Raw genomic sequence first — 140,336 nt, 5'->3', positions numbered from 1 at the left:
AGATTCGTGTAGACCAAGGCCAGAGCACCAGGCGTGCCGGAAGAGGTTGCCATTGAGGCAGCTATCAAAGGTCTCCGCATAGGACCTTTCGCAGCTCACTTGGCCAGAGAAAAACCGACATCCATGCACGAACTGTATCATGAGTTCGAAAAATATTGCAGGTCAGACAACGACTACCGCAGGAGGTTGGAAGACCAAAACTCCCAGAAGAGGCAGGGCAATGACAGAAACTCGCAGAAGAAGGGCCTTAGCCAAGATGAACGCCGGCCACAACGAGAGGCTAGTGGACAGATGATGAATATTGAGCAACCAAAGAATGACAGACCAGAACACAACCATCCACCGGCGGAGACGCGAAACCCGGAACGCAGACCCAATCAAGCCGGAAGAGGGGGTCGAAACGCAGGATGGCAGAAAAACCAAAGTCAGCGGCCGCGGAAGCAATATTGCTTCTTCCATGGAGAGGAGAAGGGTCACTCCACCAGAGATTGCCCGGATGCAAAGGAAACTCAAGAGAGGATTAAGAGCAGGTCAGCTCCACAAACACCGACACCAGCCGCTCAACCTCGGGAGGTGAATCACACATTCCCTCAAACCTTCTACCATTCATATGTCGGAGGATCAAGCCAGAGCCACTCAACTCCAATTCAGCCCAGCGCGCTAGCCTCCGCTTACTATCCCAGCTTCCTACCAGCTTGGCGCCCAGCCCAGCAACCCGCGGATCACAACCTTCCACCAAACTATGTTCCTCCGCGACCTCCACATATTACATACATCGAAACCCCGCAACTCCACCAGCAGCCACTGCCTCCTCCCCCAAACCAGCTACAGTTAGTCCAGGCTCCACCTCCACCGAAAATTGAACCCCACCCCGACAATCAGATCGGCCCTCATACACCCCTGCCCGCGATTGGAATGATCTTACCAATAGCTGGGGGGTCCTCAATGGAGTTCCAGACAAAGAAGCAGAAGAAGGATCACCTCCGGCTCATTAACAACGTTGCAGTTCAAGGGCCAGTAAGATGTACCGATTGGTCCAGAACCCCAATAACCTTCACCGAGGAAGATCTGAGGTTGGAAAGCTACCCTCACACAGATGCCTTGGTCATAACAACGAATGTTGCGGGTTGGGGAGTAAGCAGGATCTTAGTGGATTCAGGGAGTTCCGCGGACATAATATTTGCTGGAACCTTTGACCAAATGAAGCTCTGTAGAAGCCAACTCCAACCTTCGGAGTCACCTTTGATCGGGTTCGGAGGAAAGCAGATACATGCTCTGGGGAAGGTCGCCTTGCCCGTATCCTTCGGCACAACGGAGAACGCAAGAACAGAGTACGTCACCTTCGATGTGGTAGACCTGCACTACCCATACAATGCCATATTCGGGCGAGGATTCTTGAACAAATTCAATGCGGCCGCTCATATGGGATACCTGTGCATGAAAATCCCGGCTCTGCACGGAGTGATAACGGTTCACGGAAGTCAAAAGGAAGCAAGGAACATAGAGAAAGCAATCTACAAGTCCTTCCGGAACATAAACTCCGTAGAGTCTACGCAATATGAAGCTTCCCAGCCACCAGACATGCCAAGGGGGAAAACAGACCTGGCTGATCAGGAGGAAACGAAATGTGTCCCCCTGCAAGAGGTTGTTCCAGATAAGAAGGTCACCATTTCCGCCACCCTCAGTAGAGAGGAGGAACTCGAATTGTTGGACGTGTTGCAAAAGAACCAAGATATCTTCGCCTGGAGTGCCGCTGACCTACAAGGAGTCAGCAGAGACATCATAGAGCATTCGCTGGGCATCCGAGAATGAGGCCGAGGAAGCAGAGACAAAGGAAAATGTCTGAAGAAAGAACCTTAGCCGCGAAGGCAGAAGTACAAAGACTTCTGGACGCAAATGTCATCAGAGATGTCATGTACCCGGAATGGTTGGCGAATGTGGTCCTGGTCCCCAAGAAAAATGGCAAAATGAGAATGCGCATAGATTTTACGGACCTCAACAAGGCTTGTGTCAAAGACTCCTTCCCCTTGCCAAGGATAGATACCTCTGTGGACAAAGCAGCTGGTTGTCAGAGATTCTCACTACTGGACTGTTTCTCCGGATATCACCAAATTTGGCTCAAAAAAAGAAGACGAAGGAAAGGCAAGCTTCACAACCCCATTCGGCACGTATTGCTACACCAGAATGCCAGAAAGGTCTCAAAAACGCTGGAGCAACCTTCTCCAGAATGATGGGGAAGGTTCTAGGAAGTCAGCTACAGAGAAACATTATAGCCTACGTCGACGATGTCGTCGTCATGAGCAAGCACAAGGAGGACCATATCAAGGACCTGCAGGAAACCTTCGTCAACCTTAGATCTGCCGGGCTGAAACTTAACCCGGAGAAGTGTGTGTTCGGGGTCAGCAAGGGAAAAATGCTGGGATATATCATGAGCTCCGAAGGAATTAGAGCTAACCCAGACAAGACAAAAGCAATCATGTCAATGGCAGAACCTTCAAACAAGAAAGAAGTGCAAAGGCTGACTGGCCGAATAGCAGCCCTCAACAGATTCATTTCAAGATCGGCAGAACGAAGCCTTCCATTCTTCAAAGTGCTGAGAGGAGAAGGTAAAACAGAATGGGGTCCGGAGCAATCAGAGGCCTTCAGGCAGCTCAAGAATTACATTGCGACCAACCTGGTGGTAACAGTGCCCGAGCCAGACACTCCACTACTACTGTATGTGGCTGCCTCCGAGCACGCTGTCAGTGGTGTTCTGGTGCACGAGACAAGTGACAGTAAGGGAACGGTGCAAAGACCCGTTTACTACGTATCTGAAGCTCTGTCAGGAGCAAAGCTGAACTACACGGAGATAGAAAAAATCGCGTACGCGGTCCTGTGTGCATCGAGGAAGCTCAAGCATTACTTCCAAAGCCATGAGATTAAAGTACCCACTTCACAGCCATTGGGTGATATCCTTAGGAACAAAGAGGCTTCCGGACGTATAGGAAAATGGGCGGCCGAACTATCACAGTTTGATATCACCTATGTCCCCAGAACCTCCATCAAATCTCAAGCCCTGGCTGACTTCATGGCAGATTGGACACCTTCGAACAAAAACGAGGAGAAGGTAGTCGACCAGCCGTGGACGTTGTATACAGATGGCGCCTGGGGTCAAGCAAGAGCAGGGGCAGCAGCAGTTCTAATCGCACCATCTGGACTCAAACTAAAGTTTGCTGTACGACTCGAATTCAAAGCAACAAACAACATAGTTGAGTATGAAGGGCTGATCCTCGGGCTGAACAAAGCTAAGGCTTCGGGAGCAAAAACCCTACTCATCAAAACAGACTCCCAGGTGGTGGCAGGGCAAGTGGAGAAGGAATACCTAGCACACAACCCGGAGCTAGCAAGATATCTGGCCGTCGTAAGAAGCCTGGAGAGAAGGTTCAAGGGATTCACTCTGCAGTACGTTCCGAGAGCCGAGAACTACGAGGCAGACGAGCTAGCAAAAGCGGCAGCCAACGGCACATCCTTGCCAGAAGGAACCTTCTACCAAATCGTCGCAGCACCCGCAAGTGAATCATTGCCGAAAGCTTTCCGCTCAGTCCTGTTAGCAGAAGGCGAGGATTGGCGGCACGCAGTAGTTGATTCCCTCAAAGGCAAAACACCTGCAGATGATGAAGCATTAGCCAAGAGGATGGAGGCAAGAGCAAGGAATTACACCATCATTGATGGAACCCTGTACAAGAAAGGTGTAGTCCAACCTTTGCTAAAATGCATATCGCAAACCGAGGGCAGAGAGCTCCTGCAAGAGATACACTCTGGGATGTGCGGATCTCACATTGGACCTCGCGCATTATCTGCTAAAGCATTAAGACAAGGCTTCTACTGGCCAACTCACATCAAAGATGCTGAAGAAATAGTGAAGACATGCAAAGCCTGCCAAACCTTCTCACCAATTCAGTCAGGACCTTCAGCACCAACTCAGCTTATACCAGCATCATGGCCGTTGCAGAGATGGGGAATGGACCTGGTAGGACCAATGCCAACTGCCCAGGGGGGAAACAAGTTCGCCGTCGTGGCCATCGAATACTTCACAAGATGGATCGAAGCTAAGCCACTGGCAACCATAACCTCTGAAACAATCAGAAAATTTTTCTGGCAGAACATAGTCTACAGATTCGGAGTTCCAAGCCTGCTCACAGTTGACAACGGAAAGCAGTTTGATTCAGATAATTTCAAGGAATTCTGCCAACACATAGGAACCAAAATTGCCTTCGCATCCGTCTACCACCCAGAGTCAAACGGGGCAGTAGAGAGAGCAAACAGAATAATATTCTCCGCAATCTCCAAAACTCTACTCAGCCTACGAAAGGGGAAATGGGTCGACGAGCTACCCAGAGTTGTGTGGTCTCACAACACCACAGTTTCAAGAACAACTGGGTTTACTCCATTCAAGCTCTTGTATGGGGAAGAGGCAATGTTGCCCGAAGAAATCAAACACCAAAGCCTGCATTCCATGAAGCAGCAGTTGGCTGAAGATGAAGAGTACTGCAAGGAAACCTTAGAATCAATAAGACTTGAGGCAGTAGAGAACATTACCAGGTATCAACAAGAAACCAAGAAATGGAGAGACCGCAAGGTAGTACGAAAAGACGTACAGAATGGGGACCTGGTACTCAGGAAAAAAGGAGATCACCCAAACGCCGGTAAATTGCAACCCAAGTGGGAAGGACCTTATACAGCAATACAAGCGGGAAGGTCGGGATCCTTCTACCTGAAAGACCTCGAAGGTAGAACCTCCACCCACACGTGGAACGTCGACAATCTACGAAGATTTTACATTTGAGTGTAAGGATGACCCCCGCAAAATAAGCGGCGGCATCCACGTCCCTAAATACGCTTGTTTTCTTTTTCTATCTACTTTTTCGCACTCCAAGGTCTGCACTCTTTTCCTCACAGGGGTACTCCTACCAGGAGGTGAGGTTTTTAACGAGGCAGAACCTATGTAAAAACCTCTGAGATATAAAGAGGAATCCACCCCAGAACCAAAGCCCAAAAGTCGAAAAACAGCCAGCAACGAGGCTGTAGCATTCGACAAAACATCACGTGATCACAAGGACCCTCCACAGCTTTCATCCAAAAGTTAAGAAAGCTCGGAACGTCCTCAAAGGTGGAAAAACACCAAATCCTTAGCAAAAGACCTAGCCAAGAGCCGGGCAGCAAGGATAGCATGGCCAAAAAGTGAAAAAGTCCTGTCCTCCTCAGGCATCACAACATGGCCAGAAGGAACAAAACCTTCAAACCTGACAAAGACCTGAGGACAATCAGGCATCAGGAACTATATTATTTTTGCCAAAAGGCAGCGGAGGTTTAACATTCACAAGACAGACCTCAACAAAATTCACATAACCTTCACCAAAATAAGGTCGAAGGTATCCTGCTACTCTAAGCAGACCCCCAACAAACAAAGTGTGAAAATAAAACAAAACTACAATAACCCTCAGTCAGGTACAGCAAAACCAACTACCACAACAACCATCAATAACTCGATAATAAATTTTAACCTAACAAAGTACATAAAATAAATGCACCAAAGCCTATAAAACCAGGCTCACCTTGCCCCCAACCTCAACCAGGATCAGTATACAAAGACCCAAACATCGAGTGCAAACCTAGCAGTCACAAAGGAAAAAACTTAGGCCACCATGGAAGCAGGAGTTAGCCTTACATTAACAACAAAAGTTTGTATTGCACGAAGCTTCGTAATGTTAGAACCACGGCGTTGTGATGAACATCGACCACAGAGTCGTGTACAACCACAACAAAAGATTTACAAATGAGACTCAGAGGTCTCTGAAGGGTATCGCACGAAGTCTCGTAACATCCCTTCAGAACCTTCGACACACATAACCGAAGTTTCTCCTCGACAACACTCCACGGGAGTTGAGCAAAGTAAAAAAATAGCACAATTCAGCAGAGGATCCTCCGCACTAGAAAAGTCGAAGGTCCTAAGGCCAGGAAGCGGCGATCCTGCGCACAAGAAACAATCGCCAATACCTTCGCAATATCAAGCATCAAACACAAGCAGGCTACAGCAACACAAAGATCCTTAGGATCAACACCACCGTGACGTTGCAATGTATAAACACTGTAGCGCGAAGGTTGTAATAAAAATAAAGCCAAAAAGTGCGGAGGCCATGGCCAAATCAATGATAAAAATGTCTGATCTTTATTTACTATATACAACGTATAGAACAAAATTTTACAACAAAAAACGATAAACATCCTCCGACCGTCAAACGTCGAAGGTTCTAAGATTCTCGCACAATTCTTACATACGAATCTAGAAAAAGCCTAAGGTCATCGCAGTAATCACGAACAAGAAAATCAACTAAGTCATCAATACTACGCGTAGGATACTTATGACGCCACCAATCAATCAGATAACCCCTCGCGTACAGATCCCCACGCTTGAACGTCACCGGAGTAACGTAGCTTCCTTCAGCAAAGTTCGAAGGAAGAACCTCCTCAGGAGCAGATCTTACAACCTTCACAAAAGAACAATTTCAAAACCAACCAAAACGAAGGATAAAACCAAAACGTATAGCAAATCTCTCGAACCTTCGGATAACCATGAAGAAAAGGCTCGGCCAAATCCTCAGAAACCTCCGACACCCAGCGTACCCTATCCTTCTCACCGAAGATGCGAAGGATAGGATATGGCAGCTGCACAAACACAACAAACCATGTCAAAGAGATATACACATGACCTACGCCAAACGAAAAACAAAACAAAAACCACCACCTAAGCCGGAGGCCATGAACCTCGGCGCGCAAGCGACCGGACGAATTCAGATCGTTCGTCATCTAGGTCATATCCAACAAACTCAAACATATCCACCACTCTCATATTAGGGAAGGCAATCCGCCAGTACTCCCACAACTCGCCAGAAACATAAATTCCTCTATAGAAAATTGAAAGCGGAGTCACGCTAAGATCCTGCGCAGGTCCTCCGCCAGAGACCTGCGCAGGATCAGAGTGTAAAACAAAGGTTTACCCAAAAAAAAAACAAACCAATATATTACATTTCCAACAGTCTTTACAAGTTAATCAAAACCTCCAACTTTTCTTACAAAAAAGCGTCGCATGTGCGGCAGACGCAAAAAACAAAAAAAAAGCCTACAAACTAAATAACCTCACACCTAAGGCGGAGGAGGAGCAGAAGTCTCGGCCTGCGCTGAAGCTTTGGCGCCAGATTCCTCCGGTGCCTTAGCACCTGCATCACGAACCTCCGCCTCAGCCTGAGTCGAAGGACGCGCTTCGCTAGGGGGACGCGAAGGACCGGCCTTATCAACCTTAGCCTTCTTCTTCGCAATCTCCTACAAAACAGTTACCTTAAGTAACATTGAAAAGTAACAAAAACAATGCAAATGAATAACCAAACAACACAAACCTCAGCTCGACGATCCTCCGCCATTTTCTTCGCCTCAGCCCACCCAAACCTAATCCAGAACGAACTGATAAAGTTCCGGATAGATTTGCGCAGACTGGAGGTGCCTTCGCCAACGTCCCCCGCCGCAGCAAATTCCTCCTTGGCAACTCCCTCTGCATGAGAGCAACCTTCGCGGCGCAAAAGCCTAGCGAAGGAGCTAACCGCGGCCAAAGCCCCAAAATCAACAGCACCCCCGACAAAGTCAGGGAGCTTGCGGATATGAGACTTCAGCCATGCGAGGGCAGCCCCAACGTCGCCACCGGGCGGAGGAGCAGAGGTACTTCCCCCGAACTTCGCAAGCGAGTCAGCATAGAGCCCAACAATAGTTGCAGCCTCCGCTTCCGCCTTCTGCATGCGCGTCTGCAACTCAGCCGCAGACAACCGCTCAGCATCAAGCTCCTTGCGAAGGCGTTCAGCAATGTCCTCCGCCTTCTCGACTCGCTGCATGGCCAAATCCCTAGCCGCCTCCGCCTCGGCGACACTCGTGCGAAGGACAGCCGCTGAAGCTTCAGCATCTTCTTTTTCCTTCTTTAGAACCTCCGACCCAGCCTTGTAATCATCCCTCTCCTTCTTCAGGGAATCAATCTCTCGCCGGACGGAGGAAAACCCCCTAACCTCCTCCGACAGGCGAGCCTTCTCAGCTTCCAAGGTCTCGTTCTCCTTCTTTAGAGCACCAATCGCCTCATCACGGCAGATAACCTCCCGGGAGCAACGCTCCTCCAAGGCGGCAGCAATGTGATGACCCTGCTCAAAAATAAAAAGTTACAACAAACCTCCGAGCGAAAAACTGCGAAGGAAGATATAACACATCGTAAACGTACAAGGCTATGGTGCTCAAATTGCACGCGGAGTAGCGTGTCAAAGTCCATGCTACGGAGCTTCTGACGGAAACGATCTGTAAAGCAGAAACAAGTAAGGAAAAAAAATCGTAAGGACCCAAAACCAGTTGGCGGAGGCCAAAAAAACGAACCTCCGACCAAGGAATGAACTTCGCGCAAGGCATCAGTCCAACCTGTGATCGAAGGATCAGAAGCACCTGCACAAAACCAAAACAAACCTTAGAATAAAAAACCAAAAAAACAAACCAATGTGTTGAACAAAAAAGAAGAAACTCACCGGGACCAAGAACATCAGCAGGCGAAGGCCTACTTGCTAACGCAGAAGTCGCAGGCTCACGCCGCGGAGGAACAGCAAGTCCTTCCTGCGCAACGCTGGCGCCTTTGGCCAATTCCTCCGCGGTAGCCAACCCAGCAAAAACATCCTCTGAAAGATATATAAATAACATGAGACCAAGTCAATAAAAAATTATATAAAGAAAAACAAGAATCAACAAAAATTTTACCCATGTACAACGAGTTTATACCATCTCCAGCCGGACGCGGGAGATCCTCCGCCCTCTTAATCCTCCGAACAGAGACGGACTCTGCTTCGTCACTGGATTCATCCCGCACATCCTTTAGCGGAGACCCTCCGCCAACTGAAGCCCCACGCGCAGGACCCTCATCTACTGCAGGATTTGCCTCCCGCGCAGGACTCGCCTCAGGGGCCTCCGCGTCGGAAGACTCCTCCCCAAGAAGGGACGCGAAAGGCGCTCGCACAGAAGAGACCGCACGCGAGGCTTCAACCCCAGGGGCTCCACCAGCAGGAGCGGCCTCCGCAGGAGCAGAAGCCACCGAGTTTGACTCGGCAGCAGAAGAGCGGGCGGAGGAAGACTCCACAGGAGTCTCCAGCACAACCTCCGCCCTTCGCTTCTTCGCCAGCTGCTTGACAGCACCACCACCCTTCCTCTTCTTAGCCTCCGCCGCAGCAACAGCCTTGGAGGAATCCTTCTTCTTCTCCAAACCAAGAAGAACCTCCGGAGGAACGACATAATCCTCATACTCGACCCCCAACTCTTCAAAAACGCGATTGAAACGCGGCATAGTCCCAAGTGCGGACTTCCGCTGGAGGTATTCCTTCTCTGAGATCTTTCCAACGATCCTTCGAGCAGAAACCTCCACGCGGTCAAGGAAAGATTCCTGCGTCTCATCCTCAGGCAAACCCGCGCCAAATCGAGGAAACGGCAACCCCTCCGGAGGACCAAAGACTGGTACTTGCACCATTTCAATGGTGAACTCGTCAGTCCTACGGCCAAGGGGCCAGTAGTCGGCTGCAACCATCTCCTCGACCAGGTCCCGACCTCCGGAGTATCGGCAAGCCTGCGCAAAGGCCTTGTCGCAAGCCAATCGCGCCTCAAGCTGTTCCTCCGACACCGGCTTCGAAGGATCAACCTTCGAAATAGGCTTCAACTCCTTCATCAAGGATGCGTAAGGATAAACCTTATCAACGCTACCGTCATCCAAAGTCCTCGACGCAGCGGGGGTCTTCACGTAGAACCAGGCTCTCATCCAATCCTTCTCCCACTTGCCCTTTTGGCAGTAGGAGATCCCGCACCTTGGCCCAGGCATTGTGCGGCGCGGCATGAACGCGCAGCTTCCAAACTGCGCAATGCACTCAACACCTTCGACATCCTTCACCTTCTTAGGCTGGCGCTGAAGTTCGAAATACGAGCAGAAAGTGTCAATATGGGGCATGGCTCCGTAGGATTCACACGCCCAGGAAAATTTGCTAAGGGTCAGTATCCCATTGGGGCTGAAATGCTGCAGCTCAACGTTGAAACTCTCCATCACCTCGCGAAGAAAATGGTACGGAGGCATCCGAAGTCCGCAGGTAAAAAAGTCCCTGAATACAACCGCATATCCCTCCTCAGGCACAGGTACCGTCTGACCCGCAGGAGGAGCCTTCGCACGACCCTCCTTGAAAAACCTAGCCAAAACCATATCAGCAATGTCCTCCGTCCTTACAGTAGACTCACCAAACTCAAAAGTGATCGCAGCCATCCCCTCAAATTCCTTCGCACTGATCAGATCCCCAACTGAAGCTTCAACGTCAGACAACGTCTCCTCCAGATCTTGAGCTGCTGCCACCTCAAGCATCCACTCCTCAAACCTCCGCAGCCAACCTCCGGACCTCACACTAAGTAAATTACGCAAAGGACCAAAAAAATCTGACCTCGAAGGACGCGGTGGAGGAAGATGAGCCACCTTAGATCCTCCGACCACACTTATGAACTAAAATCAGCAAAAGCGCACGCGAGCAGCTCAGAGAGTGAGATGTGGCAAAGGAATGTATGCAAACAGCAGGCAGCAGGGGTGATAGCCAAGAGCTCCTCCCCCACCCCCTTTTATAGGGGGGGCCTGCGGCAACACGACCGTTGCGATTCCCCACGACCAACGGCTATAAGCGTAGGAATCGGCCTGACCGTTGCAATTCCCCATTACCAACGGTTAACTCCAACGGCTATAACATCCTACGCAATCGAACACACGAAGGATATCAGAACAACAGTGAGAAGAAGGTGCTGAGAAACAAAATTTTGTCTAAGTACAATAAACAATTTTACAGCACAGCTAACAACCACATCCTGCGCACCAGGGGGGAAGGCAACAACCATGCTCGCAGCCTCCGCAGCGCGACATGTTTTTGAGCACATGGACCGCAGGAGTGCCATTAGCCCAAAAAGGGGGGAACTGTTGGGGAATGGCCGCATCCTTCCCCCTGGTAGCGTCTGAGGATACCCTTTGCCCGAGGAACCTCCGACTCCCGAAGGGTCGGAGGATATCCTTCGCCAAGGAAACCTCCGTGGGAATGCGCGTGGAGGACCCTAGAAAGAGACTGGCGTTGATGACTCGACTTGTCTTGCTAAGTGTGTGCAGGGACTGACATCGTCGGAGGCCAACAAGCAGAGGAAGGAGGAACCTCCAACCCTCCCAAGTCTGAGGATGGCTAAGGACGCGCCGGAGGCAAAGAACCTCCGACGCGTCCGGGACAAGGGACCTCCGACGAAGAAGCGTCGAAGGATCGGCGACCAAGCGGCCCGGAGAACCTCCACGGCGTCTAAACCGAGGAACCTCCGACGCGCCCGAGCCGAAGAACCTCCGACGCTTGAAGTGTCGAAGGATCCGCGATCAGGCGGAGGATCTGCGTCTCCGATCTGCTGAAGCCCTAGACAGGAGACACGCGTGGAGATCGTGAGGTGAAATTACACAAGTGGCTTAGAGTCAGTAGACCGCAATAGGAGAATATGCTGGGATATTCCCCCACCGTCACGGGGCATTTTTGTAAACGTCATTGGGTCGGTTTCTGAGCCCTATATAAAGGGCGCGATGCCGTCATTAATAGACAGAGAGAACGCATTCACTGTATTCACCTACTGTTGAGTTCACTGTCTGTTAGCGCTCAAACCTCTCACGGCACCGTGTGAGAAGGTTCTCGATCCACCGTATTGCTGGGAAGCGCGGAGAGCATTTTCCCAACACATATATAAGTCCGGGAATTCCACTGCAGAAAAATCACACATTGCCAGTGAACTGCTTTTCTGATTTTCAGTAAGAATCTATGTCCTAGCCCCCAGGCTACCTCACACATTGCCTCCTCTCAATATTATCTCTGTCACCACTTTGATTGAAGTAGCATCTGAAGCAACATCCAACAAAATAATATGTCAACAAATAGATATTTCAAACAGATTCGCAGATTTAAATAATATGCAATATTGAATAATGATTAGTGTGTCCAGGCAAAGTTTAGATAATATGCTGTAGATTATATTGATTCGCTGGAGTTCCATTGCTTGTTTTTTGTTGTTTGGCATTCCAGTTAAAATGTATTTGTCATTCTGGCAGACAACAACTTTTTTATGAACAAAATTAAACAGACAAAACTGATGAGGGTTATATGTTCAAGATTCATGTTTTGTTCCTTAAGCATTGATTGAAATAGATAGCCGTGTGTCAGTTCTCAATTCACTTAGTTAACTGTTTACATTTATGCAACACTGTACTCTTTTCAAAATAACTTATGAGAATGCTTACTTTTATTTGTAAAATCCAATTGAGGTGGACTTTATACTGTCAACTGTGTTTGATGTTGTAATATCATATTTTTTTCATGGTTTTCAGGTCTTACATATCTCGTCTATCCTGGAGCGGTTCACACACGCTTTGAACACTCATTAGGTGTCTATTCGTTGGCTGCAAAGGCTATAAATAATCTTAAGACATATCAGGTGTGTGTGGCATCAATCTGAACTCTGAAGCTTACTGAAATGCTGGAAAGCTAAATTGTTATGGTTAAGGTATTTTTTTTCTTTTGACAGGGAGAAGAGCTTGGCATTGGGCTATTAGACTGTAAAGCTTGCAGGTCGGTTGTAGCTGTTTACTTTGGTAGCATATTAGGTGCCTTATGTCTTACCTCATACTGCAGCAACACAAAGTAAAGGATCATCCACATGCTAATTTCTATCTCCCCATACATCACTCGAAACTTTCTGCTTCCAACTTTCAATTTTGTTTCATTGCAGGGATTAGGCCCTAAAGAATACAATTTTTCATATTTAGATTACCTAATGATGCTAGAGCAAACTTGAATAATTAATAGGTAATAAAAACTCACCGCTTACTCCCTATAGTGTCATCGTTATTATATTTTTTCTATAACTGGAATGAAGTGAAGGTCCGGTACCGTGACAGTGGATCTTTCACCGGTGATGGTTCTCATGTGGTTAGTGAAATTCTGTCTCAACTTGTGGCATTTTGTTTCCTTATTAGTTCCAGACCACAAACTAAATATGTGTGCCAAGGGATTCTACTCCAAAAATCTATCTTTGCATTGTTTTGTTTACTGAATCATAACAATTCACTGTCTAATTTCCTTCTTTTTTAGGCCATTATTTCCGAGGTCAGTGCATTTGGCAGGCCGAGACGACCTAATAGCCCAAGGACACGTATTTACAGCTCACCATAGCTCAACCATGTTGCTCCAAATTCTTACCTTTATGTGTTCAGATCTACTCTAAATAAGGTATTTTAAATCTAGCATGTACCAAGGTTGCTGCAAGGCAACAATGCATCTTTTAGGAAAATATATTTTTTAGGGGAAGGGAAAATATAATTGGTAGACATGATTTGTTCTAATGGGATTTCAGTTTATTGTGCACACAGGGCCTTTTGTTGTTTTATCTGGGTGAGCACCTTTGGAATACAATTCAAAATCCTTGGAGGGCATCCTGCCTGGAATCTTAAATGGGCTGCAAATGCAAATATCATTGTTGTTGTCATAGCTTATGGTTTGAAAGCTACTATCCAGGTAAGAAAAGTTCTATCATAAGCTGCATTTGAAATTGGAATCTGGTATGTCTTCTAGCCTTGCTGCGTAGATTGTAGGGTGGGGAGTAGAGAGGATTGGAGCGAGAACGTTGGCGGCGGCTGGGAGCCGTCGTGTTCTGGAATTAGGGCACAGGAGAGGGACGCTGGGCGCCCAAGGGTGTCAAGGTGACACAATCCCAGGCTGGTTCTTCTCATTAACGTAAAAGGACTTTTATAGTCCAGGTTACAGACTCCTGACTCAACACGGATAGAAACTCTTCTACAGATCCACCTAGTAGATCTTTTAACTAATAATAACTATCTTTCCTACTTAACCTCCTATGATAGCCATGCTGGCTGAAACAAGCCTGACGGCTGCCTAGTCCTTTCCTAAACCCAATCAGCCACCTGTGGGTTTCCTTTTGTAGACATTACCAACCATAACATCTCTCCCGTCCTTCGGAAACAGCTCGTCCTCGAGCTGAAACTCAGGGTAAGCTGTGCGAAACTCTGGAACTGGCTCCCAAGTTGCATCGGAGGAGGGTAGGCCATCCCACTGAACAAGAACCTGCCATACGCCCCTGTTGAGCCGAGAACGCAGCACCTTAGCTGGCTGTAGCAGCGGACGCCCGTGACGAAGAGGAGGCAGGACGGGATCCGCTGAAGGTGGTTCGCCCCGAAATGGCTTCAGGACCCCTACGTGAAAGACATCATGTATCCGGGCACCCTCTGGAAGCTGCAAACGATAGGCCACCTCCCCTAGGCGCTCCAGAACTAGAAAGGGCCCAGCATATTTAGGTCCCAGTTTGCCTTTGCTGCCTGAAACCAACGACTGATGGTGACGAAGTAGCCGGAGAAGTACCCAATCACCTACTGCAAATTCCAGGGGCCGATGCTTGGCGTCATAGAAACGGCGTGCGTGCTCCTGAGCCTGCAAAAGGCGATCACGCACCTCGGAGAGAAATTCATCCCGGCTGGACATCAGGGAGTCCACCACATCAGTCCGTGCACTCCCTGAAGCATAAGGCAGCAGCTCTGGAGGAGGCCGACCATAGACCACCGTGAACGGGGAGGTGCGCAACGCTGAATGATAGGCTGTGTTATAGCAGTACTCAGCCCAAGGTAGCCAATCAAGCCAATCTCGTGGACGATCTCCAGTTAGGCAACGGAGGTACATGCCGATGGTCTTGTTTACTGCCTCCGATTGACCATCAGTTTGAGGGTGGAAAGCTGTGCTCATGCGAAGTTGGACACCCGCCTGACGAAAGAGATCCCGCCACACATGACCGGTGAACACCGGATCTCGATCACTGACTATGGAATCGGGAAACCCATGGAGACAAACGATGTCCTGGAAGAAAGCACGAGCGACGGAAGACGCCGTATACGGGTGACCCAGAGGAATGAAATGAGCAAACTTGGAGAATCGGTCGACCACAGTAAGGATGACGCTCTTGCCATGAACTTTGGGAAGCGCCTCGATGAAATCCATGGAAATATCAGCCCAAACGCGAGATGGCACCGGCAGTGGCTGTAGCAGGCCGGCTGGATGCAAGGCCTCTATCTTGTTGCGCTGACAAGTTGCGCAGGCGCGAACGTAGTCGTGGACGACGCGGCGATCATGGTCGATGGCGAACTCAGTCCGAAGGCGCTGCAGCGTCTTCTGGATACCTTCATGCGCCCCTGTATGGGCTAGCTGCAGCACAGCATCGAGCACTGTGGACACCGCAGGGACATAGACACGCCCTTTGCAGAGAATGAGGCCATCTTGCACAGTCCAATCAGCGCCGCGGTCGCCTGCAGCGATGGCGTCACGCAGCACGCGCAACTCCTCCGTGTCCTGCAACTCGCGCCGCAGCTCCTCGAAGAGGTGGAACGTGGGAGCAGAGATGACGGCCAAGACCTGCTCCGGGGGCTGCAGCCCGACCAGCAGCGGTGCATCACCATCACGCCTAGAGAGAGCATCGGCCACCACATTGAAGCGCCCTGGTCTGAATTCCACCCTGAAATCATAGCCCATTAACTTACTGATCCAGTGATGCTGGGGTATCGTAGACAGGCGTTGATCGAGCAGGAACTTCAAGGCGTAGTGGTCGGTGCGGACGACGAAGGAGCGGCCCCAAAGGTAGGGTCGCCAATGGCGAACGGCTTGTACCAGACCAATGAGTTCCCGTTCATAAGCGGCGACTTTGAGGTGACGCGCTGCGAACGGCCGGCTGAAGAACGCGATCAGGCCGTCACCTTGATGTAGTACAGCCCCGAAACCAGACCCCGAGGCGTCGCAGTCGACGAAGAAGTCACGGTCGAAGTCGGGGAGGTGGAGAACGGGTGCTGCTGACAGTGCTGTCTTCAGAGCAGCAAACGCAGCGTCCGCGGCAGCCAACCATTGGAACGAGTCCTTCCGAAGCAGGCTGGTCAAGGGCGCGGCGATGGTGCCGTAGTCCTTGATGAAGCGCCGATAGTAGCCGGCAAGGCCGAGGAAACCGCGAAGGCCGCGCGCAGAACACGGCTGCAGCCATGATTGGACCGCTGCCACCTTGGAGTCGTCCATGGCCACACCTGCGTGTGAGATGATGTGGCCGAGGTACTGTACGGAAGCCGTTGCGAAGGAGCACTTGGACTGCTTCAGGTGTAGATGGTGGCCCCGCAGTACGTTGAGGACAGCGCGAAGATGTATCAAGTGCGCTGTCCAGGACGAACTGTAGACTAGGATGTCGTCGAAGAACACCAAAACACAACGGCGGAGGAACGGCTTGAGCACCAGATTCATAAGAGCTTGAAATGTCGAAAGCGCATTAGACAAACCAAAAGGCATCACCAAGAATTCGAAGTGACCCTGGTGAGTGCGAAACGCCGTCTTGGGAACGTCATCCGTGTGCACGCGAACTTGATGGTAACCCGAGCGCAGATCAAGCTTCGTGAAGAATTTAGCCCCATGGAGCTCATCCAGCAGCTCCTCGACGACGGGTATCGGGAACTTGTCCTTGACTGTTGCTGCATTGAGAGCTCTATAATCGACACAAAAGCGCCATGAGTTATCAGCCTTCTTGACGAGTAAGACCGGTGCGGAGAAGGGCGATGTGCTGGCGCGGATGGTGCCTTGGCGTAGCATCTCCTCGCATTGGCGCTCCAGCTCATCCTTCTGCGGCTGGGGATAACGGTAGGGTCGGACGGCGATGGGATCCGTGCCCACCTTGAGGTGGATCCGATGATCACACCAGCGAGCTGGTGCCAGACCTGTGGGCGGCGCAAAGACGTCGGCGTATGATGCCAGGAGGTGCTCCAGCAGGGCGGGCTCCGATCCCTTGGCAGTGGCCACGGCGCTGGCGTGCAGCCGACCATCCAGGGGCGGGGCTGGACATGACGCAGTGATGCCGGACCACCTCACCCGGCGGCTGTGACGGTGGAACTCCATGCTGCGGCTCTCAAAATCCCAGAGGATGGGGCCGAGAGTACGGAGCCAAGCGATGCCGAGCACCATGTCATATGCTTCCAGGGGGATAGAGTAGCAGTCGATGGCAAAGCGCTCCTCCCCAATGTCGAGAGAAACTGCGCGCGCGAGACCACGGCAAGCGACGCGATCTCCATTGGCGACCACCACATGGGCACCGCCGCTGTCCAGAAACTGCAGGTTGGCGCGGGTGGCTGCTGATCCACTGATGAAATTGTGGGTTGAACCGGAGTCCAGCAGCGCTGTAAACTCGTGGCCGCCGCACCGGACGCGCAGCTGCATGGTTTCTTCAGCGCGTATCCCCGTGATCGTCGTTAACGAAATCATGGGCGTCTCTGGATCAAAGGGTGCTGGTTGTGCCCCTGCTGTTGGTTCGTCTGGGGCATCGTCCGGCTCTTCCACGATGTAGTCTTGCGCCTCCAAGCAGAAGAGTCGAGCACACTTGTGCCCCCGGACATAGGGTTCATCACAGTTGTAACAGAGCCCCATCTTGCGGCGTTCTGTCATCTCATCCGGTGAGAGGCGCTTGAAGGGGCGTGCTGTGCCAGCAGTTGATGAAGTCTGCGCCCCCGCGCTGCTTGAGCCCGCTGGTGCAGGCAAGGCAGCCAGGACGCCAGCAGTTCGGCGCGTTGGCCGTGCGGGCGGCGCCGGCAGTGCAAGGAGTTGAGGGGCGTTGCGGCGCTCGTATGCCCGAGCCAGGCGCATGGCATGTTGCAGGTCTTGGGGTTCCAGGAGCTCCACGTCAATGCGGATGTGTTCCGGTAGCCCGCCGGTGAAGAGCCTGGCCTTCTGGAGTGTGGACAGATCACCGGCGTGTGCGGCCCGGGCCTGGAACGCCTCCATATAGGCGTCGACGGAGCCGCCAAACGGGAGACGGGCCAAATCCGCGAGATGATTGGTGTTGATGGTCTGTCTCCAGCACGAGGTACCACTGTTGTGCGACACCGGTGAGATGGTAGGAGGCCAGCCACACTTTGTCCTCCTCGCGAGTCATCTGTCCGCGGAAGAATTGCTCACACTTGTTGAGCCATCCTAAGGGGTCGTCTTTGCCGTCATAGGATGCGAACGTCAGCTTGTGGTATTTGGGCACGAAGTTCCTGTCCAGCTCCGGCGGTGTAAACGGCAGCGGCATGGTCATGTGGGCTGTAGCCGGCTGTGGCAACCGCTGCTGCTCCTGACCGAACGTTGGCAATGGCGACGGAGAGTGCGGAAACTGGATTTGTGTGATCGGCACCCCCATGGACGACGTTGGGGGCAGGGGCTGTGCGCCGGGCGGCAGGGACAACTGCCCGGTCGCTGAGACCGCGGAATCCCCCGCAGCTTCTGACGCGGAGGCGGAGGAGGCGCTCGGAGCCGCCACGTGTGCTGCTGAGTCGGTCAGCAGCGGGATGCCGCCAAAACCGGGCAGGCCGAACTGTGGGAAAGCGGGGCGGCCGTCGATGGCCGCGAGGCGCGATCCCTGGTCGGACAGCAGGTGATTGACGGCGGTCATCTTGAGTTCCAGGCTTTGAATCGCCGAAGTGATCCCAGCGAGGGCCTCCATCATGGTGGGGGGCGACGGCTGGGCAGGCGCGCCAGCCCCCAACACCCGTGTGGAGGGCACCAGCGGCAGGGAGGCCGCCGACGTCGAACCGATGGCGGCGGCAGGCACCGTGGTGGTGATGTCCCCAGAAGTCGTCATCAAGTCTGATACCAGATTGGTATGTCTTCTAGCCTTGCTGCGTAGATTGTAGGGTGGGGAGTAGAGAGGATTGGAGCGAGAACGTTGGCGGCGGCTGGGAGCCGTCGTGTTCTGGAATTAGGGCACAGGAGAGGGACGCTGGGCGCCCAAGGGTGTCAAGGTGACACAATCCCAGGCTGGTTCTTCTCATTAACGTAAAAGGACTTTTATAGTCGGGTTACAGACTCCTGACTCAACACGGATAGAAACTCTTCTACAGATCCACCTAGTAGATCTTTTAACTAATAATAACTATCTTTCCTACTTAACCTCCTATGATAGCCATGCTGGCTGAAACAAGCCTGACGGTGTGGGTTTCCTTTTGTAGACATTACCAACCATAACAGAATCACATAGTCATTTGTCAAATTGAGCTAAGTGAGTTTTTTAATGAGATTATTCACTTAGTCATTTGTCGAGTTGAGCTAAGTGAAATCTGTTTTTATGAGATATTGGAGACTTGCAGTTGTAGATTATGGATTTACATTTTTTTGCTTCACTACATATTACTCGAAGCCCCATCTACTTGGTTGATTTTAACCCCAATATACAAGGTGGACATGCAGATAAATGGCCATGTATCTTCATAGGGTACAAATTGTCCAAATTTTAGTATGGAAGAATATGTAAGCTGGAGGTGGCAATGGTAAATTGACCGGAGCGGTTGTCGGCACCATTGAGCTCTGGAACCTAGCTGCACCAAGTATTATGCTATGCCTAATGGAGCTGGCTGGCCAGAGTGTGAGCGGAGCCGCCGTCGGAGGTGGCCAGCGACTGCGTCCAGCAATGGTGCCAGGACGCATACAAGGAGGCTCACAAAGGGGACATTGCCAACCAGGTGCTTGTAGCTCATATGTTCTTCTCGGGTAATGAAACCCCTAAGAACAAGTCCAAGGTATAGCAATGCACCTTATTCAATTCAAAGGAAACCTTGTTCAAAATTAGATTTATTTTGATTCAGGTTCCTTATTTAGTCATCTATGCTAGGTACATGGGGAGTTGGGGACTCAATTTAGATTCCACGGATGTCAATTCATGGACATGTGAATGGATCAATGAAGGTTATGTTGATGGACTGCAGTTACCTGAACCTGAACTCGATGTTGTGCAAGCTGCATCAACAAATCCTCTTGAACCTGAACCTAAACTCGATGGAGATCATTTACCTGAATCTGAACTCAATGGTGTACAAGCTTCAGGTATGCACTGTCCAGATTATTCAATTACCTTCATTGTGTTGTCGGACAGCCCACATTGTCTGTTGTATTGCCTGACAACCTATTATTCATTGTGTTGTGTTATCATAGTATACACTGTGTACCTTGCTGATCATACACATATATAGTTGAAGATAAAAATATTGTATCTTGCTCGCTCTGAAGCTGCATTATTGCGGATATCTTTTTTGTTCTTTATCAGCATGCCCCACCATGGGAAATTATTGGATTGTTAGTGTGCTGAACTAAATTGCACTGTCTTTTAACAATATACGGGCTGGTAAAGAATCATTCAGATCCTTAACTAGATCATACTACAGATGTGCTGCTGGTAGAGTTGCTAGGGTGGCCTTTTTTATGAACGCAGTTTCCTGAATCATACTGATATTGACATTCAAACCCATGTTGAACTGATCTCAGGAGGGAGACTTTCAATCACCTTGCAAGCAGGCTGGATGCAAGGTAGCACGCGAATGCTAACATGACAATAATGCTTGTTGACAATAGTTCTTTTATATACCATTCTCCCACTTGATAAATGCTTCACTAGGAGCACTGCTCCTGTTATTTTATCATGTGCCATAATTCTTTTCCACTGTTGTTTTTATGATCTTCTTTATTTTCATTGTCATTGCGTCTTCAGCGTCTAGCAGGAGGGCAATGTTGCTCGAGGCACTCAAGGAGATCCAGTTAGAGCACGCAACCATCAAGCATGATCAACAGTGGTTGCATGGCCACCCTACGTGTGACCTCAACCCCGGGGACATCATTGAGCTCTTGTACAACTATGATTTGTGCTGATAAGACCAGAACCAAATGTCTGTAGTGAAGCTTGTGGCTATTGTGAATTTGTGAGGTGGCCTGATATAGTTTGGAGGCTTAAGGTTGATGGAATCACTTATAATCCGACTGATGGGGAGATACATAATTGGCCAAGTTTGAGCATGGATGAAAATCTCGAGGTGATTGTACGATGGTTGTGGTTAGAATGATGCACATTGTAATAGGGTTATAATAGGATGCTTACTACATGTCAATATTCAGTTATTAAAATACACAGGGAAGCTAAAAAGGCGAGGAGAAGGGATGTGAGTTCTGGTCCTGTGGGGTATGAAAACATGTGCTAACTAGGATTCGAATGGAAATGAGGTGGTAGGGGATAAGGATTTTCAGTTTTTATTAGGCACCTTTAGTAAAAAATTATATTGATTTGATCCTTATGTTCAAGCAAGGTGTTCTTGCATTTCCATGGAAATATCTTGTGTCACCACTACGTGACCGATATCCTGTTTGTTTGCTCAGGAGTCAAGATTTGTCCCTTCTAAATATGTTGCTTAAAATTTAAAATGAGTTTTCTGTATCTATGGATTCTAGCCTTTTTGGATATTTTTTAGAACAAGCCATATGTTTTCCTTGTCTCTACCGAAATCACAACATGTTCAAATTATATATGTTGTCCATTGAAGGTATTATATTGTGATTGTGGTCTAATTCTATACACCAGTGACTCCATATGGGCAAGGGGAGTGAGCATCTTTTCCAGCAGTTTGCCGTTGACACCTATATCAAGATTGAGAGCTTGTGTTTAGATTGTATGAGGAACAATCATGATACTTTGATGGCTAACATATTCAAGGCTTGGTGGACAACATGCATTCAGGTGAAGGATCTCCTGAGAATGTCGAAAGGCGTATTGTCATGTCTTCGTCATTCATTAGAGGACCCCGTGATATTATCCAAATAGAATCTTGCGACGCTACACTTTTCATGATTCTTAATTTTATAAACTTTGTTTTTTAGATTAAATATCACTTAAACTTTAGTATTTAATTTTTACAATATTGTTATCTTATCATGCGATCCATGTGTTTTTAGTATAAATTATTAGTTATCCCGTAGCAACGCACGGGCACGCTACCTAGTTACTAATGAAGGAAGAAGCAACTACTTTTTTTTCCCATTTGTAACTTGTTTTTGTTTTCCAATAAAATTACCTGTAGGGGCACGAGCCCCTCCAGTTCTCTCTCTAAAAAAACATGTGCTATATAATAATGTAACGAGCATTATGCAATGAAACAACTTAACCGGCTTCTGAGATAAATCAATCTGTATAATCATACATGCATTCTCTTAAATGGGATTGGGATTTGTTTGCAAGTCCTTTTTTATCGGATGTCTCCGAAGAGACACAAGTTTTGGGACACGAGTTCTCAAATTTAAACTGGCACTAACAATACTGGAGGCTACTATAGAAAAAAATATAATAGCAATTTTAACTAAGTGTCCCATCTGATAAACAACAACACACACCTCTTACCACAAGTCACCACAGTTTGCACCTCGTACCACAAGCCGCCACAGTTTGTGGTATGCGATGCGTGCTGTTGTTTACCAAATGGGCATTAGAAACTCTGAACATGACTTAAAATTTTGGATCATTGTTTCAAAAAAATTGGTTAGATCCAAATGTGGAAGTGGAAATGCTGAAATCCTTTAAATTCAATTTGGATCTATTGCCTCCTCGAGTGTGGAATGGAGCCACGTTAAACCGATTCACAATCAAAGATCAACGTTTGCATATGGCTTTAAATTTGTTCGAAACAGTGATATTTTCTTTATAAAAATCAAGCTTCTCAATATCAGATATATTGAAATTGATGTGAAACCTCAACTATGCTAATTGCCATCTAATGGACTGAAGGTATTGCACCTTTATATCCTAGCCGGCGGATCTTCTAGTTGTTTTTTATTCTTTTAGAAGACATCCGTCCTTTTCAATTCGATACAAAATGAACGTGCCCGCAATGTCTGTGACGAAAGTGCGCCCACGGTGATAATAAACCCAATCCAAGTAATCTGAAACTTTTCCTTAAAAAAAGTAATCCAAAACTTAGTGGATGCTATAGCACCATAAGTAAGTACGTTTTAATATAGATGCGACTATTTAGCCATAGTAGTACGTGGCTCGATCATTACTTAATTAATTCTCTCTAGTCAAAAATTTATACTAGCTAGTCATGTGTAGTATTTTCATAGTGTGAAAATCATAATAACATATACTCTCTCTGTTTTAAATTATAAGATAATTTGGTTTTTTTAGATATACTTTACACTTGCTATGCTTATAGATATACACTATGTTTAGATACATATTAAAAACAATGTATCTAAAAAAGTCAAAACGTCTTACAATTTGGAAGAGATTTAGTATATTGTTATTATCGAAACTTATAGCGCTTTGTTGTTTGCTAATCTCCACATTATGCCAATCCGCTGCATCCAACATCATGTATTTATCAGGTGGATATTCCATATATTTTAGCGCATACCACACTTATTATTTACAACCAATGTTTCATATTTTAGTGACACCAAAAGCATTTTGTATTACAAAAAAGATCACAAGAATTGGTCATGACACTTCAGCTTTGCTTTAAGCTCCAAAATGCAAAATCAAAAGTTGGAACATATATACATGTCTAATTCCTATGATAATACTAGGGCAAATACTAGCTAGTATTTGGCCAAAATATGACATCACACACAAAACACATCCATATCTTGGGGCTATTTGTAATGCATGAAATTCGTAGTATTGATGCCACTCAAACAGTTTCCATGTATTAAATTTTGTATTTGCTACGCTAAATAACACAACATGCATTTGCATGAACATTCAAGCATACATGCACGAAGTTAGAAGAACCAACCAAAATTCTTATAGACTACGTCCCTAGTTAGCTCTATCCCCAATAGACTGCATGAGCGTGAAGTGTGGATTCACCAAAATAACCTTAACCCTGACGCACAACACGCATAACCACAAATGCAACTATGTCAATTGTGGCATGCCACCATTCTCGCAGTCTTACTCGCCTTCATAAATTTTGTACACACACCCGTGTTAATTGTTAGCAAGACATTGCCTCCTCCATTAAATCTAAATAAAAACACACCACATCTCCCTCTCATACCGTTGAGTGATTTGCTAATAGAAAACACTTCAATAGACAATGGCGCACAACCTCGCCGTCACATTGTTCATTCTAGCGGTCTATGTTGTCGTGATGGCAACACCAGTTGTTAATGCGACCAAATCTTCAGCGAGCACAGCAACCAAGGAGCAAGAAGCAACCAAAGAAGGGGATGCAGCCACCAATGCGCCTGAAGCCGCCACCAAGAGATCTGCCAAGGACCACAAAGCAGACGCTAAGGTGGATGCCCCAACTAAGGCACCCGATACAGCCACCGAAGGGTCTTCCAAGGACCACAAAGCAGAAGCTAAGGGGGATGCGCCCGCCAAGGCGCTTGGGGCATCCACCAAGGGGTCTGCCAAGGTCCCCAAAGCAAAGGCTAAAGGGGCTACTGCAGAAGGACCTGGAGCACCCATGTCATGGCCGGATGGGGGACCTGAGTTCGTCGAAATGGTCATCAAGAACCCCTTCTTGAAAACCACACCGCCAGCAAATGATGGCCTCCCCATTGACCCAACTCCAGAAGGTAGCATGACCTAAAAAGTAACTAAGGCAAGAATATGGAATATTATGAATGTTTCTACATTACATTTAGTTTAGCTTCTCAAGTATGTTGAGAGTATTTGAATATGATTAGGAATATTTACATCATTATAATATTTCACACGGTTAATTAATTCCATGTTTTATTTTACTAGGTTATATATATATATATATATATATATAAGAGGGCTCAATCATGCCTTTTTCTATTGATTTTATGCGGTGTGATTTCTTGGCTGCTAAGCCTTCATGTTTGTGATGTTGCAGTTCTCATTAACACCATTTGAAGCTTATTTGAGCAATTACATTTATGCAAAATGTTGCTTATATGTTTGGTTAAGTGTCTAGGCACTTATTTATGATAATATACAACTTTGGGGACATTTTCCAAAATGTCCCAACCAGCCAAAATGGGCATCCCGAGCCCCCCATCTTGTGGTGCTTATTCTTCCCTTTTGGGGTTAATATAGGGATAAGAAAGATTTGAGGGGTGATACTTTGATCTACCAAATCTCTCCATTGCAGAACAGAATTGGTGGCGATTTAGAGCGTCTTCAATCTTGTTGGCTTTCACCTCTTATATTTTCATATTTATAATGGATGGCTTGCTTGTCATTGCCTATGTTTTTTCCCCACAAGAGGTTCCCAAGCATCCTTGCGTCGGTTTGCAAGGGATCTGGAGACTGGATTGTAACTTTTTCTTTTCTCAAGGTCCTTTGCGTAGTTTGGCTGGCACAGTTGCTCCTGTATCCTTACAGTATGTCTCTTATTTGTACCCGTACTTGTACGTTTTCCTTATCTAGAAATACAGATACATGCTTAAAAAAATGTCACACGAAATATATGGGTTGTATGTCAACATTATATTTTTCTCATTTTGAAATATATAACGTATATGACAAACTAATGAGCTTATTTTTCATGCATGTGTACTTTTTTCAAATTAATTTTATGTTTGAATTAATTATCTCCACATATTTAAGAAAACGCAGGGAGAACTGTTATCTTTTTCTTTACAAAAAAAACTCGAACACAAACTCAAACGAAGGGCTTGTTTAGATGAAAAAGATTTTGGATTTTGACACTGTAGCACTTTCGTTTTTATTTGACAAACATTATCTAATTATGGAGTAACTAGGCTTAAAAGATTCGTCTCGCGATTTACAGACAAACTGTGTAATTAGTTTTTATTTTTATCTATATTTAATACTCCATGCATGTGTCAGAAGATTCGATGTGATGGGGAATCTTGTAAAGTTTTGGGTTTTTGGGTGCATCTAAACAAGGCCGAAGCCGCATGCGAGTCCTCCAAAATCCGAATCCTTCCAAAAAATTTTACAAAATAGGAATAGTACCACTTTCGTTTGTATTTGACAAATATTATCCAATCATGTACTAACTGACTCAAAAGATTCGTCTCGTCAATTCCGACCAAACTGTGCAATTAGATTTTATTTTCGTCTATATTTAATATTTCATGCATGCGTTTAAAGATTTGATGTGACGGGAAATTTGAAAAATTTTGTAAAATTTTTTGGAACTAAACAAAGTCCTGGGTGGGCGGTGGCGACTAGCGAGCCCTCCTCCCATCTCGCATTTGGTACTGGTACCGATACATAGGCCTTGTTTAGACGTGAAATGTTTTCGGATTTCGCTACTGTAGTAATTTTATTTTTATTTGACAAATATTGTCCAATCATAAACTAACTAGGATCAAAAGATTCGTCTCGTGATTTACAGACAAACTGTGTAATTAGTTTTTGTTTTCGTCTATATTTAATGCTTCATAAATGTGTCGCAAGATTCGATGTGACGGAGAATTTTGAAAACTTTTTGGATTTCGGGCCATACCGTATACAGGCCGTACCGTATACAGGCCGTACTCGATATGCGTACTGACAACCGGAGCCCACAATTATTGGCGCCAAAATAAAAAACAGGCAAGGCCTTGTTTACTTCTAAAAAATTTTGCAAAATTTTTCAGATTCCCCGTCACATCGAATCTTTAGACATATGCATAAAGTATTAAATATAGACAAAAATAAAAACTAATTGCACAGTTTGGTCGAAATTGACGAGGCAAATCTTTTGAGTCTAGTTAGTCCATGATTGGACAATATTTGTCAAATACAAATGAAAAACCTACAATGTCAATTTTGTAAAATATTTTGGAAAGGCCCAAGTCAAACTCCCGCCAGGCGAAACACTTCACCGCCTCCCACCGATGTCTGGGCCCTCACGCTCCACGTCACCGATCCGCGACACTCCTTCCCTGCTCGCGGCACCTCAGCGATCCGCGTCACTCCGCATCCCGTCCGTCCACAGGGACGGCCGAACTCCATCGGAACCCTCCACGTCAGCGATCCGCGACTCTCATCCCCCACCAATGGCGTCCCACCTCCCACGCGCTATAAAGACGCGCCTCAAGCATCCTTCTTCCCCACCCAGCAACAAGCCATCCTCAAGTCCCCAAGCACCCACCACCTCCCCGAGAACCCAGCCTCGATCCTCATCCCCATGGCGCCCAAGGCCGAGAAGAAGCCCGCGGCCAAGAAGCCGGCGGAGGAGGAGCCATCGACGGAGAAGGCAGAGAAGGCCCCGGCGGGGAAGAAGCCGAAGGCCGAGAAGCGGCTCCCGTCGGGCAAGTCCGCGGGCAAGGAAGGCGGCGAGAAGAAGGGAAAGAAGAAGGCGAAGAAGTCGGTGGAGACGTACAAGATCTACATCTTCAAGGTGCTGAAGCAGGTGCACCCGGACATCGGCATCTCGTCCAAGGCCATGTCCATCATGAACTCCTTCATCAACGACATCTTCGAGAAGCTGGCGGCGGAGGCGGCCAAGCTGGCGCGGTACAACAAGAAGCCCACCATCACGTCCCGGGAGATCCAGACCTCCGTCCGCCTCGTCCTCCCCGGTGAGCTCGCCAAGCACGCCGTCTCCGAGGGCACCAAGGCCGTCACCAAGTTCACCAGCTCCTAGATGGGGCCTCGTCGTCTCCCGTCTCGCTCGGGCTTCGGTTCCGTTCAGGAAGTAGTAGGGTGGTCGTGTGTTGCAGTGGCGGTAGTTGCCCCTGCGTCGATCTCCAACTGTAGTCGTCTGATGATTTGTGTAAGAAGTAGTGTGGTTTGTGGTAATGTTGCTGTTCATCTTTGCAATTTCTGATTGCAAATATATGAGAAATCCATCCTGGTATTTGACTGAATCTTGCTTTCGTTCTGAACCTGTATTCGCCACTGCCTTGGAAATTTCGTGTCCTTATCATTTTTTTTTTGGCGTCCTGCTGTCAGTTTCCTGCATCTGAACTCGAGATGCCTTGCTAGGAGAAGTGATTTGGTACAGCAAAACGCCGGTTGTTCTTTGCTGTGTTGTAAACAGGGCTTCTTGTGAGTGATTTGTTCACTGTAGTTCTAATAACTTTGCCCCAATTCGCTTCAGTTTCGAGCATACTGAACTCAGCATATCTGAATGCAAAGTTCTCTGCATTCTGTTTGGTTTTAAATTTCTAGTTTCTAAACTTGGGGTTGCCTTGTTGGGAGATGAGATTTGGCACGCAGCAAAATTCTAGCCGTTCCTTGATTCCTCACTGTGCTGCTCTGCTGGAAACATCAACATATGGCTTCTTCCAAAGGATTTGTCTACTTTGGCCTTCAACACTTGCGCACTTGGCTTCAGTTTCGAGCGTCTTGGTTGCTTGAGTTTCAATTTTTTAAACTGCTTGGGCGCGATGTCCTCCGAAAGTCGAAAGCCGAAAATTTGGGCGGGAGTTTCACAAGCCATGCTAAGTTTTTTGCTTTGGCGCCGAGTGGAGAACTGGACCAAGACAAATTATGCTTGGCCCAACCACTCTCAGGTGCTTAATTGCAGTCAGGTTCATTTTAAATGTTATATAGGCCCACTGTATTATTACTAGTACTTAGTACACTGCATGTCTCCATTTCAGAAGCTTTCGCTAAACAGAGCAAGTATAGGTAAGCTGGCTAAATACTGAAATGAAGAATAGAGAAGAAGAGTATGCTCTAAGCTTACAATCACTTTAGGCACAAGAACCAAAAAATTTTATATAAAAAAAAAGTAGACCATGTATTAATAGTGAATAGTTAACTATTATATACTTACACCCACTAAGTGGATCGTATTATTAGCCATTTCCGCATGACGCCACTTTACCCATTTCCGCACCTCAGAAAGATTTGAGAAAAATCATGACACTGCTTACCAATATTACTATTGAACTTGAATCAAATGGCACGCCCGCGATTGCCTAAAGCTATGAACACTACATTCATTCAAACAAAACTCGGCAAGGCAATAATAGACCGTTTCAAGTATGAAAGGAACATGCACACTTTTAATCCCCAAATGTTGCGCTACGCAACAAATCCTATGTCTTGTCAAAGTTAATAATATAGCAAAACTCTCGTTTGTCCTTTTTAGTTTGCGTCTTTTTATTAAATAATCATATAAACCTTTATATCTAATATAGTTTTATTATTTGTAATAGCTCAAATTCAAGCTATACACTAGTTTTGTGATTAAGGCCTTGTTTAGTTCACTTTGAAAATCATTTTTTTTTCAAGATTCCCCATCACATCACATCTTAGAGCATATGCATGAAGCATTAGATATATACGAAAATAAAAACTAATTACACAATTTGCCTGTAAATTACGAGATAAATCTTTTAAATCTAGTTAGTTCATAATTAGATAATATTTATCAAATAAAAACAAAAATACTACAGTTTCGAAATCCAAATTTTTCTAGAACTAAACAAGGCCTAAAGCGTTACGAGCTTGTTGTATGTAGGCTTGTAGCACTGAATGGTGTACTCCGTCACCGTTCTCCCTCTCGCCGTTTCTCGCTTCATCAAAATTCGAATTCAGTCCGTGCTGCGCACCCCATAGTCCCACACTACCACCGGCCACCGCCCCGCGCCGCGCCACCGCATGATCAAACCCTAACCGAACCCGCCGGCCACCGCCATGGACACGCTGTTCATGCGTGCCTTCGAGCGCCGGGACGCAGCGGAGGCGCAGATGCGGCATCAAGCGGCGTCCTACTCCCGGGCCCTCGCGCGCGGCCTCCTCGCCGCGGGGCACCAGCCCCCGCCGTGGCTGCTCCCGAAACCCGCGTCGTTCGCCGCCCTCTTTCGCCGGGGCGTGGCGGAGGAGCAGATGCAGCTGCATGTGGAGGCCTACTCCCAGTCCATAGCCTGCGCCCACATTGACGCCGGCCACTGCCCCCCGCCGTGGCTTCTCCAGTCCCCTGCAGAGGTGGCCACCCAAGGTACCTACCTCGATTTCTCCCCCTTCGTTGTGTTCTGGTGTAGTTGCTGGGCTTCTGCGCTTTGATTCTGTTGCCGAAGCATTTGTTTTCGTTAGATTTACGTTAGATTTGGTACTAGTACGTATTGAAACCACGATGATGTTTTGAGGTGTCAAGCTAACGGTTCATCTTTCTATTTGGTGGAGATTGTGTAAGACTGTAAGAGAGCATTCGAATCGTGGGTTACGAAATGACTACTATGCAGTATCAAAATTTTCTTCTATGCTTTTTGTTTGGAGATGCTGAGTTTTGAATTTCTATTTAGGCTGTGATTTAGAGATGATGTATTTAGTGGCCAGTGGCCACTGAGATTTCCATTTTGTTGTTCTTTTAAATCTTTTCGCTGAGCCTGTTTCCGTGTGCTGAAAAAAACATAATGTGCTGTGATTTTGTTTTTATAGTTTGGACTAGAATACTTCTGTCATTATACTTCCCATTTATGTGAATGTGAACTTGTGATGGTTCCTGTCTTCCTGAGAACACAAAGATGCTAACTTTTGGTATTCTTTTGCAGGAAATACTGTAAGGAAGGCATCCGTTTATCTTGCTGACCCCCAAAGGGCAGATCGTGTGCAACATGAATTGTCTGAATTCAAGCATCAGGTCAAAGAAAACACTCTAGAAGCACTAAGGTTTCAAGCCTTTGAAGCATCAAATTCTATGGCCAGCCCACAGCTTGAAAATGGTTCATCGCACTCAACCAAATCTAATTTTCTGGAAGGGCTTGATTGTTTATCCTGTCCACTGCCTGAAAATGGTGCAATTGATATTGTTAATAATGTTTCTATTGATATTGTTAATAATGTTCCTGAAGAGACTTATTCTATGCCCATTGTACTACTTGATAAGGAGGCAGAGCACAGTTCTGAAACCACTTCTCTTGAAGGGCCTTTTTATTTGGTCAGTCCAAAGATGGAAAATGATCTATTGCACACAATTGAACAGAGTGGAAAATTAAGAAAAAGAAGCAGTCTTTTGGATAGATGTGACAATGAAAGCTCCAGAACTCTTGAACAACAAAGCTCAGGATGTCACGTGTTGTCTGCTCCAATCAATGAATCTGCTCTGCAGCTTTATCACCTTGCTGATACTACTGAGGCGCATGATGTCTGTGTCTGGAGTAACATATAACATAGATATAGGTGCAAGGCCAGAAGCTCTGACTGTTGCTTCATCTAAGAGGGCAAGTGTATCGCACACTTTAGAAAGGAATAGTATAATGTTATCAGGCAAAAATGCAGATCTATTGTGTGAAATCAATCATCATGTCAAACAAAACAGTCTTGAACCTGTTAGTTCTCTTGAAGTACCACGGTCTGAAACCTTTGAGAGGCCAAGTTCTAGAGCCAACCCACTGCTTGAAAATGATTTGTTGGACTCAGGTAAACCTGATTTTTTGGAAGGGCATGATATTGTATCCCGTCCACTGCCTGAAATAGATGCAATTGATATTGTTGAAAATGTTTCTATTGAAGTATCACCGGTCTGGGGTCAAACTGATTATCGTGAAGAAACTCATTCTATTCTAATGCTTGACAATGATACATCACACTGTGTTCAAACTGATTTTCCTGAAGAAACTTATTTTGTGCCCAGTCTACTACTTGATAAGGAAGCAAACCACAGTTCTGAAGCCAGACCATTTTGTTTGGCCAGTCCAAAGATTGAAAAGGATCTCTTGCACACAACTGAACAGAATGGTAAATTAAGAAAAAGAAGCAGTCTTTTATTGGATAGATGTGACAATGAAAGCTCCAGAATTCTTGAACAGCAAAGCTCGATCAATGAATCTGCTCTACAGCTTTACCATCTGGCTGATACTACTGAGGCACATGATGTTTGTGTCTCAAATAACATAGCTATATGTGCAAGGCCAGAAGCTCTGACTGCTGCTTCATCTAAGAGGGCAAGAGTATCACACACTTTAGAAAGGAATAGTGAAATTTCATCAGACAAAAGTGTGCCAATGCTAGAATGTCAGAGCTTCAGCATCCCTGTTCCATCTGACAGCCCGACCATTACTGAGAGGGCACTTCAGGGATTCTATGAGTCTAAAAAGTTAGTCAACCTTTGTTCCAGCCTATCTGTAAAGTATAAGATGAAACCACTAGACGCTGTGTATCAGTCACTGCCATCTAGGTTTGAGGATCTCATGAACCGATCCCTTGCCTATTCCATAGACACTAACCTTCTTGATCCTAGTTGTGCTAGCAAGAAATATAGTTTGGATTTCGATGATGCTTTTATGATGTCCAATGACCAGACTTTTGGTTCATCAAATGTTTATAGTGATGTTCCTTTGAGCCTTTCATTTGAGAAGTATGACCTGGAAAAGCTCCCTGCAATGATTGGATCTAGTTCAGATTATCTTGGTTCTATACCAGGATTTGGTTGCTCTAAAATTGATGAAGATAGCACCATTCTAGGGGGAAATGAGAACCAAGCGAAGCTATCTCATTCTATTGGTAGAAATTATTCAAGAGAATGCTTGGGTGGCAGAAAACCGCTTGGGTATGCTACTAACATATATCAAAGCAAAGGAACAAGCAGCCTAGACTTGACAGCTGGAAAATCTTACACAAGGAAGCCTAATCAGCATGTGCGTATCAGAGTTAATCAGGACATAAAGAACCCGAAGGAGGTTGGTGCTCTTTCGATTATGAATGCTGGAAAAATTACTCATTTGCTCCGTGACAGATTAAGTAAGAAAGAAATGTCATGTAGCAAAAGTGAAAGGAACAGAAGGGAACCAAATCTTGAGAAAGGTTGCAGGCCTCGGAATACAGTATCAAATTTGACATCATTTATACCACTTGCAAAACAAAATCAACAGCCTCCAAAATCATGTGGTAAGTCTAATCTGTTTAAAACTATTTTTAGTTCGAAATTTATTTTAATGCAGTTGTTTGAATGTAGTGTTGGATACTGCTATGTTCATAATTCATATGCTTGATGTTGTACAGAAGTAATATGCTTACATTTTTTTTCATGAATGGGCACATCAGACAATCTTTTTTTTGCGAGAAGGGCACATCAGATAATTTAATAAATGAAACTTTTCACTTGCAGCAGAAAGAGATCTTAGTGTGAGGGCACTTAAGGTGGCTGCAGCTGCAAAGCGTCGTGAAGAGAAGAAGCAAACTGAACGTGAAATGCACAAAGCAGCTGTCAAACTAGCGCTTGAAAGATCAAAGCAAGAGAAAGAGCACAGACAAAAACAAGTAGATCACAAGAAGAAAACGTGGGCAGACTTCATTACTAGGAAGAGGCAGAGAGAAGGTGATGGAAAGAGGGAAAATGATAGAAAAAATAAATGTACTGAAGAGGCACCGAAATGTCAAAAGCAGCTGGAAGAAATAATACATTCCCCAAATACCTTGAAAGATGCTTGTCCAAAAGATACTGTTAGTAAACATTGAAACTAGCATCGCTTTTCAAATTACTATTACTACATGAACTATCTTTTTTAGTCATTTTAATCATTGCAGGATGGCAAGGATCTTATGGAGAATTTAGTCGAAAGGGTAGAAAGTCAATTATTATCTGATGAAAGGATGGAATCTGTTCAGAGACTTTTAGCATCTGAAAGGAACACTGTGAAGGCCATGTATGCAGATTGTAAATCAGCAGGTTCTGGGCTTCAGGTTCAGGAAAACTTGTCAGACAATGTGGATAAGGTATACTCTTTCAGTTGATTTATCTATATGAAATTTGAACAATCCTTAGGATCGAAGGTACCTTTTCCTTTTCTTCAAGGGCTATAAAGTCCCAGATTAATCCTGAAACACGAAAGGAGAACTAGTGCTCTTCTCATTAGTGAGGGAGTAAGAAAAGGTTAACAGAATATTTTTTTGGTAGGGAAAGATTGTTATGACATATAATTAACTGGGAATCTAGATGTGAGAGCTATTGCAGTTGTCAGGTGTGGACCTATGCTATAAGCTGTGAGGGACAGTGCATGCTACGATTATTACGTTCCATTGTATCTTTTTGCAAACTACTGGGAAGGTTCCCCTACGACAGGTTCTGGATACACCCGCCAACAACAATTTTCTAATAATTTCAATTAAATTCTCTATAGTGCCTATTAGAATTATACAAAAAATACAAGTGAAGTTTTAAATATAAGCATAGTTGTTACATTATCTAGTCATTCTGTTGCAAGGAGAACACATCATGGCAAAGAATCTTTGCTCTGTGACTGTACACATCAAAATATCACACAAAGTCCAGATGTACATCTGGTACCAAAACTTGAAACAGTTGATATGCTGAGTAGTTTTAGAACAAAAAATACAGGGTGAGAAGCAGTGGGATCCTTTGATTCACACAATGCATTATATTGATTGACAGAATCTAGTGGCTTTCCTTGTGGTTCCATAACATTGTGTTCCCACCAGTTTATCACAGTTGGCACTGAACTGCAACCGCTACACTGTGTGCTACTTTGAAAGTTTGATTTTCTTTCATTTACCAGAACTTTGTAAACATTATGATTTGAGAAGTATTCTGCTTAACATTCATTCTGTAAACATATCGCAGTCCTATGGAATGACACCTTATGGAGATTCTGATGCAAAGGATTTCGAAATCTTGGAGCATCAAAGGGAAATAAGGCATGGACGTAAATTGATTCCATCATGGGCTCAGTAAGTACTCTGCACCTATAAGTTATAGCTATCAATGACCAATTCCGTTTCCAAGTACATTAGATAATACACTGGGCACACAATCAAACTTGTTATAGGACAGCGGTGCTCTAGTTTTTTTTCTCGAACTACGCAGGAGAGCTGCGTGTCATTTCATTAAGGTAGTAGTAGTGCTCTAGTTGAAGTTGCTTCTGTTTTTATTTTTATTTTTATTTTGTCATCCTAACTCAATGTGAATTTGCTTAGAACATTTTCTGTGAGCAAATGCTCCTCTTTTGAAGCAGACATGGAAAAGTTATTCCTTGTAGAAACTGAGAATGTCCTGCCATGCTAATATAGAAACTAGGGATCCTTGTGCTACTCTATGTTCCAGCTAACTGCATTTTGTTTGTACTTATTTTCAGGGAAGAAAACTTAGATAAAATCCTCGTAGCCAATCTGGCTTTAGACTCCAGAGAAGTTTTTGCACACAAGTGTTCTGCCATCTTATCTGATGGTGAGCTCCAATGTACCACACTATTATTAGGAGTAATGCTATTTTTAGTTATTGCTGTGACTGAAGTTGCAGCCGTACTTTTGGTGCAGTTCTTTTGGTGCTATTTTTAGGAATCGTATTTTTAGGCTGGTTCTCCTGCATCACGGAATTCTTTCTTCCGCGACAAAATGTATAGGAAAATCTCCTCTCTCCCTCTGTCACTATTAATTATCTTCAGTATGCTCTACTGTAGGAGTAGCGCATCGAAAACATTTACTGTGTTTCACAGACGCAGATCTTAACTGTACGGAATTACTGTAGTACATTGTATGACTTTGGTTATGTGGAACAGCAACCTTCTGCGATGCAATACCCCTAGGTGCAAGTATAGCATGTCTAAAATTTTAGTATCAGGGCATGCTGTTAGATTTTAGCCAGTATTAGTGCAGCATAACTGGCCTTGCTTTTACTCATTTTTACAGCAGGAGACCAAAATGTGTTTTTGCTGAGAAAGAAAAAGCTAAATGCCTAATGTGTTTGGGCACCTAGGGGAAACTTTGTAGTTTTTTTAAATAAAGAAATTTGAGCCAGACCAACATTGCATTTTTACTCAATAGCAGTAACCAAATGAGCCAAAGTTCTGACTTCTGCCTGTTATTGAGCCCAGGATTGACTTAAACCAAACTATCTTTTTGTAACGGGCATTACATTGGCAGATGAAGCTGTTGTGTGCTTTGGTGCCCGAAAGTAGGCAGGCCATCTTGCAACCCTGTCAGCACATGTCATATGTATCTTGATACCCAAACAACAAAACGGATGGCAGAGTGCCACAGCCAAATATACACATCTTGTTGCTGTTTTCGTTGGCCTAATTGCTGTTTAGATGAGCATTTGTAAGAATGCAACCCCCTGTGGTATGTGCTGATGAGTGTGGTCATATACTGCTGTCTCCATAGTTAGTTTCTTGCAGATTTGTAATGTCACAATATCTTCTTTTGTTGCACTGCATCTTCTGCGGCATCTGATGTTGAATCTGAATGTCCTGTTGGTGTCATCGCGTGTGATTTTCCCAGAAGCCATTTGGACTAACCAAACCTTTTCCCTTTCCCTTTTGCAGGTGACCGATGATAAAAATAGAAGGCTGGCGGTTCTGTCTCTCTGCCGCATTTTCTTTTGCACAGGGACAACAGGGGGTGTGTCATGTGTGGAGCCTCCATCAGGTCCCGCCCCAACCCGTGGTTCGTTCATGGTACCCGTATCTATACTCTGGTGATCGAGTTGCTCTCTGCTCAGTTCACCACTGTTACGGTACATGCATTCTACACAAAAACACTGGCATGACGGTACTGATAGCAAGCACTAGCATATGTTGGTTGGTTGGTCCATGCATGGGATTTGGATCCGGCCTGGTCAAAGATCAGTTGGACACATTGGTACCTAGGATCCTGTTGTATCATTACCACTGATTAACCGGTGGTGTTTGTAGGAAAAATCCAGGTCCAGCGTGGACGCTGGCGGGGCATGTGGCTTCTGGATTAGGACAAGTACGTGTAGGGCATCTTCCTCAGATGCGGTTGGGCCCCATTGAGGGGCTCCATGTGCCGGCGGGGGGCGGGGCTCATGGCTCCAAACTGACTAGCCGAAGCTAAAATTTATTAGAGTCACCTTCATTTGTTTACGCCCGGCACTTATCATCTCTCACTGTCAGTGTCACTTGTGAACAATAATCAGCAGCCCTTGGACTTGTACATGGCTGCCTACTCCTCAATGTTAAAAGGGTTTCTGGGTTTGAATGCTCGATAAGAGCATGCGTGCTGTGCTGCTGATGCATGATAATTAACTATAGTAGTACAGTATTAGTTAGTAGTATAGTATACCACCCTCGATCAGCTCGAGAGATTCCTATCGGGCAGCAGTTGCCATTGCCCATTGGCTCTTGGCCCTTGGGTGTGAAGATGGATGGATGGACCACGTGGAGTAGAGTGGCTGGCTGGGCGGGAAATTTTATGCTGATATACTGTACGTATTTGGTACGACGGGATGGTAGCCAGAAGAGAAGAGATTGCCGAAGCGTACGTGTAGTAGAGGTTTGGTGTATCCTGTGTACGTTAGGGAAGAATGTCACTGTTGCGAGCGTGCCATCGCCCTTGCCTGCCGACCTCGTGTCGATATGTCCAGCTGTGCGGTGCGGTGCGGTGCGGCGGCCCTTGCAAAAATCTCTACGCCACCGGGCGGGCTCATGTGATGCATGCATGCATGCGACGCGGCACTGTTGGCAATAGTAGATGGTCATGCATGTGTGTCTTGGCACGCTGCGAGCCACACAAATGCTGCTCGCCGTCGCCGGAGCGGCAACATGTCTGTCAGCCTGCACTGCAGAGATCCTGCGTTCCCGCCTGGATCTGGCTGTCGCCCCAAACGATGTACACGCGCCTGTCCGTAGTACTGTATGTTTGTACATACGGACGGACCTCTGACATGTGGGATGCTGCTGTGCGCTACCGGTAGTAGGAGGAGTATAAGGCCAGTGTTCAGTGGGGGGTTTTGTTATGCACATTCATTAGAGTGCCATGTCAGCAAAACTGTACTTTTTTTATGAAACGGAGAGGAGAGAGAAGGAAGTAGTTTCACCATGGTGAAACTCCGCTGGCGTTGTTTTCTACGCGGTGAAACAGAATGAACTTCCCACTGAGGACTAAATCGTTTCACCGTCTTGCATGCGATCCAATAATTTTGCCCAGCCTAGGAAACATCAAGGTGAAACTTAAGCATTATAGAGGTTGTTTCATTGTTCGTTTCATTAATGCTAATTCAGCAGATTTATTTTAGAAATAGTGCATTAAAATAAGCCATTGAGACTGGCCTAATTGATGAATGAATTGAGAGGCTGCCCAAAAAGACCGCTATCTATGTATGGATGGGGCTGAGTCAGATCTGAATATGCGATCCAGATCCACGTCAGAGCCTGCAGGAAGCAGGATTAATGGCCGCGTCACTCTCGTAGCAGGAAGCCAGGAAGCGCGTGTAGGCGCCTTGGCACAAAATACTCCTCTGTGAAGGCGACCTCTATTCTCGCAAAAAAGAAAAAGAAGCCCTTGCTACCGGCTAGGGCCTTGTTGAGTTCGCAAAAAAATTTGGTTTTTAGTTACTGTAGCACTTTTATTTTTATTTGACAAATATTGTTCAGTCACAGTTATCTCACAAATTACAGGTAAACTGTGCAATTAGTTTTTATTTTCGTCTATATTTAATGCTCCATGCATGCGACCAAAGATTCGATGTGACGAGAAATCTTGAAATTTTTTGCGAACTAAACAAGGCCCTAGTTGTAGTTGTAGTACTAGGGCTTAGTTTCAAATTTTTTTACAAAATAAACGTTGTAGCACTTTCGTTTGTATTTAACAAATATTATCCCATCATAAACTAACTAGGGTCAAAAAATTCATTTCGCAAATTATAGACAAGCTATCTAATTAGTTATTTTTTATTTATATTTAGTATTTCATATATGTGCCGCAAAATTCAATGTGACAGAAAATCTAAAAAGTTTTTCAAATCTTTTTAGAACTAAACAAGGCTTAACACAAACCTCTTGCCCACTGCCAAATGGTTACTTAGAGCAACCATAATGTAGATGGACTGGTTAGTCTATATGGATAGTTTTTACATCAGTGGGCTATAGTGATTATTACTGTCACATTGTCCATGGTCTAAGTAGTCTATATGAGAGATGCAAGGGAGAGAGAAAGAGAGAGAGCAGAGAGAACTATTTGTTTTTTTTCTTATGGACAACCCATAGAACTATGGATACATTTAGTTATGGATTACACTACACCGTACACCACCTTTACAATGTTTCTAGCTGGTAGACGATATGGTTGTTCTTACTCTCTCTGTACTATAAATAAATACATTTCTTTGACTACTACAATTTATGTTCGACCATTCGTCTTATTTAAATTTTTTATACAAATAATAAAATAAATAAATCATTATAAAAATATATTTAATAATAAAATAAGTCATACAAAACAAATAATATTTATTAATTTTTTTGAATAAAACGAACGGTCAAACATGAATTATAGAAGTTAAAAGAAATAAAATTATTTATGGAACAGAGGAAGTATGTCTTTTCTATATAAAATTGTTTTTTTAAATAAAAGACAGCCGGGCACGAATTCCCAAGGCATGGGCGGTGCTTTGTGCCTCGAGGTTAGCGTGCAAATTACCATTGTTTATTAGCGGCAGCTCTATTGTAGTACTAGTACAGGCCTACGGGCGACTGGGCGAGGGAGACAGCGAGTGATTCAAGGCTGTGGACGCTGTTCCCTGCCGCCGTTTCCTATGTGGGGGCGTGGGAGCCACCAAAACCGGCGTTCCCAATCTGCCCTCCAGACGAGACAAATGAGGGGGCTGCCACGACTAAAAATAATATTCGCTGATTTATCGTGGAAAAAAATATTGTTAGCTATTAGAAAAATACGACTTATAAGAACAAACAGCTTAGAAAAGTATTACTGTTGCTGAAAATTTTTGCAAATTTTTTTATGAGATAGATCTTTTAAACTTAGTCTATAATTAGACAATAATTATCAAAAATAAACAAAAATGTTACGTAGTATACATTTTATAAAATTTTCCGCAACTAAACAGAGCCGCAGTGGAAGAAGAAAAAATAAATAAAAAATTTCGCTCTGCGACAAACATCTTTGCCATCTTGGTAAGCTCTCGGCTCGGCCTTGTTTAGTAGATCCAAAAAATCAAAAACTTTTTAAGGTTTCTCGTCACATCAAATTTTTTGACACATGTACAAAGCAATAAATATAGACGAAAATAAAAAATCAATTGTACAGTTTGTCTGTAAATTGTGAGGTGAATCTTTTGAGCCTAATTAGTCCATGATTGGACAATAATTGCCAAATAAAAACAAAAGGCTACAGTACAAGAATCCAAAAAATTTTGGGAACTAAACAAGGCCGGGAGCAATAAAAACGTTGACTATTTATTTATTACTACTCGTGGAAATGTAGATTAAGTGGGTATTTGGAATTGCTTCATAAACTCTATTGTGGATGAGCTGTAAAAAATAGAGTTTGTAAAGCGCCAGGATTCCACTATTTTTACTCAAACGGAGTGTTTAGAGCCGAAACTATTTGACTAAAAAACCTATGGAAGAGAGCTAGAAAAACAAATAGCGGAGCGGTCTCAAACACCAACCTTTGTAAGACATGGTAATCTGGTATCGTCAGGAAATAATACGCAAGTCGAGCCGTTTACTAGCTGACAAAGTACATTACTCACTGCTAAAAAAATGCATACATTCCCTGAAAAGGTGAATATTGTTTCATCAATTATTTATATATATAGAGTATAAGTACTTTTTATGCGTAATAAACATATGGAATATAGTTTTATATTTATACTTATTAAAAGATACGTCAATTGTTGATACTGCCATGCATAATAAACCTAGTCAATTTGGAGATTGTGTTGAGAAACCAGATTTTTCATTCTTTCTAGGACTACGAATCTAGGATTGAGGGAGCAGTCTCTCGGTCATTTTTTTGCTGGGTTTTTGTTGAGGCTTCTTTATCGGCAGAATTAGAAACCTTGCTAAACTCGCGCACACAAAAATGGCTTTTGAAGGAAAAAAATGATGAACCAAAACAAATTTTTACTACAAACTGAAACCATAAAAACCTTTTTTTTGCCCCCTAGCTTCATCGTTTTTTAGAAATCCAAAACCTTGCCATTGCTAAAAGTGTAGGACTATTCGCACCTCGTGTTACTTTTCTTCAGGCCTTGTTTAGTTCCAAAAAATTTGTAAAATTTTTTAAATTCTACGTCATATTGAATCTTGTGCCACATGCATTAAGCATTAAACATAGATAAAAGAAATAACTAATTCCACAGTTTATTTGTAATTTGCGAGACGAATCTTTTAGTTAGTTCATGATTAGACAATATTTGTTAAATACAAACGAAAATGCTATAGTATCTATTTTGCAAAAAAAAAAAAATCAGAACTACTACTGAGGTGAGGCCTTGTCTAGATAAAAAAAAGGTTTTGGATTTTGACACTGTAGCACTTTTATTTTTATTTAAGATTGTCCAATCATGAAGTAACTAGGCTCAAAAGATTCGTCTTGTGATTTAAAGACAAACTGTGCAATTAATTTTTATTTTCATCTATATTTAATGCTCCATACATGTGCCGCAAGATTTGATATGATAGGAAATCTTGAAAAGTTTTTGGTTTTGAGGCGAACTAAAGGCCTGAGTAACCACAGTAGCAGTAACTTACAGTAATCACCTTGGGGTCTGTAACCAAGGCCTTGTTTACTTCCATCCTAAAACTCAAATTTTTTTTAAGATTTCTCATCACATCGAATCTTTAGACGTATGTATGGAGTATTAAATATAGACGAAAATAAAAAATAATTACACAGTTTGGTTGAAATTTATGAGACGAATTTTTTGAGTCTAATTAGTCCATAGTTGAACAATAATTATCACAAACAAACAAAAAATGCTACAGTTTCACGAAATTTTCGTCAGACAAACACAGCCCAAAAGTGACGCTGGGTTGTTTGGGCCTTGTTTAGTTCCCAAAAAATTTTACAAAATTTTTCAGATTCCCCGTCACATCGAATCTTTAGACGCATGCATGGAGTATTAAATATAGATGAAAATAAAAACTAATTGCACAGTTTAGTCGAAATTGACGAGACGAATCTTTTGAGCCTAGTTAGTCCATGATTGGATAATTTTTGTCAAATACAAACGAAAGTGCTACAGTGTTGATTTTGCAAAATTTTTTGAAACTAAACAAGGCCTTGGGTGGGTGAAAACTCAAAAGTGAAAGCTGGGCCTCGAGGGGGGTGAGTGAAGAGTGAACATGTGACATGTGAGTAAAAAAAAAAAGGAGAAAGAAAAAGAAAGGGGAGCAGAGAGAAAAGAACAAGCAAAAGGAAAAGCACCAGTCTCTGGTCTCTGACAGTGGGTCAGCAGAGCACGCCCAGATCGATTCGACGCCCTAGCTTTGACCCTTCTCGTCTTTGCACAGTGACCGCAGCCCTACTCCCTCTCCCTCTCCCTCCCCACACCGCACCGCGCACCGGCAGCCGCAGGAGCAGGAGGAGGAAGGAGGAGCATGCCGCCCCCACTTTATTTAATCTGCTGCCTTTCGCCATCCCCAACATGACCACCACCACCACCACCACCACCACTCTGCAGACAAATCCTGTATAGGAGTCGCTCGCGCATCAGCGGACGCAGAGGCTGAGAGGCAGGCCGGCCGCCCACCCGCCGCGCAGGACCGCATCCCGTTCTGCCGCCATGGCCGCCTAGCAGAGGTACGCTCGCTGCCCTCCCTTCCTTCCTTCCCATCCTCAGGCCTGCCTGGCTATGGTTGCTTCTTGCGTCCCTGACTGACTCTGATTGATTTGACTGATTGGGGGTAGGTTCCGTCAGTCCGTTCCTCCTTCCCCCATCACTCGAGGCGTTTCTTGTTTCTTCATCTGTCGATGCAATGCCGCCGCCGCCTCCCGTCTCTTTCTTTATCTGCCCTGTTCCCCTTTTCCTTTCTTGACGAATTTAATGGCCTCCCTCCGCTCCACGTTCAGCGCCTACCAGATGTCCGATGTCGATGTGCTTGCTGCTCGTAGCCTGCCTGCCTACCTGCCTACCTCCTGTGATCCCGGTGTGATCCACCTCCTTTCCTTTCCAAGGGGAGGAGGGGAGAAAGCGGGGAGGCGCTCGTGATTCCGCCACCTGTTCCGGTCCAGGTTGCAGCCAGCCACCGCTTTTTTCTTGCTAATCTTATTAATCTCCTGTTCCGGCCTGGCCCCCGCATTCTTCTTCCCCCACCCCCGGCGCCTCTCTGTGATCTTGGGGCCCTGTTCATAGAATCATAGTGCTGTGCCGGGTGCCCTCTGCTGCTGCTTCTTCGCTGATGCAATGGACCGGGTGCTGGATCTGTGCACTGGTTCGGGCTTCCTCTAGGTGCGGCTGCTCGCTTGCGCCTATCTCCTTTGCTCCCTGCCTGCAAATCTTGTGTGCAGCTGCATCAGCTTGTTATTTCAGCGTTTCTGTCAACGTTTTAGGTTTCCTAGTTCTCACCCGGTGGGTGGGCTGCTGCTAGTCTCTCCCAGCAATTTTGTGGTGTTTGATATGTGTTCCTGTCCGCTGTTAAATTCAAATTCCTGTACAGCTACCAGTTCTCTGTCAACAACTCTGCTTTTTAGACGGTTCTTATCAGTAATTTTAATTTCAGTTTACTATGTGCTAATATAACACACTGTTCTTTGTTCTTCATTGTTTCTGTAGATGCCTGGGAACTCAGTTGACAAGTGAGCAGTCTTGTTAGATTTTGGATAAAGTGAAGTGAAAATTGGATCTTCACTCGTCTGATTGATCTGCACTGCTGGAACTCCTTGTGACCAGACCACCATGTCCGTGGAGGCTGCTAAGCACAACGTGCCTGGGCACCAGGCTACTAAACCAGTGGCTGATCACGCGGCAGATCCAGTTACTGCAAAGGAGGACAAGAAAGCAATGGATGGAGAAGGAGCGCCGGAGGTTGCTGCTGTTAAGAATGTCCTGGAGGAGCAAAAGCCCTCCCATCGGCGGCAAGAGTCTTCTGCGTCAATGTTGGACAAGGGTCCTTCCAGTGTTTGCTCAGACTGCGGTGTCCTGGACGAGCCGCCAACCCCACAGGGTGGTTCCGGGGAACTGAAGGATAACCAGAGCTTGGACTGCAGTGGTGGTAATCAGGAGAAGAATACGTCACAGAAGAGCAGCATGAGCGAGAGCTTTGCTTCTGCCAAGGCCAGCGATGGGGCGAACAGCCTGAGGAAGACCAGTGGCAGTGCTAAGATCAGTGACCGGGCTGATTTTCCGGAGAGCGGAAAGAGCAGCATATGCCGCCCGAGCGCGAGCAGCAACATCAGCGATGAGAGCTCATGCAGCAGCATGAGCAGCAGCACGACGAAGCCACACAAGGGGAGTGATTCTAGGTGGGAAGCCATCCGAGTGATTAGATCAAGGGATGGCATTTTGGGTTTGAGCCATTTTAGGCTGCTTAAGAAGCTGGGCTGTGGTGATATTGGCAGCGTGTACCTCTCTGAACTGAATGGTACGAAGAGTTACTTTGCCATGAAGGTCATGGACAAAGGGTCATTGGCGAGCCGGAAGAAGCTTCTTCGAGCGCAGACAGAGCGGGAGATACTGCAATCTCTGGACCATCCGTTTCTTCCAACACTATATACCCACTTCGAGACAGATAAATTCTCATGTTTGGTGATGGAGTTCTGTCCAGGAGGGGACCTTCACACCCTTCGACAAAGGCAGCCTGGAAAATACTTTTCAGAGCAAGCAGCCAAGTATGTTTCAACTCTTAAAATTACAGTGTTCCTATTTTGAAGTTAACTAGTCCTATATTGATTATTTAACTTTGCTGCTTCCGTTTTCTCCTTTTCTGTTAGTACTGTCCAGCGTAGTAGCTTGATCATATTCAGTTATCCTGGCATTTGCCTCTGCATGTGTCCCGTACTTTGAGCTTGTATTGAAGTATATATATTTTTACTGTTACATATAATCCAACACCTCAGACCATACTATAAATATGCTCATAGTCATTTCTTCAAGGTTCTATGTAGCCGAAGTTCTCCTCGCACTGGAGTACCTGCATATGCTTGGGATTATATACCGTGATCTGAAGCCGGAGAACGTCCTTGTTCGGGAGGATGGGCACATAATGCTCTCTGATTTTGACCTCTCCCTTCGCTGTGATGTAAACCCTACTGTTGTCAAGTCTGCCAACCCTGGACCAGATGCGCTGCAGAGGAGCAACCAAGCATACTGTGTTCAGCCTACTTGTATCGAGCCATCCTGCATCCAGCCGGCATGTGTTGCTCCAACTACGTGCTTTGGTCCCCGTTTTTTCTCCTCCAAATCCAAGTCCAAGAAGGAGAAGAAGCCAAAGCCGAAGCCTGAGATTGTCAACCAAGTGAGCCCGCTGCCTGAGCTCATTGCGGAGCCAACCGATGCTCGCTCTATGTCATTTGTTGGCACCCATGAGTACTTGGCGCCAGAAATAATCAAGGGAGAAGGCCATGGCAGTGCTGTGGATTGGTGGACCTTTGGTATATTCCTTTATGAGCTCCTATTTGGTAAGACCCCTTTCAAGGGGTCAGGAAACCGGGCTACACTCTTCAATGTTGTTGGTCAGCCCCTTCGGTTCCCAGAGTCCCCAATTGTGAGTTTCTCAGCTAGGGACTTGATAAGAGGATTGCTGGTCAAAGACCCGCAGCATCGTCTTGGCTACAAACGAGGGACTACTGAGATCAAGCAGCACCCGTTCTTTGAGGGTGTGAATTGGGCGTTGATTCGGTGTGCAAGCCCTCCGGATGTACCAAAGCCTGTCGAGCTGGATCGCCCACCAAAACCGGCCCCAGCTAACGATAAGGTTGCTCCAGCTGCCAACCAGAAGGGCCCAGATAACTTTCTGGAGTTTGAATTCTTCTAGAGTTGTTTTCCTTTCAGTTTTGTAATGTGGGTTGGTGCATGCAAGCTGGTGTATGAAAGGAGGAAGATCAGTTCGGAGGCGTATACTGTGATGACTGGTGATGCTCTATTGTAAGCTGTAGTTCTATTTCGAGTAGCTCTTGTTCGTTTTTTTTCTCTCTCCATTGAACTGCTAAAGACCCTATTTGTACCGGGTCAATGTTGCAATTTTTTTTAGAAAATCTTGTGGTGCTTAAAGGACACAGGGGAATACTTTCACCCTGGCATTGTAAATCCTGTTTGATTTGGCATCAATTGCAACTGAATTTCCTTTCTTGAGCATGTCTGGTACTACATAGACACTTGATAGTTATTGTTTCTTGTAATCTTTTATCATGTGAAATCCAAATGATTCATGTCTGGTCGCTGCAGTTTAATGGCTGGAATGGGAGATAACTATCTGATTGGTCTATTTCCATGTGTTTGATTAATGCAACTGGTATCTCCGTGTGGAATGGAGCATGTATAAGGGCCTGTTTGGATCCACCAACTAAACTTTAGTCTAGCTAAGCTCAGCCAAAGTTTACCTGAGTATATTAGCTGGACTCTCCCCAGCTAAAGTTTGGCTGGGAGAACTTTTAGCTGGCTAAAGTTTAGCTTTGAAATTTTAGCTAGCTAAACTTTAGTTGGGTGGATCCAAACAGACCCTAAACTGGGAAGGAAAATGGTATAGACGTTTGGAAGATGTTCAGGTGTGCTGATGAACAAGAACATGCAAACTGGAAACTTGTAGTTTTTTTAGTATGAAACTCAAGCGCAAGAGGGCCAAGTAATGTTGTTCGAGTAAAATTCTCTCAAACATAAAGTATAATTCTCTACGTACATATATGTGGCGCCAGCCACCAGGACGTATGAGCTTATAAGTTGAGTCTACCAACCAGTATTATTTTTCTCTCACTATAAATCAATAAATAGAAATTTTTGCCATGGCTTTTCAACCAAGTGAATGAGGATTATGAACTTGTCAGGTACTAGTACGCAAAAATAAGAGAGAAATACCGTCGAAAACTTAAACCTGAGTTCTGATTTCTAAACACACCAAAGCTATTTCTGAGGATTTCTTTCTGAGAGATCAAGCAAATTAGCCACACCAACAGTATAACACTAGGATGAAGAGCGTCTGTTTTGCAAGGTGCCTGCCTTGCTGCCAATGTGGCATATGCCACTTCACTCTGAATCTGTAACTAGCTATATTTGAGGCAAAAAAAAAATACTTGCAATGGGGACCGAAAACAGTGGCTCATCAATTCGATTATGACTGAAGCAGCTAGCGAAAAGATCAATCAGAGGAAGATGGCCCAACGAGGCCCATATTCCATTGCTCCCGTCCCTGCACCTCGGATGCACTCGCCAGGTCGGCAGCGCGGCAGCGGCAGGGACGCTCGGCCGCCGGTCGGGGCAGACGCCGGACGGGCGGAGGGCGGCAGGCGGGCAGCACGCATCAGCGAGGCGAGTCCGAGGCTCCGACAGTCTGATTCTGAGCTGAGCCCGAGTTTGTCTGAACTTCTGTAAGTTCAAATTCAGACATTCAATCTCTATGTCTTGGCTTAGCTTCTGAATTTCCTATTCAATTTGTTAGGAGTAGCAATTTGTGAATCACATAGTGGCTTAGAGCGTGAGTTTGTCCTAAATCACTTAGTCTCCTAATTTAATTTTACGTCTCAAGTATGAAGAGATTTTCCTATTCAATTTTATGCTCAAAATTCTTGAATATATGAAATAATGCTCAGTATTGAAAATATTTCGTCAATGTTAAGTTCGTAGACAATAATACATTGTAAGGTTTCTTGAATTGTACGTTACTACAGATATATGATATTTGCTGTTTTGTAATGTTTCTTTTCTTTAACTTCTTTTTATCTGCTGGCCTTAATCCACAGATGTGTTTGTTTCAGTACTTCTGATGCTGTGATGCAAGAGAAGCCCCAAGTTTAGTACCTTCCTGTTAAATTTTGACTGCATTTTTATGCATTTTTATAGACAATAATACTTCTCTATATGCATAACTAGGCTTCCTGTGCTTTTGCTGCTTTGCTCTTTACCTGATCACCTGTACCCTGTACATTGCAGGCAGCTGACTGGCTATCAAATTTTTTCTAATCCACCAAGTAAGATCATAGTGCTGACATCACGCCTTCTCAGTGATGCGCATCGGTATATTTTGCGATACCTAAGCAACCATGGAACTGTTTCGCATTGTACTGTACTGACAGCTATTTCAGAGGTGCTTAATCCCTGCAAGAATATAATGTGTGTTGTCTAGATTGCTTCTGAAGTACCTGAATCCTGCCAACTAAAATTATTTCTTTAATGATTTCTCTTCATACATATTTCCCTATAGTATATTTGGATGGCTTTAAGAGTTTTTCTTTACATCTCTTTTGAAGAGCAGAAATATTCTTGCCAGTTCCAATATAATTGAATTTTGTAGGCAGCACTTCCTGTATCTGAACTGTTTGATCATTTTATCTTCTCAGTTATAGTCTTGCAGCAACTTGCATGTTCCTGGTGGATTTTGTTCGCCACACGTTCTGTTTGCCTAAGGTTAGGTGTGGTAAGGATAGATACCGACCAACCAGGCCCTATGTCTGATTCACTGGTTACTGAATGAATATGTTTGAGGAATATGGTTTCTTTATAAATGCTACATAACTGTTTATCATGCTATTGCTATTCATCTTGTTTTTTGAAAACATTCTTGAAACTATATTGATACTGCCACAGTTATTTTGGCTTTGTTTATATTCCAAATTTTTTTAGAAAATTGATATTGTAGCACTTTCGTTTGTATTTGACAAATATTATCCAATTATGGACTAGCTATACTCAAAAGATTCGTCTCATCAATTCCGACCAAACTGTGCAATTAGTTTTTATTTTCGTCTATATTTAATACTCTATATATGCGTCTAAAGATTTGATGTGACGGGAATCTGAAAAATTTTGCAATTTTTTTTGAAAACTAAACAAGTCCGATGTGAGATCCATACCATGAGCCAAGGGGGCCACAGAATCTGCCGTGAAACGCGGGATGGATAGTCGCATCGCATCGCATCTCGCATGTGCATGCTTCGATCGCCTTATGATTTAATCTCGTTATTTTACTCCTTTCTTTCCTTTTTTAAGACTAGTTGGCGCAACGGTATGCTTTCCAAGATCAAATTCGATATAGATGGTGATTGGTTGTTTATAGGGTCTGAGTCGTCGTTGGCTCAGTACTTGCGCTATCAATTCACAGCTGATCCGGCTAGTCAGCTAAGCTACAGTTGACAAAAAGCCTGTTCCCGTGATGCTTATATTGTTTAGTTTGCTTATGCTAGCTATAACTGGGTTGTTGAAAATCATATTTTGTTGCCTTGGTAGTTCGGATTCAATCTCACCTCATCTTTATGAAGGTACTAAGACTTAGCTCAATTACCGCCATCGGAGCTCGTCGATATGAATGCTAGCCTCGACCTTCCCAGCGTCGTCACCCACGCACGGATGCCCCACGCGCCAGCCAAAGGCAGCGATGACCACCCACCCATACCTCATACCAACCAAAGGTTGCACAGTAGGAGCCCGTCCCTCGTGAACTTGCCTCAATCAACTCATCGTCGAGAGATTAGGGGGCAAGTACTCGTGCCATCACCATGCCCCGATAGGTCTCCTTGTTGTGTTATTTGTTCCACTACCACCACTTGGAAAGAGTTGTGAGTCCAAGGATTGTTTCGATTTGCTCGACGAGGAGGGCATGCCAGCATGCAATGAGGATGGCTCCTCGTTGATGGGGGCGGGTTGGCGAGTAACTCTCTCGATGACGACGATGCGTCGACAAGGGCCGGGTAACACACGACGCTTTAGACTCTAAACAGAAAACCAAACAAGCTAAAACGGTATTGTTAGAATCTAGACAAGAGGTAGACCTCATTACAGTGGTGACGAATGAACGAATCATACAAATAGATATACTCCTCCTTTGATTGTTCTGAAATTCTACGCGACTACGCCCCACGTCAATTAGGTCGCACATGGTCGATCCGATCGTTCCATTTTATTATAAACGTTTCATTATTATATTTACCAATGCCAAGAACAAAAAAAAAAATACAGAGTGTGCTTTGCTACCGGGCACTGCAACCAAGAAACAACTAACCACTGCGCATGCATGATTCCCGTTGCCCCCTTGGGCCATGCCCATGCATGCATGTCTTTTTGTAAGACAAATGGACTGACAAGTGGCAAAGCAAAGCCACTTGTGTGGCATATTTGACATTGCAAGAGCTAGCCGAGAGGCAGGGTTAGCTAGCTCATGGCATATTTGGCGTTCTCGTCGTTGCCACATTCTATATATAAGCCTAGTCAGCTGAGCGTCACTAGAGAGTTTTCTGCAGGCTTTCACATTCAGCTGATGAGAGTCTCAATCTGAATCTGAATCTGTGACTAGCTAGCTAGCTAGCTAGTATTATTGAGCCAAAAAGAGAACTAGGGCCTTGTTTAGTTTTTAAAATATTTTGCAAAATTTTTCAGATTCTTCGTCATATCGAATCTTTCGGCATATAAATGGAGAACTAAATATAGATAAAATAAATAAATAAATACACAGTTTACCTGTAATTTGTGAGACGAATCTTTTGAGCCTAGTTAATCCATGATCGAATAATATTTGTCAAATACAAATAAAAATACTACTATTTTTATTTTGTAAAATTTTTTGAACTAAACAAGACCTAGGACCCAAACCAAACCAAAATGCTGGGTCACAAGGACGAAGGAACAGAGTCACATGGCGAAGCCAGTAGGCAGTTGGCAGTGGCATGGCCGACGTGGTATGTATATGTACGCACTCACTCTGAAGAATCCGTGACACAGCCGTACGCAGTGCCAGCGTACTTACCGGCTGCAAGCATTGCGTGCTGCACCGACGCAATATAATGCTGCAGTGTTCTTAGGCCCTGTTTAGTTCCCTACCCAAAATTTTTTCATCCATCCCATCGAATCTTTGGACACATGCATGGAACATTAAATGTAGATAAAAAAATAAACTAATTACACAGTTTAGTTAAGAATCGCGAGACGAATCTTTTAAGCCTAGTTACTCCATGATTAGCCTTAAGTGCTACAGTAACCCACATATGCTAATGACAGATTAATTGTGCTTAATAAATTTGTCTTGCAGTTTCCTGACGAGCTATTTAATTTGTTTTTTTTATTAGTTTCTAAAAACTCCTCCCGACATCCTTCCGACACATCCGATGTGACACCCAAAAAATTTTCGTTCCCAATCTAAACAGGCCCTTATTTTCTTTTGCTGTTGTACAAAACTCACGTGACTTGCCACCTCAAAGACTACTGTATCTTTTTTTTTCATGTTTTGGATCCAGTGCACTGTGCACTGCTGTGCCCCGTCGTCGGTCCCCGGCTGAAAGAATCGTAGAATACGCATGCTAAAAACTTGTGGCTTTAATTTATTTTCTTGCGATTGGACATATGTACGACAAGCATGTATATCTGCACTTAAGATCTATTGGCTCCTAAAAAACAGTGACCATGATATTCTTTTTGGGATAGACTTTTTTTTTCTCTCAAATACATAAAAGATTTACATATTATTTTATTAAAAAGAAGAGTTTGAATATACAAACAACGCGCTTCTGATCTAAAACAACTGTGGATAAACCATCCTAGCAAGTGAACTCAAGTTTCATTTGAGGATAGATTTTGTCCTAATAAAACTAACAGCAATGCATTATTGGAGGATAGGCGACACGTCCTCTCGTTTCGTTGCCGAACCAGTAATAGTCAACTATAAGGACAAATAAAGTAGTTGCTCTTGGACTTGCCACCCTTGCTATCAAAGTATCATCATCAATGAAGTCCTCTCCTCTGAATTCTCTCTGATTGTGAGATTGAGCCTCTCCCTCCATGAATAATGTATGTATAGTACTCCTAGGCCTTGTTTAGTTCCCAAAAATTTTGCAAAATTTTTCAGATTCCCGTCACATCGAATTTTTAGACGTATGTATAAAGTATTAAATATAGATGAAAATAAAAACTAATTGCACAGTTTGATCGAAATTGACGAGACGAATCTTTTAAGCCTAGTTAGTCCATAATTGGATAATATTTGTCAAATACAAACGAAAGTGCTACTATTCCTATTTTGCAAAAAATTTTGGAAGTAAACAAGGCCTACTAGTACTAAGCTTTGTGAACGAGGTTTGCAGCAAATGCACGTACTAGACCATAGCAGCGCCTAGCTGCAGCCTACCAGTGCAAATGCACGCTCTATGCTTTGCTTCAAGTTTCAGCAGGACACTGCTGACCTGTGGCCTGCTGGCTGCCCAGTGCCCCATATTACAGCATGTGATGCTGCCTGCAGCCCTCATCATCACTGTCCAATGAACAGTACTGGACCACCCACTTGTTTCTTTCGGCTATATATATTTGACTTGTATCTTGTGTCTATTATACGTGATATTGACGGCTCCTAAGACTTTGTAATGATGCATGTCGTCCCTTACTCAAGTTTGTAGCCAATAATATGGCCCCTTGTAAGCTATTGTATAGGCCATATACTTGTGATTTTGATGATTAATATAATAATACAGTCAATTGGGCTAGCTAACGTGTTTACCCAGAGGATATGTGTTAGTAGGTCTAGCTTGGATGCTAAGGTGAAAAGCCGAACTAGGACAAATTAAAAATTAGATTGAATTATACAGGTCCCATGGAACTTGTTATTGTCGGATACGAAGGATATGTGTACACATAGAACAATACATCAGAGCATTGAGCTCGATGAGGTTTCTATACACACACGCCCGATGGCTTATAGATTTACACATCAGAGCTTTGAGCTCGATGAGTGTAGATCTGTAAGCCATCATATCATATATTCAATGCTTGTAGAAAAACTAATTAATAAGCTGACAACGTCATGACTAGTTTGAGTTGTTGAGGTTAGAACTACACCACTACTTGGTTATTTAGAGATGTTGGAGTCTAGGAAGCTCACATGCATACACTTGAGAAGACTACCAAGCCACCAACATGCTAAATATATGCATGGTTAGAGAGTGGTTATGCTGACTTAGGCAGACATATGGAGAGTGATTGTTTGGTGTTGTTGTCTAGAGAGGGATCAAGGAACGATCCCAACTTATCGTGCTAAAGGTATTGTTGGCTCCCCTTGAAACCTTTGTGGCTTGCAAAGGCACCTTATTGAGCTGGTCTCTCTGAGATCGAGGATATGGCCGCAAATGGGAAGTATGGCCAATCACCGCTACTAGGGAATGCCCGTGAGATTTGGATTGCAAGGAGAGAGAAAACATGTGAGACAAAATTAGGGTTGAGGTCTGTTAATAGAGGTGAAAACAAATGAAGCTTAAGGGCGTCCATAGAGGTGCTATCGACTTCGATAGCTACCAAAGGACCGAACCAGACGTGCACTCATATGTCAATGTCAGTTAATATTAAATTAATCTCTCTATCAGATGTTGTGATTGACAGCAAGAGGAAAAAAAAAGCAGCATGCACCTATCCCAAGTTTGCTTTAAGGCCTTGTTTACTTCCACCCAAAATCCAAAAACTTTCCAAGATTCCCTGTCACATCGAATCTTGAGACACATGCATAAAGTATTAAATATAAACAAAAATAAAAACTAATTGCACAGTTTGGTCGAAATTTACGAGACGAATTTTTTAAGCCTAGTTAGTCTATGATTGGACAATAATTACCACAAACAAACGAAACTACTACAGTGTCCCGAAATTTTTTCGGGAAGGAACTAAACAAGGCCTAACCCGCTCCACTCTAGCACCGAAGGAATCGCTAGCATTTCACTTTTTCTCATTTTCTCCACGTCAGTCCGAACCTTATACCGAGTCTACTCAACTGGCGATTTCGATGGCCATTGGAGACGCACTAAAATTTTATGATTGTATCATAAATATTACTGCAGGATACATAATACGGTTGCAGATGGTGGACTAGTACTGATGATACACATTTGATAGGAATTTATTGCAGCGAGAAGTCTCTCTGGGACTACGGTGGATTCGATTGGTTGGCTGGCGCGGGAAATAAAGAGCAACGGAGCACAAAATTCTTATCGGACATTTTCTTCCAAATATACCAAATCCGGCTCTTTCTTACCGGCCGGACGTTACCCACCAGCTGGGCCACCTTTTATTTGTACTGCACGAATGAAACATACAAAAAAAAGGGACTAGCTAGAGTAGTTTATCCGTCAGTGTCGTCATCGAATCTAGATTGGTCAGACAAATTGAGATTTCAGAATCAAAGATGCGGCTAGCTCAAACAAACCAAAAAAGAATCAAAAAAGTTCTCAGATTCCTTGCTGACACGACGGAGGAGGAGGCAGCGATAAGATATGACCGTCATCGATCAAACAGTGATCGATCGAGCACGCACGCCGCCGCCGCCGACGTCGTCGAAATAATTTGCCAGTGGCGGTCCTTCCCCGGCAAACGCTCATGAACCATGATAGGGTACCATTTTTGTTTCTTCCAGACCTTTGAGTGCCATCAGAGACGATGATGGCGCTGGTCAATATCGTTCTTTGGTTCAGTGCTCCGGCCAAGTATGGAAGCAACGACAGATTTTTCTGCATATATGCATGTACATTGATCGGGAAATTAAAAGAATCTAGTGGGAATGGTCCGATCCCCATGATATGAGACAGCCAGATATATACGGCGGCATTTTTCTCGAAGACAAAAAATATAAGCCAGGCAATGCTTTTATCATTCTAGATATATCGCAATTTTCAGCGATCTTTTTTCCCCCCCAGTGCCGGTCGCTCTCTAGCTGGGCTCCGGGCCTCCCGGCAAATGCACGCGCATGTCGGACGATGATTTTGGATCTTGATAAGGTTACATGTACGTCCTCCTATTATTGGCTGCACCTTCAGATTCTCAGTGGCAGAAAATGCTTCTCTTCGTGATTGCTGATTGGGCATTTGCATTGGGTCTCAGTCTGAACTGAATGCACCATATAAATGTTCCGATCATATATGTGGATGTACCCATAGATTACGATGGACACTGATACATACATCTTGTCAGTATCCTGCGATTTAGATTGGCCCAAATCAAAATAAGCTACCGAAATACAATGCACCATGCATGGGTCCTTAACTTTCTTGCATTCTCATTTGGGTCCATGAGCTCTTAAAATTAATGATCACGTAGGTCCATCAACTTTTTTCAAGTGGTTCATTTTAAGTTCACTCCAGGTCTAATCATAAACCTGGTGAATTCATATTCAGTATAAACAACTTGAAAAAAGTTGAAGAACACAAATGATTACTTTGAGAGTTCATCTACTTAGGCCTTGTTTAGTTCGCAATTTTTTTTGTTTTTGGGTATTGTAGCATTTCGTTTTTATTTGACAAACATTGTCCAATCACGGAGTAACTAGGCTCAAAAGATTCATCTCACAAATTACAGGTAAACTGTGCAGTTAGTTTTTATTTTCGTCTATATTTAATGCTTCATGCATGCGACTAAAGATCCGATGTGACGGGGAATCTTGAAAATTTTTGCGAACTAAACAATGCCTTAATATAGGAAAATTTGAAGGACCCACAGTGCATTTCACTCCAAGTCAATCATGCTTTTATTCTTTTGCAAGAGAGACACATACCTAGATGTGTACTCCCTTCATATAGGATTTAAAAGTTGTTTAGAACAGTGACATGGTCTTCAAAACACAACTTTAACCTCTTATTTTTATAAAATTATTTAGAAAAAATGGTATATGTATACTTTTATGAAAGTATTTTTGAAGACAAACATATTCATATAATTTTTACATTTGCAAAGTCAATAATTTAAAAGTTATTGATAATTTATATTCTCAATGTCTTTGTCCAAAACGTCTCATAAGTCTTATACGGAGGGAGTATATACGCACATGCACAACCAACCCTAATAACGTGCTCACGCATAGTCTACCTAGGCCTTGTTTACTTCCAAATTTTTTTGCAAAATAGGAATAGTAGCATTTTCGTTTGTATTTGACAAATATTGTCCAATTATGGATTAACTAGGCTCAAAAGATTTGTCTCATCAATTTCGATCAAACTGTGCAATTAGTTTTTATTTTCATCTATATTTAATACTCCATGCATATGTCTAAAGATTCGATGTGACGGGGAATCTGGAAAGTTTTTGCAAAATTTTTGGAACTAAACAAGGCCCTATGTGAGTATCTACGAGAGACCGAGCTAGCATATCTTGATTCTAATAACAAAGTCACCACAAGGCACAAGCGCCTCACAACTGAAATGTGCATTGCCGCCGAGAGAGAGAGAGATCCCTGAACTGCTACAGCACAGTTGCTGATAGGCCTAACTTACTAACAAAATTTGCGATGAGGACCCAGATGACAGCATAGGCATATAGTAGTCTACATAGCTGTCGGAAACTTGCAAGTTCTCAAACATTAGAAACTAAGCTCTGCCCTGCAAATTTGTTCCAAAAGTCTTTGTGTTCCTCTCCTTCCAGAGCTGCCAGCCAATTAGAACCACAAGGAAATCAAAATCCGCGCCGGGACACTTTTAGCGCCCTTTCCTATTATCACAGCCACCATGACCAAAAACAGTCATCTGCGGGCAACAGCAGGGCGGGCTGCCGGGCTGGCCTACTACACCAAGTAGTCGTCCTCAGATTACACGACTGAAGGAGCATAGCATAAGCAGGTGGTCGATTGTTTCAGCACCCTCGCAGAGAACGTATGAGTACCCTGCATGCGTCCCATGGCGTGCCTATAGCAGCAGTCCAGCAACATTTGTGTGGCATGAGTCAGAAGAAGTGTTTCACCTTCGGCAAGGAGGGACAATGTGAGAAGGCAAAACCTTTGGGGGTTTAGGTTTTGAATATGATATAATGAGTAATGTGAGAAAGCAGACTTTGGCAGCTTATTTTTTTAGGGTTTTTTGGGGGTTTATTGATAGATGTTGATTCTTCAGTCAAGCACACTCAATCAAGTGGTCATATATTTCCTGCATGCCGTCAAACGTTGGTGTCGCCTTCCCAAAAAAAATCATTTGTTGGTAGTGCTCCATGATATATCTAGGACCGTAGCTAAATTATCAGTGTTAAAGTAATTGGATTTGCACCCCTTTCTGAAGCTAAATCTATTCAGATTTGCCAAGTGCACGTACTGCGGCCGTAGTGGAAGGTAACTTTTTCATAAGATTGATGGCACCATATATATGATGATGATGATTATCTATGGTTTAATTAAGATTAGTCACTTCCATTGATCCAAATGTAGCATTCCACATAGGTACTGTTACTTTGTCAGAGAGCCATGTGGCGTCACTGATTGTTTACTGTTTTTTTAATGAAGATTGTTTACTGTTTCTGTGTTCTTTATCACAAGTACTGGCAAGCTAAGTGTCACGGCTCCATCAGCTATTATCTCTCGAGCTGTGCTTGACAATGAAGTTTGCTAGGCATGGCGCAGAAGAACCAAACGTAAAACGCATGCTTCAGAGACAGCGTTGCCTATCACAAACACAGTATTTGGTTACTGGTTCCCCGTCAAGATCTGGATTGTTCTCACCAAAAATATAATGTTGAACACTCCGTCAAGCAGCTGCAACAGAAGTGCTCAGGGCTAAATTTGACAGACAATAAGGTAACGCAGTGCTGTAGTGATCTGGTTTTAATTTGTCCCCCCGCAGCGGGCCAACGGCCAAACGGGTAGCTGCAGATACAACGTTGTGGCATCGGACGGCTCAAGAAAGAGGCGACGTGGCTCAAGGAGGGAACCAATTTTGGTGTACAAAACAGAAACCAAGAGAATGGCGGTAGATGCATGTGTCTCAAAAAAACTTTTTTTTTGAGATTACACACTACAACGCAGACACTCAACATGCACGCACACTCACCCCTATGAACACACGTACGCAAACCCTACCCCTATGAGCACCTTCGAAGGACTGAGTCGGCAAATCGCTGTCGACGGGCACGTCGCCTACCACTTAATGCATAGCGCCGGAAAATTCTAAAATAAATCCAGAATAAAGTGCCGCACCCAGGATTTGAACCCTGGGTGGGAGCCCCCAACCAATGACCTTTGCCATTGCGCCGTGAACCCCTTGGCGTGTCTCAAAAAACTTTATCCTACCAGTTTCAGACTTTAAACAATCACTGGCACAAAAAAATCTCTATCATGATTAAACAAAGCACCACCGCACCACTTGCTAGCTAATCTATTGCAGTTCCTACACTTTTAAGGATGCATGTACTGTACTGTACTGTACTAACTGTGTATTATACTACTACTAGACAGTACACCACCAGTGCTTTAATTTACAGTTGCCCCAGTGCCTTTTTGTCAGTACCGGCGATCTTCATGACATCATAAATAGCCAAGCTGTTCGTTCACAGTTTTGAACTGCCTTTTGTTAATACTCGTACATAGATGCAGCAGAGGTTGGGACCATGCATGTCCCTTCACTCGAGCGAGCATCAAACTTGCTTGCAAACATAAGAGAGGTCAGGATGACGACGACGACGACGACGCTTAACCAATCTCTTTGTCACTTGGCAGGAGCTTACTAGCTAGCTACCAACACGGCCCCCTAATTGGCCTGTCCATCTTGCTATGCTAGCTGTGGGGCGCCCCCTAATTGGTCTGTCCACAGAAAGCTTGCTTGCGTGCTTGCTTATAAGGACCCCAAATCTTAGGTGAAAGGTTGGCAAGCAGTCTCAGACTCAGAATGGAGCCTCAGCAAGTGGAGCTCAGCCACCTTGAACTTGAAGGCCGCCGCCGGAATGCCAGCTCCAGGCCAGGCACCAATGGTGGAAGTGCCAGAACAGGTATAAGCCGCTTTTCTTCGATTCTCTTCTTGACTTACAGGAGGAATGAATTCCTTCTTGTGTTCTTGTTTGGTTTTCTTCAATTCTGCTGAGACTGAGATTAATCAATTTGTCGACGACGATTCTTCAGAGAAAGTAGAGGAGGTAGACGACTGCCCGATCGAGGAGGTCCGGCTGACGGTGCCCATCACCGACGACCCGACATTGCCGGCGCTGACGTTCAGGACCTGGTTCCTGGGGCTCCTCTCCTGCGCGCTGCTGGCCTTCTCCAACCAGTTCTTCGGGTACCGTCAGAACCCGCTGTACATCTCCTCCCTCTCCGTGCAGATCGTGGTGCTGCCGCTCGGCAAGCTCATGGCGGCGTGCCTCCCCACCAAGGCCGTCCACATCATGGGGTGCTCCTTCTCCCTCAACCCGGGTCCCTTCAACCTCAAGGAGCACGTCCTCATCACCATCTTCGCCAACACCGGCTCCAACTCCGTCTACGCCGTCGGCATCATCACCATCGTCAAGGCCTTCTACCACCGGGACATCCACCCGCTGGCCGCCATGCTGCTCACCCAGACCACGCAGCTGATGGGGTACGGCTGGGCCGGCCTCTTCCGGAAGTTCCTCGTCGACTCCCCCTACATGTGGTGGCCGGCGAACCTGGTGCAGGTCTCCCTCTTCCGGGCGCTGCACGAGAAGGAGAAGAGGCCTCGGGGAGGCACCACGAGGCTGCAGTTCTTCCTCACCGTGCTCGCCGCCAGCTTCGCCTACTACATTGTGCCCAACTACCTGTTCCCGACCATCTCCACCATCTCGGTGGTGTGCTTCATCTGGAAGAAGTCGGTGACGGCGCAGCAGATCGGGTCCGGCGTCTACGGCCTCGGCGTCGGCTCGTTCGGCCTGGACTGGGCCACCGTGGCCGGGTTCCTCGGAACGCCGCTGTCGACGCCGGCGTTCGCCATCGTCAACATCATGGCCGGCTTCTTCCTCATCGTCTACGTGATCGTTCCCCTCGCCTACTGGAGCGACGCGTACGGCGCCAGGCGGTTCCCCATCATCTCCTCCCACGTGTTCATGGCCAACGGCAGCCGGTACGACGTGAACAAGGTGCTGGACCCGGCCACGTTCCAGTTCAGCCAGGCCGGCTACGACGGCGCCGGCCAGATCCACCTCAGCATCTTCTTCGCCTTCACCTACGGCCTCAGCTTCGCGACGCTGGCGGCCACGCTGTCCCACGTCGCGCTCTACCACGGCAGGTCGATATGGGAGCAGACCAAGGCGACGGTGCGTTCCGCCGGCGGCGACGTGCACGCCCGGCTGATGAGGAGGAACTACGCCGCCGTGCCGCAGTGGTGGTTCCAGGTGATGCTGGTAGTCGTGCTCGGCCTCTCGCTCTTCACCTGCGAGGGCTTCGGCCGCCAGCTCCAGCTCCCGTACTGGGGCGTCCTCCTCGCCGCCGGCATCGCCTTCTTCTTCACGCTCCCCATCGGCATCATCACGGCCACCACCAACCAGCAGCCCGGGCTCAACGTCGTGACGGAGCTCATCATCGGCTACCTCTACCCGGGGCGGCCGCTCGCCAACGTGGCGTTCAAGACGTACGGCTACATCAGCATGTCGCAGGCCATCATGTTCCTGCAGGACTTCAAGCTGGGCCACTACATGAAGATCCCGCCGCGCTCCATGTTCGCCGTGCAGCTCGTCGGCACCGTGCTGGCGTCGTCGGTCTACTTCGCCACGTCGTGGTGGCTGCTGGAGACGGTGCCCAGCATCTGCGACCCGACGAAGCTGCCGGAGGGGAGCCCCTGGACGTGCCCCGGCGACGACGTCTTCTTCAACGCGTCCATCATCTGGGGCGTCGTGGGGCCGCTGCGCATGTTCGGCCGCCTCGGCCTCTACTCCAAGATGAACTACTTCTTCCTCGCCGGCGCGCTGGCGCCGGTGCCGTTCTGGGCGGTGGCGCGCGCGTTCCCGGACAGCGCCTGGGCGCCGTGGCTCCGCCTCGTCAACATGCCCGTGCTGCTGGGCGCCACGGGGATGATGCCGCCGGCGCGCTCCGTCAACTACCTCATGTGGGGCGCCGTGGGCCTCGCCTTCAACTACGTCGTCTACCGGCGGTACAAGGCCTGGTGGGCGCGGCACAACTACGTGCTCTCGGCGGGCCTCGACGCCGGCGTCGCCTTCATGGCCATCGTCTCCTACGCCGTGCTGCAGTCAAGGGGCGTCAATGGCGTCGACTGGTGGGGGCTGCAGGTGGACGACCACTGCGCGCTGGCGAGGTGCCCCACGGCGCCGGGAATCAGTGCACCCGGCTGCCCCGTTCACTAGACAGACACAGATACTCTCAGGGCTAGCCCCGACACGTACGCACACGCTTTTCTTTTTCCCCCCTGCCTAACGGTGGTGTAGCCGGTAGCCGTGTGGCCTGGTATTCTATACTATACTGGAACGGAAGTAGTAGTATAGCTAATCTCATATCAGCCAGAAAAAGATTATCACTGTACAAAGGGAAGGAAAACCCAATGTCCTACTCCAGAAGCAATTGTATAGACAATCTTAAGAAATATTATGAACATAACCCCGCTGTTCCCTAATATAGGTGAATGCTGATCAGCCGGTTACCAGACGTTGAATATTGGGGTCAAACGGAAACGGTGTATCAATGGGCTAAATGACATTTTGGACAAACTTGATGGAACAACTTATGTTCGAACCTGAGTTCATATTCATTGGTGCGTTCAAATATGCATGATCCAACTCGTGCACCAAACATAGGACAACAAATCAATTAGATTTATAACTAACTAGTGTGGTTTTTTTTCATCAACAAACTAGGCTATCTTTATTTAGGAATGAGGGACCCAGTAGCCAGACTTTTGGCACCGTGACAATGGATTCAAGGTACACAACTCCACGGTTTCATAATAGGTGAATGCTAATCAGTCGTTCACCTAACGTTTAGTCAAACAGAAACGGCGCACCACTGGTCTAAACAACCATTTGGAATTTGGACAAACAATGGACAAACTTGGTTGAACAACTTCTATTCAAACCTCACAAAAATTATGAAAGATGTCCATTTTTTAGTAAATATGAATAAGTAATTGTGCTAGATGAACTTGGTGTAGGAGCTCAGGTGCGCAGTTCATCTTCACTGGAGTGTTCAAATATGCATGATTCAGATTGTGCACCAAGCATAGGACAACAAATCCATTAGATTTTTCAGATTCAAGGTGCAGATATTTGAGGGGACAGAGACATGTAGTCCATCGTACAGGGCAACGGTGTTCTTTATAGCACTTTGTATAAATAGGCATCAATTACTAGTGATTACAAATTAAGCTAAAAACAAGGAAGCTAACAACATAAGGCGATGCTTTTCATGTGTAAATCAAAGAGTGAATAACTTAACATGTATAATGCTAAGTGATAGAGACTGACTCTCCTAACGTTCACACAACTAATCTGCTTGCAGAGGTATGCTTACAAAGAAGCTTAAAACTACAAGTATACCAGAAATCTATATTACGCCAAACATAACATTCAATATGACACCTAATCTGGATGACCGGATCACTACATGCTATGGGATAGAAGCTAAAGCTCAGGTGAACTTCAAAGCTTCAGGTAGCTGGATATTTTCCAGAAATGCTGGGCAGTGGGTGCTCTCCAATGACAGGCAGCAAACATGCAGGAAAGTTTTAAGCCAGGAAATCATTCTCAAGGGCACTTCTTGTTATCCATATGGGTGATATCGTCCATATCCACTAGTGAAGCTCCCCCCTATTCATGTCACGTGTGCTAGTAGATCCATAACCACCTAGCGTAGGATCATATGCCCCACCATAGGCAGTGCCGCTAAAGCCATAACTACCACCACCACCAAAGCTCTCGTCAGCATCACCGCCAAACCCAGAATTACCAAGGGCACCGAAGCTCTCATCATCGCCACCGCATCTATAGCCACTTAAGTCAATACTAGCATAAGATCCACCAAAACATCTTCCATATAACCCAAAGCGGTCGAGATAACCAAACGAAGACGCGGCTCCGTAGCCACCTAATCCTGCATAATAACGACCATATGCACCACCAAAATCACCTATCCCACCATAGTTGCTAAGCCTACCACCAAAACCTATTTCGCTCCTATAAGGACCAAATCAACCACCCTTGTAATTTCCATAAGCACTGGCCATTCCACCAAAGTTGTCAGCAGCAGGGTAGTCCCTAGAGACACTATCATATGCTGACCTAGTATTTCTACCATGCGCTGCTGGTGGTGGTGGTGGTGGATTGGAGGATTTCTTTGGTTCTGCTTTCTTGATCTCCATCTACAAACAAAGCAAATGACCTACGACCTGTCAAATAACCTATGGAGCCTTTCTGTCATTTAAGCATGATGTTCCATGAAATTAGCACAACTGGTGACTTGGAATAGAAGAATGCATTTTCCTTTTGTTGACATTTCTTTACATATTTTACACCATAGGTACACAATGGAAGGGACAACCATTTATGTCATTTCTATAATGAACTACAGACTCATCTTTGAACTAGCAAGGTCAATCATATTTCCATTTGCTAACAAATCATCTACAACTTGCTCAGAAGCAAAAACTATAAATCCAAAGCCTCGAGAACATTTGGTTTCGTGATCAAACATAATCTGGTGATCTACCACAGTCCCATATCTTGCAAAGAAACTCTTGAAATCATCTGATCAAGATTAACAAATAGAACAATCATCAATGAAAAATCAATGTAAAACAAAGATGTAAAACAAAGCTGATCCATCATATACCATACTGATATTACCTTGTGTTAGTGTTGAGAGAATTCCACCAACTAATATCTTTTAGTCTTGAAGTCCTTAGAGCTAGATTGCACTGAACTTTTTGGTACAGTTCTCTTAATTTCAACCTATCGAGCAGACTAGTATCCTAAATAAATTGAATCAGAAACACCAATGTTAGTTTGCGAATCTAGCACCGCAAGACAATGGACATTGATATGCCAATTGCTTGAATTAACAAAGCAAACAGATAAGACATATAGTCACCAAAACAACACTAATGTTTGTTTAAAATGCACTCATAACTTGATAACAAAAAAGATAACAATTGCACCTAGAAGTGATAAGTCCTAGTAGGCATATAAATTGAAAACCTATTCATTTATAGCACAAGGTGTAATTCATATTTTAACAAAGATCAATATGATAAAACAAATGGTTTTATATCCTTATGACACAAAAAAATTAATTACCTAATATGCATATCGACAAAACAAGTATACGAACTAAAGCGAAGAATTAAAAAATAGAGCAATTTAACTCCTAAGTGATGATACAGACTCGCTGAGAAACAAAACTTACTTCCTTTCCATTGATAACATGTTTGTCCTCTATCACTTTATTAACAACAGCAGGGTTAGAGTATGTAATGAAGCCAAAACCCCGTGGGTGAGATGTGTACCTATCCTTCATTATCACTGAATCAACTATTTCACCATACTGTCCAAAATGCCTGACATATGTAGCTGTAGCAGGAAGCAGCAGCACAAAATCAGTAGAATAAAAACAAAGCTAACATGAGAATCTATTAATCCTGCAATTCACTAGTAGATCCGTGCATCAGATTGATGAATAAATGAAACATGGAAAAAAGGAAAGTAGCACAAATACCAAAATAATTACTTTCGCAAATGTTGCATCATGCCCTGCTCTATAAACGAGTATTCCCCATGGTTCACTCGTGACCCTATAGCCTCATTATGTAAAAGTGACATCTCGCTAATTGACACAATAGTGAGTAGATTTATGAAAAAAATTAGATTTTTTTAAAATAATCTTATATCTTCCTACAAATTAACATGTTTCTCATTGGATGTCACCAATTCACATAGTTAGGCGTTGCTCATTGCAATTATTGGCAATGGAACATAATACAGGCATACAAAGATCTTAATCGGACATAACTGCAGACTGTACTAAAATGTCATAGGGGTAGAGTATGCGTGTGTGTTTATAGGAATGAGTGTGCGCTCGTGTATGTAAGCATTTGCGTGCATCTCCGAAAAAAAGTTCCTGAACATCAAACTTATATTTGAATATATAGTGTTTATGAATATCCTTTTTCACATGTCATGGTAGAGGAGAAGATGTGGAGCAACATGAGAGGACGTGGGGAGGGGTCGGCTCAGGTTGGCGGCGGGAAAACCCACCCTGCGTCGCTCGTTGGGACCTCACATCCGTCATGGAGCATTAAACCACTACTAGAAACAAAATAAACCTTGCATTAAGTCTACTACTTCCTCTATTTTAAATTATATGTTATTCTAACTTTTTTGATATCTCAAGTTTAATCAAACTTATTATATAAAATATTATTATTTATGATACCAACTAAGTATTATTAAATTATTTATTAATTATATTTTTACAGTATACTTATTTGACGTCATAATTTTTGTAATTTTCTCTATAGTTTTGATTAAATTTGAGATGTGTTTTGATTCTCTGAAAAAATGATTTATAATTTAGAATAGAGGGAGTAGATATGTACGTGCACAATTATTGTGTAAGGTCAGTTTCTTATAATCATTGTGAGCTAGGCCATGAATCTCGATGGATGGATGTGAGTCAAACACATAGATCCACCAATCATGTCGGCGCTCCATATACACACTAATCACACCTGCTTGACCAGCAAAGGAAGCTTCCTTGAAGTAGTTGGTACGGAGTACATCATCATTACTAGTTCGCAACATAAACTTCACAAAACTGGAAGTGAGACGTGACTCGAGTAAATATTCCAGCTATATATATATGTATGCCAGTTGTCAGAGGAGTACCAAAGGGAAACGTTATTTGGGCCTTGTTCAGTTCCAAAATTTTTTTTGGCAAAATTAATATTGTAACAATTTTGTTTATATTTGACAAAATATTATCCAATCATGGACTAACTAGGCTCAAAAGATTCATCTCGCAAATTACAGGCAAACTATGTAATTAATTATTGTTTTTATCTATATTTAATGCTCCATGCATATGCCGCAAAATTTGATATGACGAAGAATCTGAAAAATTTTGTAAAATTTTTTGAGAACTAAACAAGGCCCAAGATGGCTAGATTCTATAGGGTGTGTTTGGTTCCCTGGTCTAGGCCCTAGCCAGGCTTCCATAATACAACTTGTACTTGGTTTCCTGTTTGGCCTGGTAGCCAGGCTTCTACCAGCCCATTCCGTACTAGTTGGGTGGCTTGCTGGAAACGCCCAATTCGGGCGTTCCTGCGGAGCCTGGCTTGGCCAGCGACGAGCGACAGTTCCTGTCACCTTTGGTCTTCTTCCTCCCTGCGACTTTGGTGCGCTCCTCCTCCACCCCACTGGTCGGCGAGCTCTCCTCCTCCACCCCACCGGGTGGCGAGCCCTCCTCCTCCATCCCACCGGCCGGCGAGCCCTCCTCCTCCTCCACCCCACCGGCCGGTGAACCTCCTTTTCCTCCTCCCCCTATCGCACCGAGCGGCGAACATGCTCCTCATCCAGATCTGGCGCCTTGCTCGATGCCATGGCCGACGCGACCGTGAGGAGCTTGATGCCATGGCCGGCGCCCTGCTTGTTCCTCTACTCCCTCCCCTCCTTGTTCATCCTCCTTCAGCAGCCGGCGCGGGTGGCCACAATAGCGCTGCGGCAGCCGTGGCAGCTCCGGGCTCAAGAAGCTCATCTTCTTCTTCGAGCCCATGCGCGTGTCAGCGGAGGTGATGGGCAAGGGCGCGTTCAGGACGGCATACAAGGCGGTGATGGAGAACGGGTCCGCCATGGCGGTGAAGCGGCTCAAGGACATGGATCTCCCGGAGCCGGAGTTCCAGGAGCGCATCGCGGCCATCGGCGCCGTGCAGCACAAGCTGGTGGTGCCCCTCCGCGCCTACTACTTCAGCAAGGATGAGAAGCTCCTCGTCTACGAACATGTCCTGGCCAGGAGTTCGTCTAGCAGGAGCCATGGCCGGGAGTTTGTCGAGACGCAACCACCGCCGCTAAGCCCTCCTCTTCCTTGTTGACAGCGTCGGCGAGGCAAAGCTCGTCTACGGTGTGGTGAAGATTCTAGTGCTCACCAACCGTTCGATGTAATGCCTTAAAAGGGTAAAGCTACCAGAACAAGGAAGAGGTGATTGTATTCAAGCTAACCAGACAACCAAACATGATCAAAGGAATCCAGGCTTAGCTAAGGCATGTGAACCAAACAACTGCTTCTTGCATTGGGAGAGCCAGGCTTAAGGTAGCCTGGCTTAGTTGGCTAGCCAGGGCAAGTTGAAAACGTGAACCAAATACACCCATAATGTACTCCCTCAGAGATTTTTAAAACAATGTTGTTTTGTTTTTTAAGAAGTCAATAAATTTAATATCTAACTAAATATATATAAAATACAAATATTTATATTTATGATATGTAATAAATATTCTTAGATGAGTTATAGAATATATTTGTATAATAAATTTATAAAGATAAAAATATTGATAATATTATTTATAAATCTGAGTAAATAAAAAAATTGATGTAGTTTAAATTATAATGTTCTTTTTAGGACCGAGATAATACATAAGAATCTCGCTATTTAGATCATCTAAAGATGTTGTAGGCAGGTGATCCAAACGGGCCTTAGCATTCTCTTACAAAAAACAACTCACAGATCCATTCATTTTAGTCAAAAAATGTGGAAAAACTTTTTTTTTTTTGAGATCGAGTGTTTAATCTGTTTTTCTTAAGAGGAAGTAGGCAAAGTGCCCAAGTTACACAAGCGATCCACAGCCATGGCGAGGAGCCATCGTTAGTGAAAAACTTTTATGCACTTTTATTTTGTAAAATGTTTTGACACATCTTTGTTCTCTTATTCTAGAACTTTTATTTCAATTTATTTATCAAGGCAGCAAAACTAACTGATTTTCTTGGCCAGCTTTTGCTCTTAGCAGTTAGCACCAGCAGTATAAGGGCCAAAAGTGCTAAATTTTGGGTCGAGGCAAATTGACAAAAGTAGCCACATATTGTGAGACAAACTATCCCTCTCGTCAACACTCAACACCAAACCAAGATTCATTTGAATGTTACCTGAATTTTACTTCGAACCAAAAAAAAAAGGCCACCTGTTAACGATACTATAGTAATAGTACCAAAAATCGTCGAAACATGCCAAGTTTTGACACCTGAAGGTTTGACATTTGCAGTATTCGGGCATACACATCTTTGCCTCTTTTACGCAAAAACAGTGCCGATAGCCGTCAGTTGGTTCCAGAAAACCTGACGAATTCCTCCAAAAGTCCCGCGGTTTCAAAAGGCAGGCGACGGCGACCTCAACCGCGGGGAAGGGCCGAGACGAGACAAGATCCGACATCCGATAGGGGGAGAAGGGGAGAGGAGAAAACACGAGGCGCCGAATCGAATCAGGGAAAGCGAAGGGCCCCCCACTAGTCTACTACTGAAGTACGCATCACTAGCGCGGCGCCTTCCCCTTCCTCGCTCCGTTCGTGTGTGTGTGTGTGTGTGTCGTTGACGAAATCCCAAGTCCATGTGGGCGGTTTTGACTTGATCCAACCAAGAACGCGCGTTTCAGTTTCAGCCGTAAAAATACTCGTAGCGGTTTCCAAGTCCGGTCTCGGCTTGCTTCTCTTCCGTCCGTCATTTGCTTTCCTGTTTCTGCCATTCGCGTGTGCCTCTGCTTACCCATTCTTGCTTCCGTCGTCTTTGCTGCGTGTAAATCTGATCTGCTTGTGTCTCCGCGTCACTGGGGATTCTTTACTTCAAGTTGGATTTGGCAATGTCAACGGAAGAGGCGATATTTGATCTGACTTGGTGAGAGTTCTTGCTGGGACTGGGCGGCGGATTGGAGAGCGGCCACTGTCTTGCTGGTTTCTTTGGGGGTAGCACTGTTCTTGTGAATTTCTGATGCGGAGTTTCGATCGGGAAAGGAGTGATCTTTGATCGATTTCGACGCTTCTGTTGGTGATTCCTCTCCTTCTCAACTTGGGGATTTCTGCCAAGGGGAGTTTCCCGACTGGTTTGGGTTCAGTTGAGCAGCAGAGATGAGGTTGACTGTTCGTGTGATCGAGGCCCGCAACCTGCGGGCCATGGATTCCAACGGTTTCAGCGACCCGTACGTGAAGCTGCAGCTCGGGAAGCAGCGATTCAAGACCAAGGTGATCAAGATGAACCTGAACCCGACTTGGGATCAGGAGTTCAGCTTCCTTGTCGGCGATGTCAAAGATGTGCTCAAGCTTGATGTCTATGACGAGGACATCCTCCAGATGGATGACTTCCTGGGGCAGTTAAGGGTGCCATTGGAGGATGTGCTGGCTGCCGATGACCTGTCGCTTGGTACCCGGTGGTACCAGCTTCTTCCCAAGGGCAAAACCAACAAGACGGTTGATTGTGGTAATGATGGGCATTCATCTAGTTTTGTTGCTCATTTTTGCTTTGTTTTGTTATGTTCAGCCATGCATCTTTCTTTGTTCATAAGAATTCACTGTTTGACTTTCTGAGCCTGCATCATTTTGCTGCCTACCTAGTATAACTTGCTGTGAAGTACAATAAGATCTAGTACATAAATTATTGCTAATGTTGTTATTCAGAAAAAGTGGTCATCACTTCGTTTTTTTTCCAAATTTGTTCACTTTGCAGGGGAGATTTGTGTCTCAATATCGTTAGAATCATCTGGAGCCTTGCGATCATGGTCTGAGGACCTTGGAGCCGAAATAACTGATATTCAGAGAGACTATTCATTGTCAAGCCAAAGCACAGCTCCATCTATTGCATTTGCTTATCGAGAAACTGAAACTTTTAAAGAAGACGATGAGTGTTCTGTTAGATCTGAAATCCCTGTAGAAGATAGTAGTAGTGAAGTTACTGATAGAAATCAAGCTGCTGCAGAGGACAAGCCAAATGGGAATTCTAGTGCAGCTTTGAATGGAACTGAAACTTCTAGTGGTAAAACAGATAAGTCTGATAAGCTATCATTTGTTGATCGTGTCTGCCAAATATTTGCTAAAAAAAATGGCGAAACAGTGCCAACCTCCTCTGGAAGCTCTGAGGCTTTAGAAGAAATTCAAGAGGAAGCAAGTGGATGTGAGCTTTCAGTGAGTCAAACTGATAATGTGTGCCCAGAGACTCCATTCAGTGAACTACTGAAATCTCTTGAATCACGACATGAAGGAGTCGAGATGCCTGTGAATCTACAAGGAATTCTTGTTAATCAGTCGTATCTTGCCTCACCTAGTGATCTGAATAACCTTCTCTTCTCACCAGATTCAGATTTTAAACAAACAATGGTTGAGCTTCAAGGCTGTACTGATTTCAAAACTGAACCCTGGAGTCTTGATAATGATGGGGACTCCTTGAAGAGAGTGGTAACATACACAACTGCACCATCAAAATTGGTTAAAGCCGTTCGAGCAACAGAGGAGCAAACTTACTTGAAGGCTGATGGAAAAGAGTATGCAGTTTTGTTGAGTGTGAGTACTCCTGATGTTCCCTGTGGTACTTATTTTCGGACGGAAATTCTTTTCCGTATCATGCCAGGTCCTGAAGTTGATTCTCAGCAACAGACATCACATTTGGTAATATCCTGGCGCATGAATTTTCTTCAGAGTACCATGATGAAAAGTATGATAGAAAATGGAGCAAGACAGGGCCTGGAGCAAAACTATGCACAGTTTTCGGATTTACTATCACAAAAGGTCAAGCCAATTGACGTAGAAGGTTCTGGGTCTGACAAGGAACAGGTCTTGGCCTCTTTGCAAGGGGGCGAGGAATCTGATTGGAAGATAGCATTTCTGTACTTCTGCAACTTTGGTGTCTTATCCTCCCTTTTTGTGTCTCTTTACATTATTCTGCATGTTCTACGAGTGAATCCAAGTGCTGTTCAAGGTCTTGAGTTCCCAGGATTAGATTTGCCAGATTCGCTCAGTGAAATTATCATGGGTGGGCTGTTGTTTCTTCAAGTACAGCGCATACTGAAGAATATTACATGCTTTGTTCAAGCAAGAGGACAAAAAGGTAAGTTTTTTTTGTTTTCTTGTCTTCAATGCCATCTAATTGCGTAGCATGAAAATCAGAATAAGGATTTGAAAATGGTCTCTCTTTTTAGAGATAAAATGGTCTTTTTAAATGCAACATGCATAAGGTTCTGAAATGATTGTGTCTCCAATGATGTTTCACTTGATCCAGTAGCGGACCCAAAGCATTTTATAAGCCCAGGTGTTAGTGGCTAAATATAATTAATTAATTAAACCTAATCTCTTAAGTATATTGGCTACGCAATAATTTACATAGTAGAATTGGATGCCGACCAGCCCAGGGTTGTCGGGCCCTCGATCCATCAGTAACCTGATCCGAACAAGACAACCAAGATTGTGATCAATTAAGGTTAGGGGGCGTGGGGGTGGGGGCAGCGAGTTGTGTTGGTAGGCAGGCGTGGTAGTTTTCTGGGTCGTCTCTTTCATGATTGTGGCACACCTATTTCTGTTAAAAGTCTTATAGGGAGTTAGGGGCTCTAACCTAACAAAATTCTCTTAGTAATGAAAACGAAAGCGCTTATAGCCAAGTAGCTCAGGCTTGCAGTGAGCAGCCTGCTGGCCTGGGTTAAAACTCACACAACGCAACGCTGGTTATGTGTCCCCCTCCTTGAGGACTGCAGCACCATGGTCTCCACATCTGCGTAAGCGATATAACGTACATGAGCCTGCCTGTAACTGTTCTAGGGAAATAAAGGACAATATTCTCCCTATTACAATGATATGAACGAGTTTTAGTTAGAGGAAGAAGTTCAGGTACAGTTGAGTTTAGCTTGAAATTGGTGTAACCAAAACAATGGTACTCTAGTTGAGATCAGCTTCTTAAAATGTACCTTCTATGTCTGGTTCCGTAAGAAATCACAGAACTTTAGTTGTTTCAGTTTTTCTTTTCTCAAGAAACTTGTTGAACTAGCGCAATAGCTTGATCTTCTTAGAGAAAAGACTACAATAGTATGACTTGCATTTCTTGGCGTATGCTTTTGGATTTTATATGCATGAATGTGATATGTGTCTACTTTGTTCAATTTTTTCATCATCATGTAGGTGGTGATCATGGCGTGAAAGCAAAAGGTGATGGATGGCTGTTAACGGTCGCTTTAATTGAGGGAATCAAATTGGCTCCAGTTGATGCTACTGGTTTCTCTGATCCTTATGTGGTATTTACTTGCAATGGCAAAACAAGAACAAGTTCAATTAAGTTCCAAACACTAGAACCTCAGTGGAACGGTATATGTTTTCTCGAACTATTTCTGGCTTTTTAAACCCTGTCATTTCCTACCATCAGTAGAAAATTGTAAATTTGAACCGCAGCAAATTTTAGTTGCATAAAAACACTACATGTTTTGTTATGTCATGCAACATCCAACTAAATATTTCACCAAATCTTGCAGAAATCTTTGAATTTGACGCAATGGATGATCCACCATCAGTGATGAGTGTACATGTATATGATTTTGATGGACCATTCGATGAAGTTACATCCCTTGGACATGCGGAAATTAACTTTGTAAAATCAAACTTGTCAGAGTTAGCTGATGTATGGATTCCTCTTAAAGGTAACCTTGCTCAGTCTTGGCAGTCCAAGTTGCATCTGAGGATTTTCTTGAACAACTCAAAGGGGACTGGCATGGTCACTGAGTATCTGAGCAAAATGGAGAAAGAGGTTGGTAAGAAGGTGAGAGCTTCCATTCCTTTCTGCTAGGAAGTATATTGTTACCGCATGACTTTCCAGATCTGATTTTCATAACTTTTGCCAGATGACGTTGAGGTCTCCTCGGACCAATACAGCATTCCAGGAACTCTTCTCTCTGCCAGCAGAAGAATTTCTCATCAGCAGTTTTACCTGCTATTTGAAGAGGAAATTGCCTACACAGGTAATGGCTTGATTTTTGCTTACATAAATTAGTAGATTTCATGATAAATATAAGAGCCTGTTTAGTTCCCCATTTGAGCCAAAAAAAAAGGGTTTTGGCCCACCATTTTGCAGAATGGAACTAAAAACCATCCAAAATTTTTGGCAAAATGGTTGTCATTTTGCATTCTGGATTTTGGCCTAACCCTGAAAATTTTGGCATTTTGGATGGAACTAAACATAACCCTGAAAATTTAGGCATTTTACATTTCATCATTCCAAAGTTGGCATTTTGCATTCCATGAGGAACTAAACAGGGCCTAAATGTATGTTTTGTGATCCTTTTCCCTATGGACAGAATGCTGAGGGATAATACATTAATACTTCAAAAGTGTTTGTGCACGTACATTTTTCTGAACTATGAAATATATATTGATGATTTATAATTTTATATTGAAAAGTAGAGAAAATTTCAGGAACATTTTCTTGCAGTCACATCAGTAGTGGTTTCAAAAGAGAAACCAACTGAAGATGTAAGCCACCAGTGTCTTGTACATTGCTTTTTTTTGGAAAGACATGCTCATATTGTTCCTTCCATGCTATGTGAGTTAAATATTTGTATATATGCTATTCCTTTTGTTTGATTTATTGGACCAACTTAGTGTGTTCATGTGTCCTCAATGATTCTGAATAGCTCACTACCTGTCCAGTCAACTGACAGACTCTTCTACTTTTAATTTCAGGGTCATCTTTTCTTATCTCCAAGAACAATTGGGTTTTATTCAAGCATGTTTGGGAGGAAAACAAAATTTTACTTTTTATGGGAGGATATTGAAGACATACAGGGAATACCTCAATCAATATCATCATGGAGTCCATCCATTATAATAACTCTTCACAAAGGTAGAGGCATGGATGCAAAGCATGGTGCAAAGAGCATGGACAATGGAAAGCTTAAGTTCTGCTTGCAGTCTTTTGCATCATTTAGTGTGGCCAATAGGTAAATGCCCAATTTTCTTAAACACATGGAATATGTGTCATATGGCTCTTTTGAATCAAGCTCTCAAAATAACTTCTGTCATAACTAACAGTGCCTTGATTCTTGAAATATCTTTTGAATGATTTATATGGTTCTTGCCAGAATAAATATCGTTTGTGCTCTACAGGACAATAATGGCATTATGGAAGGCAAGATCTTTGAGCACGGAGCTAAAAGTACAGCTTGCTGAAGAACAGTCCCAAATTAACACCCTGCAGAGTGAGGACAGTGGGGTTTTTGTTGGTATTGAGGATGCCAAGAGCCTTCAGATGACTGAAGTTTACTCCTCAACTATTTCGACCAATGTAAGTTCAGTTAACTTGTACAGACCATGGCAAATCTAAATATACACCTGCAGTCCTACACTCCTTCAAGTTTAATGTACTACCTATATTGTGGTCCAGCATAAGAAACTGACATTCATGTATCTCTTGCCAGATGGCCTCGCTTATGGAGGTGTTTGCAGGAGGTTCTTTGGAAATGAAGGTAATGGAGAAAGTTGGATGCCAGAAATACTCGGCTACACAGTGGGAATCAGATAAACCCAATGAGTATCAACGACAAATTCATTACAAGTTTAGCAAGAAGCTGTCTCCTGTTGGCGGAGAAGTGACAGGAACCCAGCAGAAATCTCCTATGCCCAATAAGAAAGGATGGATTATTGAAGAGGTGATGGAGCTCCAAGGAGTCCTTCTCGGCGACTTCTTTACGGTTTGTATACTTACCTGAATCTTCTTTCTCTCTGGCATTCTGGGTAGAATTTGCATGCTCCACTTGTGCTCGGAAAGTTCCTCCTTTCTTGTGTATTGGATTATGACAGATTGTCTGTTTCCAAATATCACATACGGACTATCACTTGGGAAGTGTAGTTGACCATGCCATTGCAAAACAGAACAAAAGCTTGAACAGGGACTAGGGAGTAGTACAATCCAAATGTAAAACCACCTAGAGGAGATCAAGTCAAGAACATCTCTTTTTTTTTGTCCATCTGGGAAACATGAGCCAACTTTTTTTCTGCCTTATGTTCTTTATACTAAACATGTTATTGTAACAGTAGGGTAACATTATTTAAACCAGCTTGTCAGAGTCGAAGTCTGTTAGATGGAGTATTTTCAGCTTCTAAATTTTTGTTTCCTTAGAGTCAGTGATAAGAAAATATGAAAAAAGAAAGAAAGCAAATGCTCCGCTGTACTAAGCCAATATCGATTTGAGTGCATGCTTGTCATTTGCTCAATTAGTCAATGGCATGATATTCTGTGAACTTGTGCTGTAACTATGGTCAAGGGGTAGCTATGTGGAGACAAAAAAAAACAGCAGCAGTACATTCCTTTCCTTTCTAATCATCATACGAAAGATCAATCTTGCTGTGTCGATTTTCTTCATACTAGCAGAAGAAAAGAAACACAACACATTTGAATTCTGACCTGCCCACCTCTCTTGTGTTTGCAGCTCCACATAAAGTACCAAATCGAGGACCTTGCTCCCAAGCAAAGATCAAGCAACGTCCAAGTCTCCCTGGGAATCGAGTGGTCGAAGAGCACCAGGCACCAGAAGCGAATCGAGAAGAACGTCTTCTCCAGCTCATCCGCTCGCCTGAAGGAGATGTTCAACCTGGCGTCAAGGGAGCTCTCACACGGCGCCAAATAGGCGGAGCAGCATGGCCTTTTGACGTCTCACCCACCATCCCTGTGCATAACAACACTACCAGATCCGTTACTGAACATTGACATTCCCCTGACACCGCCTCAGCGCCTGTGTACATGTAAAGCTTGGCTGAAGATTGACAGACGATGACAACAAAAACAACAACCGATTCTGATTCATGTGTTGGAAGAAGAAGAATAAAGTGGACACCGCTGTGGTCGAATTTTTGCGAGCTCAGTGTGTCCATCCTCTATTAGTTTTTTTTTTTTGACAATAACTATTAGTTTTGTTGTACCTGACTGATCAAGCATCATATAGCCATGAACGCTACTTGGGATATTTATTACAGAACAAGGTATAGGATAGCTCAATAGACAACGATGTAGCTGTATGTTCTGCTTGCAAAGTTGTTATCTCTGTTGTAGCAGTATGGACTGCCTCAGATAGGCTTTGAAATTGAATGGTTCTTTGGTCACAACACATGTTGGAATTGTACAAAGTCCACGTAGCCTGTTTGTTTGGCTGAAAAAGCATGGCTAAAAATAGTATTTACTGATTTGTTATGGAAGAAGAACATTGCTGAATGGCTGTCAGATACGGTGGAGAAACTCAAATGAAAGTTGAGTTGTACAGCCTTATTATTACAGGCAGAAAGAGGCAGGGAGCAGGCCTGAAATCTGTTCATTCATGGCGGCGGTGGTTCTCAGTTGAACGCCGATCAGAAAGAAGAGGGGGCACTGCACTGTTGTCCAGCCGGCGGAAGGAGACGTGACACTGGACACCGAATCGAAACCGCCATTTCTGAGCATGAAAGGGACCTAGACCAGCGGCACCAGCCCGGTCTTGTGGTTGTCCAACCCGAGCGAAGCTGGACCGGTGCGGGGGGTCACGCCTACACGCCCATGCCCATGCCCGGAGACGTCGCTGGTGCCTGCCTGCCTGCCAATGCTGCCATTGATCTGCTTCGCTGGCCTCCGATCCAAGAAACCAACCGGTGCGGCGGCCGACGTGCTCCCCATCCATCCATCCATCGATCACGTCGATCATCGCCGATCCGACCGCAAATCAATACTAGTACGTCGCCCGTGCCTCCCTGTTTCGTCCCTGCCCCATCGCCACCTCCAGCCGCTGCTATCGCCGGCCGGGAATGGACGCGGACGCCGCCGGCGAAGTCGGCTGCACCGATCACCGTGGCTTTAGGGTTTAGGGTGGGGCCCAGCCCGGTGCAGCCGAGCCGACCCCACTAGAGCACGCACCGCATGTGACCACCCGCCATAAAAACTAGGCGATGGCTTTCAGCGGCGGCTTGTCTGCTGCCCAACGCCAACGCCAAAGCCCTCGTCTCAATCGCCCTCACGCAGATGCCTAGGCCTTGTTTAGTTCCCAAAAATTTTTGTAAAATTTTTCAAATTTTTCGTCACATCGAATCTTTAGCGTATGCATAGAGTATTAAATATAGATAAAAATAAAAACTAATTGCACAGTTTTGTCGAAATTGACGAGATGAATCTTTTAAATCTATTTAGTCTATAATTAGACAATATTTGTCAAATACAAACGAAAATACTGCTATTCCTATTTTGTAAAATTTTTTGGAAGTAAATAAGACCCTACTCTATCTATAAAGAAGAGAACAAAGGGAAATGCCGCGTCTCTCTCCGGCCGCCGCCTCCTCACCTAAAAATCAAAATATCAACCGTCGCCTCGCCTTGTCGCTAGAACATTCTACCATTTTATTACCATCTCTTTCCCCCAACAACTTGAGTACATACTATTTTTGCAAAAAAGAAAAAGAGTACTTATAATATTTCACTTCCTGTCGTAGCAGAAAAGAGTATTTATAATATTTTAATATTTCACTTCCTGTCGTAGCACTTGCTTTTGGCATTTATCACCGAATCTGCGTCGTTCAACGGTGTTTTTATTTTCTACCATAACTTATCAGCTGTTCACTCCAGCTTATCAGATTACATTTTAGAACAGTGTTTTCTCTTAAAACAAATTAAAATCAGCGTCAACCCTAGAAACGATCAGCCGAAATTCAGATTTCTGTCTTTAAATGCGTAAGAAAGTGCTGGATTTTATTTTATACTAGTAGTTTCATACGAGTAGAACATACTCGTACTCGTACAACAAAAGGGCATTTAAAAGAGCTTCAAAAAAGCAAAAAAAAAAAAAGGTCTGTTGCTGCCAAATTTTTTAAAATCTCTTCTTCTCATCTCTTCGCATTTTTTTCCCAAAGGAAAGAAAAAGCCTGTACAATACAGACACTGCTGCGAGGTGCAGAGTGCTCCTACATCATCATCATCATCATCAGAGCAGAGCACTCCGCCGGTATTTACAAGTACAGCACCAAACACGAGCAACCAAGACGAGAGAAAAAGTAAAAAAAAAAACAGATGAACAGACAAGTACTAGTCCTAATCGAGAGCTAATAATCAGGTAATGGAGCCGCTCAATTCATAGGCAGGGGCGCGCGCACGGCGGCAGCGCCACGCCGATCTGGCGCCCCCGGACCCTGGTGGGCTGGAGTCTGGAGATCCGTCCGTCAGTCTCTAGAACCGGACGAGGCGGCGGGGCGCCGCGACGATCCGGGGGAGCTCGTCGTCGTCTGCGGCGGGGGGCAGGAGGCGGTGACGGCAGAGCGGGCAGGTGGCGTGGTCGTAGTCGAGCCAGGTCTCGAGGCATGCGCGGTGGAAGAGGTGGCCGCAGGGGAGCCGGTTGACCACCGACTCCGGCTCGAACCGCACCAGGCACACGCGGCAGTCCCCCGAACCGCCGCAGCCGCGGCGCCGCCCGAAGCGCGACGGACGGAACCTGCTCCGGAACCGGTCCGCGAGGGTGGGCCCCACGGGCGTGACCCTCACCGCCCCCTGCTGCTGCTGCCGCCGCTCCTCCTCCGGCGCTTCCCACGGGGACGACGACGGCGCCGCCGCCACGCCCAGGAAGAGCAGCGCGGCGCGCACCAGACCCGACAGGATCGCGACGGACGCCGCCGCGTTGTACAGCACGAACCCCAGCAGGCTGTCCTTGGGCGCCGGCATGCTCGAGATGCCCATCCTCGCGCGCCGCCGATCTGCCGATCGGATCCGTTGGATTGGGGTGGGGGTGGGGAGAGGATTGGCGGCCCCAGGACAGGAGGGAGGGACCTCGGGACCCTGGTTGCAATTTGGGGGGTGCGTGAGATTGAGATGGTAGTGGTCCGTGCTGGTGCTGCTGAATGTAGGATTCAGTGGAAGGAGCTCGGCGAGGGTGGGGTGGGGGTACCTATTTATAGACGATTTCCGGGTATTTTCCTGACGGTGAGTGGCGGTAAGTAAAAGACGCTGCTAGTGGAGTACGCCACACTTGTTACCGTGGCCGTGGAGGCAGCCCACTTGTGATTGTGATTGGATTTTTGTTTTGCACTCCCTCCTGATTTCAATGTAGATTTATTTTCTTCGTACAACTCTTGCCATACTGCATGTAACTGTAGTAACAAACTGGTACGAGCATTGCTATTAGTTACTATTATCCAAGGCGACCATATTTTTTTGCTATCTTTTTTTGTCCAACAAATTTAAAATACTAAAGTTATTCTTAACCCACACTAAATTTTCTATTTTTCTAAAGCATAATTCTATTTATATAATTTTTGTATGAAAACATTTTCTTTTGGAATCGGAATCTGACCTACTTGCCAAACAGTTCCATAAATTGATTCCCATTCGCATGAAGCGTTTCTTGAGGCCTTGTTTAGTTCTAAAATTTTTTGCAAAATAGGAATAGTAGTACTTTCGTTTGTATTTGACAAGTATTATCTAATTATGGACTAACTAGATTCAAAAGATTCATCTCGTCAATTCCGACCAAACTGTGTAATTAGTTTTTATTTTTATCTACATTTAATACTCCATGCATACGTCTAAAGATTCGATGTGACGGAGAATCTGAAAAATTTTGCAAAATTTTTGAGGAACTAAACAAGGCCTGAATAATCTAGAACTGAAACGTTTCTCAGCTGGATCTCTACCAAAGGAGCCGTTAGAATAGACGAGGGACCTGTATTATCATTATTCAATTGAGTGGTTGCACGGTTATAAAAAAAAGGTGGAGTTTGATCGAGAAAAAAGATTGTAGAACTAATATTGGCAAAGAGAAGCCTAGCCTACCAAAAGGCCATGCAAATATTACGAAGTGGTGGGAGAGTAGTGTAGTAACAAGTAAGGTGGATTACTCCAATGATTTATAAATAAGTAAATATACTACATGCTTGGATAAGGGAGATGCTAGAAACAAAATCTAGCGAAACCACTCCAGAACAATTTCACTCGTCCAAGCAAAAAAGAAAGCAGAATCAGGGGAGAAACGTTTCACGGAAAGGCCGTTTTTGGCGCAATTTCTGCTGTTCCTGGTGAGAATCGGAACTGGTTTTATCATGCAAACGGCCCTAAGTTATAAGATGCTTTAGTTTTCTAAGATATATTATTTTTATTTTATATCTAGAAATAGTGTATATCTAAATGGCATGCAGAAAATTATGTATATAAAAAATCAAAATATCTTATAATTTAGTATGAAGTGAATAGTTGCTTCTATCTCCATCCTTCATTTTTGTTGAAGAAAGCAGATACGGCGATCACTATAGGCGATGAGGAGGCATGGCGAAACTAGCACAAAAATTGATTGGTAGCTTTGTACTTAGGGTTATTTTGATCCAACAAATTATAACTTTTCGGCTTACGTTATTACTATTCACCTACTTGGATTTGGATAATTAGTGGAACAAAAGCCATTATATTCTTGTATGGACCAAAATACATACCTCTACTCCTTCTCTCCCTCCACTCGCACATATGGGCCCTATAAGTCAGTTTCTTCTTCGATGATATCTATGAGCTAAGCGGTGGACGTGTGGTGTGAAGTGAGTGGGGGCTACCGTCGCCGGCCATTACTGTTGTGAGAGAGGGGGAGCAGGGAGCCAATGTGGCGAGGAGGTAGGACGGAGTGCACGGCGAGCAGCGACATAGTTGGTTCACAACTCACGGTAGGTCAACTCGGTCTACTTCAATGCCATTGACTCTTAATGCTTCTTCTTCGACGATGACGGCGACAAAGAGGCTCGCGTCGATGACCTAGACAACGTCCTTGTGGATCGGTGGACGTAGTATTGGGCAATGTGTTGGGGCTCAGAACCAACGGCGAGGGGGAGTCCGCATGGCGGGCTAGGGCGCATGTGTGCGGCGGCTAGGGCAGATGTGGGGGCGCGGGGGTGCACGGGATGTGCTGGGTGCATGGCCTGCGGCGAGAGAGAGTCCGTACATCGGGCTAGGTAGGGCTGGTTTAGTAGGGCGGCATGCTGGGGGGCGTGGCCAGCAGCGGAGGGGAGTTCGTGTGGGTGTCGGTGGAGAGTTCGCAGAGCATCTGCGCGCCAAGCCGTGGACACATATCTACCACGTCCGTGCTTTTCCCCGAGGTCATGTGCCCCATGTCCGGTGATGTTTGAGGGGGTCGCTTCTGTTGTTGTCACGGACACCGCCTTCGGCGAGGTCATCGCCTTCGATGCTTGGAAAAACTGTGCCAGTTGGTACCGCGCCCATGGCAGAGAAGGTCAGCAGATGTTGAGAGTATGCGGATTAATTCATGGGCCCACATGTCATTGAGTGGAGAGAATGTGTTAGAGGGGTACTTTTATAATAATGTAACATATTTAAGATATAATATCAATATATAGTATAGTATTTTCTATGAAGGACCAAGTAATCACAAAAAAGAATCATATGAGCTGGTCAAAATGGTCCAGAGCATGACGGTAACAGTAATCACAAAAAAAGGAAAGGAAAAGAGACAGAAAAATAGGAGCAGTCTCAAAAAAAAAAAAAGGGAGCATGCATTGCCATTCACTGTAGTTACGGGATGTGGATAAGATCGTGGCAGGACTGAAGGAGACCAGACAACGGCTAAAGGCCCGCCCCGCAGCAGCAAACCATTTAAAGCTGATGTTAATTGTTGATATTTAGGCCTTGTTCACGTCTAAAAGTTTTTGAATTTTAATTCTGTAGCACGTTTATTTTTATTTAATAAATATTATTTAATTATAGAGTAAATATGTTTAAAAGATTTATCTCACGATTTACAAATAAATTATGCATTTAGTTTTTATTTTCATTTATATTTAATGCTCTATGTATGTGCCGCAAGATTTAATGTGAGGAAAAATTTTAAATTTTTTTGATTTTTGGGTGAACTAAACAAGGTCTCAGTGAGCCGTATACGTACGTGTCAGCTTTCAGGATAGCAGTGACCGCGTTTTCCTTCCTTCCCAAATTAAGGCCTTGTTTACTTTCCAGAAAATTTTGTAAAATTTTTCAGATTCCTCGTCACATCGAATCTTTAGACGTATGCATGGAGTATTAAATTTAGACGAAAATAAAAACTAATTGCACAGTTTGGTCGGAATTGACAAGACGAATCTTTTGAGCCTAGTTAGTCTATAATTAGACAATATTTGTCAAATACAAATGAAAGTACTACAGTGCTCATCTTGTTTAGTTCGCAAAAAATTTCAAGATTCTCCGTCACATCGAATATTTAGTCGTATGCATGAAGTATTAAATATAAACAAAAATAAAAACTAATTGTACGGTTTACCTGTAATTTGTGAGATGAATCTTTTGAGCATAGTTACTCCACAATTGGACAATGTTTGTCAAATAAAGACGAAAGTGCTACAGTAGCCCAAAAACCAAAATTTTGCAAACTAAACAAGGCTAGCTCCATCAGCGTTGCTACTCCGTATATAATTAACAAGCACGAATGCCATGGCCATCCACGTTTGAGTAGGTAGTTTATTTGGAAGCTTCTTCTCCTCCGGAGCGCTGCCGACGGATGCGTGCATAGGTGCGTACGTGCACGCGCTCGCCGCCGGTGCTCCGCTGCACCACTGGCGAGCACGAGAGCGACTGACACCGACGGTTGGGTACACGTCCCGCACCGACCCCGTCAAACCGGCCCGGATGCGCGACACGTCCGCCTCCACCGCTTGTCGCGTCCGCCGAGATGCCGCCACCTGTCTCCCGGCCTGATCCGTCAGACACAAACTCTCGCTCGTTTCGTTTCGTTTCGTTTCGTTTCCAGTCCTCAGCACACAAGAGCAGTGGAAAGCACCCCCATCATTGATGCAGTGAGTGAGTGACGCCGGCCGGTCGCCATCGCCGCCCGCAGAAAAATCTCTACGCGGTGCGATGGTTTACTGCGTTGTTTTTATACCATATCATATCATGGTATTGTTTACTTTCTGAAATTTTTTATAAATGTTACTGTAATATTTTTATTTATATTTGACAGTTATTGTTTAATTATAGTTCCTGCATCGCACCTCAGTGGTAACTTGTTTATTTATACTACTCTCATAATTTTAAATTATAAGGTATTTGATATTTTTAGTTGCATAAATTTTTTAGTATATATCTGAACATAACATATGATTTCACACTAAAAAATAGAACGCGTTATAATTTCGATTAGATGGAGTATTTGTAAATTTTGCCGCAATGGCACTTGCGATTTGGCGTCGGTTTACTAGTTACATCTTCCATCACAAATTATAAGATATTGGACTTTTTTTACTGTGACCACTTGTCTTATTCAAAAAATTTTCACAAACATAGTCAAATTTGAGGTATTCTTGAAAAACTTTTATTAATAAACCAAGTCACGACAAAAGAAATGATATTTTGTACAATTTTTTTAATAAGAAGAGTGATCAAACTTGATGTTAAAAAAGTCAAAGGTTTTATAATTTGGGATGGAGAGAGTAGTTAATTAGCCAAACGGCCATGGATATAACTGAATTTCTGAGGTCGAGACTGATCTTGTTACGCGGCTAGGAGTATAGAACACGCAATGCATATGCATGCGGTTGCTTAGCTGTGTACATGCATGCATGAATTGACGGGAGGGTTAAGTAAACACTCAGCATAGCTTAGCAGACTCGATTTGGCAACGTTCTCTAATTTGGAGCGTTTTCTCAGTCAAAATCACTCCTAATTAGTTGAACGGTACAAAAAATTCATACAAGTTATGGTCTTCAAATGAAAACCGTTTATCTATTTATTTATACAAGGAGCACCTAGTCCACTAGTTATATGTCAAATTGTATCAAACAACCTCTAAGTTTTTTTTATGCATCTTGACACATGTTCTCGTATTTCACTGAGTTTATTTCAAGATTTAATAATAATCTTATTCTTTTGATGGTAGATGACTTTGCTTATCGACGCTTGGACATGTATGGTGAGTTATAAGTTTCAACATCTATCAATTTAATTTATTAGTCTCTCAAAGATGTTCGTACAGATAAACCTGTATATACATGTGTTTATAGAGTTAAGAGTAGAACGTAGGTGCGTGTAAATATCTAAGCCTGTTTGCTGATCTGAAAAGTTATAACTGAAATTACTGTTGGCTGATTTATTATAAAACAAAAAACAATGCCGATTGACAGAAAAAAATATGGCAAATAACACCAGCCAACGTATCCACGACGGGGGTTGTTGCGGCCGGGTTATTGCGGTTCAACCTTCCGACACCGCGAATATGTCTGCATGATTTATTTGCACGTACTGACATGAACACGAGCGGTACTATACATTACCGCACATTAAATATAGGTAAAAAATAATCAATTACACAGTTTGTATGTAATTTGCGAGACAAATCTTTTGAGTGTAGTTAGCTTATAATTAGACAATATTTGTCAAGTACAAACGAAATTGCTACTATTTACATTTTGAAAATTTTTTTGCAAGTAAACAAGGCCCTAATAAGAAAGGAAAACCAATAGCAAAATAAATGATTGCTGTGCTGATTGCTGTGGTTACCGTTACTAAAATACTAATGGGTTCAACAGTTGGAAGATTTTGCTGGTACGTACGTATATATGCTGGGTGGGCGCATGCATGTGGACGATAGATATATATAATCCGCAACGGGCATTGTGATTGGCGAATCAGAGGTCAATTCAATTCATTTGATGATGATTATTGGATCAAAATTAGGTTGCGCGCGACAAGTTGCCGTTGTATCATATCATCATACATGCTCTCCTGTCTACTTGTGCGTGTTTTTATATTAAAAAAAAAAGCTATAAAGCTGGCAATAAACTACAAGACTCCATCGAACGTACTAGTGCATACTCTAATCAGTTGGTCCACCCTAATTAATCAAGTTGGTCTCAGAACCGGGATGGAAGTTGAGCTGATGAGTTAGAATTGATCCGATTCGATCCGACAGAGTGGACAAGACAAGGCAGCGGTTGTTTTTGTCCTACTACACGGTCCTGAGCGACGGTTATCGAGATTTGACCGGTCAACTCTAACATTGTGTTTGGGTATTGTTTAATTCCTAATTTTTTTAAAAGATTTTTTATATATAGAATATTAAATATAGATTTAAAATAATTGATTTTATATAATTTAAGAGACAAATATTTTTTAAATCAAACTAGTTTATGGTTAAATAACAATTACCAAAACCCTGCCGCTGTATCGGGTAGCGCGCGTACTGTATGTACTGTATAATCGATCGATCGCAGCAGTGATTGTTGACGCACTCTGGCACGTAGGTACTCCACTCCTACAGCAGATGCCTGTGTTGCTGCGTTCCGCCGGGCCAGGCCACCTGTCGATCGCCGGCGACTCGACGACACGTCATGCAGATGCGCCCGGATGGGATGGAATCATGGGATGGGATGGGATGGTCCGGCCCCGGCACCGCGAGCGGTTGGTGGCACCGGCGCCCGGCGCGTCTTTGCTGCTGGTGCGGGACGAGGTGCGCGCTTTCGACTTCACGGCGGGCCGGGGGCGGCCGTACAACCGATATTTCTTTCATTTGCGCCGCGTACTCTACTCACGTCACGTGTGCTGCTGCTGCTGCTGTTGTGGACGTGCATAGGAAAGCAGTAGTACTCGGCACAGACTCCCGCTGCCGTATCTTGCATTCCAGCGGCTGTAGCAACAACAACAACGCAAGGCATATACCAGAGTGCCAGTGTCCGCCAGAGTGAGAGCCTCGCAACTTGGCAGGCCAGCCAGACACACCGGGCCGATGATCCGTCACGTGGAGCCCGGCGTGACGCCGACGACGCGGTGCGTGAATAACTAACTGGTGGTGGCCCCGTTGGTTCCTGGCTCGTGCACGCCTCTCTCTCTCCCTCATCAGATGCGGCGTGGGCTCACGTGCGGCGGGCGGGAGGGCCACAAACTGCGACGGATCCGGCGCCGCCGCCGCGTGGCGTGCTACGTGTGCGGCGCCGGGTGGGGGTGGGGCCACCTGGAGCTGCCGCTCATGCATGCATGCTGACACGGCGTACCCTCGCATCCGCACGGGTGTCATGTCGCCGGCCAGCCACCCCTGCACGCACACACGTGTGGACGCCTCATTCGCTCACGCGCTCTACCGCTGCGCTGCAGCCAGCCTGCCACTGTGCCTGCCTGCCACTGCCACCACTCGACGCGACGCTGGGCACGTGCACTCACGCTGCCACTACCGCTCTCTCTCTCTCTCTCTCCCAGCAGCGGCCCGCTGGCGCCTCGGGAATCACCGAGACGCGAGCTTTTGTTGCCATCGCTCCATTTTTCGGATGCTTACTCCCCCGCCTCTCACCATCCAAATATCCTAGGATTCCAAAGAATTCTAACGTATATTACCATCCAAATATCGTAGCATGCTCCATCACTCCTTTTTTTTTTCTTTAAAGGAGGGAGTAAGTAGCAATCCGACTGAAATTTTATATAGTAAAAAAACATAGAAACTAGATTTCGGCATTGAGTTTTTTTTCTTCTAAATATATTATCATTTACTAAATAGTCATTATCATCTCAAAAAGGGGATCTGAATACAAATCAATTAATGAAAGTCTTATGTCTTACATTTCATATATAAGAAGAGTAATTCTTGACCCAAGTTTATAAATTTTGGCTTTTTTCCTTATACAAAATATATCTTTCTTTTTGGGATGGAGGGAGTACCTATAACCTACCTTTTACCCATAAATAGTTTGTCATATCCATGCATTTCACCAAGGCGCTTCATGTGGTGGTTCACCATTTTCTCATTTCCAAGCGTTTTTATTTTCTTTTCTGTAGTATGTAACACGTTGATTTACCATTATCCTATATCATTCAAATGATAATAATTCGTATAAACGTAAAGAATGAAGTTATGGATTAAAATTTATAGCACGAACCAACTCATCTAAACTGATAGTTCCCAAACCAAACAAACGCTATATATTCATAGCTAATTATTGCCCGACACAAAAGGACTTCACGCCAAAATTATCGCGTCTTTTTTCCTTTATAACATGGTTTTAGTGAAAAAAATATCGATGGATTTATGAGAGCCTCGTCCTACATAACAACATAATTAACATTTATATCATGGGAGGAATGACTACTATTTGTGGTAGTTTGGTGACTTTAAAGCTAAAAACGCTCAAGCCTCAAGGTATTGGAGCATTAGATCATAGTTATATAAAGGCCTTTCTTAGTTCGCGAAATTTTTTTGTTTTGGTATAACACTTTCGTTTGTATTTGATAATTATTGTCTAATGATAGACTATTTAAGATTAAAAGATTTGTCTCGTAAATTATAGATAAGTTATGTAATTACTTTTTATTTTCATCTATATTTAGTGCTCCATGCATGCGTCGAAAGATTCGATGTGACGGAGAATCTTGAAAATTTTTAAAAACTAAACCAGACCAAAAGTAAAGAAGTCGTACATAGGTTCAAGTAAAATAGGAGTAGTTTCAATACGAACACAATTAATAGATAAAAGAAACTAAGAAAAGCCAAACAAATCTTTTGATATTACAAATTCATGTACGTAGTATATATTAACAAATATTTTCATTCTTTTGTCTGAGTATTAAATACGTCCGTAGGGGTATATAATTGCATTTTTTTTAAATTTTTGGTAGGAGGCCTTCATTTTGCATGTATCTGCATAACAAAACGAAAAGGAAAAAGTCTACTCTAGGTCCCTCAACTTTCGCGAAAGTCTGATTTTCATCCCTGAACTCTAAAACCGGACAAAATACATCCCTCAACTTTTAAATCGTGCACATTACATCCTTGACCTGGTTTTGAAAGCGGTTTTACCTTTTTCTTTTTATTTATTTTGGCTGATTTTTTTTTGAAAAAACACAGTAAATCACATAAAAATCATAAAATAGAAAACTCAATTTTGTTGGACTTCAGATCAGTAGATCTACACATTGAATATATAATATATTATGTTCTAGTACAAGTTTTTTTATACATCTTTAGATCTATGTTTTTCTGTAATTAATTAGACTAATTATAGCTATATTTTCTATGGTCTAATTGTGATGAAATTTATATGGCGAGCTAATTATTCTATGTTTGAGTTATAGTAAAAATTTTATACTCATTGAATCATGTATTACTTAGTTATAGATTTATTTAGGTTTATGCTTGTTAAATTATAATAAATCTATAACTAAGTTATACATGATCTAATGAGTATGAATTTTTTACCATAGTTTAAACATATAATAATTAGTCTAACATAAAAAATTCACCACAATTGGACCATACAAACTATAGCTATGAATTATTCTAATTAATTATAGAAAAAATTGTTCTAAAGCTACAATAAAAATTTAAAGCATACTATATTATATGTTCACTATGTAGATCTACTTATCTGGAGTCCAACAAAATCAGATTTACTATTTTATGAATTTTATGTGATTTACTACAATTTTACAAATATTCAACCAAAATAAATAAAAATGAAAAAGACAAAACTGCCTTCAAAACCGCTCATAACCATGTCACGGACGTAATATGTATGGTTTCAAAAATTGAGGGATGTATTTTACCTGGTTTTAAAGTTTAGGGATGAAAAACAGACTTTTGCGAAAGTTGAGGGACTAAAGTGGACTTCTTCCAAACGAAAACCTGAAGCTGAAGTTGGCCCAGCGACCTGAAGCTGTCTCGGCCCATGTATCTGCTTGGCCCAGCAAAAGAGGCCCCGAGTCCTGAGCTAGTTGCTGGGCCCTGCAGGCCGGACTACTCTCCCCGCAGTCCACAGAGGAGCGAACCCTAGTGTCCTTCCGCACGCCGTCGCCATGGCCGCTGCCCGCGCCGCCCTCCGCCTGCAGCGCCAGAGCCTCGCCGCCAACCCCTTTCTCTTCTCCGGCCATGGCCTCCGCTACCGCAAGCTCGAGGTCATCCTCACTACGGTAAGGCCTTGATCTATACCTTCATAATCATTCCGCCTGCGCCACCTCTGTTTCGGTTTATTAATTAATACTACGGTGCGTTAGCCAAGCGATCGCTTTTTGGTTCGATTCTAGCGAGATTTACTGATCTAGTTTCAGTTGTGCTGTACTGGGATAGTTGCAACTCACTGCAAACCATTAAAAAAAATCTTAGTTTGTTTTCGAGCCATTTCGTAATTTGTTTGTTAGAACTGCGTGTTTATTTGATCAACGCTTTACAATGAGAAAATATGGCCCCATTGTTAACTCCTCCTGTAATTACATGTCTGGGGAGATAATTTATTTTCTATCTTTCATTCCTCCCTGTTTTATCCTGCAGACGATTGATAAGCTGGGGAAAACAGGGGATGTGGTCAAGGTGGCGCCTGGCCACTTCCGCAACCACCTTATGCCCAAGATGCTCGCTGTCCCGAACCTGGACAAATTTGCCATACTCGTCCGAGAGCAGCGCAAGGTAAGCTCTGTTCCTTAATCTTTCAAAATGCCACCGCAAGCAAAGCATGTCTGTTAGGGTGGGTAGTTGATGCAAACCATGAGCTTCAGAGTTTGACCTGGAAAAATTGTATCTCTGTGTCCAAATATGTATTGCACTTTAGGCTTATACACAGACTGTTCATGCGACTTTCCCTTGCACAGCTGTTTCTTATGGCAATCTGATAAGTAGCCTAAGAATTTGGTGATACTTGTTGCAATCTGTATTGAACGCATTGAAAGTATTGTGGTGCACTGGTTCCTCTACTCCATTCCTAGTTCCTAGCCAAGTTTGCTACTTACAGCCCCTTTCATCTGCAACCTTGTAAGGTTTTTTTTTTTAACCAGCTCTATCAACGTGAAGAGGAGGTCGTGGTGAAACAAGTCACAAAGGAAGATGATGATGCCCGGGTAGGTTGTACAGCTCACAAGTTTGAAATATTTTCTGACCTTTATTGATGAAAGTCCACAGTAGAAAACTTGATTGCATGAACTGTTCGTTTCTGTCCAAGACCAGTTACCAGTTAGGCAGTTAACATACCTCAAGTTGATTTTTCCTGTTTTAGTCGAAGTTTGTTTTGATGCTGTCTACTGCATTAAGATACTGGGCTCTCACAGGTCTTCATTATAATAACAGCAGAGAAGTCATCAGCAGAGAAATGCACCCTTTTTTTTTTAAAAAAAAAGCATGAAAACGTGTGGGTTTCAGTTTTCTGAAAGTAATATTTTTGGAGTTGTCTTCTGTATTAAGAAGAATGGCTATGATCATAGGCTCAATTTGTTTTCATGCTTGTCTAACTCATCTGATATATAAAAGACTGAACAGTTGACTTGGAAATTTACTCTTTTTGCTGTACCTGCTATTATGTTTTTATTATGCTGCATAATTTATTTATTGTTTTAGAAAAATATAGCCACCACTGTTCTTCTGCTGCCTAATATAAGTTCAACAGCTTCTTTCCCGCTCTTCAAAATACAATGTGTTTACTTCTGTGTTATATAAAAGCCCCTTTGCTTACTCTAATCAATGTTTTCTTAACTATAGGATCAAATTCTGGATAAGTTTAGATCTATTTTTTTTAATTCTGCTTAAAGGCTGATATTGTGTGCTTTCCCCTGCCATATACTTCCTCTTCTTTTCTGATGGTACTGATTTACTAGTCAATTACCATTTCAACAGCTACAGGAAGAAAGACTGAAGCAGTACCAAGCAGCAGCAAAGCGGCTAGATAATGCACTCTTGGTTAGTCTGCTACCCCACTAAAAGTGGAAAGTTTACTGCACTAATTGTTTTCATGGTTTCGTGTAGTATGCATTTGCATGTTTCATTTATTGATAAAGCTTAGCCATGGAAGTATTGATCATCTCTGATATTGGTAGGTGTTGAGGAGGTTCATCTCGACTGGAAATGAGCTGCGTACTCCTGTAACAAAAGATGAAATTGTTTCCGAGGTACCTTTAAAGTTCTAAATACCCGCATGTAGCATCCCTAAATTTCAGTTTTCCCATGACTTGTCTACCTTCACCTACAGGTGGCAAGGCAACTCAACATCACCATCCATCCAGAGAATCTGCACCTGCAGTCACCTTTAGCGTCGCTTGGTGAATTTGAGTTGCCCCTCCGGTTACCACAGGACATACCGCGCCCAGAAGGTAAGCTCCAATGGACTCTGAAGGTTAAGATCAGGAGAAAATAAGCGCAGAAACTGGGGAAATTTCTTTTGCTCCCACAATCTGGTGCATGATACCCAACCATTGTAGCCTTGTGGAATAGGTTTCCATTGCCTGGAAGCGCGGTACTGGTTTTTGCTGTTTGAACACGTACCTTGCCCGTGAGGCGCATGAACAACTTTATGATGAGCATATGTGGCAAATCCATGGGCAATAAAGCTATCTATGTTTTCTCATATTGTGTTTGAGTTTTAAATTATGATTGTAAATCATATATTTGAAATGCTGTTGGATTGTGTACGTTTTGAATTACAAAAGTTTTTTTTTAATATATATGAAGTTGAAATGAGCCTCAGAGTCGATCTCGATCAACGCTGTAAAACCACAGCTGAAATTCTTGAAGCAAATCAAAATCAACACTATAAAACCACAGCTGAAATTCTGGAAGCAAATCAAAAGTAGTGCATGCATGGTTGTGGTAGCTGTTGAGATAAAATCTGTAACTCTATATATGCAGTTGCTTGCAATTGCATTGCATCACTGCTAGCTCTTGAGATAAAGTCTGTAACTCTATATATGCAGTTGCCTGCAATTGCATTGATTCCATCGGTAGCAGAGGACGGCGAGTGGATCGCTCCAGCAGCTTATCGTTTCTTCACCTCCTTGTAGTCGTTCTTGGCACCTTGCGCCCGTGGCCCTCCGCCGCGCTCTTTCCTCTCCCGCCGCTCCTCCGGCAGACCATCATCACTCATCAGCCAACATGCTGGCAGGCGGCGGAGCAACGACGTCATCAGCACGGACAGCCAGCACATGTTTCCCCAGCCTACTTGGGCTGGGCTGTCGTTGCCTAGGATGTGGGAAAGGCCTTAGGTTTGGGCCCCCTCTTTGTGTTTGACCTCGACTAGGTCGATACCCACGAAATAGGACGCGGTTATGTCGCGACCGATCGTGTGCTTGGGGAGAGCACGACCCGGCTCCATCCCGCACTCGTCTTTCTCCTCACTTTGTCTTCCTCCTCGCGCCACCCCCGCCTCCTCCTCGTCCTCGTCCTCGCCCCCGCTGCCGACCCCCGCCCCACCATGGGCGCTAGAGGGTCATCGGAGCTTTGACGCGCTAGGACGGTCTTAGCGCGTCATAGCTCTGGTGAACCCTAGCGCCTACGGTGTCCGCCTTCTTCTCCCTTACTCCACTACTGCCATTTTCTTCAACTCCGGTGAGATTCCCCTGCCCTGAAACCACCCGGCCACCATCCCTATCGCTTGGTCTGTTTGCCTCCCCTTGACCAGCCCCTTCTATAGACACTGGAGTTGGGGATATGGAGGTCATCGGAACCCTAGCCGTTAGTGTTGTCTTTTACGTCTTCTTCATCTCTGGTGTGGGCGCAGGAGGGAGAAGGAGACGAGATGGAGAGGGAGACAAGACACACGAGGGAGGTTGTGTCGTCGCCCGTCGCCATGTGCGTGGGCTGCATGGGGGAGCAGGCACAAGGTCGCGTGGGCTGGCCCATGTCGTGCGCTCTACGCGGAGCGCGACTGGCCGTGCGTTAGAGTTTGCACATGAAATAACATGCTTCCCACGAGAGGACCAGTGATGGTGATGGCCCGCGTCATCAATCAATTATGAATTTTTGGTTGATGAGGCAAAGACAAGAGGAAGCGTCATCCTTCTCGCGTTTGGGAGCCATCATATTTGGACGATAAAATAGGATCAATCCACTACGCATTTCATGTAACAAACTAGGAAACCAATATGTTAGTCAAATCGGATTTAATTGTAATCCTACTCCCTCAAGCTATATAAGGGGGAGTAAGGCCCTCAGTCAGGATCTATTCATTCTCATTCACCCCATGTACTTCATTCTAGCACATAGCTAGGAGGAGCAATAACTCTCGTAACCGATACGAATACAAAGATCCACCTTCACACTAGACGTAGGGACTCCAAAAGCCCTGAACCATTATAAATTCTATGTCTCGTGTGCTATCATCTGATTCATCTTATGCGAGTAGCTGCTAGGTATTGCCAAAGCTAAATCTTCCGACACCCAAGCACGCCATTGTTCACCAACTAACACCACCACCAAGCAAGTGAACTCTGTCAACCTCCAGTCCAACGGTGATGGTTAAGCTTTAAGTTGACTTTGATAGGCGACAATCATGATTACATTGTTTTTTGAAGCACATCTGGGCCCAGTTAACGCCCGCTGATGCCATTGAGGGGAAGAAAAACCTCAATGAAGGGAGGGTTGGGAAAAGGAGCACGAGGAGATCTAAGAGGGGAGATCATGGTCTCACTACCAACATTTGATGAGACAAGACAGTTAAAGATCATGGATAATGGCAGAGCTATATATTACACTAACAATGAAATTTGTTGGTTAGTACTTGTACAAAACGAGAGAGAGAGAGAGAGAGAGAGAGAGAGAGAGAGAGAGAGAGCTGCAAAATTATGCATAGTGAGGTATGGTCGGTCTCCAAAGCAACCGCCTTTCGGAAGGAAATGGCATAAACAAAATGTCACCGTCACTTGTTCGAGATCACCGCTTTGAGTTTTTACCTAGAGACCAAACTCAACAAGGTGGTAGATGCCTCCTAAGGAGGAAGATGATGCACGATGAGGACGCCGTCATCACCAGCAACGGATATTAGCTATAATCATCCCTGCTTACAAAAGATTTCCAACTCTGCCTTCTCGACCATACGACATGCCCTTTAGCTGGTGAAGAATGAAGGACCGAGCTCACCCGTTATACCTACGCGTATTACCAGCTTGTTCGACTACTACTACATACACGTACGGAGGCCGCGGCTCCCATGGCATCTAGGCCTTGTTTAGTTCGCGAAATGAAAAGTTTTCGGTCACTGTAGCATTTTCGTTTGTTTGTGGCAAATATTGTCCAATTATGGATTAACTAGGGTCAAAAGATTCGTCTCGTGATTTACAGACAAACTGTATAATTAGTTTTTGTTTTTATCTAGGCCTTTGCTGCGGTACTCCCAAATAACTTTGGACCGTTCATTTATTTCGATCAGACGATCACGATCATCTATTACCTCCTACGAGGTAATATATGAAATATATATTTATTTAGTTTTTATTTTATAAAATAGGGTAAATAAGTAAAGTTTTAAATATAAAAAATATTCTTTTTAGATTTGATTGATGCATGCATGATCTTTGACTGATATGGTAAATCTATTTGATTTATAACTTTGTGTTTCTTATATTTTTATTATCATATTTTTTTGTATCACTTTATAAATTTAATTTTACATGTGGTAGTACGTGATTACCATGTGATGCGTGTAGTGCATGTGTGTGTGGCCGGCTAGCTGGTTGGTGCGTTAGCGTGTGTGTATGTGAGCGTGTATGTGTGGGCCAGGTGTGTATGTGAGCGTGTATGTGTTGGCCAGCTATCCTGATTGGATACGTTAGCGTGTGTGTGTGTATGTGGAGCGCGAGAGCCTGCGTGTGTCTGTATGCGAGGAATTGAAGGGAGCGAGGATTTCCGGATGCCGCACGAGGATGGAAGGCAGCGACTAGGATCGATGGCTGGCTCTTGCGTGATTTGGAGAATTTCCCTTCCATCATTAAGGGGATACGGGGGTTCTATTTTTATTTTTTAGATTTATTAATTTATTTAGTAATTCATTAAATTATAAAAAATCAATGGCTCAGATTAATTTGAGATATTACCTTCTCAGAGGTAAAAGGTGTACCTTAGCATTACCCTTTTATCTATATTTAATGCTTCATGTATGTGTCGCAAGATTCGATGTGACGGGAAATTTTTAAAACTTTTTGATTTTTGAGGTGAACTAAACCAAACCCTACTCTAATTTTCACATTGAGTTGAGTTTGTGTGTTGGCTAAGGAAGCATGATGATCCTAATAAGAATAATAATAATAATAGTACAATTTAACAGGTCCAGCTGACCAGCCGGCAGGAGAGAGACGTCGTCGTACGCGAGCTCTCTGCTCTGCTGCGTCATTCTCGCTGGCGTAACGGCGCTCACGGCATCAGTGATTCAATAAAACATCTGTTAATCTCATTTGCTTGTCAAGTCGTACTTTTTCTATCAGCCAATAGTATTTTTTTCTTACAATAAATTAGTCAACAGTAATTTTAGGCATGACTTTTTAGACTAGTAAACAGAGCTCTGAGTGAAGCGTATCATATCAGTGAATAAAACACCTGTTCATGACTCTCTCGATCTCTTTCTTTGTTGTTTATTGATTTGTTGACAGTGAGCGAAACATTATAAGTACATTTGTTGTTTGCAGGGCCGCGTGAACGGCGCGTGTAGCTAGTGTAGGAGTAGCTGTTTGTACTATAGATAGATAGATCAAAATAAACACCACAACCACTACTACAGAAATAATTCTACGAGGCACTCCCCAAACATTTATCGAAACGGTCACAAAATCTAATCGTCTTGTAAAATACCCGACAATTAAAGGAGACGATCTCTTTTATTTACACAGGCACAAAAAATAACCGCCTTATAAAATCGATTTACAAATATGGTTGTTTTATTTACGAACGCGGTTAGGAAATACATGTCTCCAAAAATAGTTTTACGGAGGTGGTAAAAATGTTTTATTTTTTGGAGACGGTTGTCTTAAGGCGTCTGACTCCGTAAATCCTTTTTTGAAGATGGACACAATATAAGGCCTGCCTCCGAAAATACTAGCCTAGCTCTCAGCCCAAAGAAAGCTCATATCTTTAGTTCTCTCGGGCTCATATATAAGCCAGACTTAGGGTTAGCTCACTCTCCCAAACCCCTACTCTCTCCCAGCCATGCCCCATCCCCTCCCGTTTCTCTCCCAGCCGCACCCCCTCCCCTCCCGTTTCTCTCCTAGCTGTGCCTCCTCCACCTGAGCAGACAGTGGTGGCAGCACCCCTCCACCAATCGAGCAAGCGGCGGCAGCGGTGGCGCCCCTCCCCCTACCCGAGCAGGTGGTGGCGGCAACACCCCTCCTCCACGTAGCAGCCATGCTCTTCTCTGTTAGATCCAGCTTGTACGAGCGGCGACACCCTCTCATCATCTTCCTCTATGCGGTTCTCGACGGCTCGTGGCGGAGCTACGACTTTGAAGTGGCGGATCGACATCGATGAAGCTGATCTGGCGAATGGCGGTGGCGCACGCGCGAATCTAGCTTAGTGTGGTGATGCATGCGCAAATAGGCTTAGCGGGCTCATCGATGAGCTTGGTAGCCTTTTGTTGTTTTTATAATTTATTAATCTAGACGGGTAATACAATCGCCTCGATAGCTCTTTGAATAAACAAGACTTCTAAATATTGAAGACGGTCAGAAACATACCCCAGTTAACCATATTTTACCGTCTGGGACAAGATTTCTGTAGCAGTGAGCAGTGGAAGTAATATATGGATACTGACGGGATGACCGTACACACGCGTTTCCATCGGCCGGGCTGGATCATAAAACAAAAATTACTGCATGCATGCCTCTCGTGTGCGTACGTATACATACAGTAGTAGTACGTGCTCGTGTGGCAGACTAGTAGGCGTAGCTAGCTCATTGATTTCGCCGGCGTCATTTTGCTGGCGTTGCAGCGGTGACGACGGCATCCCCATCATGCAGTTAGAGCAAGTTTAATAATACAGGCTACTTGCTGGTTGTAAAGTTTTTTGTAGCCTTCTTACAGCCCACTCATACAATAATGAGCTATTCACTATTAATATATGGCCCACTTGTCTCTCTCACAAAGTTTCTTGGTTACCGTGCCTAAGCTGGCTGTAAGGTTACAGCCTGCTTCTCCTCTCTCTCCTCCATTCTCTCTTCCACCTCAGCATTTAGCCAGCTTACAGCCCACTATAATACTTGCTCTTAGGCCTTGTTTAGTTCCGAAAAGTGAAAACTTTTCGGAACTGTAGCACTTTCGTTTGTTTGTGACAAATATTATCCAATCATGTACTAACTAGGATCAAAAGATTTGTCTCGTGATTTCCAGCTAAACTGTGTAATTAGTTTTTGTTTTCGTCGATATTTAATATTTCATGCATGTGCCACAAGATTCGATGTGACGGGGAATCTTGAAAACTAAACAAGGCCTTAGCTGTCGTGTTCGTGTACTAGGTGCATCTGTCAGACTACAGGCAACCACGACACACGACCAGCAGACCGACGGACGGGCAAGTCGTGGAACGTGATTAAAGAATGCAATTATTAATTAGCAGACCGCATGTTTAAAACGTACAGTACTGTACGATGCTGCTGCGCGCGCGCCGAGGACGACGACGTCGCAGGTAGTAGGTACAGCGTACGTACGGTCGGTCGGCGCCGCTCTCCGCCGTCCGCAGCCCTACCCGCGCGCTGGAACACAGAAGCATTGGGTACTGCCTGATACGTCTGCTATACTACATACGATCGAGAAGGTTGGTTGTTGCTGAGAGAGGGGTATACTATAGGTTTTTTTTTCATGGCCTTACAACACACGATGACAGAGGACAACCACAAAACACCTCTAATTAGTTGTTTTCTTCTCCTCTTACAAAGACATTAGTTATGATAAAATTGAAAAAAAAGTAGTTTATTCTAACTCTCTTCTCTCATTTCTCTCTCTTATCTATGCATAAAGTTGTTGATGAAGCTATTTTACCAAACAAAATTTTCAAAACAGCTCAGCTTCACCTAGAAAGTTACTCATGAAGTTGTTTTTTTAAAAAAATAGCTTTAATAGTGAAGTTGAGCTATACTAAACGGGGCCTAAGGCTAGCTATTGTCAACAAAGAGTTTCATGTCGTTTTTTTTTGTGAGACCCAGTTACAGATACAAACGCTCACAAACACGAGCGCACACTCAAGTACTCAACCCCCTATAAACGCACACACGTATATCCTACTCCTACGAGCACCTCAAAAGAATAAAGTTGGACTGACAAATCTCAAGATTAATGATATAAAATAAAATAAATCTTGAATGAATCACCCATCCTCGATGCATAGTTTCATTCTATTATTGTTTTATTAACATTTAATTTCATGACCTATAGAGTTTGTAAGTAATCGTGCCAAAGTGACAAAGAGCACTTATCTCTTAGACCGGTGATGAATGAATGACCGAGCTGATCCCCTCCACCTTGTACGACGACTACACAGAGGAGGCTCCCATGACACGTACTCTAATTTTCACGTTGAGTTGAGTTATTAGTGTTGGCTAAGCAAGAACTATCCTAAGAATAACAATTCATCAATGTACTACTAATAATAATGTAACAGGTCCAGCTGACCGCCAGGCGGCCGGAGAGACAGAGACGTGTCGTACGCGAGAGGAGCCCTGCTCGAATGGCTGCGTCACTCTCGCTGGCGTAATGGCGCTCACGGCATCGATGACCCATCACTGATTCAATGAAACATCTGTTTTTGTCTTTCGCTTGTTATCTACTAGAGCTCTTTCTCTTGTTGTTTTGATTGATAATGAGCAAAACATAGAATCATCAACGACTGACTCATGCGGCTTATATGATGTATTTATAGAATGAACTGACTATAGTCAAATACGAAAACAGATCTGCTAATAATATAACTCAAACTGAAAACTCTCTAAACATCTCCACAAAATTCATGTTAGAATTTGGATCATATTTCAACAATTTTGCCAAGCAGACAGCCGGGGTGGGCCGCGCGTCATTTTGCTGGCGTTGCAGCGGTGACGACGACGGCATCTGCATCTTGTGTACCTAGGCCTCGTTTAGGCGGCCTTGTTTAGTTCTAACAAATTTTAGGAAATTCATACGGCAGCACTTTCGTTTGTATTTGATAAATATTATTCAATTATGGACTAACTAGGCTCAAAAGATTTGTCTTGTCAATTTCGACCAAACTGTGCAATTAGTTTTTATTTTTATCTATATTTAATACTCTATGTATGTGTCCAAAGATTTGATGTGACGGAGAATCTGAAAAATTTTACAAAATTTTTGGGAAGTAAACAAGGCCTTAGTTTTAAAAAAAATTTCAAGATTCTCCATCACATCGAATCTTGCGTCACATGCGTGAAGCATTAAATATAGATGAAAATAAAAACTAATTGCACAGTTTGCGTGTAAATCACGAGATGAATCTTTTGAGCTTAGTTAGTCTATGATTAGATAATATTTGTCAAGTAAAAAAACTCAAAATTTTAGAAACTTAACAAGACCCGGCCTTGTTTACTTCCAACCCAAAACGCAAAATTTTTCAAGATTCCCCGTCACATCGAATCTCTAGACACATGCATAAAGTATTAAATATAGATAAAAATAAAAACTAATTGTACAGTTTGGTCGAAATTTACGAGACAAATCTTTTGAGCCTAGTTAGTCTATGTTTGGACAATATTTGTCACGTACAAACAAAAGAGTTATTGTAGCAATTTTGTAAAAAATTTCGGAAGTAAACAAGGCCCTAGTGTATCGTGTACGCGCATCAGACACAACTGACCGATCGACCGACGGCCAAGCAGAGAGAAAGTCGTCGCACGCGCTGCAGGGCTATTTTTTAATTAAAGAATGCAATCAATTAGCGCCGCTGCCGCATGCTTAAAACGTCGTCTCGAGGACGAGGACGTCGCAGGTAAGGTCGGTTGGCGTACAAATTAAATCAACGGCACGCACATAATTAAATGCATGATTAACACACTACTCACCGAGATCAATTGTTTGGACCCAGTTTGCCGGGTTCATGGCTAGTGCCGCTATCCAGGTGCTCACTTTGATCCAGATCGCTTTTGCGAAGCAGCAGTCTTGGAAGAGATGCGAGACCGTCTCCAAGTTTCTCCAACAGAATTGACAGAAGTGATCGTTAGGCCATTCCCTTAGGCCATCATCAATGGGAGTTTCATGACACAGTTTCTAACGTATTAATATTTTGAAAACAGTGTATAGGAGTTTCATGGGGATGAAACTCTCTCTATTCCCATGAAACTCTTATCATCTCTCTCTTCATTAATATAGCGCCACATCAGCATATTTAATGTGCATGAAACTCTAATGAAACCCCATTGCATGTTTCATGAGAGTGTCATGCACATTAAATAGGGTGCCACATAAGCATAATTGCTGATTTGGCAGGGTCATTAAATGAAGAAGTTTCATGAGATGAGAGAGGAGTTTCATCCCCATGAAACTCTTGTGGCTCGGTTACCTAGTTTATTGTTTTGGTAACTGTACCATGAAACTATGCATTGAGACTGGCCTTAGCTACAAACGCGTCGCCGTCTGGATCCTATTTTCGCGGTGCTTTTGTCCGCCAGATGGTTCCTGCTGTGACAGAGGCAGTGTTCCCAATGAATGCAATTCATATGCAGATCTTGCCGTGTAGCATCCGTCAGACGTGTGTAACCAGATGATCCTATCCTCCTGTGTTGGTATAGTTCCACCTGCTGCAATCGTCCCTACGGTGCAACAAATTCCGCTATCAACTGCTCAATCATGCTATAGTCAACATCAGTAATCCACTTGCTATCTTTCAGTGATTCATTGACTGATCCATTCTTTCTTCTACTATAGTTGAATAGAGCTGCATAAAGCATCATTAGGGTCTGCCATTCCATCCAGCTTGAAATGCCAAAATGAAGCCGACGAGCTACCATCACCCATTAAAACTCTAGTTGCTGCATTGAAGAGCGTCATGTCCTCCTTGTCTATCGGCAACTCCATGCCTTTCTAGGCTCAATCTCTCAATTCCCATGAGTACCATAGCCACCAAAACGAGAACGAAAACTCAATCAAAGTATTATTTTATAACATAGAATGCCAGAACACGTGAATATTTTCGGAACGTGCAACATGAGAACATATGGAATAAGGCATGCTCTTATTCCTAGACTACTATAAGGTATGTACTAGTATTACCACAACACGTACGCCTGCTCATGCATCGCCACGTGTAGATGTACTCTATAGTACTCTCATGCGTAGACGTAGCTTTCGCGTGTGTAACCAAATGGTCCAGGCTACTATAGTACTCCGTATTACCTGTTCATCCATCCGTACATGCTTTCACATGTTCGTATTAGGGCACTCACAATGCAAGACTCTATCACAGAGTCTAAGACAATTAATTAAATATTATTTATGGTATTTTGCTGAAGTGGCAACATATTTATTGAAGAAAGAGGTAGAAAAAATAAGACTCTAAGTCTTATTTAGACTCTAAGTCCACATTATTCGAGGTAATAAATAACTTTAGACTCTATGATAGAGTCTGCATTGTAAGTGTCCTTAAGTACGTACATACTTAACCGATCTAATTATTTTGTCTTCATGGTCTCTTCATTCTATAATATGGTATTTATAGACTATCAAACACGTGCATGTGTTATAATTTGTTGTGTGATGTAGCTCACCCAGACAAGTGGTTGGGAGATTTATTTTTTTTTAACGATCATGTCATGTGTTTCAATTAGTCCTGGGATCACCTAGTTATGAGGAATTAATTTATCATATTACTCCATATCCATGTTTCTTTTATCCCTGTGCATGGTACCTCCATTATTGGCCTTCAATAAGATGCATTTAATTGGCCCTTAACTAGCCTAAGGTACAATAACAGCTGTTGGTGAATTGCATTCTTAACATCACGAATCTTGGTTTTGAATTTGCTATAAATTTTTAATATGCATGATAAGTTCAAACCCTTGTACTTATTGTACTTTTTATTCAAACTCCTTTTCCATTTTATAAAAAAAATAAGGCTATTATTAGGTCATAAATTAGTATACCAGCATGTTATAAAAAATCCATTTAAGTCTATGCCACACCACTTAAGATTAGTGGTGGAGTTTGAAGTGAGATCTCAGAGGAACTAACAATGCTAACCTTAAGAGGGAATTAATATTGACGCCTAATAATCATTATGTTTACTCCAAGTTTTTTTTAAAAAAAAGGGAGGCCATAGCCATCTTTGGTCAACACTAAGGCCTTGCTTAGTTCCCAAAATTTTTTGGGTTAGCACTTTCGTTTTTATTTGACAAACATTGTCCAATCATGGAGTAACTAGGCTCAAAAGATTCCATCTCACAATTTACAGGTAAATTATGCAATTAGTTTTAATTTTTATCTATATTTAATGCTTCATGCATGTGCCGCAAGATTCGATGTGACGGGGAATCTTGAAAAGTTTTTAGTTTTTGGTTGGAACTAAACAAGGCCTAACCTCCTCGGCATCTCAAGATTTTGAAGTTCCTCTCTAACAAAGAAGTATATGTGTAGTAGTACTTTTTACCAAAAGAAAGGTATCAATATAGATGTGTACTAATGTTTATTCAAAATTCATAATTTTTATCCAATAACAACTTAGATTATTTTTTTCATGGATATTAGTTAAATTTAAATAATTGCCAGTGTTATTGGTACATGAGTTATTAAGGGAATATTTTTCATGATCATTAATTGGAACATATAGAGATATGTATATTCGTCGCCCATACAAATGTATACTTGATTTGCATGAGGTCATAGCGTGAATGCTTGCTTTAAGTTAGTTTTCTATACATTGACTATGAAGAACTGAACCAGGTGACCAGAGAGATGTGAATAGGAATCTATGCATATTACTGACTTTATGGAATGAGACTAGTAATAAAATGGATAGTCAAACAAGCAAAGAAGGATTCAAAAGATATTTTTTTTCGTAGAACCCTGACTAAGTCAGAGAACATAAAGCTGAGTTAGGCCTTGTTTAAGATTCCCCGTCACATCGAATCTTGTGGCACATGCATCAAACATTAAATATAGACGAAAACAAAAACTAATTACACAGTTTAGCTGTAAATCACGAGACGAATCTTTTCATCCTAGTTAGTCCATGATTGGATAATATTTGTCACAAACAAACGAAAGTGCTACAGTACCGAAATTTTTTCACTTTTTGGAACTAAACAAGGCCTTAGCTAGTATTAACCCATGGGTGAAGGTGTCCCCAAAAGATCTTGATAAAAAAAAAGACGTGGGCTTCACCGATCCCTCTTTCAAATTGAAGTTTTGTCAAGATTTCTTATGAGACACTGTTTTGCTTCCTCTAAATGCAAGGACACCATTGTCCTCATCCTCTTGTCCCACATGTCTTCTTTCACTCTTCATGTGTGTGATGCGGATCTCTCTTGGATCCTTAGGACATATGGTCCCTTTGGCACCAAGCTCAACTCATTCTTCACTAAGGCCTTGTTTAGTTCCAATTTTTTTTAGAAATCAACACTGTAGCACTTTTGTTTGTATTTAACAAAAATTATCTAATTATAGACTAACTAGGTTCAAAAGATTCGTCTCGTCAATTCCGACCAAACGGTGCAATTATTTTTTATTTTTGTCTAAATTTAATACTCCATACATACGTCTAAAGATTCAATGTGTCGAGGAATCTGAAAAATTTTGCAAAAATTTTTGGGAACTAAACAAGGCCTAATGCATGGTCCATATATACTCCCTCCGTATAGAAAAAAATGACGTTTAGAATAGCATTTAGCATATCAAGGAGTGATTAATTAAGAGGTATCTTTCCATAGCTGGACTGGTAAGCTCTTAGCGGTCCGGGACTTGATGTCCAGCGTTCGATTGCCCTTGGGTGCGCTTATGTTTATAATGGTTCAGGCATTTTGCATGGGCACAATTTTTCTGTCGTTTGCTCGTGTCTGGGCACGTTTATTCACCTTTCGCTGGTGCGTTTTTTTGCATTCACACCACCTCCTCCGACTCGACAGCTCCAGCGGCGCCACCTCCTCCGACATCTCCATGGAGTTCGGCGCCAACTCCTCTGACGAGCAGTCCGCCGGCATCACTATTGCGGCTGCAGCTCCAAAACGACGTTTTTAATGCAAACGAAGGTAGAGGCTAGAACGTCGTTTATTTCTTAGGGAGAGTATAGGCCTTGTTTAGTTCACCCAAAAACCAAAAACTTTTCAAGATTCTCCGTCACATCGAATCTTGCGGCACATACATGGAGCACTAAATATAGACGGAAATAAAAATTAATTGCACAGTTTACCTATAAACCGCGAGATAAATCTTTTAAGCTTAGTTACTCTAAGATTGGACAATGTTTGTCAAATAAAAACGAAAGTGCTACAGTTTCGAAAACTTTTCAGTTTTTTTTAGATCACGCTTAGCGAGTATTTCATTAAGTAGAAAGAGTTTGAAACAGCATAAGGTCCCCAAAGAAACAAACTCGGTAGGCAAAGCCGAGAACATAGCAAAGCGAACACAGCGACCACAAAAGCCTCAGCCAGCAGCTGCAAGCAGGGCGCCTAAACCTCTATAACCGGACGCCGACCAGAAAGAGGCTTCGTCCCAAATCCGCAGGAACAGAACTGGAGCCGCGGATGACTCCCCCCGAAACGTGCGCGCATTCCGTTCCTTCCAAAGAGACCAACCGACGAGGAGAACAAAGGAGTCGAAACCCTTGCGCAGAGCCCTCGGCACGAGCTTCCTGGAACTCGTCCACCAATCCAGGGCGCGGCCATGCGGCAGCTAAAGCGGGTACGCGAGGTGCAGCCTGTCGAGGCACCGATGCCAGACCTCTCGACTGAAAGGACAGTTCGAAAGAATGTGGTCCATAGTCTCCGAGTGCTGATCACAAACGATGCAGACATCGGAGTCCTGCAGCCCATGTCTGAACCTCCGATGCCCAGTCCAGCATCTTCCATGCAGCGTGAGCCAGAAGAAGTAGCGTACTCTCAGCGGCGCCGCGGTCTTCCAAACCAACTTCGCCCCAGGCAACGCCACGGAGCCAAAGAACATGGCCCCATAAGCCGAGGCAGCTGAATACTCACCACTCTCGTCGAGTGACCAGGAGAACGTGTCCGGCTCCACCGAGAGAACCACCTGATCAAGCAGATCGCAAAGAGCCGCTACCTCCACCATCATCCGAAGCGAGGCGGCCCCAGTCAAGTGGCTGAGCCATGCATTAGAGGGCAACGCCTCGGCCACCGTTGCTCTTCTCCTCCTTGGCCTCACCGCCGCAAAGACCAACGGGGCCAAGAATTGGATAGAGTTTCCCCGTATCCATCTGTCCGTCCAGAAGAGCACAGATTCTCCATTGCCTACCCTGACCAGAGTTGCCGCATGAAATAGAGCGAGCACCGACGGCTCGGCAGGCGGAACTAGCATCCCCCTGCGCCTGTTACGCCAAAGCCATCATGCTCTAAGAGCTATTCTGGTTCTCCGTAAGTCAGAGATGCCCAGCCCTCCGAGCGCCTTTGGGCGACACGCGATCGTCCAGGCGACCCGGCAGCGGCCCCCAGCCACATTAACATCCCCCGCCCAGACGAAGGCCCTCCTCAGCTTGTCGATCTGCTGCAACGCCCACGGGGATATGCAAAGGGCAATGGATGTGTGGATGGGTATTGCGGACAGCGTCGCACGCACCAGTACCGTGCGCCCCGCCTCGTTCAACAGCCTGCCCTTCCAGCCTGGGATGCGGGCAGCGATCCTGTCGATCAGCGGCTGTTCGTCCACCCTCCTTAGCTTGCGCACAGCCAGTGGGACGCCCAGGTAGCGGCAAGGGAAGCTGTCTATCCGACATGCCAGGATTAGGTGGACTGCCGCAATTTGGTCATCTGTACAGTGTAACGGGAAGGCGACGCTTTTTGTCAAGTTAGAGAAGAGGCCAGAAGCGAGGCCAAACAAGTCCGACGCCGCCTTGATCAGTTCCAGGTCGTCACAACAGGGCACCACGAAGATGACCAAGTCATCCGCGTACAGGCTTACCCGCGGGCCGGGTAGTCCGTGCACCTCCGAGAGCCGGCTTTGGTCAGACAGCCAAGCCACCAGGTGGTTAAGCCCCTCCCATCACAAAAAACTTTTCAGTTTTCGGACCTAAACAAGGCCATATGTGCCAATCCTCCTACTTGCCTAGACCACTGCATGCATGGGCAGTCAGTGCCATGCCTAGCCAACCGTTGGCTGCCATGTTGCATCCATGCACCTATACATCATGAGATAAGAGACATATTCCACCAATACCTTCCTAGCTAAGGCCTTGTTTAGATCCAAATTTTTTTTAGATTTTGTCACTGTAGTACTTTCGTTTTTATTTGATAAACATTGTCTAATTATAGAGTAACTAGGCTTAAAAGATTCATCTCGTGATTTACAGACAAACTGTGCAATTAGTTATCTTTTTTATCTATATTTCATGTTCCACCGCAAGATTCATTGTGATGGGAAATTTTGTAAAGTTTTAGGTTTTGGGTGCATCTAAACAAGGCCTAAAGCATAGTCATGCGCACACAACATTCTATGCACCACCAAAAGCTCCAAACATCTCAACGCATGTGTTCATCAGTCACCACACATATATAGAGCAGACCAAGGTACATCTTAACTTGGTTTCTCATTAACATTGATAGAAGATATAGTAACAATTAGTGGGGATCTAGACCTTTTCACATAGCATATGGTGATTGAAGGGATATTTTATTTTATTTTATATAACTACAAAAATAGATAATTTAGATGCAAAATTTAAGTGGTTACTTAGGCTGACTATTATAATGGTTGATGAGTAATTTAGACGCAAATATATAGAACTACTTAATTTATACTTTGTTTCATAATGATTGTGGTGTCTAATTTAGAATCAGATTTAGGGTTTATTTTTGTTGTTTTACATAATGGTATGTGTGGGTAAATTTATAGAAAACAGAATAAAACGAACATCTATTATTCTCTATGGTTATTAACATCTATTGAATTGATGATGTCAATATCTTTCTAATGTTTATGATAATATATTCTAGAATTTATGTTTTTTTAACACATCTCATGAGAATTAACTCGACCGTTTTGTTAGGCAATACGGACCTAGCTAGAGACAATACCTATAGTGTCCAGGTCATATATATGTATGTGGCAACACCGCATAGTATCTATACCTAAGACTATCTGTTGGGTACCATAATAAGGGATACCCAAATCAGAGCAACAAAAAACGCAAAGAAACATACTAATCATAATCATCAGGGCCTCGGACGCAAGTTCCGACTCGCCCGACCCCCTAGGGCCTCGGACGCAAGTTCCGACTCGCCCGACCCCCCAGGGCCTCGGACGCAAGTTCCGACTCGCCCGACCCCCAGGGCCTCGGACGCGAGTTCCGACTCGCCCGACCCCCCAGGGCCTCGGACGCGAGTTCCGACTCGCCCGACCCCCCAGGGCCTCGGACGCAAGTTCCGACTCGCCCGACCCCTCAGGGCCTCGGACGCCAGTTCCGACTCGCCCGACCTCGTCCAGGCTCGGGCGCCGGACCCACTCCACCTGGGCAACAAGACTTCACCCGACATGACGAACGCGACGGCCCCCATAACGCAGCAGGGCAAGGCGACAACTGTTTCAACCACCCCAGTCACTGCAGCCTTACCCCTGTCACTATACATCCTTACCCCTGTTCACTGTAGCACACTACCGCACAGTAGAAAGGGAATGGGTGAGGTAAATCAGCACCACTGTTTGTGGTCATTTCCCACTGTTGACGGGACACGCAGCAGTGCCGGCGATCCGACCCCCGCGACCCCTACAGGGTTCGGTAACCCTCTACAGGAGAAGCCATGCCGTCGACCATCCCACAAGGACGAGATGGACCAGCTTCAACAGGGTCGGGACTGTGTTTTCACCCCTCAATAAAAGAAATCTACCCATGTAAATATCTGGCCTCCCCTTGGGACTATAAAAGGGGAGCCAGGGTACACACAGAGGCCCAGAACACGCACACGACACTCCTTCATAGAGCAGCAGCCCGCACTCTGTCCACACCAAGCCGAGACCTGGGACTTAGCCCTCTCTCGCAACCAGCTTGTACCCCCTACTGCAGGCACCTTTGGGTGCAAGGTTATACAGAATCCACCACTACACTGGACGTAGGGCAGTCTTAGCCCGAACCAGTATAAACCCTCTGTGTCTCACTTGCATCACCATCCAAGCTTGGTCAGTCACGCAGAATTATACTTGTTAGTGCTTAGACCACGAGTCTAGACGCCGACAGTTGGCGCGCCAGGTAGGGGCCTTCTGCGTGACGTTTGCCAGTCCCTACTTGGGAGGTTTGGATGGCAGACGGATTTCACCCGCTCCGTCGCGGCACCATCATCATGTTTAGGAGTTTGGAGTTCATGTCCCTCGGTTCCGGTTATGACATGATCCTCCTCCCGCCGCGCAACGACGCCGAGCCTAGCCCCGAGCCGACCCCACCACAGTCAGAGCGTGGGAGACGTTCGGGACACCATGCGGGGGGCTCATGGAGGGGGCGTCAGAGATCTAGGATCTCCGACCCCACCGCTGAGGCTAGAGCCCGTCCCGTCCTCCCCCCGCATATTCCTCATCAGGTCGCCCGCTCCTCCGGCCCGACAGGCGCTAGAGGAAGGGCTCGCGGGGCATCAAGTTCCGCTCCCGGGACCAACAGACGGTCATCGCGGCCACCCGTCCCACCCCGTTCAAGGGGGAAGGCACGGGCCGCGCCCGTCCCCCGCAAGGGGGACAAAGGGGCTTCAACGTCCCGTCCTCCTCCACCTGCGGATGAAGTAGCAGCAGCGGCACCTCCCGAGTTACCTTTTGGGCTCAGGAATGCCGCCGCTACCTACGCCTCTTCCGTAAGCACTTCATTAAGTGCGTACGCGGAACTTCCCGGGCACCACTTGAGGTCTACGCTGGACCTCGTCTCCACACCGCCCGCCTCATCCTACCCAGAGGACCTCACCTCGGGCAACGACGGGTGGTCCGGCGCTGATTTCTCCGGATGTGGCGACCCCGAGACCTTCATGCATTTCTTGGAGGCCAGTAACTATTGCCTCGGCTACTCCGACTCCGACAACGAAAGCTACGACCCGTCTCGAGAGTGCTTCAATTTAGAAGTCGGAGGCACGCCGCATAGCGCCCAGGGGGACGCAGGGCTCTCTAGGCAAGAGGACGCAACTCCACCTCCCAATCCGACTCCCGGAACCAATCCCGGAGCCCGTGGGGTAGCATCTGCCCCCGCTGGGGGACACCATCCTGACCTCGCACAGCTCGATGAGCTGGAGGCCAGGCTCGAAGAAGAGCGCACGCGCCTCCGCCAACTCCACGAGGCCCTGGTCCGAGAACCGTCCGGCCGCGGAGACGGGGGTGATGCTAGGCGTCGCGCCCGTGACGTCAACCGTCGCATTGTTGCGGACCAAGGGGAAGACGCCCCAGTCTTCAGCACGGCCAGCCAGAATGTGATGGCTGCCGCACTCCTCCTCAGGGCAATGCCCGAGCCCTCGACTCCTGAGGGAAGGAGAGTGCGCCAGGGGCTACGTGGCCTCTTGGAGCAGGCTGTGGTGCAGAACGCGGAAAGTTCTGCTTCGCAGTCCCATAGCACGAGACGTCGTGGGGAACACCCCCCTCCTAACAAGGCACCAACAATACAGGGTCTGCCACCCCCTAACCCACAAGGGGGCAACAGGGCCCCGTCGGTCCACGAGCGCGTCGGAGCCGACGCGGACGTACGAGCCACCCTCGAGGCCAGGCGACGTGACAGGGACGAGGCCGAGTCCCGATGTTACCGACCGCGCCGAGGCGGGAGGTACGACCCTGATCACGACCGAAGCACGTCACCAGAGCCTCCGGGTCCCCGCGTCTTCAGCGAGGGCATACGCAGGGCCAAGTTCCCGCCGCGGTTCCGACAGCCCGCCAACCTCGCCAAGTACTCAGGGGAAACGAACCCTGAGCTCTGGCTGGCGGATTGCCGCCTAGCATGCCAGCTGGGCGGCGCGGATGACGACCTACTCATCATCCGCAATCTCCCACTCCACCTGGCCGATACGGCCAGGGCATGGCTCGAGCACGTCCCTGAGCGCATGATCCATGACTGGGCAGACCTGGTCAGAATCTTTGTTGGGAACTTCCAGGGCACATACGTGCGCCCTGGGAACTCCTGGGACCTCAGGAGCTGCCGGCAGAAGCCAGATGAGTCCCTTCGAGACTTCATCAGGCGATTCTCTAAGCAGTGTACCGAGCTCCCTAACATCACAGACTCCGACGTAATCGGGGCCTTCATTTCTGGTACCACCTGCAAGGAGTTGGTACACGAGCTCGGACGCAAGACTCCCACGAGCACTAGCCAGCTGCTCGACATCGCCACCAACTTTGCCTCAGGCGAAGAGGCAGTTGGTGCCATTTTTTCCGACGGCGCAGCCAAGGGGAAGCAGAAGGCCGAGGCCGCCGAAGCCTCGGAATCACGCGACCCCAAGAAGAAGAAGAAGGGCCGCAAGGGGAAGCAGGGTCAGACGGGCGACAACCTGGTCGCCGCAGCTGATCGTAAGAACCCCAAGCGGGCTCCTGCTGGCCCTGGCCTCTTCGACGAAATGTTGAAGAAGCCGTGCCCCTATCACAGGGGGCCAACCAAACACACCCTTGAGGAGTGCACCGTCCTCCGTCGGTACTATACCGACATCATCACCAAGGAGAGTGCCGAAGAGCCTCCCAAGGACGACGACCTCCAGGGGGAGGATTTCCCGAAGGTCAAGAACTGCCTTCTGATCTTTGGGGGATGAGCGGCACGCCTCACTGCGAGTCAAAGGAAGCGCGAACTCCGAGAAGTTTGCGCAATCAACACGGCCGCGCCCTCGTACCTCAAATGGTCCGAGAGCGCAATCACGTTCAACAGACAGGATCACCCGGATCGGATCCCCAATCCCGGGAGCTACCCTCTGATCGTCGACCCCATCATCGCCGAGACCCGTCTCACTAAGGTGCTGATGGATGGAGGCAGCGGCCTCAACATCCTCTACGCCGAGACTCTGGCCCTCATGGGGATCAGCAGGTCTCGGCTGAGGAACGACACCGCTCCATTCCACGGAGTGGTGCCGGGGCACCGTGCCCACCCCCTCGGACAGATCGACCTGCCCGTCTGCTTCGGGACCCTGACAATTTCAGGCGAGAGTTCCTCACTTTCGATGTGGTCGGGTTCCCAGGGACCTACCACGCGATCCTGGGACGACCATGCTACGCCAAGTTCATGGCCGTCCCCAACTACACTTACCTCAAGCTCAAGATGCCAGGGCCAAAGGGCATCATCACCGTCAGCACGACCAGCCAGCACGCCTATCAGTGCGACGTCGAGTGCGTCGAGCAGGCCGAGGCCTTGGCAGAATCTCTAGCCATCCTTACTGGCCTCGGCGACTGCGACCAAGACGTCCCCGACCCCAAACGTCACGCCGGAAGCTTCGAGCCGGCGGAGCAGACCAAGCAAGTTTTCCTCGACCCCGGGACCTCTGAAGGCAAGGCGTTGAGGATCAGCTCCAGCCTCGACCCCAAATAGGAAGTGGTGCTCGTCGACTTTCTCCGCGCGAACGCTGACATATTTGCGTGGGGTCCCTCGGACATGCCTGGCATACCGAGGGAGGTCGCCGAGCACTCCTTGGACATCCGAGCCGGTTCCAAACCCGTAAAGCAACGCCTGCGCCGATTCGATGAGGAGAAGCGCCGGGCCATCGGAGAGGAGATCCACAAGCTGCTGGCGGCCGGATTCATCAAGGAAGTATTCCATCCCGAGTGGTTAGCCAACCCCGTGCTAGTTAAAAAGAAAAATGGGAAGTGGAGGATGTGTGTAGACTATACTAGTTTAAATAAAGCATGTCCAAAGAACCCCTTTCCATTGCCCCGTATTGATCAGATAGTTGACTCCACCGCGGGATGCGAAATTTTATCTTTTCTTGATGCTTACTCCGGCTACCACCAAATCAAGATGAAAGAGTCCGACCAGCTCGCGACTTCGTTCATCACCCCTTTCGGAATGTATTGCTACGTGACCATGCCTTTTGGCCTTAAGAACGCGGGGGCTACATATCAACGATGTATGCTCCAGGTTTTTGGGAACCTTATAGGAAAAACAGTAGAGGCATACGTAGACGACATCGTCGTCAAGTCCAGGAAGGCAAGCGGCCTCGTTGCCGACCTGGAAGAAACATTCCGATGCCTCAGGGCAAAAGGGATCAGACTCAACCCCGAAAAGTGTGTTTTCGGGGTCCCCCGAGGCATGCTCCTTGGGTTTATCGTGTCTGAGCGAGGGATCGAGGCCAACCCAAAAAAGGTCTCGGCCATCGCGAATATGGGCCCGATCCGTAACCTAAAGGGAGTACAGAGGGTAATGGGATGTCTTGCTTCCCTAAGCCGTTTCATTTCTCGCCTCGGAGAAAAAGTGCTGCCTCTGTATAGGTTACTTAGGAAATCTGAGCACTTTTCCTGGACCCCCGAGGCCCAGGGAGCTCTTGACAAGCTCAAAGCTCTGCTCACCAAACCTCCCATCTTGGTGCCTCCCGCCGAGGGGGAACCACTTCTTCTTTACATCGCAGCCACTGATCAGGTGGCCAGCGCAGCTATCGTGGTCGAAAGAAAAGAAGAAGGGCATGCCCTGCCGGTCCAAAGGCCGGTATACTTCATCAGTGAAGTACTCTCCGACACAAAGACCCGATACCCCCAGATTCAAAAATTACTCTACGCTGTGGTGTTGGCTCGGCGCAAGCTCCGACATTACTTTGAATCTGACCCGGTCTCAGTGGTCTCATCTTTCCCTCTGGGAGAAGTGATTCAGAACCGAGAGGCCAACGGGAGGATTGCCAAATGGGCCATAGAGCTCATGGGCGATGGGATTGTCTATGAGCCTCGCAAGGCCATAAAATCCCAGGTCCTGGCAGACTTTGTGGCAGAATGGACTGGGACTCAGCTCCCACCCCCACAAATCCAGCACGAATGCTGGACCATGTACTTCGACGGGTCTCTGATGAAAACTGGGGCCGGCGCGGGCCTTGTCTTCATCTCACCCCTCGGGGTAAGGATGCGATACGCGATCCGGCTCCACTTCCCTGCTTCAAACAACACAGCAGAGTATGAGGCCCTTGTGAACGGTGTTCACATCGCGATCGAACTTGGGATCAAGCGGCTTGACGTCCGAGGCGATTCCAGACTCGTCATCGATCAAGTCATGAAAGAGTCTAGCTGCCATGACCCCAAGATGAACGCGTACTGCAAGGCGGTTCGATGCCTTGAAGAGAAATTCGACGGCCTCGAACTGAACCACGTGTTAAGGAAGTATAATGAAGCCGCCGACGCGCTCGCCAAGATGGCATCCGAGCGGGCCACCGTCCCCCAGGATGTTTTCGTCAGCGACATCTACAAACCTTCCGTCGACTACAAGAACGACGGGGGGTCGGATGAGCCCCAAAACAAACAGAGTACCGACCCCAAAGACGCTGACGAACGAGAACGGGAGACCATGGACATCGAGCCAGAGCCACCTGCGACTGACGACTCGCCTGACTGGCGCTACCCTTTGCTCCAACGCCTGGTTGATGGCACTCTGCCCCTGGACCAAGCTGAAGCAAGACGCGTGGCTCGTCGTGCCAAGACCTTCGTCCTCCTCGACGGGGAAATGTACAAACGCAGCCCCTCGGGCATCCTTATGCGTTGCATCCCACGTCAGGAAGGAGTCAAGCTCCTACAGGACATACACTCGGGGGCTTGTGGCCATCACGCCGCGCCTCGGACGCTGGTAGGAAACGCCTTCCGACAGGGTTTCTACTGGCCCACCGCTGTAGCCGACGCCACTGAGATCGTCAGGTCCTGCAAGGGATGCCAGTTCTACGCTCGACAGACACATCTCCCCGCTCAGGCCCTACAAACGATCCCCATAACCTGGCCTTTCGCTGTCTGGGGCCTTGACCTGGTCGGGCCTCTGCAGAAAGCACCTGGGGGCTTCACCCACTTGCTTGTCGCAATCGACAAGTTCTCTAACTGGATCGAAGTCCGAACCATTACAAGGATCAAGGCCGAGCAAGCCGTGTTGTTCTTCACAGACATCATCCATCGATTTGGAGTACCGAACTCCATAATCACCGACAACGGCACACAGTTCACCGGACGAAAGTTCTTGCAGTTCTGCGACAAGCACCACATACGTGTGGACTGGGCGGCAGTGGCTCACCCCAAGACCAACGGTCAGGTGGAGCGTGCCAACGGCATGATCCTCCAGGGTTTGAAGCCCAGGATTTTCAACCGGCTGAACAAGTTTGGAAAAAGGTGGCTCAAGGAGCTACCAGCCGTGCTCTGGAGCCTGAGAACCTCCCGAAGCCGAGCCACAGGCTTCACCCCGTTCTTCATGATCTACGGGTCGGAAGCTGTCCTTCCCACTGACCTGGAGTACGGGTCCCCAAGGGTACAAGCCTACGACGAAAATAGCGGCAAGACGTTCCAAGAAGACGCGCTGGACCAGCTGGATGAAGCCAGGGACGTAGCCCTCTTACACTCTGCCAAATACCAGCAGGCCCTCCGCCGATACCACGCACGAAGAATTCGAAGCCGAGCCTTTCAAGTCGGCGACCTGGTGCTGAGGCTCAGACAGAGCAACAAGGGTCGTCACAAGCTCACACCCCCCTGGGAAGGACCTTTCATCATCGCCGAGGTTCTCCGACCAGGCACCTACAAGCTCGCCAATGAAGCAGGGGAGGTCTTCAAAAACGCATGGAACATAGAACAGCTACGTCGCTTTTTCCCTTAGAGCTTTGTAAAAATTTCTTTGTTCATCCATCGCCTCCAAGGAATAAATCAAAGTTTAAATTATCAGAGAGTCTCGGACCTGCCGACCAGAGTCCGAACCTCCCTCGGGGGCTACATGGGCGGAACCCCCTATGTCGACTCCGAATCTTTTTCCTTTTTTCGCACAAGTTAAAAGAACCCCGACCCAAGGTCTTCCTCCTCCTTCCTAAAAAGACTCAAGAAACCAAGAATCCGTCCCCTAAATCTTAAGGCATGAGCTCGAGGAAGGATCTGCGCTCACAAGCAAAGACCACCTCAACTCACCTTAGATTCGGAAACGAATTCGGGCTTCCACGAGTTACTAAGGAAACAGGAAATGCACTTAGGCTTGGGGACTCCGACTTGCGCGATAACTCCAAGTAGCTCACCCGACCCCGCGCTGCCGAGGTCGGATCGGTATAAAGAGAAAGGAAATAAGATACTTAAGGAAAATGCTTAAAAAGAGCAGTTATATTTACATTCGACATTAACGTTATATATATATGTTACAAGGCCCACCGGCCTCAACACCCACAAAAAGAAAAAGAAAAACTAAGAATTCTATTGCCCTATCTACTCAGGTCCTTGGGCCCCGAGGGGGGGAAGCTCCACCTCATCATCAAAAAAGGCGGCCAAGGCGTCTCCAGGGACAGCCGCGGCATCGTCGAGCCTCTGCACCTCCTCCTGGGCTTCGGTTTCGTCGTCAGGGAGGACGTAGCCCTCACAAACCGCCGGCAAATCAATGCCGGCATAGTGAGAGCTTACCACCGCCAGGGCCTTCTTCACCCCGGTGTGGAGCGCCTCCCTCATCCTCTCCCCAGCCCGGGAGTAAAGGGCCTCGATCCGACTGCGCAGCGACGACCCCGACACCGATACCCCGAGCCCCTCACACGCCGAGGTGACCACGGCTTCAAGAGTCGAGCGGTCCGAAGCCTCAGCGTCGAGGGACTTTTTCAGGGTCTCGACAGTAGAGGTCGCCTCGACCACCTTCACCTCCAATTCTGATCAAAAAACAGAGCAAGAAACGAGGAGTCAGGAAAAGCTAATTCAAAAGTACAAGGGCGTCTAAGGAAAAGGGCGCAAGTCCTACCCTTGGCGCGCTTCTCGTACTCGGCCGAGCTCTGATGCCAGCGGGACACCTGGCTCAGAGCCCCGGCCAGGTCGGTCTGAGCTTGGTTCAAGGCGAGGTCTTTTTCGGCGAGCAAAGCTTCAAGCCGAGCGACCTCACCCTTGTACCCCTCAGCCGCCGCCTTCTGCGCCTCGGACTCTTGCGTGAGGGCCCCGACCCTCTCCTCCAGGGGGGCGACCTTGTCTCGGGCCTCCCGAGCCTCAGTGGCCAATGCTGAACACTTCTGCCGAAGATCGGCAGAAATCTCGCACTCCTTCACGAGCTCGCCCTCGGCCGCCTCCCTGGCAGCCCTCTCCTTCTCAAAGGACACCCAAGCATCCTTCTCCCGACGGAGAAACACCGATTTCTCCTGGGAAGTGGCCTTGAGCGCCTGCAAGATCAGAGGCCCCACGGGGGGTTAGTAACGCAAAGGTAAGCACAAAACTACTTTATAACATGGGTAAAAATCTTACCTGAGCCAAATTAAACATGTCGCGGCCCACGAGCTGGGTAGCTCGGTTAAGGGCCTCGACCCCGGCGCGCCCACACGCATCCAGACCCTGCCAGAGATAATTCTCTGACGGGTCATCCAGGACAAATCTGGCTCCCCCCTCGGCATCGCCGAGGTTGGGCCAGATTACGGGGCTCGTGCCCCATCCGGTTTCCTCCTCCCTTCCCGCCGCAGGGGCCTCGGGCGCCACGCTGGACACCACGATGGCTCGGCCTTCCTCGGCGCGCGCAGGCCGGGCCGCACCTCCGAGGTCAGCATCCTCCGATCCTGGGGGCTTTGGCACTCCCGTGTCTTGCCCCTGGTGCCGCCCCGCCTCCTCATAGCCTGGAGGCGGCGGCGACGCAGGCCTGGCCGACCCGGGAGTCGACTGAACTCCCCTCTTCACGGCCTTCAGCGGGGCCAGCGCCACTGAGGGCGCCTTCTGCTTACGGCTGGGGGAACAACATCAAGTTAGAAGAAAGAGAAAAACAAAAAATCAGCTGAGGAATCAGAAATCTCATGCGTACCTCGCTCGGGGAGCAGACTTCTTCTGGAAGCTCGGAGCTCCCAAGGGGCCTCCCGCGGCACCAGGGGCCGCTGGTCCGATCCTGGCCTCGTCTGCCGACGGCGCAGGAGATACCGCGGCGGTCTCAGCCTGCGGCGCCTCCACCGAGGCATCAGTTCCCGCCCTGGTCGCTGGGGCGGGCTCTGCCGGAGCCTCTGGCGCTACCAGATGAGGAAGCGCCTCGGATCCGGCCTCCGACAACCTCTCCCCTTCTTGAGGTCCCACCGGGGCCGAACCCTCATGAGGGGCGCTATCCTCATCATCCACAATGATGTGGGGGACGGCCTGTCCGTCCCCCGGCACTTGGGCCCCCTGGGGGGCCTCCGACCCACCTCGGGCCTCCGACCCCCCTCGGGCCCGCGAATCCGCCGGGGCCTCGATCCCCCCGCCGGCTGGAGGGATAACGTCATCCTCCTCCGCGAGCTCGTCGAGCCAGTCGGTGCTGCCTCCTCCGCCCTCTATCTCCGAGATCGAAGTCTCAGGAGACGGAGGCGGGGCGACCCCCGCCCTCTCGGCTTCGCGATGGTTCTTGGCGGAGATCTCCCGCCGCTGCGCTTTCCACGCTGCCTTGGCCTTTTTGTCATCCTTGGCCTTCTTCTGCTCCTCGTTCCGGGCCCGATTCTTGGCCCGGATCTCTTTGTCCTCTGGGACAGGGGGCAGGGAGTCTTTGACGACCCCCATCCTCTGCGGACGATCAGGAGTCAAGGAAAAGGCAAGAAGGAAATGAAAAGAAGGCGTAAAAAATCCATACTTACCAGGGAAATGTAGCCCTTTTCACGGCGCATCGGCAACACCCGGGAATTCTTCATCTCCGGGTGCGTCGTCTTCTCGACCAGGGCGGTGATGTCCGAGGCCGAAATCGGCTCGGCCAACATCCTAGTCCCTGCCCAGGGGACCCCCGGGTCATCTCGAACATGGGCACTCGCCGCTGCGCCAGCGGGAGTAAACTCCTCTTGTGGAAGGCGATCGCCACCGTCGCCGCAGTGACTTCGGCATCTCGCAACTTCTGAAGCCCCGCGAGAAGCGGGGCGAGCCTCTTCTGCTCCTCGGACGGAGCACCCCATGCCCACTTCATGGGAACCTCCGTCACCATCTTCCCGGTGAACTTCGGGAGCAGGCCGCCGTCGTTCCGGAGGTAGAACCACCCGCTCTGCCACCCCCGGTTCGACGATGGCATCGAGCTCCATATGTACAGCCCGGCCCGCTGCTGACGAAGCTGCAGGGTGCAGCCACCGGCCCGCAGGGGGAATTTCTCCTTCCCCACATAACGGGCCGACATCTCCACCTTGAAGAGGTAATGCCAGAGATTCCAGTTGACCGGAACCCCCAGGAACCCCTCGCAAACTGTGGTGAAGACGGCAGCCTGCATCACCGAGTTGGGATTCAGGTTGTGCAGCTCCACCTCATAGTAATGGAGGATGGCCCTGATCAGGCGGCCCGCGGGAACTCCGAACCCCCGGTCTAAGAACGACAGGAAGCAAACCACGTAGCCCGGTGGCGGGTTTGGCTCCCTGTCATTCGTCGAGGGAACAATCCACTCCGGGAACCCGACATCCTTAAGGGGACGGAGAATCCCCGCCTTCACGCGTGCTTCCAGCGCGGACTTGGTCACGTTGCTAGGCGGCCACGCCTCGACGCCGGCCATGGCTCTGGGTGGAAGAAGGAAGTCTGTGCAATGGAGGTGGAAGAGACGACGGCAGCAGAAGGGGCAGAAGGCAAAGGCTTGATGGCGCGGGAGCGAGAGGAGAGAAATCGAGCCCCCAGCAGCCGCTTTTATAGGAAGGGAGAGCCACGACCACGCCCCCACGAAGAAGGCCAAGCGGGAAAAGGGCGACCGTCGTCCACTCAGGCGAAAAACCCGAAGCGCCAACTCCCCCCGATTCCCGTGCCCACCGCACGCGCGCATTAAATTCGCAGGCGAAACGTCCCATCCAAACCAGGGCGAGACGGCACAGCCGTTTCGAGTCCCCACGCGCCGCGCCTCAAAAGGAGCGCCCTGAAAAGTTATGTCAGGGCGGTTCCTTCCAAGCGACGCGGCGCCCGACCCCCCGCTGACCTAGCGTCGCATGGAGGTCTCTGTCGGGCGTCAGACTCCGTCTCGCCCGACCCCGACGCGAAAGAGCGGGTCTAAAGAAAGCCTTTTAAGGCCCAAAATCCCCAGGCCATGGCCACCTACGTTCCAGAGGTTGCGAGACTGACCTGCGACACAGGTTCGAACAGTCGCCTCAGGATAGCTGAGTGAGGGACGACTGGAGATGAGCACGATAGAGGCCAAGGTCCGAACCCTACAGGGAGTCGGCGCATCTTTGCAAGTCATATCCGAGACCCATGCGGGTATCACGAGAGTGGGATCCCATCGAGGGAGGCATCGAGCCCTCGGGACCTAACGAACGGTCCCGACATCCACCGTGACCGCCCTCGGGTACTTTTCGAGATGTGCCCATAAGGCCACTAGCCGACCCCTATCGAACGGGACTCGGACATCCACTCGGATCTACCCGCCTGTAGCTCCCGGGAAATGTCGTCACTCGCCCACCGAGGGTAGTACGGCACGACCCACCCCTCCTCCGAGCGAAAGGAAGAATGAGGGACGGAATTACAAGACGAGAAAGAACCTGACCCTTGCGGCGAAAGGGCTCGGGGGCTTCCTCGCACCATGGGAACAGGCACTACGTGTAAAGAACACGCAACCTATCCCATAAAACACTCCAGACTAAAGATATCAAGGGGTGAAAGCCTTTGAAGGAATAACACCATTCCTCCAAAAGGCTCGGGGGCTACACCCGGCGGGTGCGCTCGCGCGCACCCCCCGGCAACAGTAAAAGGCTCCGAGTCAACTACAGTCCACGAGGAAAGAACCCCTAAAGAGGTGACCTCACCACTTCAGGGGCTCGGGGGCTACTGTTGGGTACCATAATAAGGGATACCCAAATCAGAGCAACAAAAAACGCAAAGAAACATACTAATCATAATCATCAGGGCCTCGGACGCAAGTTCCGACTCGCCCGACCCCCCAGGGCCTCGGACGCAAGTTCCGACTCGCCCGACCCCCAGGGCCTCGGACGCGAGTTCCGACTCGCCCGACCCCCAGGGCCTCGGACGCGAGTTCCGACTCGCCCGACCCCCCAGGGCCTCGGACGCGAGTTCCGACTCGCCCGACCCCCAGGGCCTCGGACGCCAGTTCCGACTCGCCCGACCCCTCAGGGCCTCGGACGCCAGTTCCGACTCGCCCGACCTCGTCCAGGCTCGGGCGCCGGACCCACTCCACCTGGGCAACAAGACTTCACCCGACATGACGGACGCGACGGCCCCCATAACGCAGCAGGGCAAGGCGACAACTGTTTCAACCACCCCAGTCACTGCAGCCTTACCCCTGTCACTATACATCCTTACCCCTGTTCACTGTAGCACACTATCGCACAGTAGAAAGGGAATGGGTGAGGTAAATCAGCACCACTGTTTGTGGTCATTTCCCACTGTTGACGGGACATGCAGCAGTGCCGGCGATCCGACCCCCGCGACCCCTACAGGGTTCGGTAACCCTCTACAGGAGAAGCCATGCCGTCGACCATCCCACAAGGACGAGATGGACCAGCTTCAACAGGGTCGGGACTGTGTTTTCACCCCTCAATAAAAGAAATCTACCCATGTAAATATCTGGCCTCCCCTTGGGACTATAAAAGGGGAGCCAGGGTACACACAGAGGCCCAGAACACGCACACGACACTCCTTCATAGAGCAGCAGCCCGCACTCTGTCCACACCAAGCCGAGACCTGGGACTTAGCCCTCTCTCGCAACCAGCTTGTACCCCCTACTGCAAGCACCTTTAGGTGCAAGGTTATACAGAATCCACCACTACACTGGACGTAGGGCAGTCTTAGCCCGAACCAGTATAAACCCTCTGTGTCTCACTTGCATCACCATCCAAGCTTGGTCAGTCACGCAGAATTATACTTGTTAGTGCTTAGACCACGAGTCTAGACGCCGACACTATCTCCAATAATCGTCACCCAAAATACAAGACTCATTTATGCTTTGGATAGCGCTACAGGTAAAAGGTTTCATATCTATTTTTAGTCTTCTCCAACAACAAGACCTAAAAGACAACACTCTCTGCAAGGAGAGAGGATACCCAAATTTGGGTTATGCCTCTTCTGATACCCAAAATGGGTCTTCTATATGAGTACTCTGTTGGAGACTATAGGTATTACGTTCGAGATCCATTTTAGGTTTGGGTTCCCAAATAAGTCTCCTGTTGAAGACAGCCTAATACACCATATCTCTGTTGTAGGCAGTTAATTAACAACTCAATTTTCTCTCTCCTATCCACTAATCATGTTTCTTTCGCACCTATCATGATGAGCCGGGCACCACCCTGCTTTTCATGAAGCCAGTACACAGTACTGCACGCCTGCGTAATGCATGCACCCTGCTGCACTGCAATAGACAACTATAGTCAGTAGCCAATTTATTATTGGGCACATTTATCATGTGTACGTGTACATATATACCTCCACACACGTGAAGCTAGCTAGGACATGAGTGTACCAGCGGGCGAGGCGAATTATCCGATCCATCGCCCCGACCGAGACGACCGGCTCTCGATCGTCGTCTCGATCCGGCACATTAAGGCTGTCTCCAATGGGAGACCCATTTGGGAACCCAAACCTAAAATGGGTCTCCAACATAATACCTATAGCCTCCAACAGAGTACCTATACAGAAGACCCATTTTGGATATCAAGAGAGGCATAACCTAAATTTGGGTATCCTCTCTTCTTGAGACCTATTTGCAGAGAGTGTTGTCTTTTAGGTCTTGTTGTTGGAGAAGACTAAAAATAGGTATGAAACCTTTTACCTGTAGCGCTACCCAAAGGACAAATAGGTATTGTATTTTGGATAACAATTGTTGGAGATAGTCTTACAGTCACTAGCGAGCACACAGTCCCGGCCCATGCATGTATGTATATGGTTGCTGCGAAGCACCATTCGATCAAATCCTTTTCTTCTTCTTCTCGTGACTGTGACTGCTAGCTAGCTACTACCCAATTTTTTACAATTTGGCTCTTTTTTTGAAAAAAGTTCACAATTGGACCCCTGGAAAACTTAAATGCAGAAATGGACCCAGGGGGTCGGCGCCATGCATCATGGCGCCGAGGTTTCACGTCTCGGCGCCATGGATCACGGCGCCGAGGTCCTGGACTGCCTTCTCACGTGGATCTGACGTGGCAGGGAGCTCGGCGCCACAGATCACGGCGCCGAGCTTCCTGCTACAAACCAGCCGACGCACTTCGCTACCCGTGGACACCGTTCATATTTTCATCTCCCCTCTCGGCTCTTTCTCTCCAAAAACCGAGCACGAATTTGGATTCAATATTTGGACCATCAAAAGTTTGATTTGTTCCATAGATTTTGAAGAGCCAGGTATACTCTTTCACATATTAGTTTTTGACTCATTGATTTGACCTATATTACACGTATGTTGTAGACTTAGATAAACCATTTATAGTTTTTTGAATGGATGATTAATATTTTTCTTATGCAATCGTAGAATGCCACGTCGTGGAAAAAGTAGCAAACCAAGGTAACCTTTCGACATGTTTCGATAAATTTCATTCGTTATTATTTATCATTTGGTAAATTGTAGTTTTCGGTTCAATCGTTATTTGCTATGACTTCTTAGAATTGAATTATTTGAACTGTAGCTATGGCCGGACGACCGGTAGTCCGTACATCCACAAGCCGCTTCCTAGCGGTGTTCCAGTACCTATGTGCTTTTGTGGTGATCCTTGCAAGGTAGAAATTTCGGAAGACGAGGAAACCTATCGGCAGAGGTATTGGATGTGTTCGAATTTTGCCTGGGAGCCTACGCCAAAACAACGCCGCAGTAACTTTATTGTAAGTTATTTTTTCTATTGTGCACTTATTTATTTGTGTCCTACGAAGCATGATTTAAATTTTTGAATAAATATATTTGTTGCAGACCCCTCCACCATTGTGTGATTTTGAGCAGTGGATCGACACTGAGGTTAAGGAGTCCGACAAGCGGCTTCTACAAGGCCTAAAGTAGTGGGATGCAGAGCGTGCAGAGATATTAGAGAAGAGACGTAGAGAGGAGGCTCAAAAGAGGGAGCACAAGGAAGAGGAGGAAAGAAGACGTGTTGCTGCGGCTCGGGAGGAGAGGGAAAAGAAGCTTGAGCGTGTGCGCCGAGCGAAGGCAGGTATTGATGAGAATCCAGATGCCCAGAGGAAGGGAAAGTGGCCTCGTTGCACTCAATAGTTACATTACCTTCTTGTTCTTTGTTTGGTTCATGGACAATATTGTTTTGTGTTGGACTTTTCAATTTGTTGTTATGTAATGCACTTTAGCAATTTTAATTTGGTTTCATTATTAGTAGACAATATTTTTATTTGAGTATTGCATAGGCAATGAAATGAGGATAATTAGTTGAAATAGAAGTTAACGAACTAGTATATTGCATAACTAGTAGCACACATCACATTGAATGGCATGTCAAAACATGCACCAAACAAGGGTGCAGAGGTCCGAGACTAAACCTAACATGCCTTAGGTAATTCAAGCAATTAACAAGCACAGGGAATGGCATGTGAGAACATATACCACACAAAGGTACATAGTTCTTTCGACTAACCCTAACATGCCTTAGGTGATTAAACCAAACAACAAACATATGGATGTGGCCTGTGAATTAGTTCAGTTCTACCTAGTAGTGTGGCCACATAGCAAACTGTGTTGCCCCTTCTCCATAGTATCCTCCCGTTGTTGTTGGTGGTGGTGGGGGTGGTGGTGAAGGAGTGCCCTTGTTCTTGTGATTAGGGCATGTGCAGTATGGATCATTGCATATTGTGTTTTGGGAGCCAGTAGCATTGCTGTTGTCGTCCTTTTCGTCGTCCTTGTAACCACAGCTAACTTCCGTTTCTAAATCAAAGATACGGTCCTGCAGGTAGTAGATGTACTCTACATGGGGATGAATAGGTCTAGGATCGACCCATCTGGTGAAGCCACAGTTCTCTTTTGACAAGGATGACTGCAATAAGTATGTAGCTTTAGCACAAGAGAGTATCTTATTGAAGGTTGAATTAGTAATATGACTTACCCATGCTCGTGGACATTTGAAGAAACGACGCCCTCCATCTATCCCCTCTGTGTACATCTGCACCAAACAATCCTCACCATACATACATTTTGGCCACTCTTCTTTTCGGTCATCATATGCCCTCAGTGGTGCCTCTTTAGTAAAATCATGTTTGCTCTCAAGGGGGAACCTATCATAAATTGCTTCCTCAAAGTCTTTAGGACCAAGAGGACCCTCCCAAAGAAAGGGATTACCCTTCATCGCCGCCTTTCCCTTTCCCTTCCCTCTAGACGACCCTCCAGACATTTTTACTTGAACTGAACAATCTCAAGTGAGTAGCAACGCTCTCACCACTGCGTATATATATAGGAACCCAATAGTTGGTAGCCGTTGTAGTATATAATAAATGCACCTGAAAAGCCTAGATTCTATTACTGAAAAGCCTAGTTGAAAACTGAAAAGTCTATTTGGATTGTCATCTGAAAAGGCTAGATTCGTTCACTGTTTCGGATGTGATGATTCAATGAAAAGCCATATTGGTTCACTGTTTCTGAAAAGCCTACACTGCGAAAACCAATAGGAATGGACCACAGAATATGTGCACTACATTGAATAATTCATGGAAAAAATTTGCAAGAGTTTCCCCTATTTATGGTACATCCACAGTTATAAATAGACATCACAGTACAATACAAACATTGATTCATCCAAATATCACAACACAAGCACATACGCCATCAGGAATGATAGTTCAGATAGTCCACAGAGACCATACAGTCCCATATAGTACAAATAGTCCACAAAGTTCACAGTGTCGATACATGCAAAATAACAGAAGTTATGCCATCAATTCTAAGCTGCTACCATGGTGTTAGCACAGAAGTCATCCTCACTGCCTCCTAGTCTTACCCTTACCCTTGTGGCCAAGAGCATCGGTGCCTGGAGTGTACCTACAAGGCGAACGACGTCGCCTTCTTGCAACCTGCGTAGGCTGAGTAGAAGGAGCATCAGGAAGCTGAGATAACCCAAGCTCGTCATAGTCACGCTCCTCGGCCACCCCCTCTTCGTCCTCATCATCATCGCTTTGAAAAGTGTCCATAGTTGGCCGAGACGAGCTCTGTCCTCCAGATCCTATAAACATTGTTCAAATTATGTGTGCACTTAATTCAATATCTCATACCATGAAAATTGCTCAGTTCAAATAAACAACAAATTTAATAAAATTATACCTCCCAAAGAAGATGTACCGGTGGCCTTAAACTTCCCGGTGGCCTTTTGTTTACGAGCACAGATCCTCCAGTTGCAATCTGACATCTCACACACAACCGTGTAGCGGCGCTCAACATGGGAGTGCATCACCTTGAAGGGTCTTTTACGTATTACAGAATATTGTTGCAACCACCTTCTTAAGCTGGGCAAATCATTAAAGATCATGCCCTTCTGAATTTGCACACTCTCACCAGGCTCAGGAGCCTCCAGCAGCTCATCATCTCTTCCCTCTGCATAAGCATTTTGAGAATGACTGAGGTCACTAAACTCGTGAACTAGTGGATCACGATCAGGACAAAAACGTCTGATAAGCTCCATTTCTTGTTCACTTAAAGGTGCAACTGGCCGGTCATCATCGGAATCAACAGCTCTAGCTGTGCCATAGGGCTCCTCATCATCCTCAATATTAACATCCAAACTATTAGATGCTATAAAAGCTGCGTCAACATTAAATGTTGGAGGCACAGGATGACAACAATCATTACTTGGATTGTCACCTACAACAAAACCACAAATATGCATACAATTGAGACAACTAAATCGAACGAAGGAATGCTAACAAAATGAATAATGCAACTACGCCACTTACATGGAATTGTCTGGGTCATAGGGGTATGTACGCAGCCAACCTCATTGGGACCGGATTGAGCATCAGGAACGACAACCACATCTTCCACACCCACGTCCTGAATGGGTATAAGAGAAGCTGAGGGTGCCGGATTGTCCGGTTCCGGTGAGAACCCACCAATGGGTGGTTGCCAATTAAGTGGAGAATCCACTAGAGGGCCTGGCTCCTTGGACAAGTTGCGCACAACCAAATCCAAACATTTAAAGTCACTCTTCATGACAGTTTTGACATATTTGTCCCATTGAACCTCGGATACAATTGGGACCAACCGCCTAAAAATTGTCCCTGACCCGCCATGGTGAATGACCCCCTCAATTAAGATTTCTTCTTCATTCGAATTACATTTAAGCTCATCACGAGCGCTACCCATCAATTCAGAAAACAAGGGCCGCTCATCAAACATCAAAGGGACCGTTTGCATTCCAACAAAATCAACATTGCCAAATTGATCTTTCTCCACACTTTCTCCATGATATAAGGTTACTAAATTGTCCATCTAATTGATATACAAAACAACCATGTTACTAGACATATAACTAATACAAATAAAACACCTAAATATCTATCTAATAAAATACGTATGTAACTAACTATATAACTAAAATTACAAACTAGATTTATCTAACTAAATTACATAACTAAATTCTAAAATATTAAATAAACTAATCTAAATTAAATAAACAACTCTAAATTACATAACAATATTCATATAAATAATACCAATATAGAAAATTGCTACAAGAATTATTTCAAAAATTATACAACTTAGAAAACAAACCACATTATCTAAACAATTATCGTACTAGGAAAAGAAAAAAAATACCTGCAGCAGCCGCCGGGAGGGCCGGGCAACAGGCGGTGGCGGCCGGGGGCAGCGGCCTCTGCTCCCGGTCCGCGCGGGGCGGGGGCAGCGGCGGGCCGCGCAATGGCGCCCGCGGCACCGGCGGGGCGCGCGGTGGCGCCCGCGGCACCGGCGGGGCGCGCGCAGGCGGCCGTGGCCGCGCGGTGGCCGGGGCGCGCGGAGGCGGCCGGAGCGCGCGGAGGCGGCCGGGGCCGCACGGTGGCGCCCGCGGCACCGGTGGGGCGCGCGGTGGCGGCGCGCGGTGCCGGCAGCGGCGGCGGAGCGCGGTGGCGGCGCGCGGTGCCGGCAGCGGCGGCGGAGCGCGGTGGCAGCAGTCGGGCGCGGCGCGCGGCGTGAGCAGGGCCGAGGAGGCAGCCCAACACTTTTTATCCTACCTCGGCGCCGAGCTCGGCGCCGTAGTCTGTGGCGCCGACCTTTTTTTTTTTTGCCACTGCCACGTCAGAAAGTACGCTGCCTGCGTCCAGGACCTCGGCGCCGTGATCCATGGCGCCGAGACGTGATACCTCGACGCCATGATTCATGGCGCCGACCCCCTGGGTCCATTTCTGCATTTAAGTTTTCCAGGGGTCCAATTGTAAACTTTTTTCAAAAAAAGGACCAAATTGTAAAAAATTGGGTAGCTACTACTGCATCCCTTTCTCCAAATAAGACCTTGTTTAGTTTAAAAAAAATTGTAAAATTTTTCAGCTATCACATCAAAGCATGAAGTATTAAATATAGATAAAAAAATAATTAATTATATAGTTTATCTTTAATTTATGGGACGAATTTTTTGAACCTAGTTAATATATGATTGGATAATATTTATCAAATAAAAACGAAAATACTACCGTACGTGTCATTTTTTAAAAATTTTAGAACTAAACAAAATAATGCACTAGGGAGTCTAATTAATTTTGCTTTTTTATCGATCGTGAGGGAATCGATATGACTGATGATGCAACGGCTGTCGTCTAATAACTACATACACTCCCGACAAGGAATTCCGGCAAGAGGGTAGTCCAGAGACTGCTAGTACTGTTTACTATACTGTTCAATGTATTGATATTATTGCTCACAAGTGTTGTCGTTCACGCGTTGTTTACTCTTTATGTTAAAGCAAAATATGTTTGTTTTTTTTTTCTCGAATACGCAAGAGGGTTGCGTATCTTTGTATTAAGTGAGAAAGTTCAGTACACTCCGGCTTAGCCGGGCATCCCAAAACTTGCAAAATATGTTTGTTGTTCAAGTGTTTTTAATTAGGCGTTATTCACCGTTTAGTGAAAAAAAAAACCACGCCCACTATCCATGCATCTGAAATTCCAGGGAGCTGAGAGCGCCTTCGCTACTGTACGTTCAATATGTACATTCCTGCAATTCAATGTACTATTCTTGTAATTCAATATACTGTTACTGGTGTTTACGAGGGACTTTTCTAGAAACCACGCAACTGTTCACTGTGTCTGTTCTTTTTCTTTTCCTTTTCTATAGAAATGTGCATGTACATTGTAATAGAATTTACTTTCTTGTTTTCATCATCACGTGTCACCTACACGATTTGCGACTCGAAGATTTACCCAACAACCACGTCATTGTTTCAATACATATTGAAACGGAACTACATACTAACTCTTAATGTGTCTTGGAATCATACTACTTTGTACCATTGCTATATATGGTTTGTGAGCCCATGTCACTACAGGATCATAGAGAGGGACATAGCGGCATTATGGTAATTAAAGAAAACCAAAAGATACTCCGTGCTTGTTGCTGCCGAGATTGTGAAAAAATAAAAATGAAGTAAAGATGACATGGATATATAATAAAGTGTTGAAAGTTAGTGGCATGACATGTCTATTAGTGAAAGATGATATGGGTAGTTAGTGGAACTCGGGATACAACTTGAAATGATGTGGATAGCTTACCATTAAGAGGTTGGAATTTAGAGGCATGACATGGCTATTAGTGGAAGATGATGTGGATGTTTTGTACATATCTTGAGATAGAACTTGAGATAACATGGATAGCTTGCATTAAAAGGTTAGAAATTAGTGACATTATATGGTTATTAGTAAAAGAGATGATGTGAATGTCTCGTATGTAAATGTAGAAGTTTGAGATGACATGCATGGATAGCTTGTATTAAGAAGTTGGAAGCTAGTGGCATGATATGACTATTAGTGAAAAATAATGTGAATATCTTGCATGTTGAAATAAAACATGAGATGACATGGATATATATAGCTCGCATTAAGAGGATGAAAGTTGGTGGCACAACATGGGTATTAATGAAAGATCATGTGGATATCTTCCATGTTGAACACGAACATGTGGTCAGGGTTAGTTTTATAAGAGATAATACAGATGCACTTGATATCTAGCTAGTGGTTCAGATTGGTCGCCCGATTATGGTCAATCCTAAGTGACCAATGCCATTTCCTGTTCACACACGGCTCGTCAACGTTGCGACATGTACATATTTCCTATACGACGGCAAGGAACTGCAAATTAAACACGCGTGTGTGGATTCTATTTATCATCATATATACAACATTTTGGAGTACATGGTGAATAATGATAATGATATGATAGGGCTGCAACAGAGACACCACCAATGAGAAGGGTCCTCGATAATGGAAGGCATGACGAAGCTGCATCTCATTTGGACACCAAAAACGCGTAGGATAGATAGACACTGGGAGAGGGAAAAGGTAAAGCCTAAAGCGACGTCAGTTTGGGTTATACAATTAGTTAAGTGCAGCAGATCAGTGATAATTTTGAGCTTATGCTGACTGCTGAGTGGCTGGCCGGACCTATAAATTGAGATGTGCTCTCCCTCTCTGCAATGCAAACTACCACAGCAGAGTGATAAGCAAGAGCAAATTAAGCTTCTCACTCATCATCAGCACCTGGCCTGCCATTAATTACCTAGCAGCTAGCTAGCTAAGGTAGCCATGAAGGTAGAGCGCGACCTCCACATGAGCCGCGGCGATGGCGAGGACAGCTACGCCTCCAACTCCAGGCTTCAGGAGAAGTCCATACTGAAGACGAGGCCGGTGCTCCACAAGGCCGTGGCGGCGGCGCACGCGTCGTCGCTCTCCTCCGGCGGCGGCGCCATGGTCGTCGCGGACCTCGGCTGCTCGTCGGGGCCCAACACGCTGCTCGTCGTCTCCGAGGTGCTCGGAGCCGTCGCCGACAGGCGAGAGGATCTGGCAATGGCCGCTGGCGCCCAACCGCAGCACGTGCAGTTCTTCCTGAACGACCTGCCCGGGAACGACTTCAACCTCGTGTTCCAATCCCTGGAGCTGTTCAAGAAGCTGGCCGTCAAGGACAAGGGGGACGCGCTGCCGCCGTACTACGTCGCCGGGCTGCCGGGCTCCTTCTACACGCGGCTGTTCCCGGACCGCTGCGTCCACCTCTTCCACTCCTCCTACTGCCTCATGTGGCGCTCCAAGGTCCCCGACGAGCTCGCCGGAGGCGCCGTCGTCAACGAGGGCAACATGTACATCTGGGAGACCACGCCGCCGGCGGTGGTGGCGCTGTACCGGAGGCAGTTCCAGGAGGACTTCTCGCTGTTCCTCAGGCTGCGCCACAGGGAGCTCGTGTCCGGTGGCCAGATGGTGCTGGCGTTCCTCGGCAGGAAGAACAAGGACGTGCTCCATGGCGAGGTCAGCTACATGTGGGGCCTCCTCGCGCAGGCTCTTCAGTCACTCGTCAAACAGGTCTGCTCTGTTCTGTTGTTTTCTGTTCTCTTGGGCAACATCATCCATCAATTAATGGAAATATAATCCTCAACTGAGAGCTGATGGAGAGTGGTGAACAACCCTAGCTACTGCTAGCTTCCTGATGCATTGCATGCATGCATGGCAACCATGGCCGCAGGGACGTGTGGAGAAGGAGAAGCTGGACTCCTTCAACCTGCCGTTCTACGCGCCGTCGGTGGACGAGGTGAGGGACGTGATCAGGCAGAGCCAGGCGTTCGACGTCACCCACATCCAGCTCTTCGAGTCCAACTGGGATCCGCACGACGACATGGAGGACGACGACGGCGGCCTCGTGCTCGACGGCGTCCAGAGCGGCGTCAACGTCGCCAAGTGCATCAGGGCCGTGATCGGGCCACTCATCGCGCACCACTTCGGCGACCACGTACTCGACGGCCTCTTCGAGCTCTATGCCAAGAACGTCGCCGTGCACCTCCAGAAAGTGAAGACCAAGTACCCTGTCATCGTCGTTTCACTCAAGGCATCAATTAGTCGTGCGCCAAAGAACCAAGCTAATGACAAGTATTATTCAGGTTTCACGCACGGCCAGTTTATGTAGATCGAATCTCTGGCGACATATCTGTTACTGGCGAGTAGTTATTACCGCCGGCCGGTAGTACACGCGTACTGTATGCATGCAGAATTAATCTATGAAATAAAGTAGCTCAGGTAGACAGGTACGGTTAGTGGCAGAACGAAAATTTAATTTCCTCCTTGCTTTGGATGTTGTAGTAGCTAGCATGCAGGTTCAATGTTTCCACAAGCCCATCTAGCTAGATGTATCTGGTTGATTATGTGCTGTAGTGGTAATGGTATATGAAAATCGAACGGAAGCAGATTGTTTGGATAAAGGAAGATGTTATTCCCTGTCGTAACATATAGGGATTCAATGTTCAAAATTCTATACAAGATATTTTAGGTTGTCAACTAAGCAAGTTAAGTCCTGTAGGCCTGGTCTGAGAGCAACTCCAATAGACCTCCTAAACAGGCCCCTATCTCAAATTTTAGAAGTTTGAGAACTCCAGTGGGCCTCCTACTTGGGCTCTCATTTTAGGAGAGCTCTCAGATTGTAGTCGGAGGCCCCAAGAATAGGACCCGACGCGGCGTCCCTCTCCCCGACGCCTCGACGCGGCCGCGTTCACCGCGCGGCCTCCCTCTCCTCCGACGCCGGCCGCGGCCACCACGCCCCGACGCGGCCTCCCTCTCCCCCGACGCCTCGACGCCACCGCCGGCCGCGGCCACCCTCTCCCCCGACGGCCCGGCTCCACCGCGCCCCGACGCCCGGCTCCACCGCGCCCCGACGCCCGGCTCCACCGTGCCCCGACGCCCTGGCTCCACCGCGCCATGACGCCCCGGCATCACCGCGCCACGACGCCCCGGCTCCACCGCGACCCGACGCCCCGACGCCCGGCTCCACCGCGCCCCGACGCCCGGCTCCACCGTGCCCCGACGCCCTAGCACCGCCGGCCAACCCTAGCGCAAGAAACAAATTCGGAAGGAGGAGGAGGACAAGGTGGTCGACACCGTCCTCACCGGCGAGCTCGCCAAGCCGCTCACCGCCTACTGCCGGTACGGACCAGCTTTCGTGAACTCACCGGGTTAACCCAATTCCCTTTCCCCTGCACCTGCATGTCAGTAATGCTTTCTTGACGCCGATCGAAAGAGGGGCTGGGGGAGTCGAGTTGGGTTTGGGGAGGGATACGACCAGAGGATGCTGTGTTGTGATTTAGATTAGTATAATTTAACCGCGTTCTGATTGCACGGTGGAATTTCTGCTTTTGTTGGGATGCACCACTTGCAATTTCACACTTTGAAATGCACCTACGGAGTAAAACATTTGTGCGTTCAACTAAACCTCAGACAATGTGTTCCCATGATAATTGTAACAAGAGGTCAATAGCCGAAAGCCCAAAACTCAAGAGCAGGTCTTCTTGTTGATACTTATATACAGATGCTGCTTTCAGTTCTGCGTGTTATGGATAGCCATTCTATGATTTACAGAATACTTCAAGCCACAACATTTTGGCTTTTTTGAATATAAAAGTTTGCTACTGATCCTAGTAGCAGCTTATACATTTTCCTTCCCTATAGCCTTGAGAGGAGCTTAGAGAAACGTTAAAGAAAACTTGCTCTGAGGAGCTTAAAGAAAACTACCTTTCAGAATAAGCACATAGAAACTTCTACCCGTAGTACTTCTGAATTTGTTATATTAAACTGTCGATGCAACTATGCAAGGAGCCGAGGAGGCGAGGAAGAACTAAGCTAAAGTAGTAGTTTCTCTGTGATCGAGTATTCTCTTTTTATGCTCTGCTTCGTGGTCCTCAGTACTCTCTGGAATTTCTTGTGCAAATATTAGAGATGCTGTGCCACAGAGCATATTAACTCTACATAGTGATTAAACCATACTTGCTTGATTTAATCTGAGATACACTTGCACTATTTAAAATATACTATGTCATTCGTTTAATAATAAATTGCTATTATGATTTTACCAAACTTGTGCTAGAATCATGGAATGTGAATATTGGACCAAAAAGATCCTATATTAGGAGCGAACCAGTCAATAAATCTAGGATCTTATCATGTGATACTTTAATACTTGGTGTTTTCTGCCTGGTTGTGTTAATGGAGGCTGTTTTCTTATTGTACAGATATTTCTATGGACGGCAGCGCGTCATCAGGAGGATTCTCCGGAGCCGGGCTGCCTCCCCGTCCGACGGTGTCTACCACGCGACGTCGTCCGTTCGTCGCGCCGCATTCCCGTGCTGCGACATCGTCTTCTCTCGATGCCAACCTACCTCGTCGCCAAGAACTTCCTTCCCCCAACAGCGACGGCAGCGGCAGCAGGATGCCTTCTCCTGGCGGCGGCCGCAGTGGTGGCAGGATGCCTTTTCCGAGCGGTGGCTTACCTCGTCGGCTCCCCAACGCCCCACCTACACTCGGTCCTCGCGCGTTGAGCTTCACAGAGCCTCACGCCGCCACCTGGGACGCCGGCAGAATCACAACATCACCAGCAGAAGTCTACCAAGTAGCCGACGACGACTTTAGCCCCAACCATTGGACGCCTGATTACTCGGTGAGTTGAGCTAATTGATCAATTAGCTGAATCCTTTGTATCTTGGTCAATTATATGTGTTGTGCTGACAAATCATCTGCAGCCAGAAAGAGTGCAGCCGATCAGGCCCACATTTTCTAATTTTCTTAAGAGCTTGGATAATTGAATTGAAATAGGATCATTAGTTGTGGCTCCAAGAGTGAATCCTCAATAAAGTTCATTTAGGATGACAAAAGCATATCCAGCTCATTTTAGGTTTCTGCTTTTGCTATTTCATAACTCAACTTGATGCTTTACTCTAATATAGTTGGTAGCTGTTCAGTTTGGTTCCATTCCTATTTAGTTGGATATGACATGTGTGTGACCAAATAGTCTTTTGCTATTTCATAACTCAACTTGATGCTTTACTCTAATATAGTTGGTAACTGTTCAGTTTGGTTCCATTCCTGTTTAGTTGGTGACCCCTATTGAGCCAGCCAATTTTCACAAACAAGAGATGCAGCTCGCATTCCTGACTTTTATAAAGCAGCAGCTCACATTCCTGACTTTTCTAAGTTTGACCAAATTTATAAACTGGTAGCACTCATATTAGCAGTGGGAGCAGGAACAAAAGATCATGTTTTGTGATGTGACCACCATGGATGATGATCAAAGGGCATATGTCAAGGCGAAGAGGGCAAAGATTATCAAGGCGATGAGTGCTAGTGTAGGCGAGACGGCTAGTGGTGAGAGTGCAGTGTAGGTTTTTGTAAACATACACTTGTCATGTTCAGGCAGTTCAATTATGAGTTATTAGTTGAAGGATTTTGTAAACACTTGCCATTTCCAGTATATCTGTACTTAAAAGCTGGTTTATTCACAGCTGGTTTTATTTATCAGTACTCTGTCTTTGGCTTTGTGCAAGTTGCCATTTCTAGTTGACTGTGTATCCCTGTTCTGTATCCTTACTTTAAGTAAATGACAGAGAGGTGCAATAAGTTTGGTGACGATAGTACTTTATGTCTGTTTTCTTTTGCCATGGACTCAGCACAAGGTGCAATAGCTGATCCATTGTTGATGCTTCCCTGACTGCACACACCAGATGTCCATAAAAAATTTTGCAGCTGTTTTCAGTAATCTCTGTTGGTTTTGTTTTTCCAGAAAGTCATTTCATTCTGTTTCTTGCCTTGCTCTGTATGTTGCCATTGCAAATATATAGGGCCGAGACAAACTGGTTTCATCTCTGAATAAATGAAGTCCTGGAACAGTTCATTGCATATGGATCCTTGCAGCCTGACAAGAGGCCCGACTTCTGGCAGATTAGAAATCTCCTCTTTTTCTGAATGTGCTAAGAATTCAGATTTCTCTGAATGTGCTAAGAATTCAGATAGCATCTCTTTCAGACAGTTCTGAATCCTTTGGAATGCAGTGAGTAAAAAAATTCAGATAGATTTCTCTGAATTTTTATTTTAGAAACAAATTAAGCTCATGTATTGGCATCAGAACTTGAGGCCAACAATTTCTCCAGAATGTCCATCGGCCCTCAGGCCCCTGATTGAGCAGTGCTGCGCCTTGCTGCAGTTGTTTTCAAAGATACTAGTGAAGGTACTGCTATTCTTACATAGTAGTGGAGTGACACAATACATGAAAGCAGTAACAAGAGCAGACCTCGAGTTACATTTACACCAGGTATGCAAGCAACATAAGGTGCTATCTGCAGAAGCATCAGGTATGCATGCATTTTTCAGGAAATGGATATGAGCACTCTGATATATGTCTAAGATATATGTCTAATGCATAGCTTGAATCCAGTATGGAAACTCATATGCCATATCTCCCAATCAGTTACATTACACAAACTGCTACATCCATTTATGTACACAGCAAGCAACTCATGTCCCAGTAAAAAAAAAACTGATAAAGACGCACACTCCACACAAACCATTGCAAAGATCCATCCAAGGTAACAGCATAGTATTTCAATAATTGTAATTGTAACAGCATAGTATTTCAACAACATGGTTTGAAATAAAATGTGCATAGTAAATCACTAACTAGGGATTACATTCAGAGAACTAGACATCTGAACTAGAGATTACATGCATAGTAAATCACTAACTACCTAGAGCTATGAATTGCCCACAAGTGCTCTACAAGATCATCACGAAGACCAGCAATGATGAAGAGATCGTCAACATCAGATTCGTCCTCTTCATCCCACCATCGACGAGCTCTAGTTCCAAACCTTGACATCTGCCATAGCAACAAAAAAAGGAAAAAGTTAACAGAAAAGTTTGTATTGCTATTAACAAAAAAATGTAAGGTGCAGCAAACAACAAAAGGATGCTCTGACTGCAATAACATGGGATTTTGTGTTAAAAAAACCAGAAAGGTCTAACTGACTAACAAGCTATAGTCTTTCATTTCACATTTGACTTAACATCAAAGCTGTTACAACCGTGTTACTGCTATCAGGGCATGTGGTTTATTAACAGCAGGACTACACACACTTTCCACCAATAATAGTTTCTTAAATAATGTTGTTCACACTACCCCTTTGGAGGCTTGCCATGTTTCCCTGGCCATTTATGTTAGGAAATACTATGACAGTGACTCCCGCACATAACAGCTTTCACCTTTAATCAATTCTGATAATTTAACCATTTATGTTGGGAAATAGGACAGTGACTCCTGCACATAACAGTGACCATTTATGTTTCTATTGGATCTTCTGCAGGAACTTGCATTTCACATGACTCGAGCACAAGTGTGTCCAGCTGTGCTGATGATCCAAGTATGTTGACTGATAACATGGTTAATTCTGTGGATGTAGACCTAAGGCATGGTCAGAAGCACATGAAAAATGACAAAATTGAGGTGTACCCAGTCCATCAACGAGAAAACGCATCATTTAAGGTACTGCAGTATTTTGAAATACTCTGGTGCTGTCAGTGTAGTGGAAAATGAATTACGGTGGGGAATTACATCATAATATTGTCCACCTTGCATAAATCTGGCTAGGAAAAACCCTTCTTTTAGTTTGATGTTACTATTTCTGAAGCTTATTTCATAGACACGCTTGAAAATCTAAGCAAGTAATAATATTGTATTGCTGAACAAATGTCTTCACTGTTTTCATTATCTGCTGGAAAATACAAAAAAAATACAATGAACAATGCCTAGCTGCATGCATCACAGAAAATGGCCCTTCAAATGTCAGTTCTTGATAGCCAAAATCAGATATCCAGTAAACATAAAATGCAGCATATGAACAATGCCGACTGAATCAACAAGTTCAAGATCCTCTTTCCTGCAGCCGATAGCTTGACAATCTCAAACACTCTCCAGCTCCTCCACACTCTCCAGCTCGTTAGTTGTCAGGGCGGAGCAATCTCAAACGCTAGTACGATAGCTTGGCAGGGAGAGGGGCGTACCCAGCCGGGCGGTCGGGCGGAGCGCGGTGACGCGGGAGACGGCAGCGTCAGAGAGGCGGGTGGCGGTGCTGCCGAGGTGCTCGAGGATGCGGCGGTCCAGATCGGCGACCTCTCTCTCCAGCTCCTCCACACTCTCCAGCTCCTCCGCCTCCGCGTCGTCCTCAGCGGCTGCGGCGGAGGCCGGAGCCTTGTGCTTGCGCTGGTTGGGCGTCGTCCTCAGCGGCTGCGGCGGAGGCAGGAGCTCAATTTGCACTGGTCTTCTTGATCTCAATTTGCACTCGGGCGTCGCCTTCTTGAGCTCCTCCGCTCCAGTGCGCATGCGCAGGCGCGGCAGTGACGGCGGCGTGCGGGCAGGGCGTCGTTGCTGGCGGCGGTGACGGCGGCGCGCGGGCTGATAGGTTGGACTCGCGTCGTTGCTGGCGGCGCGGCGATGTTGGGCTGAAGCAGATAGGTAGTTGGGCTGGAGTTGGACTCAATTTTGAGTCCCTATTGTATGCAGCCCAGCATGCAAATGGAATAAAATAGGGGCCCAATTTGCATGCTGGGCTGGAGTTGCTCTGAGCCCACTGGATTTGGTCCGCTCATAAGCCTTGGTGGATATGGTTTCGTCACAATCCTGTTCTCCACATCTCCGGAAAGTTTTCTCTGTTTGTTGTCTTTTCACTTTTTGAGCAAATCAAAAGTTGTGATTCTCAAAAAGAAAAACAAATCAAATCAAAAGTTGTCACGCTGTGACAAGAAAAAACAAAAATACCACACTGATCAGATTCTGAAAGATATTTATATTTGTTATCTTCCTCATTCAGAAAATCAAAATCTAGAAAGACAAGAAAAATTAAAAAAACAGCAAATATACAACATGTATCCAATAGGAACAGCCTACAACAGAAAATCCAATATGGAAAAACAAAAAAATGCAGCACATATCCAACCAATAGGAACAACGTACACCAAAAAATCAAAATCTAAAAAAAAAGACAGCACATGTACAATACGTATTCCTTTGTCTTTTTTTGGACCGACTTGTCGTGGTTGGTCTAGCCAACGAGATGTCACGACTTGCAAAGAGTACTACACATTTGACTGTTTGACACATCAACTCGCCGTTGTGTGTGTGGAGCAAATTATTCCTCGAGATTGTAATCCAAATTTGAAGTAATGAATAAAGCTCTCTTGTGCAAATTTGGATTACAATTATGAAATTATTGCATCATGCATGCAATTGTCTTTATTTATATACCCAAAAAAAGAAGATATAAAAGAAATTTGTGCACATGAGGTTGCAGAACAATAACAACGAGAAGAAATCGACCAACTGTAGGTATAAAAAAAACTATACGCCGTGGCCGAAGTCAACGCTACGGTACCCTGCGGTGGCTCTCTGGTGCACCACCCCGACGACGTCGGCGAACTCGTCGGCGCTGGTGATAGCGGCCCAGTTGTTGACGTGGTCACTGGAGCGAAATCCACGCACGTGGACGTAGCTGTACCTGTAGAAGAACATGACGGTGCAGGGCTTGTCCTGGAGCTCGTACATGACGTTGAAGTCCTGCACCTCGTCGATGTCCACGGCGATGAGCGCCGCGACAGGCCCGACCCGCTCGGCCGCGGCGGCCATGACGGCGTCGAAGCGTGCGCAGTCGTCATGGCCGCTGCGGCCGAACCGGCGGCCGCTCTCGCCCTCGCCGTCGATGGCGTCGTTCACTGCCTCCGCCCAGTGCAGGTGCTCGACGTGGTACGCGGCCATTGCGGCGGCGGCGGCGGAATTGAACGCGCGAGCAAGCAATGGAATAGCTTTACGAAATACTATCACACGCGGTGCTGGTGCACAACAACAAGGAGGCCGGTCGGGTTGTTTTAAGAGTGGGCTTGGTCGAAACTCGAATTCGGATCGGGCCGAGACTCGGTCGGATGCCGGCTCGTGCATGACTCGATCTCTTTTTTTTTTTTCCTTTTTTTTTAAACTGCATGACTCGATCTCAGAAAAAAGAAAGTTCCGTCAATTCAACCGGCAGCAGCAACAGCACGTACCTCTCGCCGTTTTTTAAAAAAACTTTGGCCGATTTCATTACTTATAACTGACAAATCGTTAAAGATAATTACACCGACATCATCTGGAACGGAGCTAGAAATGAGCACCTCCCCTTGGATGAATCATAACCCAAACCCGTCAAAACATGAGCAGCCCTATTGTCAGTTGTACCTAGAAATTTACATTCAATAAAATTGCTAAAATTCAACAATGCCATCGCCTTGAGCTCCTCGATCAGCACCCCCTTTCGATCAGCCCTATCGCTTGGTGAACATTCGACGCATCTGTCTCCAGGATGAGATTTCCAATTCCCAAATTGGTCGCTAGCTACTTGGATGTCTTGCGGACAAGCTATCAGCTCCGCATGGAAAGCGCTTAGCACATTGTTAATCTTTCCTCTGGCCATGGATTCATGGATAAAGGAAGCATCACAGTTCAGTTTGAGAACACCCACCGGTGGCTTGCACCACCTAAGCTCTTGTCATCTGTCGCTGCACCCTCAACTCTTGTTGTGGTTTTGCAATCTCATTACTCATTACCATAGATTCTGATGGCTCGCACCAAGTCTTCCACCCTTCTTCTTCCGCGCCCATCTTCCCGAACTGCATTTCGATTAATCTAGAGAGACCATAGCGCGATCACCATCAGAGTTCTTGAAGAATCTTTCTCTACCAAAGTGAGGGACAACGCCTCCATGGCCGAGCTTTGCACTGCTAGCTTCTTCTCATCGCGGCAGTAGTATAGTTATGCAAAAAAAAAAGAAGTTTTATTCAGGCAAATAATTTTGCAAAAAAAAGAACTGCAAGGGCTGAGCTCATGCATGGGATCTTTAATCGACACTGTTCGGTCCATGGGCCACGAGACACTGCTATGATAGCACAGACCATATGGCACCAGCACATAACGGACCATGGCCCATTTTAATTTGTGCACATATATCCTCTTGCTCCAAAAAAAAAGATTATTAAGGGGGTGTTTAGTTTCCCATAGAATCCAAAATACAAAATGCCAACTACTTTGGAGTGATGAAATACATAATACTAAAATTTTCAGAGTCATGTTTAGTTCCGTCCAAAATGCAGAATTTATTATCCTCATGAAGTCTCTTGAGGCTCATTTTAGGTTTTTTAAGGCTAAAATCCAAAATGGAGAATAACTACTTTTTGCCAAAAAATTTGCATGGTGTTTAGTTCTATTTTGCAAAATGATGGACCAAAAACCAAATTTTTTTGGAAAAAAATAGGAACTAAACACCCCCTAATTTGTATTTATTTTATAGTAGAAAAATTAACACGTCTCATCCTAGCTCCTCTTCTTGTGCTTTGGAGGTCGGAGGCCTAAAATTCATATATATGTTACAAACTATATATAGTATACACAAAGCATTAAGCACGCACTTCAGACCTCAGAGTCAGCAGTTGCTTGCCGCAGGTAAATAAACTTGACCTGCTCATGAGCATAAATTTTGGCCAGGTCATCTAGACGTCTCCTGCACTACTGCGTCGGAGCAGGGAAAAGACAGAAGAGGTGGACCATCCGTTGCTGGCAATGGTGATTTGGCCCGTCTGTCCTCACGCTGTCTCTGTCTCTGTCTCCGCTCAGGCAGTCCTCCTGCAATTCTGACACTGACGACGTTCGATTCGGACATTCCTGCGACGCCAACATTTCCTGCATCGCGTCACTCTGAATCATCCGCCGGAAGCAGTGCTGGTTCCGAGGCCGGCGCAGGACCGGCGGTGCCGCGTTCATCGTCCCAAGGAGACCTGCATGGTCCTCGTCCTGCATGCAGGCATGCCCGATCAAAGCGTCCGTCGAGGCGCTATGTACCGCAGGCAAGGCATGCATGGATCGTTCAGTTCCAGCGATGGTCCTGATGCATGGCCGCCCACAGCAGTAATGACCTTTCCCGCCTTCTCCTTCTTTTTTCCCCCTTTTTCATCAGAAGCTAGCAGAAGGGTTCAGTTAAAGTTGTTCTTTACCTTTACAATTTGTGGTCCTAATAATTTTAAGTAAAATGTGAAAGGTCTAAGCTTCCCAAGAAGAATGACAACTGGAAGGCACATTCAGGCACTCAACGCGTCTTTTTTTTTTTTTTGAACGCAACACTCAACGCGTCTTCAGAAATGCA

The 140,336-nt window shown here is 45.8% G+C and overlaps 14 protein-coding genes and 1 pseudogene across 23 annotated transcripts; 10 read left to right on the top strand and 5 right to left on the bottom strand.

Annotated features, from left to right (window-relative positions):
• On the top strand, nucleotides 23,973-25,461 carry LOC8055360 (nischarin). Of its 3 annotated transcripts, none has more exons than XM_002445921.2 (2): nucleotides 23,973-24,545; nucleotides 25,088-25,461. In XM_002445921.2, exons 1-2 carry the CDS (start codon nucleotides 24,059-24,061, stop codon nucleotides 25,363-25,365), a joined length of 765 nt encoding a protein of 254 aa, XP_002445966.2. In that variant the 5' UTR covers nucleotides 23,973-24,058; the 3' UTR covers nucleotides 25,366-25,461. The 3 variants fall into 3 exon arrangements, with proteins under 3 accessions (XP_002445966.2, XP_021321495.1, XP_021321494.1); XM_021465820.1 differs by having other exon boundaries at nucleotides 25,033-25,461; XM_021465819.1 differs by lacking the exon at nucleotides 25,088-25,461 and adding an exon at nucleotides 24,830-25,026.
• LOC8055359 (histone H2B.3) lies at nucleotides 27,003-27,761 on the top strand. Its single transcript, XM_002445920.2, has one exon. It carries the CDS (start codon nucleotides 27,080-27,082, stop codon nucleotides 27,536-27,538), a length of 459 nt encoding a protein of 152 aa, XP_002445965.1. The 5' UTR covers nucleotides 27,003-27,079; the 3' UTR covers nucleotides 27,539-27,761.
• LOC8055358 lies at nucleotides 29,457-36,798 on the top strand. 3 transcript variants are annotated; one of them, XM_021464543.1, is made up of 8 exons: nucleotides 29,457-29,845; nucleotides 30,399-32,733; nucleotides 32,957-33,288; nucleotides 33,373-33,561; nucleotides 34,427-34,533; nucleotides 34,938-35,029; nucleotides 35,119-35,198; nucleotides 36,126-36,798. In XM_021464543.1, the coding sequence occupies exons 2-8, from the start codon at nucleotides 30,876-30,878 to the stop codon at nucleotides 36,279-36,281; spliced, it is 2,814 nt and encodes a 937-aa protein (XP_021320218.1). In that variant the 5' UTR covers nucleotides 29,457-29,845; nucleotides 30,399-30,875; the 3' UTR covers nucleotides 36,282-36,798. The 3 variants fall into 3 exon arrangements, with proteins under 3 accessions (XP_021320218.1, XP_021320217.1, XP_002445964.2); XM_021464542.1 differs by having other exon boundaries at nucleotides 32,954-33,288; XM_002445919.2 differs by lacking the exon at nucleotides 35,119-35,198 and having other exon boundaries at nucleotides 32,954-33,288; nucleotides 36,126-36,267.
• LOC8055357 (serine/threonine-protein kinase D6PKL2) lies at nucleotides 42,026-45,859 on the top strand. Of its 3 annotated transcripts, none has more exons than XM_002445918.2 (3): nucleotides 42,026-42,366; nucleotides 43,340-44,394; nucleotides 44,660-45,859. In XM_002445918.2, the coding sequence occupies exons 2-3, from the start codon at nucleotides 43,463-43,465 to the stop codon at nucleotides 45,537-45,539; spliced, it is 1,812 nt and encodes a 603-aa protein (XP_002445963.1). In that variant the 5' UTR covers nucleotides 42,026-42,366; nucleotides 43,340-43,462; the 3' UTR covers nucleotides 45,540-45,859. The 3 variants fall into 3 exon arrangements, with proteins under 3 accessions (XP_002445963.1, XP_021320803.1, XP_021320802.1); XM_021465128.1 differs by lacking the exon at nucleotides 42,026-42,366 and adding an exon at nucleotides 42,423-42,798; XM_021465127.1 differs by lacking the exon at nucleotides 42,026-42,366 and adding an exon at nucleotides 42,851-43,015.
• On the top strand, nucleotides 57,935-60,996 carry LOC8067027 (oligopeptide transporter 1). Its single transcript, XM_002445917.2, has 2 exons — nucleotides 57,935-58,414; nucleotides 58,545-60,996. The coding sequence occupies exons 1-2, from the start codon at nucleotides 58,315-58,317 to the stop codon at nucleotides 60,728-60,730; spliced, it is 2,286 nt and encodes a 761-aa protein (XP_002445962.1). The 5' UTR covers nucleotides 57,935-58,314; the 3' UTR covers nucleotides 60,731-60,996.
• On the bottom strand, nucleotides 62,139-65,843 carry LOC8055356 (annotated as a pseudogene).
• LOC8067026 (C2 and GRAM domain-containing protein At1g03370) lies at nucleotides 67,662-75,553 on the top strand. Its single transcript, XM_002445916.2, has 9 exons — nucleotides 67,662-68,825; nucleotides 69,072-70,445; nucleotides 71,507-71,689; nucleotides 71,854-72,137; nucleotides 72,220-72,336; nucleotides 73,058-73,314; nucleotides 73,481-73,658; nucleotides 73,792-74,064; nucleotides 74,803-75,553. The coding sequence occupies exons 1-9, from the start codon at nucleotides 68,477-68,479 to the stop codon at nucleotides 74,998-75,000; spliced, it is 3,213 nt and encodes a 1,070-aa protein (XP_002445961.1). The 5' UTR covers nucleotides 67,662-68,476; the 3' UTR covers nucleotides 75,001-75,553.
• On the bottom strand, nucleotides 77,058-78,250 carry LOC8055355 (probable E3 ubiquitin-protein ligase XERICO). Its single transcript, XM_002444780.2, has one exon. The coding sequence runs from the start codon at nucleotides 78,054-78,056 to the stop codon at nucleotides 77,553-77,555; it is 504 nt and encodes a 167-aa protein (XP_002444825.1). The 5' UTR covers nucleotides 78,057-78,250; the 3' UTR covers nucleotides 77,058-77,552.
• On the top strand, nucleotides 88,071-90,743 carry LOC8055354 (50S ribosomal protein L9). Its single transcript, XM_002445915.2, has 6 exons — nucleotides 88,071-88,250; nucleotides 88,609-88,743; nucleotides 89,109-89,171; nucleotides 89,941-90,003; nucleotides 90,141-90,212; nucleotides 90,293-90,743. Exons 1-6 carry the CDS (start codon nucleotides 88,137-88,139, stop codon nucleotides 90,455-90,457), a joined length of 612 nt encoding a protein of 203 aa, XP_002445960.1. The 5' UTR covers nucleotides 88,071-88,136; the 3' UTR covers nucleotides 90,458-90,743.
• Nucleotides 121,195-122,179, top strand: LOC110437369. Of its 2 annotated transcripts, none has more exons than XM_021465825.1 (3): nucleotides 121,195-121,536; nucleotides 121,664-121,696; nucleotides 121,818-121,949. In XM_021465825.1, the coding sequence occupies exons 1-3, from the start codon at nucleotides 121,260-121,262 to the stop codon at nucleotides 121,910-121,912; spliced, it is 405 nt and encodes a 134-aa protein (XP_021321500.1). In that variant the 5' UTR covers nucleotides 121,195-121,259; the 3' UTR covers nucleotides 121,913-121,949. The 2 variants fall into 2 exon arrangements, 1 of the variants encoding a protein (XP_021321500.1); XR_002455464.1 differs by adding an exon at nucleotides 122,096-122,179 and having other exon boundaries at nucleotides 121,211-121,696; nucleotides 121,818-122,010.
• Nucleotides 128,668-130,585, top strand: LOC8055233 (anthranilate O-methyltransferase 2). The gene is made up of 2 exons (XM_002445914.2): nucleotides 128,668-129,669; nucleotides 129,830-130,585. The coding sequence occupies exons 1-2, from the start codon at nucleotides 128,902-128,904 to the stop codon at nucleotides 130,265-130,267; spliced, it is 1,206 nt and encodes a 401-aa protein (XP_002445959.1). The 5' UTR covers nucleotides 128,668-128,901; the 3' UTR covers nucleotides 130,268-130,585.
• Nucleotides 130,758-133,753, top strand: LOC8067025. Of its 3 annotated transcripts, none has more exons than XM_021465194.1 (3): nucleotides 130,758-131,277; nucleotides 132,360-132,784; nucleotides 133,359-133,753. In XM_021465194.1, exons 2-3 carry the CDS (start codon nucleotides 132,368-132,370, stop codon nucleotides 133,503-133,505), a joined length of 564 nt encoding a protein of 187 aa, XP_021320869.1. In that variant the 5' UTR covers nucleotides 130,758-131,277; nucleotides 132,360-132,367; the 3' UTR covers nucleotides 133,506-133,753. The 3 variants fall into 3 exon arrangements, with proteins under 3 accessions (XP_021320869.1, XP_021320868.1, XP_002445958.2); XM_021465193.1 differs by having other exon boundaries at nucleotides 130,761-131,277; nucleotides 133,356-133,753; XM_002445913.2 differs by having other exon boundaries at nucleotides 130,762-131,277; nucleotides 133,368-133,753.
• Nucleotides 130,771-131,339, bottom strand: LOC110437332 (translation initiation factor IF-2-like). The gene is made up of 2 exons (XM_021465753.1): nucleotides 131,304-131,339; nucleotides 130,771-131,181 (listed from the first exon to the last, which is right to left on the bottom strand). Exons 1-2 carry the CDS (start codon nucleotides 131,337-131,339, stop codon nucleotides 130,771-130,773), a joined length of 447 nt encoding a protein of 148 aa, XP_021321428.1.
• LOC110437062 lies at nucleotides 134,717-136,729 on the bottom strand. Its single transcript, XM_021465195.1, has 2 exons — nucleotides 136,177-136,729; nucleotides 134,717-134,995 (listed from the first exon to the last, which is right to left on the bottom strand). Exons 1-2 carry the CDS (start codon nucleotides 136,493-136,495, stop codon nucleotides 134,976-134,978), a joined length of 339 nt encoding a protein of 112 aa, XP_021320870.1. The 5' UTR covers nucleotides 136,496-136,729; the 3' UTR covers nucleotides 134,717-134,975.
• Nucleotides 137,510-137,923, bottom strand: LOC8055232 (thioredoxin-like protein YLS8). Its single transcript, XM_002444779.1, has one exon. It carries the CDS (start codon nucleotides 137,921-137,923, stop codon nucleotides 137,510-137,512), a length of 414 nt encoding a protein of 137 aa, XP_002444824.1.

Source organism: Sorghum bicolor, chromosome 7, assembly GCF_000003195.3.
Source record: "Sorghum bicolor cultivar BTx623 chromosome 7, Sorghum_bicolor_NCBIv3, whole genome shotgun sequence".
NCBI classification, from domain to species: Eukaryota; Viridiplantae; Streptophyta; class Magnoliopsida; order Poales; family Poaceae; genus Sorghum; species Sorghum bicolor.
The sequence above is the reverse complement of the archived record's forward strand: the minus strand, read 5'-3'. Positions and strand labels throughout refer to the sequence as shown.

Coding starts and splice junctions, on each gene's coding strand:
- LOC8055360 (XM_002445921.2), top strand. CDS start 24,059: ATGGCGCACAACCTCGCCGTCACATTGTTCATTCTAGCGGTCTATGTT. Junction 24,546..25,087: donor CATTGACCCAACTCCAGAAG/GTAGCATGACCT, acceptor TCTCCATTGCAG/AACAGAATTGGTGGCGATTT.
- LOC8055359 (XM_002445920.2), top strand. CDS start 27,080: ATGGCGCCCAAGGCCGAGAAGAAGCCCGCGGCCAAGAAGCCGGCGGAG.
- LOC8055358 (XM_021464542.1), top strand. CDS start 30,876: ATGAAAGCTCCAGAACTCTTGAACAACAAAGCTCAGGATGTCACGTGT. Junction 33,289..33,372: donor ATGCTTGTCCAAAAGATACT/GTTAGTAAACAT, acceptor TAATCATTGCAG/GATGGCAAGGATCTTATGGA. Junction 35,030..35,118: donor TTCTGCCATCTTATCTGATG/GTGAGCTCCAAT, acceptor CTTTTGGTGCAG/TTCTTTTGGTGCTATTTTTA.
- LOC8055357 (XM_002445918.2), top strand. CDS start 43,463: ATGTCCGTGGAGGCTGCTAAGCACAACGTGCCTGGGCACCAGGCTACT. Junction 44,395..44,659: donor TTTTCAGAGCAAGCAGCCAA/GTATGTTTCAAC, acceptor CATTTCTTCAAG/GTTCTATGTAGCCGAAGTTC.
- LOC8067027 (XM_002445917.2), top strand. CDS start 58,315: ATGGAGCCTCAGCAAGTGGAGCTCAGCCACCTTGAACTTGAAGGCCGC. Junction 58,415..58,544: donor TGGTGGAAGTGCCAGAACAG/GTATAAGCCGCT, acceptor ACGATTCTTCAG/AGAAAGTAGAGGAGGTAGAC.
- LOC8067026 (XM_002445916.2), top strand. CDS start 68,477: ATGAGGTTGACTGTTCGTGTGATCGAGGCCCGCAACCTGCGGGCCATG. Junction 72,138..72,219: donor AGAAAGAGGTTGGTAAGAAG/GTGAGAGCTTCC, acceptor AACTTTTGCCAG/ATGACGTTGAGGTCTCCTCG. Junction 72,337..73,057: donor AGAGGAAATTGCCTACACAG/GTAATGGCTTGA, acceptor TTTTAATTTCAG/GGTCATCTTTTCTTATCTCC.
- LOC8055355 (XM_002444780.2), bottom strand. CDS start 78,056: ATGGGCATCTCGAGCATGCCGGCGCCCAAGGACAGCCTGCTGGGGTTC.
- LOC8055354 (XM_002445915.2), top strand. CDS start 88,137: ATGGCCGCTGCCCGCGCCGCCCTCCGCCTGCAGCGCCAGAGCCTCGCC. Junction 88,744..89,108: donor TCGTCCGAGAGCAGCGCAAG/GTAAGCTCTGTT, acceptor TTTTTTAACCAG/CTCTATCAACGTGAAGAGGA. Junction 90,213..90,292: donor AAGATGAAATTGTTTCCGAG/GTACCTTTAAAG, acceptor CTTCACCTACAG/GTGGCAAGGCAACTCAACAT.
- LOC110437369 (XM_021465825.1), top strand. CDS start 121,260: ATGGCGCCGAGGTTTCACGTCTCGGCGCCATGGATCACGGCGCCGAGG. Junction 121,537..121,663: donor CATAGATTTTGAAGAGCCAG/GTATACTCTTTC, acceptor ATGCAATCGTAG/AATGCCACGTCGTGGAAAAA. Junction 121,697..121,817: donor GGAAAAAGTAGCAAACCAAG/GTAACCTTTCGA, acceptor TTTGAACTGTAG/CTATGGCCGGACGACCGGTA.
- LOC8055233 (XM_002445914.2), top strand. CDS start 128,902: ATGAAGGTAGAGCGCGACCTCCACATGAGCCGCGGCGATGGCGAGGAC. Junction 129,670..129,829: donor TTCAGTCACTCGTCAAACAG/GTCTGCTCTGTT, acceptor CCATGGCCGCAG/GGACGTGTGGAGAAGGAGAA.
- LOC110437332 (XM_021465753.1), bottom strand. CDS start 131,339: ATGCAGGTGCAGGGGAAAGGGAATTGGGTTAACCCG. Junction 131,182..131,303: donor AAGGGAATTGGGTTAACCCG/GTGAGTTCACGA, acceptor TTCTTGCGCTAG/GGTTGGCCGGCGGTGCTAGG.
- LOC8067025 (XM_021465193.1), top strand. CDS start 132,368: ATGGACGGCAGCGCGTCATCAGGAGGATTCTCCGGAGCCGGGCTGCCT. Junction 132,785..133,355: donor ATTGGACGCCTGATTACTCG/GTGAGTTGAGCT, acceptor CACTCATATTAG/CAGTGGGAGCAGGAACAAAA.
- LOC110437062 (XM_021465195.1), bottom strand. CDS start 136,495: ATGCGCACTGGAGCGGAGGAGCTCAAGAAGGCGACGCCCGAGTGCAAA. Junction 134,996..136,176: donor CCGCCCGACCGCCCGGCTGG/GTACGCCCCTCT, acceptor TTGCTATGGCAG/ATGTCAAGGTTTGGAACTAG.
- LOC8055232 (XM_002444779.1), bottom strand. CDS start 137,923: ATGGCCGCGTACCACGTCGAGCACCTGCACTGGGCGGAGGCAGTGAAC.